Source organism: Chiloscyllium plagiosum, unplaced genomic scaffold (assembly GCF_037043375.1).
Source record: "Chiloscyllium plagiosum isolate Xiang-an unplaced genomic scaffold, Cpla_swu_hap1 HiC_scaffold_13, whole genome shotgun sequence".
In the NCBI taxonomy this organism is placed as follows: domain Eukaryota; kingdom Metazoa; phylum Chordata; class Chondrichthyes; order Orectolobiformes; family Hemiscylliidae; genus Chiloscyllium; species Chiloscyllium plagiosum.
This window is the reverse complement of record NW_028270151.1, coordinates 17,621,290-17,765,468: the sequence shown is the minus strand read 5'-3', so window position 1 is coordinate 17,765,468 and position 144,179 is coordinate 17,621,290. Positions and strand designations below refer to the sequence as shown.

Sequence of the window (144,179 nt, the reverse complement as noted above, 5' to 3'; positions counted from 1 at the left end):
TGGATGCTGCCTGACCTGCTGTGCTTTTCCAGCAACACATTTTCAGCTCTGATCTCCAGCATCTGCAGTCCTCACTTTCTCCTCAAAGATTTCAGGTATCCAACATGAGGAGTTGTGTTGATATTAAAGATGGATTATCCCAATAAATGGGATGTCAGATCCATTGTAAGTTCAGTTTATCAAGTGTGAACTGCAGGATGTTGTGACAGTTACTTGAGTACATTTTGTGTAAGTTGCATTAAAGAATATATTTGCACACGCATCAGTGTTAAACTTGGCAAATGGTTCATATTCTCCATTCCTTTTAGGATTTATCATTTGGATGGAGGTCAAGGATTCAGCACTTTTGTGGTATGTCAACTTCACTACGCGTTGTGTCTGGTTGGGGTCTGAAAACTACAGTATTGCATTTCCCTCTGGGACTTCATTGAAATGCATGCCATGGAGAGAACTTTGGAACACATTGTTCCTTGATTGCTTTTTCTTCCCATGGTGGAGAATTGTGTTTGACTTTGTTTTTCTCTGAAGATTTAGACTTCTTGTTCATTTTAGCCCATATCCTCTTGTGGGACATAGCTTGCATATGGCACAAAATATTATACACTGATTTTGTGAATGAAACAATCTGCATCTTGTACAAGATTTGGACTATTTACTTGTTGATAGCTGCAATAATAGTTCCAGAATAGAATACCTGCAGATGCTGGAAGCCTCCTGTGATTGCTTTGAATTTGCATTCTATTCAAAGTGTGTCCATAGTGCAATGTTTTGGTTCAGAATTCCTATCAAAAGGGTTTGATAGGTAGAGAGGAAATGGCCAGATCCAGCAGCTGAGCTAGTTTCAGAGAAATTAGATTTTTATACCTTTGCGTCAACATCTGCCTACAAACTGCTCGATATTTCTACTGGGTGTTAGCAGAATGACATGAACTCAAACCTGTGAATCCAGAAGTTAGCTCTGACATAAAGTTAATCTTTCAGTATTTAGCTAATCTAGTCTGGATCATGACTTGAAATACTGCTGGACCTAATTCTCTTTGACTACTCATTCCCAATGCAGTAAAAAAATTTAACTCTTTTTATCAGTCATGTGTGAATCTATGACATGAAGATGCCTTGTTTTGAATAATTGGCACTCCGATAGAATATCACTGAAATGCCAGTCCATGTCTGGATGTTTGCCTTCCAAGTTTGCTATGCTTTTTCATCGTCTTTTGAATTGCCTGAAGAGATTTCATTGGTCTTGCAGTGTAAAGCTTTGTTTCTTTTTTGTTCTTGTTAGCTTCCTTCTTCCTTTTTGTTTCTCCTCTCACCTTATTGTTCCCTTAGATTTTGGTTCTGAAACTTCTTTATATTCTTCTTTTTACCTTATTGCAACTGCTTTAAAAGTAGCAAGCTTGAGTGAGTCGGTAGTGTTCACACCAAAAATACCTGATTATTTCACATAAGCCATCTGAAAGTTTTCTACTAGTCTCGAGAAGTTAGATGACGTACTTAACCCATGGTTAGACACAGGTTAGGCTTTTTGATATAGTACAGCGCTTTATCTCATGATTCATTTGGTGCTTTTGATCATATTTTGCTTTAGGAGCACTTTAATATTGTGACATGATCTTTCAGTGACTCTTGCTTTCAGGTCGAATCAGGGTGAACACCCTCTCTTCCAAGGAGAGAGAGTGTGTCTTTTCGCAAACTGTTATTCCCTGCAGTACAATTGTAGCCTTCAGTCTTGATTGGAATTGGAATTTTGGCTCTGAATTTGAGCATGTGATGGGGTACTGTTAGGAAAATAGTTTTTTCATGATTTGAAATCATCTTACCAGCCTTCACTGCCAACTTGCTATTACCTGCTTCCAAGATGTGTTTGGTGTACTTATTCTAACATCCACTTGCTGCCAATTCTGGCACAATGATGTGACGCTTGTGTGTGTTTTATTTTTATCTTAGCCTACATAACATATGCTGCAGAAAGTCAGGTTTGTATTCGATCAGTTTATTAAAGATTGATCCTGTGCACTCATTGACAACTGAGGCTGAAGTATACAGTCTGAGTTATATTCCTGAAGAAGGGCTAATGCCCGAAACGTCGATTCTCCTGTTCCCTAGATGCTGCCTGACCTGCTGCGCTTTTCCAGCAACACATTTCCATCTCTGATCTCCAGCATCTGCAGACCTCACTTTCTCCTCCAGTCTGAGTTATATGCTTACCTGGACTGTTGCATCATGTACATAATTGACTGGCTGATTAACTGACTGACTAGCAGACTTGGATGACTGGTGAGTGATGCCAACAATGTGGGTTCAATTCCTGTACCAGCAACAGTCAACAAATGAGCCTCACCTGAGGCATGGTGACACTCAGATTAACCAAAGCACCAGCTGTCCCGTGTTGAATAAGAGAACCAACTAAGGAGATTTCCACTTCACTACTAACGGAAAGTAAGATGGAGATCTCTTAGACTACAGCATCACATATTGTGATACCATTTAGCTATCTTAATGGTATAGTTCTTTACTGAGATCTGTGCAATAATACATCACTGATTATTGCCAGAATATATTTTTAATTTCAATCCTTTTTTTGATAACCCTAAGCATCTTTGATTCTTTACCCATGTTTCCCAATGCAAAATAATGGCAACAGTGGTAAAAGGTTGAGCTGTTACTTAACAACTTTCTTGCCTTGGAAACATATGGCTATGATTCAGTTCTTACCCCAAGACTTGAGCATACAGATCAAAGCTGGCATTCTGACGCAATGCCTTGCTGTGACCCTGTTGCTCTGTTGGAACAGACGTTGGTGAAATATTAAACTGGGACTGGTGTGTTTCCTACTTTTGCAGCAGTAATACACTTTAGTAGCTGTAAAGTACATCCAGTTGCTCTGTGTTCATAAAAGGTGCCACATAAATGCAAGTCTCTCTTTTATTATAAACATTTGTCACTCTATTCTACTAACATTTAAATCAAAGCTCTCAATCTCATCTGTGGAATCTGCATAAAAGGACACAGTGTTGGACTCAAACCAACAATGCTTGCGAAACATCATGAAATAGATAAAACATTAACAACCATGAAACCAACAGTGCAATTATGTGCCCGTCTCCATAGAGCCGGTTCTCCTTTCTAAAGCCTGCTGTCTCTGCAAGAGCTTTCAAGAGCAAATGGCTGGAGTTCAGATAGTTATTGGCTACAGAATAGATGACAGGGTGACAAATTTGTCATAGATTATGTTGTTATGTCGGAATTTTCAATGAACAGTGGAGCATGCAGCAGCATCAGAGACAATCACAAAACGCAACCTGAGTTTGCGAAGTGAGTCATGACAGAATTTGCATATGAAGCTTTGTTTTGCATTCCTTGTTTATATTGCCATCTGCTCTTCATTGGGTTGGAGGCAATTGAATCTCTTATTTTATATGTGCCTGAGAAGGAAAGAAGTAACAAAGGCATTAGAGGAAAGGGTTAGGCTGTGGCAGCCTTGTCTCAGTGGATGGAATTCTCTTTTCTGTGTCTTATAAAGCTGTAGGTTCACATTTCACTGGATGGTTATTGAATGCATCAACCAGGTGCCCTATGCCATTCTGGGTCCACTAGGTTGTTGTACCATTGGAGGCGCTGCCCTTCAGATGACACATTGGATCAAAGTTCTCTCAGATCTACATCAAAACTTTAAAGTTATAGAGATGTGCAGTACGGAAACAGACCCTTTGGTCCAACTTGTCCATGCTGACCAGATATCCTAAACTAATCTAGTCCCATTTGCCAACATTTGGCCCATATCCCTCTAAACCCTTCCTGTTCATGTACCCATCCAGATGTCTTTTAAATGTTGTAATTATACTAGCCTCCACTGCTTCGTCTGGCAGCTCTTTCCTTACACGCACTGCCCTTTGAGTGAAAAAGTTACCCCTTAGGGTTCCTTTTATATCTTTCCCCTCTCACCTTAAACCTATGCCGTCTAGTTTTGAACCCCCTTACCCTGGGATAGAGACCTTGACTATTCACCCTATCCATGCCCCTCATGATTTTATAAACCTCTATAAGGTCACCCCTCAGCCTCCGATGCTCCAGGGAAAATAGCCCCAGCCTATTCAGCCTCTCCCTATAGCTCAACCCCTCCAACCCTGGCAGCATCCTTGTAAATTTTTTCTGAACTTGTTCAAGTTTCACAATCTCCTTCCTATTCAAAAAAGAATGGGTGTGTTCTATTTGGCACTGTGGACAGCATTAACTATTTCACCAAGATTGCAAAGGAACAGATATTGTGGTCAATTATCACATTAATGATTATCCGATCTTGGCAATTCAAATACTGTATTTCTGACATTTCAAACAGTGACTACAAGTGCTTTGTCAGTGGTAAAGCACTAAGGGACATTACAAAGAGTGTTATGTAAATGCAGATTGTTTATTTTGTGCTTTGCAGTGAAGCACATTCATTGCTCAGATGCTAAACTGCAAATTCTTTCAACCCTCTCGTCCACCAAGTGCTGCTGACATGAATTTCTGACAGTGGCATTGTTTCGGTGACTGCAGACCTTTAGATTCTGCAGCAGCACACAATGTTTAATTTTCACCACTATGCACCAACGCCCACCTGTCAAACCCAGCCCAAGCAATGAGCTCTCCATCAGAGATTGCACTCGAGTTTCACGTTGCCCTGTGATGCTATAAGTATGTCAGACCTGGGCATGGGCCAATTCTTAATCAGCCATCTGCAATTGGACACTGTTTTTTCCCTTTAACTGACTCTTTTGTCTCTGGGATTTTACCACCTGACCCAATCCCTCATCTCCTCTCTACTGTACAAATCCAGGACACAGAATGAGAAATTAGACCATTCAGGCCCTGAAGCCCTTAAAACTATGACTCAACTTTTGCCTTAATTCCATTTTCTTCCCACACAGTCCCCCCTCCTCCCCTCCCAATCTCCACATCCCAGCTTCCCTACACATCCAATAATATGTCAATCCTAGTCTTGACAGTTCTCAACTGATAGATATCTGCCTGCCTCTGGGGTAAACAATTTAAATATTTGTGATTTTACATGGGAAAAATGTTTCTTCACAGCATTTCTGAATGGTTGACTCCTTACCCTGGATACATGTGCTGGAGTTCTAGATCCTCCATCCAGAGACAACATCTTGTCTGCATTGCCCCACCAAGAATCCAAGAAGGTATATGCTTTTCAATGAGGCCTATACTCGTTTTTGAAAGAATATAGTCACACAGTTATGGGCCAGACCAAAGCCCCTCAAAATATTTTAAGAAAATGGCCGAGACCTCAACTTTGCCTTATTTTTAAAGCCAAGTGTAAGGTGTTGTGTTCTGGATACAATTTAATTGGTCAAGCTACCAGGCTTAAAGCAAAACACACTTCATTCTTACACTCCAATTAAATTACAAACAAAAGAAAGAAGAATTGGAATAACTCATCTCTATTGGCAAATTTAACAGAATAATAGATTATTTAACTACTAAACAGTAACTGTTCCAACACAATTTCATCCCATTAAACAGACCCTTGGCAAAGGTAAAATAGATTGTCTCACATGCAATTTCAGCTGGAGGAACAGAACCCCAACTTTTAGTGGTAACAGAGAGAGAAATACGAGCTTCCATATCTAGCTTCTGGATCTATGGGAGCTTGACCCCACCCATTCAGGCCACATCTATTGTTCCTACTTAAAAAACCCCAAGGCCTTATAAGCTGTTTACTTTATTGGCTTAGAACAGACCGGTCTATATCTCTGTCTCAACCTCTTCAGAAAAGAACCGGGACAAAATGCACCTATTAAAGCCAAATTGTCATCACAGCGCACTTCTTAATCTGTCCTCAAAGTACTGTTCTGTCAATCAGCAATTAATCTGGTGAATCTTATCCTCCCAAAGGGTAATATATTCTTCCTTGGGCTAATCTGAACACTGCAATAGGGCAGACAAGAGGCGCCTCCAATTCGGCCTGCCTTAAACAAGTTGGGACTTTATTGCTTCACTGAATTGGAAACATGGCAAAGTCTTCCCCTCTGATACTTTGGTTTCTCCCCTATCAGCCATGGAATGTCACAGACTCCTTGCAGCACCACTTTGCCAGTACCGAACCTGATGCTGTCTCGATCATCGTTGTGCAATAAGATTTAGTTAAAGGAAGCAATTCTGTCTGTATGCCAGTCTGAAGCAGATAGTCAAACACTTGGAGGATTATTAAGGCTCATAGAAACCAATATACTAACAGCAAGCACCAAAAATACATGAGACATCCTCATAAGATTTGACATGGTAAAGCCAGCTGAAATCACGTTTGTTCTTCCAGAACCTTCCAACGTGTGGCTACATTCCCAGTATGTACATAAAGTTTCCAAATGTCTGGATTGACAAACTGCATTACATCACCTCTTACTCCTACATCCTCAATGAGACACCTGTCTCCATTGCTCTGCTTCAGGCCTTGCTACTCAATGCGGTAGTCCACAATCTCAAGGCCCTGAAAATGGTCAGAAACCAGGTTTAGCTTGGTGTCAGGTGGCGAGATAAAGCTGAGATAGTTTCACTCATGACCCACTGAACAAATGCGAAATGGATCTTCTCCTTCCTCGTGATGTCATGTCATGGACACAAGTAGCTTTTGGGGAAAATCACAGAATTTGGTGAGATCTCAAGGACCTGACAAATGCCAAAATGGATTGATTTACTCAAACCTGAAGAAGAGTCACATTGGACTCAAAATGTTAAGTCTATTTTTCTCTCTCCACAGATGCTGCAAGATCTGCTCAGCATTCTCTGTGTTTGGTTCAGATTTCCAGTATCTGCAGTATTTTAGCTGTACTGTGTTAAACTTGGTGATGTGCCAGTGAGATAGATAAATAAACAGTCCCATGTTTTTGAATGTGTTTCTTGATGAGGATATTAGAATGCAAGAGCAGGAAAGCCACTCTGAGCCACATGTCAGACTGCATTTGGAATATTGTGAGCTACATTGGGCACTGTATTAAAGAAAGATGTGCTGGCCTTAGAGGGAGCCCAGCTAAGATTAAAAACAATGATCCCAGGGATTAAGGGCTTGTCATATGAGGAGTGGTTGAGGACTCTGGGTGTGTACTCTATAGAGTTTAGAAGGATGAAAGGAGATCTGTTTGAAACTTACAGAATACTGAGAGGCCTGGACAAAGTGAATGTGGAGAAGATGTTTCCACTGAAAAGAGAGACTAGTACCTGAGGGCACAGGCTCAAAGTGAAGGGATGACCCTTGAGAACTGAGAAGAGGAGACATTTCTACAACAAGATAGTAGTGAATCTGTGGAACTCATTGCTGCAGAGGGCTGTGGAGACCAAGTCATTGAATGTGTTTAAGTTAGAAATACATAGATTCTTTATTGGTTAGGGGATCAACAGATATGGGGAGTAGGTAGGAGAATGGAATTGAGAAGTAAATCGGCCATGTTTGAATGCAATGTAGACCCAATGGACCGAATGGCCAAATTCTGCTCCTAAGTCTTATGATCTTCTATGGCAAAAGACAAACTCCTTGGGTACAATAGAGGTTCCTGCCTACAGAGAGGAAGAAAAACTACGAACAACCAATGGTTCCTTTGATTTGGAGATGCCAGTGTTGGACTGGGGTGTACAAAGTTAAAAATCACACAACACCAGGTTATAGTCCAACAGGTTTAATTGGAAGGTTTCCTTTAGGCTGAGACATATCAGTGGAAGCTATGAAGAAAAATAATGAGCAAAATTTGGATACTTCATCAAATAATAGCCCAATATTTAGTGTTGATTAAGTGACTGTTCATTGTATGCTCACTGCCTGTCTAAAAAACGGTTAATTATTTATTTTCTAAATGTAACCCAACATAAGGTCTGTCTGCACTTAAAGTTACAATGTCACAAGAGTTGGCAATCCTAGTATGTAATAGGAGGTGGAAAGGTGGCTGTATTTAGTTGTGAAATAAAATATATCAATCACATTTCCATCTTGCAAACAAGCAGTAAGAACTCAATCATTTTGGTATTGATTTATTTAATTTGGTTATGACATGTACACAGAGTCAAGAAGAGTGGTGCTGGAAAAGCACAGCCAGTCAGGCAGCATCCAAGGAGCAGGAGAGTCGATGTTTCAGGCATTAGCTCGTCATCAGAAAGAGCTTTCCTGATGACGAGCTTATGCTTGAAACGTCGATTTTCCTGCTCCACGGATGCTGCATGGCTTGCTGTGCTTTTCCAGCACCACACTTTTTGACTCTGATCTCCAGCATCTGCAGTCCTCATTTTCTCCTTATGACAAGCATACCCCGAGTAAGTCTACTCATTTCAGAGTTAATATTAAGAAGAGAAAGTGAGGACTGCAGATGCTGGAGATCAGCGTCAAGAGTTTGGTACTGGAAAAGCACAGCAGGTCAGGCAGCAGCCAAGGAGCAGGAAAATCGACGCTTCAGGCAAGAGCCCTTCATCAGGAATTAGTATTAAGAAAAGATAGATGTAGCACATGCTATAGAAGGATAATGTGCTTGTTTGTCAAGTTTGCTTGCGTTCTCTTGGCTCATTGTGGAAGTCTAAAACCAGAACTTTCGAGTGGAATTGAGACAAAGTGATTTTTATCTTTATTTGTTCATGGAATGAAGGCACCACAGGCAAGGTCAACTTTAGTTGTCCATCCCCATTATCCCTTTAAAAGATTGAGCTGTGAGGCTGTTTGAGGGGACAGTTAAGAGTTTACACATTGCTGTGGGTCTGGAGTGACAAAAGGCATAGATTTCATTTTTTTAAAGGACTTTCGTGAACAAGATGGCCCTTTACAACAATTGACAGTGATTTGACGGTCACCGTTAAATTAGCTTTTAATTCCAGATTTCTCAACTGAACCATCTCAAGATGGTGGCATCTTGAAAAATGTCCATTTTCTAGAGAAGGAAGTGCTGGATGTCTTGAAACGCATAAAGGTGGATAAATCCCCAGGGTCTGATCAGGTGTACCCTAGAACTCTTTGGGAAGCTGAGATATTTGCATAATTGATAGTCACAGGTGAGGTGCCAGAAGACTCGAGGTTGGCTAACATGGTGCCACTGTTCAAGAAGGGTGGTAAGGACAAGCCAGGGAAATATAGACCAGTGAGCCTGACGTCGGTGGTAGGTAAGTTGTTAGAGGGAATCTTGAGGGACAGATATACACGTATTTGGAAAGGCAAGGACTGATTAGGAACAGTCAACATGGCTTTGTGCGTGGGAAATCATGTCTCACAAACTTGATTGAGTTTTTTTTGAAAAAGTAACAAAGAGGATTGATGAGGGCAGAGCGGTTGATGTGATCTATATGCACTTCAGTAAGGTGTTCGACAAGGTTCCCTATGGGAGACTGATTAGCGAGGTTAGATCTCACGGAATACAGGAAGAACTAACCATTTGGATACAGAACTGGCTCAAAGGTAGAAGGCAGAGGGTGGTGGTGGAGGGTTGTTTTTCAGGCTGGAGGCCTGTGACCAGTGGAGTGCCACAAGGATCGGTGCTGGGTCCACTACTTTTCGTCATTTATATAATGATTTGGATGTGAGCATAAGAGGTACAGTTAGTAAGTTTGCAGATGACACCAAAATTGGAGGTGTAGTGGACAGCAAAGAAGGTTACCTCAGATTACAACAGGATCTGGACCAGATGGGCCAATGGGCTGAGAAATGGCAGATGGAGTTTTATTCAGATAAATGTGGGGTGCTGCATTTTGGGAAAGCAAATCTTAGCAGGACTCATACACTTAATGGTAAGGTCCTAGGGAGTGTTGCTGAACAAAGAGACCTTGGAGTACAGGTTCACAGCTCCTTGAAAATGGAGTCCCAGGTAGATAGGATAGTGAAGAAGTTTGGTGTGCTTTCCTCTATCGGTCAGAGTATTGAGTACAGGAGTTGCGAGGTCATGTTGCAGCTATACAGGACATTGGTTCGGCCACTGTTGGAATATTGCGTGCAATTTTGGTCTCCTTCCTATCGGAAAGATGTTGTGAAATTTTAAAGGGTTCAAAAAAGATTTACAAGGATGTTGCCAGGGTTGGAGTATTTGAGTTACAGGGAGAGGCTGAACAGGCTGTGGCTGTTTGCCCTGGAGTGATGGAGGCTGAGGGGTGACTTTATAGAGGTTTACAAAATTATGAGGGGCATGGATAGGATAAATAAACAAAATCTTTTCCCTGGGATCGCGGAGTCCAGAACTAGAGGACATAGGTTTAGGGTGAGAGGGGAAAGATATAAAAGAGATATATCTGGTAGGCATTGACGGGTTAGACCGAAGGGTCTGTTTCCATGCTTACATCTCTATGACTCTATGATTCTATGACTCTAATCTCTAACACATCAAACTTCAGTGTTCTCTTTACTCCAAGAAAAATAGCACTCCCAACCTATTCATCACTTCCTCGTTTCAGTTCCCATCTCATCCTTATCAACTGATATTGCACCTATTCCAGCGACTCCATATCCATTTTGTATGAAGAGAACAAATTTAAGTGCCACTCTCTAAGTATTGTGGAATTGATGTCCTATAAAAGTTTAACTTAACTTCACTGCCTTAAAGCTAAAAGTCTTTAGCAATGAAGCCCAGAGCTTGGTTTGTTGTAGATAAGAACCCAGCTGATTGCAATGGACAGTTTCCAGATCAAATACATGACAATGAAGATTACAGCATTCACCATCACTGGAGTATTTTTGTTCTATTACAGGATATGAACATCGCTGACAGGCCCAACATTTGCTTAGCAATTCCCTGAAAAACTGGGGGGGCAGCCCTTTTCTGAACCCCGGCATCCCTCTGTCGGGGATCCAGAGAGCTGTTTGGGAAGCAATTACAGGATTTTGACAGGAAGGAAAAATGAGGAAATTCAAATTTAGGATATTGAGTGGAGTGAGAAGAGTACTGCAGCAAGCTGATTCCAATGTTCTCCAAATATGTGACACTTCATATTTTCATTAAGATATATCTGGTGTTGCCCTGGCAACTCTATTGTACTTGGAACAGGGTTGATCTCCTGGCTGGTTGGTAATAGGAGGGTGGGGGATATGCTGGGCCATAATGTTGCAGATTGTTGCTGAATACAATTATAATGCTACTGGAGGCTACATCACTCCATGGTTGCACAGTGTTGAGCTGCTGTATCTGTTCTGAGTCTATATCCTTTAGCACTGTGGTACTACTATTCATGCATGGAATGAGGGTGTTGTTGGTTGGACCAACATTCATTGTCTATCTCTAATTGCCCACAGGGCAGTTAAGCATAGACCACATAGAGTCACTTGTAAGCCAGACCAGGTAGGGATGGCCGTTTCCTTCCCTAAAGGACATTATTGAACCAAATGGGCTTTTTTCCTGACAATTGGCAATGGATTCATGATCATCGTCAGATTCTTAATTCCAGACTTTTATTGAATTCAAATTTGACCAAATACTGTGACAGGATTTGAACCAGGATCCGCAGACATTACCTGAGTCTTTGGATTAACAGTCCAACGATAATACAACTAGGCCATCACCTTCACCAGCACCAGCACCCCCACCCCCAATGCAACATTATGGAGGGTATCAGTGAGGATTGGACATTATCTCCATAGTGACTACAGAGTGGCCACTCCCACTCCCACCAATACTGTCATGATTAGATTAGATTAGATTTCCTACAGTGTGGAAACAGGCCCTTCGTCCTCACAAGTCCACACCGATCCTCCAAAGAGTAACCCACCCAGACCCATTACTCTCTGACTAATGTACCTAACACTATGGGCAATTTAGTATGGCCAATTCACCTGACCTGCACATCTTTGGACTGTGGGAGGAAACCAGAGCACCCGGAGGAAACCTACGCAGACATGGGGAGAATGTGCAAACTCCACACAGACAGTTCCCCAAGGCTGGAATTGAACCTGGGACCCTGGTGCTGTGAGGCAGCAGTGCTAACCACTGAGCCCTGGTACGATGCCCCTCGCAAAATCCATCTCGCAACAGATAGTTTATTGAGGATGGGGTCAAGTTGGCTTTCCCTGCCGTAGATAAAGGCTAATAGCCAAGTCCTTTAGGAACCAGCCACCTTAGCTAGCAGTCCAGATAGATATTGAAGTCCTCCATCTAGAGTGTATTCTGAGCCCTTGCCACTCTTAAAGCTTCATCCACGTGCCAATAAACATCTAGGAGTATTGATTCATCGGGCAAGGTGTGCAGTGGGTGGCAATCAGCAGGAGGTATCCTTGCCCATGTTTGACTTGATGACATGAAGCGAAGGGCTCCCGGGGCCTTCTTGCCAATTTTTGCACCAGTTTGATACAAACAGAATGGCTTGCTCAGCCAATTCAGAGGGCAGTGAAGAATCAGTTACTTGCTAAAGGCCTGAAGTCACAGGTAAACCAAATTAGACAAGAATGGCAGATGTGATTGAAATAGCTGGCCTCAATTCTATAGAACCATAATCCATCAACCTCCTGCTGTTGCCCAATATTGTTAACATCAGCAATCATCTCTTGTATGAAGTTCAATGTCTTCAAACCAATTGTGGCCCTTATTTTACAGTTCCTTGATGGTCTGTAGTTATAACTCAAACTACCAAGGGAATGACCTTGGATGATTAAGCTTCTGTTAGGCAATTCCCCTGTTTCCTGGAATACTCTGAAAAGTTTTCTGACTTCAAGTTAGTTGAAGTCTTACTTAGATGGTTCGTTACCCTGGATACATTAGACAGAAGCTGTTAGACACTTACTCCTGACGTGTCCATTGTACTTAGGGGACAGGCTTGGGGAGTCAGGAGATGAGTTAGTCACTGCAGGATTCCTAGCCTCTCACCTGCTTTTATAGCCCACTGTATTTATATGGCGATTCCAGTTCAGTTTATTGAATCAAAATCTGTCTGTCTCAGACTTGAATATACATAATGTCAGCCTTCGACTGCCCTCTGTCGCAACGAATTCCACAGACTCACAACCTTCCAATATAAGAAATTCCTCCACATCTCTGTCTTAAATATGTAACTATTTACGGTGAGATTATTCATCTAGACTCTCCCTCAAACCTTTCCGCGTCTGCATTGTCAAATCCTTTAAGAATCTTATATGTTTCAATAAAGTCACCATTCATCCTTCTAAATTCCAGTGAGTACAGACCCAACCCACTCAACATCTCCTCAGAAGACCGTCCCTCCATACCTGGCATCAGTCTAATGAAACTTCACGAGACTGCCTCCAATGGCAGTGTATCATCCCTTAGATAAAACTGTTCACAGCATGCCAGTTGTGGTCTGTCTAGTCTGTTCTATAGTTTTAGCTAAAACCTCCTTACTTTTAAACACCATTCCCTTTGAAATAAAGCATTCCATCTGTGTTTCCCATTTCTTGCCACACTTGGATGCAAGCTTTATTGTCGAGGACTCTAAAATTCCTCTGCGCTGCAGCTTTCTACATCTTTCTCCATTGCAATAATATTCAGCTCCTACATACTACCTGCTAAAGTGTATAACCTAACATTTTCTCAGATTATGTTACATCTGCTATGTTTCTCTTTTCATTTAACCTGTCTATAACCCACCGGCTGTGCTGTTGGAGTGAAGATGTTAGAAGCAAAAAGGCGTGAATGTGGTGGAGGTTTTTGTGGGTGGAGCGGGGGGCAGCTGGGAATGGGGTCAACAGGATATCAGTGAGCTGGTGGGCTGTGAGCATATAATAAACCAGATAGGAAAGAGCTAAACTGGTTGGTGCAGTTAACTCGAAATCATGGCAAACAAGACGATACAGGTTACCTATGTACGTGCCAAAAGAATGATGTTGTCTCGAATCAGACCTGTCTAAGCAGATTCTTCTTATGAACCTCTGACCGGATTTACATCTGATCGGACTGTTGACATTGCAAACAAAAGGAAACTAATAATGGAGAGAATGTGTAAACACTAATGTGGAAGGCAAACACTGTGGATGAGAAACGTTGTTGGTGGTTATTCACTCATTCATTAAGTTTGGAGTTTGTGACAGGGTCTCTATCAGCCTCCCCACACCCGGACCTTCCTGTAGCCTTCAGCTAAAATGTTGGTAAGGTGTGAACCCCAGCTAGCAGAGGAATGGCTATCTCACACCCATGTCAGGGCCAATTGCCCTTTAATCGACCAGAGGTGAGTCTTTTTAGAATTAGAATTGGAATGATCTTGATTGGCACATGTACAGACATGAGTATAGAAAAAACAAAGTTTACAAGTTGCCTCAAGGCCAGGAACACAGAGATCCAGCCAATCAAAGGTGGGCATTTCTGCAGTACTAGCAGCACTGCCAAGGGGAATGGCCACAGCCAGCCCCTACATTTGGGGCTTGACAAGGCATTCAGTGCTGGATAGAGGCTTGTGAAGCACCTAGACCACTTGCTGTGCTCCATAGTGGGACTGTTGAGGGGCCATGGAGGGTCATGGCGGTCCTGGGAGACCAAAGGTGGGGAAGGGATAACATCTTGGGGGCTCTCAACAGGGCCCAGGCGCTTGTTAAGGAAGGCTCCTCACCCGAGCCAGCAACAACCCATGCAGCAAGACACCTGCCAGGCAGAACTCTTCATTTGAAGCTCTCCCTCGACTCATTAAATCCTGCCCCATGGTGGGTGGATCACCCAATGTTGCCTGATGAAGGGCTTTTGCCCGAAACATCGATTTTCCTGCTCCTCAGTTGCTACCTGACCTGCTGAGCTTTCCAGCACCACTCTAATCTTGACCAAATGCTGTGTGAGTCGCTGGGGAAACAGGTGGGGGCGGTGGAAAGGTAGGGGGTGGATAGATTGCCATTGGATTTACCCCCTCTTTCAAACCTTAAAACTCATCGATTTTCTGCATTTAAGACTTATTCCTCTTTGGTGAACGTGCTTCAAACACACAAAGGGCACAATGATGAAATAGTCTCTACAAACAGCTGCATCAACATTCAACATACATTTGGAGACCACTTCAGCCTATCCACAACATCTAATATCACTCTTTCAACTTGCAACTCTTATAGAAACATAGAGTCATACAGCATAGAAACAGACCCTTTGGTTCAAATAGTCCATGCCAACGATGTTCCTAAACTAAACTAGTTCCTCCTGCCTGGATTTAGCCCTTATCCCCCAAACCTTTGCTATTCATGAACTTATCCATATGTGTTGTAAATGTTGTAACTGTACCTGCATCCATCAGTTTCTCTGGCAGTTCATTCCACACACAAACAACTCTCTGTGTAGAAGCATTGTCCTCCATGTCCTTTTTAAATTTTTCTCTTCTCACCTTAAAAATGTGCCCCTTAGTTTTGAATTTCCCCACCCAAGGGAAAAGGCCCTTGTTAATCACATTATCTGTGCCTCTCATGATTTTATAAGCCTCAATATGGTCACCCTGCAACTTCATACACTTCATTGAAAAAGTTCCATTCTTTCCAACCTATATTTACATCTCAAACCCTCCATTCTTGGCACCAAACCTTTCCTACACCTTCTTCAGTTTAATACTATCCTTCTTATAACAGGGTGGCCAGAAGTGCACACTGTGCTTCAAACAGGCCTCACCAACATCCTGTACAATCTCAATGTGCCTTCCCAACTCCTATACTCAAAGGGCTGAACAATGAAGGCAAGTGTGCTAGGCACCTTCTTAACCACTCTGTCTACCTGTTATGCAAATTTCAAAGAATTATGTTGAAGCAACTCACATCACTCCCTAGCCCTGGATTCCAGTTCAATTTAATTAATCAAACAACATGAAGGGGGAATGTGCAGCATTGCATTTACATGTCTGTACAGGATTAGCATTGCCTACAACTTCCTGAGCAGCTGGTTTAACCTCCCTGAATGACGATCGTATAGTTGTGTAGTTGGTCTCAACGACAATGAACCAGGCTAGTAGATCATTGACACCAGGGGCAGAGTATCTCAGACAGAAGACGCCCTTTCAGGGAATCATTAATGTACGATGGATGCACTGGAATTTGTTCCAACCAAAACACCCAATCTTGTCTGATTTCTGAAACTAAGTTGATTCATACCTGAATGGGAGCCTGCCTGGAAATACCAAATGCAAAGGGTCTCTTATAGTGCTGTGGTAGTATCCCTACTTCTGAGCTTGTAGGTCTGGGTTAAAGTCTACCCTACTCCAAGGTGCAATTCAAAAACAACTCTTGATCTTGAAGTTCTTTCACATTTGAATGCATTGTCCTATCACTTTAATGTTTAGAACTTTTCAGCTTTCCCTTAACCTAGACTCCAGTCTTGAGTGTGTGTTCATATAGTTTCATAATCTTGTGTGCATATGCATTCCCAATCTAATGTGAAAGTGAAAATATAAGCAGTTTTTGTTGAACATATATTTCACATGAACAAAGCAACTGGGTGCTGGTTCTTGAATCTCAAAATCTTGATGTTGTGAAAGATCCTTTGTGAAGACAAGATATTTCCTTGCATTTCTTATACAGTCCTTAGAAATTGCTCTAACTTACCATGAAATTGGATTCATTAGTTTTTGAGTGAAAATGAAAGAACCAGCAGGATTTGATGGCCTAATATTGGTTTTTAGATCCCCAAACTTTCCCTCAAATGTCAATTCTAATCATCAGAATCAGTGGTATACTGTTTAGTAGGTTAAACCAGAAATTCAGGACAAATGAAGCCATGAATTTATTGAAGTATTGAAGAATAAATTTAATGACTGTGGCCAGTCAACTAGCAATAAAGTCGTTGACAATGCTGTAACAGCCCATTCCAAGGGAACGTGTTAAGCGGGGATCTTATAGGTTTTTTTGGCTAATTACAACTTACAACGAGTTGGGTGGAGAGATTCTTACCAGGAAGCTGAGTGAATATTCGCACTGGATCTTACCAGACTGCACTCATTGCTGTTCCCATCCCTGTGCCATTTGTCACATTTGATTTCTAAGCCATTTTATCATGCACTGGAAGGAATCATGGATATTAAATTAGATTCGATTAGATTCTCTACAGTGTGGAAACAGGCCCTTCAACCCAACAAGTCCACACCAACCCTCCGAAGAGTAACCCACCCAGTCCCACTTCCCTCTCACTAATGCACCTAACACTAGGGGGAATTTAGCATGGCCAATTCATCTAACATCTTTGGACTGTGGGAGGAAACCGAAGTACCCGGAAGAAACCCACGCAGACACGGTGAGAATGTGCAAACTCCACATAGACAGTTGTCCGAATTGAACCTGGGACCCTGGTGCTGTGAGGCAGCAGTGCTAACCACTGAGCCACCTTGCTGCCCGATATCTACCCACAGACCATCATTCCTAATGTCCACACTATTGTTGAATGCCTGCTGCTCACATGGAGCAACACTGGCATTTGGCAGCTGCCCTGCTTGGTCCTGCAAGCAGTGAGGACAGTTGAGGGTGAAGAGTAGGATGGCACCATGTTTCTCTGAGATGAATATGGAAGTCCTGGTGGCCAGGCTGAAGCAGTGAAGAGGTGCTCTTTTCCTGGAGGATCATCAGAGAGGGTCGCACAATGAGATTACGCTGCCTGGGTCAGTAGAGTCTCCAGGGAGTGGAGGACTTGCTTGCAATGCAGAAACAAAGTCCATGGTCTTCTCCACTCTTCCAATGTCAGTGCCACACTCTTCTCTCTGCCAATCCACCCACCTGCCATCAACGTCCAGGCCCTGAGGCCTCTTCTGTTCAAACATCCTTGCAAAAGACAGGGCTAAAACATTTGCAACAAACTTTAGCCAGAAGTACTAATTGCATCATCCATCTCAGCCTCTTCATGTGATCCAAAACATAACAGATCACAGTCTTCAGTCAATTCAATTCACTCCACATGATATCAAGAAATAGGTGGAAACATAGGGTACTGCGAAGGCTAGGGGTCCTGACAATATTCCAACAATAGTACGGAAGACTTGTTCTCCAGAATTTTCCGCTCCCCTAGCCAAGCTGTTCCAGTAAAGTTACTGGCATCTTCCTGATAATGTGGAAAATTGCCCCAGTATGTCGTGTACATAAAATCCAACCCAGCCAATTACAGCCCCATCAGTCTATTAACGGAAGGTAAAGTAATGGAAGGTGTCATCAACGGTGCTATCAAGCAGCACCTGCTCAGCAATAACCTGCTCAGTGATGCCCAGTTTGGGTTCTGCCAGGGCCACTCAGCTCCTTACCTCATTACTGCCTTTTCCCGCACCACACTCTTGACCCTACCCATCATCTACAAGGTTCAAGTCAGAAGTGTGATGCAATAACACCCCCCTCTTGCCTGGATGGGTGTAGCTCCAACAATATTCAAGAGACTTGATACCGTCCAGGACAAAGCAGCATGGTTAATTGACACCACATTCACAAACATTCATTTCCTCCAACAGCAACGCTCACTAGCAGCAATGTGTACTATCTGCAAGGTGCATTGCAGATATTCACCAAAGATCCTCAGACACCTTCAAAACCCATGGCCACTTCCATCTAGAAGGACAAAGGCAGCAGATACCACCACCACCACCCACAAGTTCTCCAAGTTACTCCCCATCACTGTCACTCGTTCATAAATTCTGGAAGTCCTTCCCTCCTCTTGTGGGTCTTCCTACAGGACGTGGAGTGTAACAGTTCAAACAGATAGCTCACCACCACCTTCACAAAGGCAGCTAAGGACGGGCAGTAAATCCTGGCCAGCCAGCGATGTTCACATCCCATGACACAATATTTTAAAAATCCTAAGTAAAAATCAAAAGACCGGCTGATGCTGTAAATCAAAGACAAAAATAGAAATTGCTGGAAAAGCTCAGCAGGTCTGGCAGCATCTGTGGAGAGAAATCAGAGTTCACATTTTGGGTCGAGTGACCCTTCCTCAGAACTGATGAAACCACCTACCCACACTCACTCACCTGACCCCCAATTTCCCACGCCATGAATCCTGTGCACCCTGTGTCCTGACTTCTCCATCTCTCCCTCAGCATACCTCAAGACATTGCTTCCATATGTGCTAACAAACAAACACTTGCATCTTACACATAGGAATCCTTACTGTCATTGAAGGTGAAGACTTCCTATAACTGGATGGAGAGATGACAGGTAGATTGGAGGGTATGGGGGTCTTTCCATATATCCATATCCAAACCTCCTACAAGGACAGAATCCTCACCTTCGCAGGGATCATTTCTTTGGGGTGGGGGGGGTGGGTTGCGGGGGAGAGGTGAGGTTGCTGTTCAAACATCTATGTCCAGGTAAGTACCACTCATTGTTGAACTGCAATGCTGACTCTAACCAGGGTAGCCATGATGTGGAGGAGCCAGTGTTGTACTGGGGTGGACAAAGTTAAAAATCACATAGCACCAGGTTATAGTCCACAGGTTTATTTGGAAGCACTGGCTTTCGGAGCGCTGCTCCTTCATCAGGTGGTTGTGGAGTCTAAGATCAAAAGACACAGAATTTATAGCAAAAGATCACAGTGTGATGAAACTGAAATGATATATTGAACAAACCTGGATTATTAAATCTTTCATGTTTTAGAATGGGTTGCAGGTTTCGGTTCATTAATATGTGAATCCGAGAACTTCTTTTAAGTCACATTCTCGAGATAACTTAAGGTTTTATTAAAAAAAGGTGACTCTCAGCTCAGGTAGGTGACCCCACTACACTATACACTCTCTCTCTCATGCACATACACACACACACATATAAGTCTATAGAGTGAATTTTTATTTGCAGAATTACACTTGCGGATATGTTCTATTTTGCTCAAAAGATACAGAGCCTGCAGGCAGTCAATCCATGTAATAATGTATAAATGCTATTTGGAAATAGAACCAGTCTGACTCAAGATTGGGATACAGATAGACTCTAACCTCACACCTTTAACGCATTGTCTGAGCTGAGATGTCATCTATTTTTATAAAACTTTAAGTTATCTCAAAAATGTGACTTAAAAGAAATTCTGGGATTTATATATTAATGAACCGAAACCTGCAACCCATTCTAAAAGATGAAAAACTTAACTTATGGGGTGGCATGGTGGCTCAGTGATTAGCACTGCTGCCTCACCTCTACTGGGACCTGGGTTCAATTCCTGCCTTGGGCGACTGTCTGTGTGGAGTTTGCACGTTCTCCCCGTGTCTGTGTGGGTTTCCTCTGGGTGCTTAAATTTCATCCCACAGCCCAAAGATGTGCAGGTCAGGAGAATTGGCCAAGCTAAATTGTCCATAATGATAGGTGCATTAGTCAGGGCTAAATGTAGGGGAATGGGATGGTGTGGACATTTTGGGCTGAATGGCCTGTTTCCGTACTGTAGGGAATCTAACCAGGAATCCGGATTTGTTCAACATTTCATTTCAGTTGCATGACACTGTAATGTTTTGCGATAAATTCTGTGTGATATTGTCCTGCACCATGATTACCTGATGAAGGAGCAATGTTCTGAAAGCCAGTGCTTCCAATTGAACCTGTTGGACTATGACCTGGTGTTGTGTGATTTTTAACTTTAACCAGGATGTCCTGCAGGAAACATCCTTTCGAACCACTGGTAACATTCCTCCTGTCTTTTCTCTGCTTCTGGGCACAACCATCCACCAGGAGGAAACGATTCCTCGGAGGAAGCTTCAGCAAGGCTCCCTCTGATACCACCCCCTCCCCCTCTCCCCATCCCACCACCACCAGCTCCGATGGTGATAGCTGGGGGAGTCCGCAGCCGTGCTCGGTGTGATCTCAGAGGCTGAGCACAGCACAGAGAGTGAATGAGAGATGGGTAAGGTAGGAGCACCCTATGGCCAGGCTGGGAGCTACCATGGAGAGCCAGACCCAGTGCACTCAGGCTGTGCTGGATAGGGACAGACACTTGCACGCCAGTGTCCTAGCCACAGCCCGTCAGGACCAAAGACAACGCATGGCACAGTGTCAGCGCTCTCTCTGGAGGGATGCCAGGATGGAGACGATGACTCACTGAAAGTCGGGTGCCAGTGCTCAAGATGGAACTGTGCACCCAGCTAATGCCTGTGGAGAGTTGAACCTAATCAATTCCCTACTTTTACCCTCTTCCTGAAGGTACTTCTCCACTGGCTACATCTGCGGGAAGTGCACCCAACTCCAGCTCCTTGAAAACTGTGTTAGGGAATTGGAGCTGGAGCTGGATGAATTGCGGATCATTCGGGAGGCTGAGGGGGTAATTGTGAGGCGTTACCGGCAGTTGGTCACTCCTGAGGCTCAGAATAAGGATGGATGGGTTACAGTCAAGGGGAGGAAACAGGACAGACAGACAGTGCAGAGATCCCCTGTGGACATTCCCCTCAGCAATAAGTATATCATTTTGGACACTGCTAGGGGGGATGACCTACCAGAGGAAAGCCATAGTGGTCAGTTCTCTGGCGCTGAGCCTGACACTGTGGCCCAGAAGGGAAGGGGGCAGAATAGAAAAGCGCTAGTGGTAGGAGACTCGATTGTTAGGAAAATTGACAGGAGATTTTGTGGTCAGGATTGGTTTTCCCGGAAGGTTTGTTGCCTCCCTGGTGCCAGGGTCCGGGACGTCTCCGATCGGGTGTATAAGATTCTGAAAGGGGAGGGTGAACAGCCAGAAATCGTGTTGCATATTGGCACCAATGATATAGCCAGGAAAAGTATTGAGGATATAAAAAGTGATTTCAGGGAGTTAGGTTGGAAGCTGCAGAGCAGGACGAACAGAGTAGTGTTCTCGGGTTTACTACCGGTGCCACGAGATAGCGAGGTGAGGAACAGGGAGCGGGCGCAGCTTAACACGTGGCTGCGTGGCTGGTGTAGGAGGGAGGGCTTCAGATATGTAGATAATTGGGATGTCTTCTGGGGAAGGTGGGACCTGTACATGAAGGACGGGTTGCATCTGAACTGGAAAGGGACCAATGTTCTGGGTGGAAGATTTGCTCGAGTTGTTCAGGAGGTTTAAACTAGTATGGCAGGAGGGTGGGAACCTGAGCTATATACCGGTGGTGAGAGTTGATGGAGATGAGGCAATAGCAAGAGGTAGCGCAGCCAGTGGGAAGGAATTTCCTGGGAAAGAACCAGGGGATCAGTTAAAGTGTGTTTGCTTTAATGCAAGGAGTATCAGGAATAAAAGTGATTAACTTAGAGCATGGATCAGTACCTGGTGCTATGATGTTGTGGCCATAACAGAGACGTGGGTTTCTCAGGGGCAGGAATGGTTGCTGGATGTTCCAGGGTTTAGAGCATTTAAAAAGAATAGGGAGGGGGGAAAAGAGGAGGGGGTGTAGCACTACTAATCAGAGAGGGTATCACAGCTACAGAAGCTTCCATTGTCTAGGAAGATCTGCCTACCGAGTCAGTATGGGTGGAAATTAGGATCAGTAAAGGAGCAGTCACCTCATTACGGGTTTACTACAGGCCCCCCAATAGCAGCAGGGAGATTGAAGAAAGCATAGGTCGGCAGATTTTGGAAAAGTGTGAATGTAGCAGGGTCGTTGTAATGGGTGACTTTAACTTTCCCAATATTGATTGGAACCTCCTTCAAGCAGATGGTTTGGAAGGAGCTGTTTTTGTAAGGTGTGTTCAGGAGGGTTTCCTAACTCAGTACGTTGACAGGCCGACAAGGGGAGAGGCCATTTTGGATTTGGTGCTCAGCAATGAGCCGGGGCAGGTGTCAGATCTTGCGGTGGGAGAGCATTTTGGGGATAGTGACCACAACTGCCTCACATTCTACATAGCTATGGAGAAGGAGAGAAGCAGGCACAATGGGAGGATATTTAATTGGGGAAAAGGAAACTATGATGCTATCAGACGTGAGTTGGGAAGCATGGACTGGGAGCAATTGTTCCATGGAAAGGGCACTATAGACATGTGGAGACTGTTTAAGGAATAGTTATTGTGAGTGATGCATAAATGTGTTCCTCTGAGACAGGCAAGAAGGGGTAAGATAAAGGAACCTTCGATGACGAGAGCGGAGGAGCTTCTCGTCAAAAGAAAGAAGGCAGCTTACGTAAGGCGGAGGAAGCAAGGGTCTTGCTCAGCTCTAGAGGATCACAGGCAGGCGAGGAAGGAGCTCAAAAATGCTCTGAGGAGAGCTAGGAGGGAGCACGAAAAAGGCTTGGCAGGAAGGATTAAGGAGAATCCAAAGGCATTTTAAACGTATGTAAGGAATAAGAGAATGATCAAAGCAAGAGTAGGGTCGATCAGGGATAGCACAGGGAACTTGTGTATAGAGTCTGAGGAGGTAGGGGAAACCCTAAATGAGTTTTTTTGCTTCTGTCTTTACTAAAGAAAAGGACCTTGTAGTGAATGAAACCATTGAGGAGCAGGTAAGCATGCTGGAATGGATAGAGATTGAGGAAGCTGATGTGTTGAAAGTTTTGACAAACATTAAGATTGACAAGTCGGCAGGGCCAGACCAGATTTGTCCTCGGCTGCTTTGGGAAGTGAGAAATGTGATTGCTTCGCTGCTTGCGAAGATCTTTGCATCCTTGCTTTCCATCGGAGTCGTACCGGAGGACTGGAGGGAGGCAAATGTAATTCCTCTCTTCAAGAAAGGAAATAGGGAAATCCCCGGCAATTATAGACCAGTATGTCTCACATGTGTCATCTGCAAGGTGTTAGAAAGGATTCTGAGGGATAGGATTTATGACCATCTGGAAGAGCATGGCTTGATTAAAGGCAGTCAGCACGGCTTTGTGAGGGGCAGGTCATGCCTCACAAATCTTATTGCGTTCTTTGAGACAAGTTGATGAGGTTCGAGCAGTGGATGTTGTGTATATGGACTTCAGTAAGGCATTTGATAAGGTTCCCCATGGTAGGCTTGTTCAGAAGGTCAGGAGGAATGGGATACAGGGAAGTTTAGCTGTCTGAATACAGAATTGGCTAGTCGACAGAAGACAGCGAGTGGCAGTGGAAGGAAAATATTCTGCCTGGAAGTCAGTGGTGAGTGGTGTTCCACAGGGCTCTGTTCTTGGGCCTCTACTCTTTGTAATTTTTATTAATGACTTAGATGAGGAGATTGAAGGATGGGTTAGCAAGTTAGCAGATGACACAAAGGTTGGAGGTGTCATTGACAATATAGAGGACTGTTGTAGGCTGCAGCGGGACATTGACAGGATGCAGAGATGGGCTGAGAGGTGGCAGATGGAGTTCAACCTGGATAAATGTGAGGTGATGCATTTTGGAAGGTCGAACTTGAAAGTTGAGTACAGGATTAAAGTCAGGATTCTTAGCAGTGTGGAGGAACAGCAGGATCTTGGTGTGCAGGTACATAGATCCCTTAAAATTGCCACCCAGGTGGACAGGGTTGTTAAGAAAGCATATGGTATTTTGGCTTTCATTAACAGGGGGATTGAGTTTAAGAGTCGTGAGATCTATAAAACTTTGGTTAGACCGCACTTGGAATACTGTGTCCAGTTCTGGTCGCCTTATTATAAGAAAGATGTGGATGCTTTGGAGAGGGTTCAGAGGAGGTTTACCAGGATGCTGCCGGGAATGGAGGACTTATCTTATGAAGAGAGGTTGACTGAGCTCGGACTTTTTTCATTGGCAAAAAGAAGGAAGAGGCGGGATCTAATTGAGGTATACAAGATAATGAGAGGCATAGATAGAGTTGATAGCCAGAAACTTTTTCTCAGGACAGAAATTGTTAACACGAGGGGTCATAGTTTTAAGCTGTTTGGCGGAAAGTATAGAGGGGACGTTAGAGGCGAGTTCTTTGTGCAGGGAATTGTGAGAGCATGGAATGCGTTGCCAGCAACAGTTGTGGAAGTGAGGTCATTGGGGATATTTAAGAGACTACTGGACATGCATATGGTCACAGAAATTTGAGAGTTCGTACATTAGGTTTACCTCACATAAGGATCAATGGTCGGCACAATATTGTGGGCTGAAGGGCCTGTTCTGTGCTGTACTGTTCTATGTTCTATAATTATTCATAGACTTTCTTTTGACCAGGTATTATTGAATTTCTCTCAGGCAATGAAGGATCGCTAAGATATTTGCACCATTGAAGTTAGAGGCTTTATTTTGGACAAATATTACAATAAAGCTAATTCAATTCAATTCAATTTCAATTGACATACTAATCTAGGTATGGCTGAATTCCATGTGTGTTTCTAATGCTGGACACAGGGAGATTTTATACAGAATTCACTAAAGATCAAATGGAGTCAGATAATATACACCACTGAAATAGTTCTGTGTTTGAAGTCTGAAGATTAAAAAGAATTTTTATGCCATGAATCACAGCAGTCAGAGTCATGGTGATGTTTAATCACAAAACTATAGACAAGCTTTATTTTCAAATTGACTGAGCCTTGGCAGAGCAATAGAACTCTCGCTCTGCAGTCAGAAGCAGATCTACCAACCATGGCACCTGGACTCAAGTGCCATTGAAATCGAGAATTAAGTGCAGAATGAAGTGAGTACTGTCTCGATGTTGTCTGAGATGGATAGTACATGAATGATTCCATTGCGCAATTTGAAGAAAAGCAGATAATGTATTGGTCAGTGTCCATCCTTCAAGTGATACCATTAAAACTGATTATTCGGTCATTTATCTCAATACTGTTCACAAGTATCTTACACATAAATTGATTGCAAGCCTCCCTTCAATCATAATAGTGGCGACACTCCAAAAACCTGCTATTGTCTGAAAAGCTATTTAAAGATGTCCAGAGGATATGAAATTTACACCAATGAAAAGGGTAGTTGAGTCCTCAGTTTATTGTTGTGTCTGAGATCTGGCACTTCCATCAATGCAGCAGTCTATTCATCCTACCCCTCAGTGATCTGGACTTCAGTTGGGGCTAGGACTTGGGTAGGAATGCTACCACTGAGCCGAAGAAAAACTCAAGTGTGAGCTCCGTGTATGATTGGAATGAGGGCCAGGTGGATCCCATTAACTATGAGATTCTTTATTGGGGTTGTTCACCTGGGCCAGTCAGGGAGCCCTGGCTGACAGATATAAACAGGAGTGTCAGAAGGTCTCCTAAGTCAAGGAGCTGGCTGGTGCGAACTCATGCACATATGTAAATAAAGAGTGATTTAGTGACAGGATACCAGCCTCTGTGCAGTTTTTTCATCCTTGATCAGTGAGTTACAGCATAAAAAGGAACAACCTTCTCAGTAAACAAAAGATCAGACTGCCTTACAGCACGATAGCCAGCGCACCATAGTCAAAATCTTTCCTTCCTCCAAGACACACTCACTCCACAGCCATGTCATTTCCTATAACCAGGTAAGACCAGCCCTGAGTCTTTCATGCCTCAAACTCCATTGGGTTGGATGTGGGAAAGTGACAGACTCCCTACCTCTAGCCCAATTCAATGCAATCCTGCCTCCAAACTCACCCAAGGGAAAGGTAATAAATTTAGCCGATTGTAAAGGAAGCAGGAGGATTGTAGAGGAAAGGATAGATGAGGAAATGCTTGGAATTTAATTATTTGTGGAACATGGGTGTCACTGGCTGGCCAGGGTTTATTACTTATCCTTAATTGCCCTTGAGAATGTGGTGGTGAGCTGCCATTTTGAACTGCTGTGGGCCACCTGCTGTGCGTTGACCCACAATGCCATTAGGGAGGAAATTCCAGGATCTTTCCCAATTGAGAGTGAAGGAACAGTGATATATTTACAAGTCAGAATGGTGAGTGGCTTGGAGGGGAACTTGCAGGTGGTGGTATGCCCATTTACCTGCTGCCTATATCCTTCTAGATGGAGGTGGTATTGGATTTGGAAGGTGTTGTCTGAGGATCTTTGGTGAATTTCTGCAGTGCATCTTGTACATAGTACACACTGCTGCTACTGAACATTAGTGGCAGAGGGAATGGATGCTTGTGGAGGTAGTGTGAATCAAGGGAGCTGGTTTGTTCTGAATGGTGTCAAGCTTCCTGATTGTGGTTGGGGCTGCACTCATCCAGGCAAGTGGGGAGTATTCCAACACACTCCTGACTTGTGGCTTGTAGATGGCGGACAGGCTTTGGGGTGTCAGGAAGTAAGTTATTTCCTGCAGTATTCCCAGCCTCTGACCTGCTCTTATAGCTACTATGCTTATGTAGTGAGTCCAGTTAAATTTCTGGTCAATGATAACCCCCAGAATGTGGACAGTGGGGGATTCAATGATGGTAACAGCGCTGAGTGTCAAAGGGTGGTGGTTAGATTGCTTCTTATTGGTGATGGTCATAGCCTGGCATTTGTGTGGCATGAATGTTACTTGCCACTTGTCAGCCCAAGCCTGGATATTATCCACCTCTTGCTCCATTTGAACTGGACTGCTTCAGTATCTGAGGAACATTGTGCAATTATTAGCAAACATCCTCACTTTTGACCTTATGATTGAGGGAGGCTCATTGATGAAGGAGCTGAAGATGGTTGGCCAAAGATACTATCCTGGGGAGCCCCTGCAGACTTGTCCTGGAGCTGAGATAACTGACCTCAAACATCCATGACCATCTTCCTTTGTGTTAGGTATGACTCTAACCAGTGAAGAGTTTGCCCCCTGATACTCATTTATTCCAGTTTTGCTACGGCTTCTCGATACCACATGTAGTTGAATGTGCTATTGATGTCAAGGGCTGTCACTTTCTCTCACCTCTGGAATTCAGCTTTTTTGTTTACGTTTGAACAAAGGCTGTAATGAGGTCAGGAGCTGAGTGGCACTGGCAGATCCCAATCTGAGCATCAGTGAGCAGGTTATTGCTGAGCACCTGCTGCTTGATAGCACTGTTGATGACACCTTCCATCACTTTACTGATGGTCAAGAGTGCACTGATGGGGCAGTAATTGGCTGGGTTGGATTTGTCCAGCTTTTTATGTACAGGACATACCTGGGCAATGTTCCACATTGTCTGGTAGATGCCAGTGTTGTAACTGTACTGGAACAGCTTGGCTAGGGGTACGGTAGGTTCTGGAGCAGTACTATTGCTGGAATTTTGACAGGACCCATGGTCTTTGCAGTATCCGATGTCTCCAACCATTTCTTGTTTATCAAGTGGAGTGAATTGAATTTGCTAAAGACTGGGATCTGTAATGCTGGGGACCACTAGAGGAAGCCGAGATGGATCATCCAACTGGCACTTCTGACTGAAGATTGTGAATAATGTGAATGTTTTGTCTGCAAGAGTTTAGGCAAAAATGAGGTGTTTCACAAATTTATTTCTAGCAAAAACAAATGAGTATTAGCTAATTTACTACCTTATTAATGGTGTGAGAACATTCAAGCTTCATTTCCAGCATAATGAGAAATCAGAGGTGACTTGGGTCAATTCCCAGCAATATCCTGGTAAATCTTTTCTGAACCCTCTCCAGTTTAATATCTAAACATTGTGCATAGAAAACCAGCCTATGATCATTTTCCTAGAAAGATTTTGTATTTCTAATCCACCATGGTGCAATTTAAAATTACATGTGTCTTGACCCTTTGTCAGTCACACCACAATAATTTGTTAATAAGTTTACTAAATAAAATAATGAGACAATAGAATTGTGCTGATGCTTACATTTCTTGAAACAGATCAGGACCAAGGACAATGAAGTATTGTGCTGATGTCACAAGTAATAGTAAATACATGTTCCAGGACTGCGTAAAAAATAATTCAGCACAGTGTACTTTCAATGCAAAATAAGAATTGAAGGATTTGTGGTAAGGTCTCTGGTATTAGTAAAGATAGGAATGCCTAGCTGCTGTATTGGCATTGCTGTATCTGAGGAAAGATTGTTGGCTGACAATCTGGCATAGTGCTATTTTATCTGAAGGACAGCATATCCAACAGTGTAGTACACCTCTGTACTGCGTTGCTCTCTCAGATCATGAGTGGAGGTCATTGCATGAGACTTAGTCCCACCAGATTCTGATCCACAGGCATAGAGTCATAGAGTCACAGAGATGTACAGCATGGAAACAGACCCTTCGGTCCAACCCGTCCATGCTGACCAGATATCCCAATCCAATCTAGTCCCACCTGCCAGCACCCGGCCCATATCCCTCCAAACCCTTCCTATTCATATACCCATCCAAATGCCTTTAAAATGTTGCAATTGTACCAGCCTCTACCACATCCTCTGGAAGCTCATTCCATACACGTACCACACTGCATGAAAAAGTTGCCCCTTAGGTGTCTTTTATATCTTTCCCCTCTTACCTTAAACCTATGCCCTCTAGTTCTGAACTCCCTCACCCCAGGGAAAAGACTTTGTCTATTTATCCTATCTATGCCCCTCATAATTTTGTCAACCTCTATAAGGTCACCCCTCAGCTTCCAACGCTCCAGGGAAAACAGCCCCGGCTTGTTCAGTCTCTCCCTGTAGCTCAGATCCTCCAACCCTGGAACATCCTTGTAAATCCTTTCTGAACCCTTTCAAGTTTCACAACATCTTTCCGATAGGAAGGAGACCACAATTGCATGCAATATTCCAACAGTGGCCTAACCAATGTCCTGTACAGCCGCAACATGACCTCCCAACTTCTGTACTCAATACTCTGACCAATAAAGGAAAGCATACCAAACGCCTTCTTCACTATCCTATTTACCTGCGATTCCACTTTCAAGGAGCTATGAACCTGCACTCCAAGGTCTCTTTGTTCAGCAACACTCCCTAGGACCTTACCATTAAGTGTATAAGTCCTGCTAAGATTTGCTTTCACAAAATGCAGCACCTCGCATTTATCTGAATTAAACTCCATCTACCACTTCTCAGCCCATTGGCCCATCTGGTCCAGATCCTGTTGTAATTTGAGGTAACCCGCTTCGCTGTCCACTACACCTCCAATTTTGGTGTCATCTGCAAACTTACTAACTGTACCTCTTATGCTCGCATCCAAATCATTTATGTAAATGACAAAAGGTAGAGGGTCCAGCACCGATCCTTGTGGCACTCCACTGGTCACAGGCGTCCAGTCTGAAATGCAACCCTCCACCATCACCCTCTGTCTTCTACCTTTGAGCCAGTTCTGTATCCAAATGGCTAGTTCCCCCTGTATTCCATGAGATCTAACCTTGCTAATCAGTGTCCCATTGGGGAACTTTGTCGAACACATCTACTGCTCTGCCCTCATCAATCTTCTTTGTTACTTCTTCTAAAAAATCAATCAAGCTTGTGAGACATGATTTCCCACGCACAAAGCCATGTTGACTATCCAGAATCAGTCCTTGCCTTTCCAAATACAAGTACATCCGGTCTCTCAGGATTCCCTCCAACAATTTGCCCACCACCGAGGTCAGGCTCACCGGTCTATAGTTCCCTGGCTTGTCTTTACCGTCCTTCTTAAACAGTGGCACCATGTTTGCTAACCTCCAGTCTTCCGGCACCTCACCTATGACTATCGATGATACAAATATCTCAGCAAGAGGACCAGCAATCACTTCTCTAGCTTCCCACAGAGTTCTCGGGTACACCTGATCAGGTCCTGGGGATGTATCCACCTTTAGCCGTTTCAAGGTATGCAGCACTTCCTCCTCTGTAATCTGGACATTTTGCAAGATGTCACCATCTATTTCCCTACAATCTATATCTTCCATATCCTTTTCCACAGTAAATACTGATGCAAAATATTCATTTAGTATCTCCCCCATTTTCTGTGGCTCCACACAAAGGTCACCTTGCTGATCTTTGAGGGGCCCTATTCTCTCCCTAGTTACCCTTTTGTCCTTAATTTATTTGTAAAAACCCTTTGGATTCTTCTTAATTGTATTTGTTAACGCTATCTCATGTCCCCGTTTTGCCCTCTTGATTTCCCACTTAAGTATACTCCTACTTTCTGTATACTCTTCTAAGGATTCACTCGATCTATCCTGTCTATACCTGACATGTGCTTCCTTCTTTTTCTTAACCAAGCCCTCAATTTCTTTCGTCATCCAGCATTCCCTATAGCTACCAGCCTTCCCTTTCACCCTGACAGGAATATATTTTCTCTGGATTCTTGTCATCTCATTTCTGAAGGCTTCCCATTTTCCAGCCGTCCTTTTACCTGCGAACATCTGCCCCCAATCAGCTTTCGAAAGTTTTTGCTTAATACCATCAAAATTGGCCTTTCTCCAATTTAGACCTTCAACTTTTAGATCTGGTCTATCCTTTTCCATCACTATTTTAAAACAAATAGAATTATGGTTGCTGGCCACAAAGTGCTCCCCCACTGACACCTCAGTCACCTGCACTGCCTTATTTCCCAAGAGTAGGTCAAGTTTTGCACCTTCTCTAGTAGGTACATCCACATACTGAATCAGAAAATTGTCATGTGCACACTTAAGAAATTCCTCTCCATCTAAACCCTTAACACTATGGCAGTCTCAGTCTATGTTTGGAAAGTTAAAATCCCCTACCATAACTACCCTATTATTCTTACAGATAGCTGAGATCTCCTTACAAGTTTGTTTCTCAATTTCCATCTGACTATTGGGGGGTCTATAATACAATCCCAATAAGGTGATCATCCCTTTCTTATTTCTCAGTTCCACCTAAATAACTTCCCTGAATGTATTTCCAGGAATATCCTCCCTCAGCACAGCTGTAATGCTATCCCTTATCGAAAATGCCACTCTCCCTCCTCTCTTGCCTCCCTTTCTATCCTTCCTGTAGCATTTGTATCCTGGAGCATTAAGCTGCCAGTCCTGCCCATACCTGAGCAATGTTTCTTTAATTGCTCCAGTCCACGCAACATCCTGATAAATCTCTTCTGTGCTCTCTCTAAAACATCCACATCTTTCCCATAATGAGGTGACCAGAACTGAACACAATATTCCAAATATGGTCTAACCAGAACTCCATAGAGCTGCAGCATAACCTCACGGCTCTTAAACACAATGCCTCTGTTAATGAGAGCCAACGCATCCTTAACAATCCTATGAACTTGGGTGGCAATTTGAGGGATCGATGGGCATGAACCCCAAGATCCCTCTGTTACTGCCAAAATCCCACCTTTAACCCTGTATCCTGCATTCAAATTCAACCTTCCAAAATGAATCACTTCACGCTTTCCAGGTTGAACTCCACTAACACTTGTCAGCCCAGTTCTGCATCCTGTCAATATCTCATTGCAACCTACAACAGCCTTCCACACTATCTACCATTCTACCAAACTGGTGTCATTAACAAACTTACTAGCCTACCTTTCACTTCCTCATCTAAGTCATTTATAAAAGTCACAAAGAGCAGAGGTCCCAGAACAGATCCCTGTAGAACAACACTGGTCACCGAGCTCCAGGCTGAATACTTTCCATCTACCACCAACCTCTGTCTTCTAGGGATCAATCAATTCTGTATCCAGACAGCCAGAATTCCCTGTATCCTATGCCTCCTTGCTTTCTGAATGAGCCTACCATGGGGAATCTTATCGAAGGCCTTGGCAAAATCCATGTACAGCACATCCACTGCTTTACCTTCATCAAAGTCTTTGTCACATCCTCAAAGAATTCAATAAGGTTTGTGAGGCATGACCTGCCCCTCACTAAGCCATGTTGACTATCTTTAATCAAACTATGCTTTTCCAAGTAATCATAAATCCTGTCTCTCAGAATCCTGTCCAATACTTTGCCCACCACAGATGTAAGACCGACTGGTCTGTAATTCCCAGGATTATCCTTATTCCCTTTCTTGAACAAGGGAATAACATTTGTCATCCTCCAATCGTGTGGCACCACTCCAGTGGAAAGTGAGGATGCAAAGATCATCACCAAAGGAGCAGCAATCTCTTCCTTTGCTTCCTGTGGTAACCTTGGGTATATCCCGTAAGACCCAGGGGACTTTTCTATCCTTATGTTTTTCAAAAATTTCAGCATATCCTCCTTCTTAACATCAACCTGTTTGAGCATATCAGCCTGTTTCATGCTGTCCTCGCAAACAACAAGATGCCTCTCAGTAGTGAATATTGAAGCAAAGTATTCATTAATGACCTTCTCTACCTCCTCCGACTCCAGGCACAAGTTCCCTCCACTATCCCTGATCGGCCCTACCCTCACTCTGACCATCCTCTTGTTCCTCACATAAGTGCAGAATATCTTGGGTTTTCCTTAATCCTAAAGCTTTTTCATGTCCTCTTCTAGCTTTCCTAAGTCCATTTGTCACTTCCTTCTTGGCTACCTTGTAACCCTTCAGAGCCCTCTCTGATCCTTGTCTCCTCAACTTTAAGTAAGCTTCCTTCTTCCTCTTGACTAGATGTTCCACATCCCTTATCATCCAAGGTTCCTTCACCCCACCATCCCTTCCTTGCCTCAGTGGGACAAACCTGTCCAGCACTATCAGCAAGTGCTCCCTAAACAACCTCCACATTTCTGTTGTGCATTTTCCTGAAAACATCTGTTCCTAATTTAGGCGCCCCAGTTCCTGCCTAATAATGCTGTAACTCCCCCTCCCCCAGTTAAAAACTTTCCCATATTGTCTGCTCCTATCCCTCTCCATGAGTATCATAAATACCAGAGAGTTGTGATTTGCATGCAGGTCGGAACACAGTACAATGCAGTATAATATAAAATACCTGTTTGGAGGTACGAACAAACATTTGAATGTCGAATCTTTGAAACAAATACAAATAGGGATCTCATTCATATGTATGAGTTAGTAAATTGAATATTTGGAAATCAAGGATCGCCTTTCCTTTAAGATTATGAAGTGTTATGCTGAGGCAAACATCATGTTTCTAATGATCATCAGAGTAATAAAAAGGGAGTCATTTAAGTTAAATACAAAAAATAATTAGAAAAAAAATTAATTCTGAATGGTGTTAAAGAGATGTGTTGTGAAATGTTTTTGTAATGCAAACATCAGACCAAACCCAAGAATCCCAAATTGCAAATGATCTCAGCAAATTGTCCTCCGGTTGAAAAGGCTGTTGACGTTTTGACAAAAAGCTCGTCTGCATGGAGACTGTTTACATTGTGGACCTCTGCTTCGCAGCATTGTTAAAGCAAATCTCCCAATTCTTCCAAAAATGGAAAGTAAACAGACATATGAGGAAAGTTGTAGCTCATGGAATAATAGGGGCAGTAGCAATGTGGATACAAAGTGGGTGAGAGATAGAAAATACAGTAACAGTCAATGGATTTATTTTGCCATGGAGATCCCCAGGAGTCAGTCTTGGGGTCCTTGCTTTTTGTCAACACAAAATAATGGTTCTGAGGAAGGGTCACTTGGCCTGAAGCCTTAACCCTGATCTCACTCCACAGATGCTGTAAGACCTGCTGAGCTTTTCTAGCAATCTCTAATTTTGTTAATGCTTTAATCTTGTGGTGCAGGATTCAACTTCAAAGTTTGCAGATGCTGTAAAACTTGGAAGCAGTTTATACAGTGAGGGCAATTGTGTAGAACTTCAAAAGAACATTGACAAGTTGGTGGAGTGGACAGATAGGTGGCAGATGAGGTTCAATACAAAGAAATGAGAGGTGATGCATTTTGGTACGAACAACATTGAATGACAATATACAATAGGGGTTATGATACAAAAGGGATTTGGAGGAGCAGAAGGACCATGGTGAACATTTGAACAGATCACTGGCAGGACAGGTTGAGAAATCAATTAATAAAACATAAACCATTATCAGTTTTATTAAGAGGGACATAGAATATAAGTGCAAGGAGATCATGTTGAACTTGTCAAAGTTTTCAAAGTCATGAGAGGGCTCGATTGAGTAGACAGGGAGAAATTGTTCCCGCCCCTAAAACAATGAAGAACCAGAGGGAACAGATTGGTTAGCTCAGTTAGTTGGATGGCTGATTTGCAATGCAGATGATGCCAACAGCATGGCTTCAACATCTGCACTGGTTGATTATACCATGAAGGGCTCAGGTGTATCTTTCTAATGAGGGAGAACCCTAGCATCCTCTGGGATGATGTGACTTTACCTTGGGAGGGAGGTCCAGGATTTTGACCCATGATCTCCTCTACCTTTGTTTCTCAACAGACTGCTTTATTCTTGATTGCAATGTTTTTCCTCATTCTCTTCTTCACCCTTTTCATTGCTGAGGTGAATGGCTTCAGATTCATCTCCTTTCCTTTTTGGCATATATCCTCATCCTTCCTTACATGTCCTCTCACATACGATCATAGTAGAACTATCATTAACATTTGTATTCATTCAGAATTGTGTCACCCCTTTATTAACCATAATCATCATGAAAACTCAGTTAAGCAAAGCTTGTGTTATCTTAACTGAAACGCCCTTAGGTATGACTTTAATTAGAATATTTCACTTTAGATGGAATTTAATGTAAGCTGCACTACAATTTAACATCAGACAAAGACAGATCAGATATCTCAGTTATTTCCAGGATGTCCAGAATACAGTTGGATAATACATAAGGCTTTCCATTAATTCCCACAAAGGCACTATGAGAAAATTCCGTTAAGAGTTTAATGCTTTTGCTAAATTGTTATATTTTGCAGCAGTTTGGTCAGAATCTTTCTTTCCTTTTTGAAAATGCTGCAGTTTCTTTTCTGTCTAAATTCTCTTCATTCTTTTACATACAAAGCAATCATATTTGTTAACTATGAAGTTATTCACTAATGGAGTTAGCTCTAACCTTGGGTTCAACATCGTCATTGGACTTCAAGTATAGACGTCAAACTTTGGTCGTCTTAGGTATCTCAAGAACCAAGACCACAAGCATTCCCCATTGGATCAAAGGATTAAGGATCAAATTTCCTCAAAAAGACACAGTGACTTGGGGCTGCAGTCAGAACTGTGCTTTTAAGGGAAACAGCACGTTTTCACCTAGCTGATAAACCTTTATGTATCTGGGTAGCCGAAGCTGATGGAAGGAACCAAGAATTGAAATTCTCAAATGTCAAAAGGGCAAACCTATTTGCAAAACCTTAGAATGAACAAGAAGGGAGATTGACTTTGTTTTTCGTGTCAGCACTGTCAGGATCTTATTTAACCTCCTCTATAGTTTATAAGCAGCTACTTGAAGTTTGTCTCCTTAATTCCAGTAAAATAGGCTGAGTGCACAATATTTATATTGTATGGGAAGCCTGTTTATACATAAACTTGGTCATGCTTTTGCAAATTGGCACTCAAGACATAGGAATACATTTGCCAATAATGACCCCTAATTTCCAATGTTTCTCAGATTCCAACAAGGGCAAAATCACAAATGTTTATTTCCTGGTTTGTCACAAGCAGCATCACAAGGTACACTTTTAAAAGCATAGAAGCATCAATACAAGCAAGTCACTAATAAATCCAATATGGAATTCAAGTTAACTTCTTGAGAGGAACTGATTTAAATGTGGATCCATTTACCACACAGTGTATTGAGGTGGATAGAATTGGAGCTTTTAAGGAAGTGCTGGACAGAAGAAAGTAAACGGATATGCATTTAAATAAAGAAGGGTGGAAGATGGCTCATGTTGCTCGATTGCACATGACCCATGATATGATTTAATGACATATAATTTTATGGTAAAACTCTTTTGTGTTTAAACCTAGACAAACAGAAAACTCTCAAAGTGTTCCCTAGTCTGTCCGTGTGGAGTTCGCATGCTCTAACCGTGTCTGTGTGGGTTTCCTCCAGTTTTCTCCCACAGTTCGAAGATGTGCAGGTTAGGTGGATTGGTCATGCGAAATTGTCAATTCAGGGATGCGCAGGCTAGGTGGATTAGCTATGGGAAATGTAGGATTACAAGGATAAGGTAGAGGGGATGGGTCTGAAGGGATGTTCTTCAGATAGTTGGTGTGGACACAACGGGCTGAATGGCCTGCTTCCACACTGTAGGGATTCCATGATTCTACAATAGTCACCCAATTTCTGAGAGAGTAATGCACTTTTTGCAGTAACTGCATGGAAATGGAAAGCAGTTACCGATGTGCTGTAAGATTACATTGCCATACAGTGAGTTAAACTATCTGTGAGAAGGGAGGTCAAAGTATACCCTAACTTGCGATTTTAACATCTGCCATGAACAACGGATTTGTTATGTGACATTATACATTTCTAGAAACAAAAACTATTCTGACTAACCAAGCATAACATGCAAATAAAAGGCTGCTGAAAGTTGTCTGACTGTATAGCAGTAAGCTTTAAATTGATTACAGGAAGATGATCTAAACATGCAAAGACTCTTGAAACGTCAAAACTTAGCAAACAGAAATTCGAGGTATGAGAGTTCTAACTTCAGAGAGAAAAAACAGACTGGAGGATGAACTTCAAAGGCACTCAATTATTTCTTTGGAACCCTTGATTCCTCAAAGTTGACATCCTAATGGTTTAGGATTTTGAAATGTCTAAAGAACTGTGGCTAAGAACAGGCAGTGGCCAGAATTCCAAAAAAGGGGCTTTGAAGTCAGCCCTTAGTGGGGAATTGCGATTGAGAGAGGACAAAGAGAAAAAGGTGTTCAGTAAACAACTACCATTCTATTGAAGACATGTAAGGGAGTATGAAAGCAATTGTTTGGTAGTACAGAAATCAAGTATTGCTGAGAAAAGACACACTTCATGGAAGCTTTTCAGCTTATACTCATCAGGACAACTCTCAAGAAACACAAAAGTAAAAGGAAAACAATGTTTATATTGAATGAGAGAAGACTGCTGATTGATTAGTAAGTGATATGGATGTGCTGGTATCTGACTGGGCTGCATAAAGTCAGAAGTCACATGGCACCAGGTTATAATCCAACAGGTTTATTTGAAATCACAAGCTCTCAGAGCCCTGCCCCTTTTTCAGGTTAAGTGACTTCACCTGATGAAGGAGCAGCACTCTGAAAGCTTACGGTTTCAAATAAACCTGTTGGATTACAACCCGGTGTCATGTGACTTCTGATTTGGTTAGCAAGTGGACTTTGATTGGTAGAGGCATTACGATGGAGAATATACCAGTCAATGACAACAGACAGTTAACTGCCAAGCTTTGATTAAAGCTAGGCAAACTGCATTGGCTCTAATTAGTGAAGGCATTGTTTGGGAAATGCACCAGAGCAAGGCTGTCACTTATAGAAAACAAAAAAATGCTGGAGATCACAACGGGTCAGGCAGCATCCTGGGAGAGCAAGCTAACGTTTCAAGTCTAGATGACACTTCATCATAAGTGCATCATAATACAAGCCTGACCAACAATTATAAGTTGGTTGTCAGCATAATTCTTCACATCCCCAGTATTATGTATAGGGGTTGTTTTCCTTTACATTGGTATTTCTTGCAATTGTCCTGATGACTGTACCAGTCTGTACAAGACTATACCTTAGCCGTTCCATAGCTGTGGAAGTGCCAAAACCATAGAACTAGTAAAGGCCAATGAACTTTCTCTCCCTCTCAACACCCACTGACCTGCTGTTCTCTCGTAGAAGGAAACATCAACTGTTCAGTGGCAAGAACCATTGAAGCTGCTGTAGCGCTAATCTCTGAAAGTAAATGCAAACAGCTACAAATGCCAGAACATTAGTTAAATTTCCAAAATGACTCTTCTTTGGAACTGAAGAAGAACCAATGAGTAATGCCAGACGAAACATATTAATTCTGTTTTTCTCTCTTCACAGATGCTGCCAGATCTGCTAAATTTCTCCAGCACTTTCTGTTTTTGTGACTTTTGAGAAGAGTTGTAACTCAGGTTGAGGCTCAGGTTGTAAGTTTGCTCGCTGAGCTGGAACATTTGTTTACCTAGCACCATGCTAGGTAACATCACGCATGGCAATTCTTAGAGGGCTGGCATTCAACCCAGAATTCCATCAATTAACACATCGAATAGGACCCCATTTGCCAACCTCTGAGAAAAAAAACCGGAAATGAGATCACCCACCTTAAGAGACAAAGACACATAAATAGCAAGTGGGACAGAACACCACCGCTTCACCAGAGGCTCACTGATGATGTTACCTAGCACGGTGATGAAACGTCTGTAAACAAATCTACCAGCTCAGCGAGCAAACCTACAGCCCCAATATTCTGTTTCTTTTTCAATCACTTTACTTTAGCAATAAGCATACTTATTGGGAATTTCTATTAAAAGTATTATTTTGGATTCTCTGTATTTGTGCCAGCCTTGGTATTGGTAATTTCATGCTTTTAAATAAATTTCTTTGTTCCAAAGGAAGCTACAGTGATAATTTGTAAAATATTAAACATTAATCTGTTTAAATCAAAGTTTGACAACTGATCTGCTTTCAAACCATACAATCCCTACAGTGTGGAAGCAGGCCATTCAGCCCATTAAGTCTACACCAACTCTCTGAAGAGCATCCCACCCAGACCCACCCCATAGTCCTGCATTTTCCATGACCAATCCACTTAACATGCACATCTTTGGACTGTGGGGTAAACAAGAGCACTGGAAAACACTGGGAGAACGTACAAACTCCACACAGGCAGTCACCAAAGGTTCAAACCAAACCTGGGTACTTGGTACAGCAGTGCTAGCCACTGAACCACCATGCTGTCCTGTTAACTGCATTCATTTCAGGTTAAAAGGAAGTTACACTAATCCAATGTTCAGTAACTATGTGATGGACACATCCAGGAATTTTACTGTCACTTTCAATAGCTGTGTGTTTAATTATATGACGCTGGTAACTGAGCTATGCCCCCTGTGCTGGGTTGCTTAAACCTCAAAGATAAGTAAATTAACAATAGAATTGCTACCAGAAGGTAGAAACTTGCTATGTTAAAAGAAGCATTTTAAAGCACTGTATAAAACTTTGTCATAAAATGTTCCTTCAATCTTTGGGTGTCATCTCTGAATTGCACTGATGAAAATTAAGTACATGATTTTAACCATTTGAAATGTGGCCACACTTCTGTTTCCACTGACAATAATGAAGTGAGATGTTTCAAGAAAAGGAACTTTAATCATCAAGGACAACAGAACTTTTTTTTTGGCTGAGTATCAATTTCATTGAGTTTCGTGGGGAGCTTTTCTCTGTAAGCTTGAGAGAGTTCCCTCGCCACATCTTGTCAAACTCACCACATTAACTATCTACACTGCCCTGATGCCATCCTTTTTGCAGATCCCAGCATTGTTATAGCACTTTGTGTAGCCAGGGTGACTTGTCACTGGCAGCCCAGAATAGATGGGCATCCTGGTGAAGACATGCTAGCCACCTTTGTAAGCATTGCAAAGCTAGGTAACAGCGCATGTTGGGAGGAAATCATATGGAACTTACATTCCTGATGAAGGCCTTGCGCCCAAAACATCGATTCTCTTGCTCCTTGGATGCTGCCTGACCTGCTGTGCTTTTCCAGCACCTCACTCTTGACATATGGAACTTACAAACTTATATGGATAGGTTGAGTGAATAGACAAAATCTGACAGATTGAGTATAATGTGGAAAATGTGAAATTGTTTCACTTTGGCAGGAGCGGAGTATTATATAAGTGAGGAATAGCTGCCAAATTCTGAGGTACAGAAGGATTTAGGTGTTCGAGTCCATGAGTCATGAAAGGTCATTATGCAGTGACTGAAAGGTAAAGGAATACTATCCTTTATTTCAAGAAGCACTGAATGTAAAATGAAGGATGCTCTGCTGTAGTTATACAGAGTGATGGTGACAGCACGTTGGAAATATTGTGTGTCATTTTGGTCTTCTTATTTCAGGAAAGGTGTAAATGTATAAGAAATAGTTCGGAGGATGCTTGCTAGACTGATACCTGAAATAAGTGGGATGCGTTATAAGGTTTTGATGTTGATATGATTTATTGTAGTCACGTGTATCTACGTACAGTGAAAAGTGTTGTTTTGTGAGCAGTGCAGGCAGATCATAGTAGGCAAGGGTGTACAGATCATAGAGTACTTAGACAGAATGAGGCAGACAGGTTACTCTATACAGGTGGTGCATTAAGCAAGATCAACATTAACAAGTGCAATATTATTTGAAGTTACAGAGTCCATTCAACAGTCTAATAATGGCAGGGAAGAAGCTGTTCTTGAACCTGTCAGTGCATGAGTTCAAGCTTCTGTGCTCTGCCTGGCGGAAGAGGCTGTGGGAGAGTATTTCTGGGGTGGGAGGGATCTTTGATGATAATGGCAGCCTTTGTGCATCAATGAGGATGGGTTGGACAAGCTAAGTCTTCTTCTCTTAAAGTCGAGAACTTGATTGAAATGTAGAAGCTCCTGAATGATCTTGACAAGGTAAAGTCTTGTGGATGAATTCAGAAATAGGGCACTATTTCGCAAAAAGATGAGGGAATTATTTTCTCAGAGAGTTGACTGAACTTGGAACTCTGTCTCAGGTAGTGGTGGAGATGGGGATCATTTAGTAATTTTAAGAGAAAGGTAAATAATTTCTTGCTTGGCTGAGGAATCAAAGATTATCGAGGATAGGTGGGTAACTGGAAGAAACAGGTCTTATTGAAAGGTGAACAGGCTAACATATTGTCTAGCTATCACCCATGTTAACAGCCAACCTGAGAATGCAACTTTTTAAAAAAAGGTTTTGTAATTTACTCATGAAAGAAGTGAAACTATCATGGTATTCAAACAGATTAAAGACTCAACAGACAATCAATTTTTCAATATATAATTTCAGTTACATCCCACTGTAAATTTTTGCTATAAATTCTGTGTTAGGATTGAGCCCTCCACTATCACCTGATGAAGGAGTGACACTCTGAAAGCTAGTGTGCTTCCAATTAAACCTGTTGGACTATAACCTGGTGTGTGATTTTTAACTTTGTCCACCCCAGTCCAACACCGGCATCTCCAAATCAAGGCTTAAAGCAGCAATTGATTTACTGCAGCTCCTATTTTGCATGTTTGTATGTGAATTGAAACTCCTGAATTATGCAGGAAAATCACCCTCCTCAAACAGCATCACTGATTGGGAGCAAATGAACTATTCCCATGGGCACAAAGAAAAGTCACACACACACATGCACCAGAGATCCCACAGTTCAGATGGGTACTTCATGAATAGATGTATACGATAGGAGCATTGCTTTTTTGGATAAGACATCAAACTGAGTCTGCGCCTGCCCTTTCATGTTGACATTAAAAAATATTTTGTACGAAGAAGTGGAAAAGTGTTATCCCTTGTGCCCTGGCTAATACCCCTCCAGCAATTTCACCAAAAAGGTAAAGTTCTCTGGTCAACACCACATTGCTGTTTGTGAGAGTTTGCTGTCTAGAAATAGCAAACATTTGAGTGCCTTGCAGCCATTTGATTTGACGATTTGATTTATTGTCATGTATAATGAAGTACAGTGAAAAGCTTTGTCTATGAGCGGTACAGGCCAACCTTGGTAAGCAAGGACTTATGGATCATAGAGCATTCGTAAAGCAATTAGCGTTATTGCATTTCATACGTGCCTCCTTGGCCACTGGGGATACCCTCCACTCATGGAAGGTTCGATATATTTAGAAATGGTCTTCCTGGAATTTTAACTCAAAAGAAGGTGGGCTCATGCCAGTAGTACACAAAAAAAAGTTAAAATCTCCAATTCAGAACACAAATCTGTCCCCCTCTATTTTGTGAGGAGGCTGTGCAAAAAGGGAATGATATTTAATCTGCCCGCAGATGGTGAGTTTTTTAAATTCATTCATGGGATGGCAGCATCATATGTTGGCAACATGTATTGCCCGTTCCTAGCTGTGCTTGAAAAGGTTTGGTGAGCTGCCTCCTTGAACTGCATGCTATCCATCTGCTGTGGGTTGACCTACAATGCTGGTAAGCAGAGAATTCCAAGATTGTGTCCTAGTGCCAGTGAAGGAACAATGATACTCCCAAGTCAGGATGGTGAGCGACTTGAAGGGGAACTCGCAGGTGCTCCCATGTATCTGCTGCTCTTGTCCTTCTAGACAGACATGGATTTAGAAGGTGCTGTCTGAGGAATTTCTGCGTGCACTGCTGCTATTGAGTGTCAGTGGTAAAGAAGTAGATGTTTGTGGATGTTTTAAATATTGTGCTGAGTATGTCGAATTATACCTTCTTCTTAGGCTCACACCTCCAGTTCCCTGGAGCTAAAGAAACCTGGTAGCTAAACACACATGGGATCTGCTGAATGTGGCAGATTAGTACCTTTCCAGTGCACTTCTGACTCATGAGATGCAGGGCTATTGTCCCTGCTGATTAAACTAAGGGATACTCTGAGCATGATCAAAACTTCCAATGCACAGACCATTCCTCCCACACTATCTTGGAGATCTGAACTCTCCCTCCCCATGTCTATAATGCTTTTTAAAAATTTGCTCATGGAACATGGGCATTGCTGGCTGGCCAGTACTTATTACCCCAACCTCGTTGTCCTTGGAAAAGTAGAAGTGAACTTCGTCCTCGAATTGCTGCAGTCCATGTGCTGTAGGTAGACCCACATTGCCCTCAGGGAGGGATTTCCAAGCTTTTGACCAAGCAGCAGTGAAAGAGTGGTGATATAGTTCTAAGTCAGGATGGTGAGTGTCTTGGACAGGAACTTGCATGTGATGGTGTTCCCAAGTATCTGCTGCCCTTGTCCTTCTGGATGGAAGTGATCGTTGGTTTGGAAGGTTCTGTCTTAGAACCTAGGGTGAATTACTGCAGTGCATCTTGTAGATAGTAAACACTGTTGCTACTGAGCATCAGTGGTGGAAGGAGAGGGTGTTTGTCTATGTGGTGCCAATCAACTGGGATGCTTTGTCAATAGTAACACCCAGGATGTTGATAGCAGGAGTTTCACTGATGGCAACACCATTGAATATTAAGGGATGGTGTTAGATTGTCTGCTACTGGAGATGGTCATAGCCTGGCATTTGAATAGTGTGACTGATACTTATCATTTGTCAACTAAGCTGGATATTGTCCAGGTCTTGTAGCATTTGAACATTGATATCTACATTATATGAGGAGTTACAAGTGGTGCTGAATATTGTGCAATCCTCAGTGACCATTTTCACCTTATGATTGAGGGAGGGTTAATGATGAAGCAGCTGAAGATAGTTGGGCCTAGGACACTACCCTGAGGAACTCCTGAAGAGATGACCTGGAACTGAGATGACTAACCTCCAACAACCACAATTATCTTCCAATGTGCCAGGTATAACTCCAACCAGTGGAGAATTTGCCCCTGATTCCCATTGATTCCAGTGTTGCTTGGGCTCCTTGATGCTCTGCCAACCTAACCTGTCTAATCATCTTCCACCTCTAGCTTCATCCATTGTCTTTCTGATCTGTCCCTCATGCTGTTCCCTCTTCCTAGTTGTGAGTTTGTGCCTCATGTCTATCCACCAAAAAGCCAGTCAGCCTCTCAATCAGTCAGAAACAAAAAGAAAACTCCACATTTCTCCACCTCCTGATGTTGCCTGGCTTGCTGTGTTCTTCCAGCCTCCAGCTTGTCTACTCTCAATCAGTCTGGTCATCGCCGGGAAATGGAAATTTAATATTGTTAACTAAACCCTGCTGCTAAATTCAGCTGCACCTGAAAGAAGTCTATTCTTCTGTGTTTCCCAGTGACCCCTCCCCACTCTCTTCCTGTCTACCTCACTCTACTTCAGTTTACCCTACTCTACCTCATTGTTGATTCTATGAATCAATGCCCCCACAGCACTGAACTACCTGAATGGTAATAAATGCAGGTTGTGATGACTCAGAAGGTCAGGGTGTTTCAGCAAGACAGGTGGAGTGAGGGTATGGGAAGGGTAGGAATGCACATGGATTGGGTTGGTAGCATTCATTGTGGAGAAAGTGAGGTCTGCAGATGCTGGAGATCAGAGCTGAAAATGTGTTGCTGGAGAAGCGCAGCAGGTCAGGCAGCATCCAGGGAACAGGAGAATTGACGTTTCGGGCATAAGCCCTGAAGAAGGGCTTATGCCCGAAACGTCGATTCTCCTGTTCCCTGGATGCTGCCTGACCTGCTGCGCTTCTCCAGCAATACATTTTCAGCATTCATTGTCCCAGCTAGTACATAATGAATGGCCACTTGAGGTGCACAGTGCACCAATTCCATAAATCAATAGCTTTAGAATACAAAAGATGCAAATTTTGTATAAAGCTGTGATCCAGCTGACAAGATTCAGTTTGCTTCAGAAATAATGATGACTGCCTGCTGAGCTTCCAATTATTGACTGCAAGTGTTAAGTTATGACTGAAATATCTTCGCAATGGCTTGCTCAAGTTTTAACGAGCCAGACAGCTTTAGTGTTCCATTTCCTCGGGCAAGCATCTGTGTATTTGTTTTATAGGTGCCAGAACTTTGGAGAAGAGAAGATTAGCATTGTCAGAATTAATGTCACAGGAGCATTTGTCAATATTGTAGAATGTCATGATTCCAGCATCAATTATTTACCAGTTGAAAATCTGAGGTGCTACAATCCGAGACCAACTTTACGCTGCAATCTGGCTAAGGATCAATCACTTTTACTTTTAAACCTGACCAAGCGTGAGATCCAGGGGGACTAACTAAAAAAAATAAACTCTAGGATTATCCACATTTGAACAAACAACAATAATCTCTACTACAAAGTGAGAAATATAATCGACAATGCACATACAATATATTTCTAGCACACACAATTTCTGTATGGGAAATATGAGAAATTCACTGTGATCAAACATCATAAATCACTCATCAAATAGCAAATATGATCTGGACAGATCCCGTGGATCTCTTAGTAACTGGCACTAGATGTTAATGATGGCGAGTCAACAAATATCATTAAACTTCACAAGGGATTCCGATTCTTTATTTTGGCAATCTGGCCTTGAAATTCCTTCTCAGAGTGCCTCAGTGACCCACTTATTCTGGTTCATCCACCTTCTTTCCAGGAATAAGCTCTCCCGGACTCTGAAACTAAACTCCAGTCGTCATTCACAAGCGTAACTCCAGCTCTTCATACCATCCAGTTTCATCGAGCTAATCCCGCCACAGGGCTCTTTTTACTCCGAGCTCGAACCTTGTTGCATCGAGCTGTGAGTTTGTGAGCTTTTCAACCTCTGCTGTCTCAGCTGTCCAAAATGATGAGAGCTTTTGGCAGAGTAATTAAGGTAAAATAAAACACCAACCATGCAAAACCTGTTTGGTTATTCACTAGACTGTCAGCCTAGATTTTACATTTAAATTTCTAGAGGGAGACCTGCACGAACACATTGGAGGCAGAAGGACCAATTTTAACTCATAGCACCAGTTACATCCTCTGAAACAAAGACGTAATCCCAGAATCCCAATATAATTTGAATGGTGTATTTAACCACTGACTGATCTAAGGAAGTTCATAGACAACTTCCCACATGGCCAAACTTTCTAACAATGCTTGTTAACTTCAACGTTAGATCAGGAATAGAAAAGTGAAATAAAGTAAAGGATAAAGGTGGAATTAAGGAAGCGTCACATCTCACTGGGATAATGTGTTATAAATTATGTCATTCTGTTTCCAAAGTCGTCACAAAAATTAAGTATATTAAAGGGTAGGTAAAGTTTCTCCAATTTACCGCCTTGTCAACTCAGGTTGACAGAAATCATGGACCGGGTTTTTGTACTCAAATAAGTTATTATTTATTACAAGTAGTTAGACTCAAACTGTAGGTGGCATAGTGGCTCAGTGGTTAGCACTGCTGCCTCATAGCGTCAGGGCCCCAGGTTTGATTCCAGCCTCGGGTGACTGTCTTCTCAGGTGACTAGACCTTCCTCAGTACACAATGTTGCATTCTATTACCTGCAACCACACTTTAGCTATTGCCACAACATGCAGCTATGGGAACAGTGCTTACAATCAGAGCTAGGTTGCTTGCTTTCAAAACATGCAGCGATTCTCCGCCAACATTTGATTTTAAAACAGTCTTTATCTCATTTCAGTCATTGAATCATAGAATTCCTACAGTGTGGAAACAGGCCATTCGGCCCAACAAGTCCACATTGGCCCTCCGAAGAGCATCCCATCCAGACTCATGCCCCTATTTTATCCCCGTAACCCTGCATTTTCCTGGCTAATGTACCAAACCTACACATCTCTGAACACAGTGGACAATTTAGCATGGCAAATCCATCTAACTTGCACAGTACACAAGTAAAAATGTTAATAAATATAAAAACAGGCTTTATAAAAAGAAACATAAAAGAGCAGAAAGAAAAACACACTTTTTTGACTTAAACTTGTTACTTTTCCTTACAATCTATAAAAACAATCAAAAGTTTAAGGAATGAATTTCCACACATTCTAATGGATATTTCAGTGCCAGGTAGATTGTTTTATAATAATTACGACATTAGGGAGAGGTGTTAGCCTGGAGGCATAATCAGTAGGAGAAAGTGAGGACTGCAGATGCTGGAGATCAGAGCTGAAAATGTGTTGCTGGAAAAGCGCAGCAGGTCAGGCAGCATTCAAGGAGCAGGAGAATTGACGTTTCGGGCATGAGCCCTTCTTCAGGCATAATCAGTAGCCTATTCATCCAGAGGTACAGGCAATATTCTGGGACTGAAGTTTGCATCCCGCCCTGGAAGATGGTGAAGTTTGAATTCAATTTTAAAAAATTGGAATTATGAGTCTAGTGACGACTATGAAACCATTGTGGATTGTTGGGAAAAACCCATCTGGTTTACCAATGCCCGTTAGAGAAGGAAACTGCTATTGTCACCTGGTTTGGCCTACATGTGACCCCAGATCTACAGTAATGTGGTTGACTCTTAGCTGCCCTCTGAGCAAATAAGAATGCACAATAAATGCTGACCAAGCCAAATGATTCACACATCCTGGAAATGAATAAAAAAGGTAATTCACTCGGAATGAAATGGACAAGCCCTTCCTTTCCACTTCCGCTGGATATTAATCAGAAAAAAGCAGCAATTTCACACTGCTCCATGTTGTTTCAATGGTGAGTTCTTTGGCAGGATATTGGTGCATTGATTTCTGGATGACAAATCAATCACTCTGTAACTTCAAGATTTCTTTATTTAACTGTTAATGCATGTCTGCTAGAATTTGCTGCCCAATTCACACCTTGAATGCTATTAGCTTCCACTGCAATGTCCAGAGCATTTCTTATTTTCTGTATTCTGGTTTGAGTTACACAACATTGCAAAACTTTGAAGACTAAAACTGACTTTTTATATTAATTTCAAGTACAAGGATCGCAAGCTCCTGAGGACAAAAGTGTGTGTTTGCACGTAAATGTACAGATTCCTGCTACTGCTTAGCATCTTCCCTCTCTACAAGAGCCATTTGTTGCTGGAGGCAAGTGCAACTTTATCATGCACAATTAAAGTGAGATACTGCTTCCTTCGACATTTTTGTTTCAGGAGATATCTTTAACTGTCTTAGAAACAAAATCCTGTAAACTCCCTTCTTGTAGCACCCTGAATGTTGCAGCAACTCAAAAACACAGCTCACTAGTACTTGTTGAAAGACTAGTAGGCATGGCAGCATGCATTGGTCATGTCCGCGATACTCACATCATATGAAAGAATATTTTAAAAGTCATAATCGCTCTTTAAAATAGATTAGATCATTTACATAGCTAGCACAAAACAGTGAACTACCAGATTGAAGTTGTTAGGCATTACTTTGGGATGAATCACTGCTTTTTGATCTTCAGACTCCTGACCTAAATATCTAAATTTGCAACATTAAACATCTTACGTATTCCTGACAAATGGAACAATGAGATGTGTTTGTTTGTTCAAAAGTCTGATATTACATAGGCTAATACATTAAACAGAGGTCAGCAGTTGCTCAATATATATTTACCAGTTCAAGATGCTTTGTGGCAATCATTGACAATAACATACTGATAAACTGAATCTGATGGGATGCAGAATGAACAATACTCATTGGAGATAAAAGTTTGACTTTGAACACAAAGGCAGGAAGACTGCTGGGCATAGTTTCCAGAAGACTAATGAATATTTAGTTATAGAGTCCTACAGCACAGAGACAGTCCCTACCGCCCATACTGGTCTATACCGAGTAAAATGTCCATCCAGTCTAACCCCATTTCCCTGCACTTGGCCTAGATCCTTCTAAACCTTTCCTGTTCATGGATTTGCCCAAACGCCTTTTAAATGCTGTCAATGTACCCATCTCAACCACTTCTGCTGGATTCCATTCCTAATGCATACCACCCTCTGTGTAAAAATGTTGCCCCTCAGGTTCCCTTTTATTCTTTCCCCTCTAACCTGAAACTGATGCCCTCTAGTCCTCGATTCCCCAACCTTGGGAAAAAGACCGAGAGCATTCACCCTATCCTTTCCTTTCACGATCTTACAGACTTCTATAAGGTCCCCTCTCAGTCTTCTACACTCTAAAGAAAAAAGTCTTAGCTTGTCCAATCTCTCCCAAATTAGTCCAGGCAACCTTTCCTGTTCATGGAAACATCTTACGTATTCCTGACAAATGGAACAATGAGATGTGTTTGTTTGTTCAAATGTCTGATATTACATAGGCTAATACATTAAACAGAGGTCAGCAGTTGCTAAATATATATTTACCAGTTCAAGATGCTTTGTGGCAATCATTGACAATAACATACTGATAAACTGAATCTGATGGGATGCAGAATGAACAATACTCGTTGGAGATAAAAGTTTGACTTTGAACACAAAGGCAGGAAGACTGCTGGGCATAGTTTCCAAAAGACTAATGAATATTTAGTCATAGAGTCCTACAGCACACAGACAGCCCAGGCAACAGTTTTGCAAATTTCTTCTGCACTCTTTCCAGTTTAACAACATCCTTCATAAAGCAAGGTGATCAAAACTAAACACAATACTCCATGTGCAGCCTCACCAACATCCTATACAACTGCAATATAACTTCCCAACTTCTAGACTCAATGCCCTGACTGATGAAGGCCAGTGTTCCAAAAGCCTTCTTCACTGCCCTGCCTACCTGGACTCTATTCCAGAGAACCATGCACCTGAACTCCAAGGTCCCTCTGTTCCACTACACTCCTTAAAGCTTTACCATACACCATGAAACCCCTACCTTGATTTGACTTTCCAAAATGCAAAACCTTACACTTATCTATATTAAACTCCATTTGCCATTCATTGAAGAAAAGTGGGAAAAGAGCTTCTTTGAACTAGCATAAGGAAAAGGAAGTGCCTCCCTAATTGTTTGGGGAAATACGACACACTATGGTTAATTGCTGTGGAGCAAAGGTTTTTTGGTGTTAACTCAAAAACAAAATGGCAGCACATCAAGGAGCAGGGAGAAGCAACTATACCCAGTGGGAGAACGCGAGATGGAATGGAATCTTACACCTTCAAACATTGACGCAGTGCAACATTGCAGGCACCAACATGCACAAACAATGATGTATTAACCTGGACTTTGCGGTCTGTAGTGAATTCATAGTACTCATATTGCATTACATTTACACTTGCTTATGGACTTCCTATCAGTTCTTCAACTGGAAGTCATAATGCTGGGAAAACTATTGCAGCAACTTCCACAGGGTGCCTGGAACATATGTCAAGAGGTCAAACTGTGGCGTACCTCCATAAGCAATCAATTAGCAATTTTTTACTCAGCAATTCAGAAGCTTTTACTAGGAAGTGGATATCAGAATATTTAATTCAATACTAAATTAGGCATAGAAATTTAGATGAAGTGAGTGAAAAGATAGAATTACAAATGCATAAAAAGACAGAAAGAAAATGCTGATTTTTAAAATCTAACTTTGCTACTTTCTCTTAAAACCTTGAACAATAATTTAAAGCTGAAGAAATGAGATTCCACACCTTTTAAAGTTTAGTTTCAGTGCCGAGAAAGCTGTTTAATAGCAATTAAGATATATCAGGTCATTAAAAATTTACTTGGAATGCAAGGACAAGCCCTTTTGTTTACATTTCTCTGCCGTCCTGATGGATATCAATTATAAAAATGCCGCAATTTTGCATTGCTCTACCTTGTTTCAATACTGAGTCCTTCAGTAAAATATTACTGCATTGGCCTTTGGGAGCATAATGACCTCAGACAGGAACCTCAGGATTTCTCTCTTTAACTGTGCATGCACAGATGCTGGAATTTGCTACCCAATTTATCCAGTAATAGAACATAAAATCATAAGAAATAGGAACAAGATTAGATGGATCGGCCCCTCAAGCCTGCTCCACCATTCAGTAGGATCATGCCTGCTCTGACACACCTCACTTCCACTTTCCTGTCCTTTCCCCATTATTCTTGATTCCCCGACTGATCAATAATCCATCTATCTCAGCTTTAAATTTATGCCCGGATGCTGTCCCTACAGCTCTCTGTGGCAAGGAGGTCCAAAGACTCGGAACCCTCTGACAGTAAAGATTCCTCTTCATGTCATTGGCGTCCCTTTATTCTGAGAGTATGCCGTCTGGTCCTAGACTCACCCATAAAAGAAACAGCGTCTTAGCATTTTACCCCATCAATCCCCTTAATGACTCAATGACATCATCTCTCATTCTTCAAAACTCCAATGTGTAGAGTCCCAATCTGTTTAGTCTTCGCTCAGAAGACAAGCTCTTCACTGGGGATCATCCCACTTGTTGTTTCTCTGCTCGGTTTTCCAACTGCATCCTTTGACAATCTTCCTCACTACCCAAACGATCAATCTCTGTGTTGCCTGTAAATTTACTTGAGACAGTTCAGATTAGATTCCTACGGTGTGGAAACAGGCCCTCCGGCTCAACAAGTCCACACCGATTCTGCGAAGAGCAACACACACAGACCCATTCCCCTACATGTATCCCTGACTAATGCAGGTAACACTACGGGCAATTTAACATGGCAAATTCACTTAACCCGCACATCTTTGGACTGCGGGAGGAAACCGGAACATGTAGAGGAAACCCACGGAGATACGGGGAGAATGTGCAAATTTCACACAGAGAGTTGCCCGATGCGGGAATTGAACGTGGGTCCCTGGCACTGTGAGCCACTGAGCCACCATCCTGCCCCCTCAAGAAGGCAACTGGGGCTGGGTAATAAATGCCTTGTCACTGAGTTGAGGGCGTGGTGCTGGAAAAGCACAGCAGGTCAGGCAGCACCCAAGGAGCAGGAGAATCGACGTTTTGGGTAAAAGCCCTTCATCAGGCTTATGCCCTCAGATGCTGCCTGACCTGCTGTGCTTTTCCAGCACCACACTCTTGACTCTGATCTCCAGCACCTGCAGTCCTCACTTCCTCCGTCTTGTCACTGAGCCAGAGCCATCCCAATTCCATGAACAGTTTAATAAAAGTAAAATACTTAACCATATTTCACAAAGAATTGAAAACATTCTTCTCCTTGGGCAAAGATAGTTCCATATAGCTTGGGATACACCACTTTGTAAGAATAGGGAAAGGTAAGGAAATAGCGCCTCCAAGAGATATGACAACGATGATTGAACCTACACCATTGATGCTATGTTCCATCGCACTCTAGATAACTGACCCCCACACATTTAAAACCCAAATAAATTAACAAGTGAATCTGAGTTTAGATATGAGTTGAGGGATTTATTTTGTCCAGATAATCAGGGAAAACATGCTCACAGTTTTCATTATCGTTGGGTATCCTTTGCATCAATCTAAAAAGTTAGAACAGATCTCAATTTAATATCTCCCCAACTTAAGACTGTAAGAAAGGTTGGAGTTTAGTTTACTTTTATTTTAACATTCACACCTGTGTAAAAGAGAGTGGAGCATATTTTGTTTGCTTGTGATTAATTACAGAAATGAACGGAGTTGTCATTTGGTGTCAAATCAGGTGGAAGGATTATGTTTCAGTAATGAGATCAATCATCTATGAGTTCATATTGGGATGGCATGGTGGCTCAGTGGTTAGCACTACAGTCTCACAGCACTAGGGATCCAGGTTTGATCCCAACCTCGGGTGACTGTCTGTGTGGAGTTTGCACATTCTCCCCATGTCTGCGTGGGCTTCCTCTGAGTGTGCTGGTTTCCTCCCACAATCCAACGATATGCAGGTCAGGTGGATTGGCCATGCTAAATTGTCCATAGTGTCAGATACATTGGTCAGAGGGGAATGGGTCTGGGTGTGTTACTCTTCGGAGGGTCAGTGTGGACTGGTTGGGCCAAATGGCCTGTTTCCACACTGTAGGGAATCTAATCTAATATTATAGGTTCCTTGTTTTCTTCATGCACACAACCAATGCTGCTAAGTTGCAAACAAACATATATATATACGGTAGTGCCTCGACATACAAGCGACCCCGTTCACGAACACATTGGTTTACGAACAGGATTGTATGTAAAATTTTGCTTCAACGTAAGTATGAAATTCAAGGTACGAACGAAGGTACGAACGCAAAAAGCCCGTGTGCGACCAGGTGGTTTCATTGTTCTGCTTTGCTACGCGCTTGTTGAACGCGAAAGCTCTCGGGCCCTGCGTGATCTCATTCAGTTCGTCTTTGGTGCGTGCGCTGTGAACAGCGTTCGTTGCTACGTCCAAGCATTCTTACACTATCTGAACAATGGGAAAAATTGATTCAGTTCATGAACTTTTCGGTTCGTGAACCAGGTCCCGGAACGGATTGAGTTCATAAGTCGAGGCGCTACTGTATTGGAAAACTGCATTAAAATATATATCTCAGAAGGGCATCATTACAACTTTACCTCTTCCTATTATTTAAAAGGCTATTACACTTTTCTGTTTCATGTTTTAGTCCAGTAAAACGTCACTGGGATGGAAACTGGATCCCTTTTTCTGATGGTGTTATTCCTGAGTTCAATCAGTGAATATCTGAAGAGAGTATCAGCTGACTGACCTTTGAGAGCTGCTGTGTAAGAACTTTAGGACCATGGAACAATCTTGTGATGATGTCACAGAGCTGCACCTCTAGCTCTGCCTTAAGCATATTTAATAATTTTGCATCCACTGTCTTTTGAGAAAGTGAATTCTAAAGACTCATAACCCCCTGAGTCGCACTACAGCAGTGTCTGAAGGTGCAAGATTCCATTTCATCTCACAGTGAGGAAGATTGCGAAAGGATGCAGTTGGAAAACTGAGCAGAGAAACGCCAAGTGGAGTTTAATCTGAACAAGTGTGAGGTGATGCATTTTGGGAGGTCAAGTGTGAGAGAGACGTATACTGCAAATGGCAGGACTCTTAGGAGCATTGGTGATCCCTTATTTTTAAATTATAATCCTTAGTTATACTCATAATCTTTTGTATTCTCATAGGAGGAAACATTCTTTCCATATTTACCCAACCAAGCCATGTGAATGCAAGAAAGATGTGCTGAGAAGCACATGGAGCAGATTGAATAGTGCGATGTGGTAGAGCTTGTGGAATAGTCTTTCAATATATATCACAAAAGGGCACGGTGGCTCAGTGGTTAGCACTGCTGCCTCACAGCACCAGGGTCCTAGGTTCAATTCCAGCATTGAGCTGCGCGGAGTTTGCACATTCTCCCTGTGTCTGCGTGGGTTTCCTCCCACAGTCCAAAGATGTGCAGGTCATGGTGAATTGGCCATGTTAAATTGCCCATAGTGTTAGGTGCATTAGCCAGAGGGAAATGAGTCTGGGTTGATTACTCTTTGGAGGGCTGGTGTGGACTGGTTGGGCTGAAGGGCCTGTTTCCACACTGTAGGGATTCTAATGTGTAGGATCAGAGCCTGGTATCATTGGGAATATGATGTACTGAGTCTTAACCTGCAATAAACAGCATTGTAAAGAAGGCCAAGTGAGAAGACACCTTTTGCCGATGCCTTGTTCTCGACCAGTCTATGTTGAATCCAGACTTATCCATAAATCCCGAGAATAAAAAAAAATTCTGATGATCCTGATCTCCACCCACCTCTGTTTCTATACAGGTATACATGTGGACGTTTATATGTACTACCGGCCAGCCCTGCACTCTGAGATGTCTGGCTAGCCCAGTCAGTGGAGCATGGGACTCTTAACCTGAGGGTTTGAACCCCATACTGGGCACCAGCATTTACTTTCTTCAGCCGGAGGGTAATCAACCTGTGGAAGCCATTGTCATAGAGGCCAAGTCACTGAAAGTATCTAAGACTGAGGTTCTTAAAGAAGAACAATGCAGCACAGGAACAGGCCTTTCAACCCTCCCAGCCTGCACATTTTGCCCTTGGTTGGTCAGAGAAATTAAGGGTTACAGGGAGAACCGAACTGCGAAAAACATCAATCAACTGGCAGAGCAGACTTAATGGACAGAAACGCCTAATTTTGCTCCTATGTGTTATGAATGGCCTTCCCCTTCAAACATCATCCTATTTCCCTGTTTTTTTCCCTTGATCCTTTAATATTCTAACTTTACAAACACCTGTGCAGTTTTGTTTGAAGTTATATTGAAATGTGTGGAAATTGACCATCCCTTCAGTTGTACTGGGTATGTGGCCACGTAGGACGAATGAAAATGGATGCAGAGAGGGCAGGATTGGAGTCTGTATCACAGTGGTTGCCTTTGCGCCCAACAGTCCAGATTCAAATCCTACCTGCCACAAAGGAGTGCCACTAACACGTCCAGACAGGTAGGTTAGCAGCCGCATGACAATTTTAAAGGAATGTTACAATGAAGCAAGTAATTGGAGCATATTAAACAGCCATTAGAGAGATATCTCTGTGTTCAGGAGTTTTCAGTCAAACCAATAGTTTCTGACACCAATATGCCTTTGAAACCCTCTTACCCTTACGCTACTGATTGACCAATTTCTGCAAGTAGTTGCTTGCCTATACAAGATCCTTCAATAATATCTGCCATTTATTTATGTTTTTAGCCATATAACTTTGTTGAAAGTCAACTTTCTGGTTCTCACTCTTGGAGTAGCGTCCATTTTGATTCTACAAACAGGAACGGGAGATCATTTGAGCTGTCGGAGCTTTTTGAACTTCTTGTCAGTCATGAGCCAGTATGGAATGTGAGTGCCTTTCAACATTTTGAGCTTGTCAATCTGGGAATGAGAACTGCGCCTCCTAGTGAATCAGGGCCAGGGCAGTCTTCAAGTCTGACTGTTGAACCAGTTGGTAGATTTAATCATTCATTTCTGGGATGTTGGTATCATCGCCAAGCCTGCCATCATCACCCATCTACTTACTGCCTCAGGAAGAGGGTACTGAGTTGCCTAGTGGTTTAATATAACTTCAAAGAGGTTTGAAAACTTGGAACTGCAATCACATATAGACCGAAACCAGGCCCTGAAGTGTCCCTACAGGGTAGAAGGAGGGCATTCAGCCCATCGAGTCCACATTGACAGTCCAAAGATCATTCCACTCAGACCCAGTCCGCTACTACATCCATAATCCCACATTTCCCACTAACCTATGTAGTCTACCCTGGACAATGTGGAGAAAGTGAGGACTGCAGATGCTGGAGATCAGAGCTGAAAATGTGTTGCTGGAAAAGCGCAGCAGGTCAGGCAGCATCCAAGGAGGATGCTTCTTTCGGGCATGAGCCCTTCTTTCTTGAAGAAGGGCTCATGCCCGCAACGTCGATTCTCCTGCTCCTTGGATGCTGCCTGACCTGCTGTGCTTTTCCAGCAACACATTTTCAGCCCTGGACACTGTGGGCAATTTAACATGGCCAATCCACCCTAACCTGCACATCTTTGGACTATCAAAGGAAACCGGAGCACCCAGAGGAAGTAGCAGCTCTCTGAAAGCTTCTGATTTTAAATAAACCTGCTGAAATATAACCTGGTGTCAGGTGACTTCCGACAGCATCTGTGAAGTGAAAGCAGAGTTAAAGTTTCAGGTCCGGTGACTCTTGGAGTAATAGAGTCATAGAGATGTACAGCATGGAAACAGACCCTTCGGTCCAACCCGTCCATGCCGACCGGATATCCCAATCTAATTTAGTCCCACTTGCCAGCACCTGGCCCATATCCCTCCAAACCCTTCCTAGTCATGTACCCATCCAAATGCTTTTTAAATGTTACAATTGTACCAGCCTCCACCACTTCCTCTGGCAACACATTCCATACACATCCCACCCTCTGCTTGAAAAAGTTACCCTTTAGGTCCCTTTTATAACTTTCTCCTCTCACCCTAAACCTATGCCCTCTAGTGCTGGATGCCCCCACACCAGGGAAAAGCCTTTGACTATTTGTCCTATCCATGCCCCTGATAATTTTGTAAACCTCTATAAGGTCACCCCTCAACCTCCGACACTCCAGGGAAAACAGCCTCAGCCTGTTCAGCCTCTCACAATAGCTCAAATCTTCCAACCCTGACAACATCCTTGTAAATCTTTTCTGAACCTTTTCAAGTCTCACAAAATCTTTCCGATCTTTCCTAGGTCCTTACCATTAAGTGTAAAACTCCTGCTAAGATTTGCTTTCCCAAAATGCAGCACCACACATTTATCTGAATTAAACTCCATCTGCCACTTCTCAGCCCATTGGCCCATCTGATTAAGATCCTGTTGTAATCTGAAGTAACCTCCTTACTTCCAATTTTGGTGTCATCTGCAAACTTACTAACTATACCTCTTATGCTCTCATCCAAATCATTTATATAAATGACGAAAAGTAGTGGACCCAGCACCAATCCTTGTGGCGCTCCACTGGTCACAGGCCTCCAGTCTGAAAAACAACCCTTCACCACCACCCTCTGTCTTCTACCTTTGAACCAGTTCAGCATCCAAATGGCTAGTTCTCCCTGTATTCTGTGAGATCTAACCTTGCTAATCAGTCTCCCATGGAGAACCTTGTAAAACACCTTACTGAAGTCCATTTGATCAAATCTATCACTCTGCCCTCATCAATCGTCTTTGTTATTTCTTCAAAAAAACTCATTCAAGTTTGTGAGACATGACTCCCATGCACAAAGCCATGTTGACTATCTCTAATCAGTCCTTGCCTTTCCAAATACATGTACATCCTGTCCCTCAGAATTCTCTCCAACAACGCGCCCACCACTGACATCAGGATCACTGATCTATAGTTCCCTGACTTGTCCCTACCACCCTTCTTAAACAGTGGCACCATGTCAGCCAACCTCCAGTCTCCGGCACCTCATCTGTGACTATTGATGGTACAAATATCTCAGCAAGAGGCCCAGCAATCACTTCCCTAGCTGCCCACAGAGTTCTAGGGTACACCTGATCAGGTCCTGGGGATGTATCCACCTTTATGCATTTCAAAACACCCAGCACTTCCTCTTCTGTAATATGGACATTTTTCAAGATGTCACCATCTATTTCCCTACATTCTATATCTTCTATGTCCTTTTCCACAGTAAATACTGATGCAACATACTCGTTTAGTATCTCCTCCATTTTCTGCAGCTCCAAACAAAGGCCGCCTTCCTGATCTCTGAGGGGCCCTATTCTCTCCCTATTTATCCTTTTGTCCTTAATGTATTTGTAAAAACCCTTTGGATTCTCCTTAACTCTATTTGCCAAAGCTATCTCATGTCCCATTTTTGCCCTCCTGATTTCCCTCTTAAGTATACTACTACTGCCTTTATACTCTTCTAAGGATTCACTTGATCTATCCTGTCTATATTTGACATATGCTTCCTTCTTTTTCTTAACCAATCCCTCAATTTCTTTAGTCATCCAGCATTCCCTATACCTACCAGCCTTTCCTTTCACCCTGACAGGAAAATACTTTCTCTGGATTCTCGTTATCTCATTTCTGAAGACTTCCCATTTTCCAGCCGTCCCTTTACCTGCAAACATCTGCCCCCGAATATGGTCAAAATTGGCCTTTCTCCAATTTAGAACTTCAACTTTTAGATCTGGTCTATCCTTTTCCATCACTATTTTAACACAAATAGAATTATGGTCGCTGGCCCCAAAGTGCTCCCCCACTGACACCTCAGTCACCTGCCCTGCCTTATTTCCCAAGAGTAGGTCAAGTTTTGCACCTTCTCTTATAGGTACATCCACACACTGAAACAGAAAATTGTCCTGTACACACTTAACCAATTCCTCTCCATCTAAATCCTTAACACTATGGCAGTCCCAGTCTATGTTTGGAAAGTTAAAATCCCCTACCATAACCACCCTATTATTCTTACAGAAAGCTGAGATCTCCTTACAAGTTTGTTTTTCAAATTCCATCTGACTATTCGGGGGTCTGTAATACAACCCCAATAAGGTTATCATCCCTTTCTTATTTCTCAGTTCCACCCAAATAACTTCCCTGGATGTGTTTCCGGGAATACCCTCCCTCAGCACAGCTGTAATGCTATCCTTTATCAAAAACGCAACTCCCCCTCCTCTCTTGCCCCCCCTTCTATCCTTCCTGTAGCATTTGTTTCCTGGAACATTAAGCTGCCAGTCCTGCCATCCCTGAGCCATGTTTCTGTAATTGCTATGACATCCCAGTCCCATGTTCCTAACCATGCCCTGAGTTCATCTGCCTTCCCTGTTAGCCCCTTGCATTGAAATAAATGCATTTTAATTTATTAGTCCTACCTTGTCCCTGCCTGCCCTGACTGACTTGCTTCTGTTCTCAAGTGTACCAGTCTCAGATTGATCTCTTTCCTCACTATCTCCCTGGGTCCCCTCCACACACCCCCACCCCCACCTTACTAGTTTAAATCCTCCCAACTCTTCTTCAAAACTGGAGAAGAAGGATTTAATGGACCTGATACGTTAATTCTGTTCATCTCTCCATGGATGCTGCCAGACCTGCTGATTTCTGATTTTGTTTTTGATTTCTGATTTCTCGCATCCGTAGTTTTTTGTCTCTTCTTTGATAATAGCGTTAGAAGCAGTTTAGAAAATATTCCCTTGGCTTTTTTTTCTCGACTCAAGGACTGGCCTTATGTAGAAAAGTCAGAACCACAGAAATGTTACAGCACAGAACAAGGCCCTTTGGCCTACCATGTCTCTCTTGGCCAAAAGAAAATTAGTCATTAATTTGAATGCTACCATGAAAGATCTGATTCTTAAACTTGCTGGTTACAGCTCCTCAGGTGGGGAACCTGCCTTTTCGGAAATGAGTTGAAAGGTTCTGCCTCCAACATCAAAACTGGGCAGCAAAGTCCACCCAACCACCATCCTCTGGATCAAAAGTCTTTTCCTCATCTCTTCTCTAATTGTTTTACCAATCATCTTTAATCTGTGTCCCCCTCCCCCCTAGTAAATTACCTTTCTGCTCAGGTAGACAGGTGTAACCTGACTACTGTCTTTAGGCCTCTCATCATTTTGTACACTGTGATTATGTCACCCTCCTCTGTTCAAAGGAAAACAACCCCTGCCTGTCTAATCTCTCCTCAGAGCTGTATTTTTTTAAACCTGAGTAACTTTCTCGTACATCTCCTCTGTTCAGCTCATTACGTCCTTCCTGTAATGCAGTCAGAACTACATGCAAAATTCTAGCAGTAAGAGGGGAAGATTTTAAAAGGAGCCTGAGGGGTAACTTCTTCACAGAACGGGTGGTGTATGCTTGTGGAATGAACTGCCAGAGAAAGTGGTAGATGCAGGTCCAGTTACAACATTTAGAAGACATGGATACATGGATAGGAAAGGTTTAGACATTTGGGCCAAACACAGACAAATAGGACTGCTATAGTTTGAAATGTGGTTGGCCCACATGGATTAATTGTATTTAAGGGTCTCTGCTTCCATTCTGTCTCATTCTTTAATGCAGTTGGATCATTATATTCTTCCTTTTGTATTCTATATCTTGTACAATAAGGGGAATGTTCCATATGCTTTCTTTACTATCTCATCCAGGTGGAAGTGGGTACTGCAGATGCTGGAGCTTAGAGTCAAGATTAGAGTGGTAATGGAAAAGCACAGCAGGTCAAGCAGCATCCGAGGAGCAGGAAAATTGACGTTTCAGGAAAAGCCCTTCATCAGGAATGAGGCTGGGAACCTTGGGGGTGGAGACATAAACGAGAGGGGGTGGGGCTGAGAGAAGGTAGCTGAGAATGCAATAGGTGGATGAAGGTGAGGCTAAAGGGATAGGAGGGTGGAGCGGATTGGTGGGAAGGAAGATTGATAGGTGAGACAGGTCATAAGGGCGGTGCTGAGCTGGAAGGTTGGAACTGGAGTAAGGTTGGGGGAGGCAAAATGAGGAAACTGGTGAAATCCACATTGATGTCTTGGGGTTGAAGGGTGCTAAAGCAGAAGATGAGGCATTCTTCCTCCAGGCATCAGGTGGTAAAGGAGTGGTGATGGAGGAGACCTAGGCCCTGCATGTTCTCGGCAGAGTGGGACTTGGAGTTAAAATGTTTGGCACAGGGCAGTGGGGTTGATTGGTGCGGATGTCCTGGAGATGTTCTCTGAAGTGCTCTGCAAGAAGGCATCTGGTCTCCCCAATGTAATGGAGACCGCACCAGAAGCAATGGATACAATAAATTACGTGTGGAAGTGAGTGAGGGGTAAGGGCGTGGAATGCTCTACCTGCCAATGTAGTTAACTCAGCCACTTTAGGGAGATTTAAACAATCCTTGGATAAGCACATGGATGATGATGGGGTAGTGTAGGGGGATGAGCTGAGAATAGTTCATGGATCGGCGCAACATTGAGGGCTGAAGGGTCTGCTCTGTGCTGTATTGTTCTATGTTCTAAGTGCAGGTGAAACTTTGATGGATGTGGAAGGCTCTTTGGTGCCTGGGACAGAAGTGAGGGGGCAAATGTAGGCGCAGGTTTTGCAATTCCAGTGGTGGCAGGGGAAGATGCCAGGAGGGGAGGGTGGGTTGTTGGTGGCATGGACCTGACCAGATAGTCACAGAGGGGACGGTCTTTGTGGAAAGCAGATCAGGGTGGGGAGGGAAATATATCCCTGGTGGTGAGGTCTGTTTGTAGGTGGCGGAAATATCGTTGGATGATAAGGTTAGATCTCATGGAATAAAGGGAGAACTTGCCATTTGGATACAGAACTGGCTCAAAGGTAGAAGACAGAGGGTGGTGGTGGAGGGTTGCTTTTCAGACTGGAGGCCTGTGACCAGTGGAGTGCCACAAGGATCGGTACTGGGCCCTCTACTTTTTGTCATTTACATAAATGATTTGGATGCGAGCATAAGAGGTACAGTTGGTAAGTTTGCGGATGACACCAAAATTGGAGGTGTAGTGGACAGCGAAGAGGGTTACCTCAGAATACAACAGGATCTGGACCAGATGGGCCAATGGGCTGAGAAGTGGCAGATGGACTTTAATTCAGATAAATGCGATGTGCTGCATTTTGGGAAAGCAAATCTTAGCAGGACTTATACACTTAATGGTAAGGTCCTAGGGAGTGTTGCTGAACAAAGAGATCTTGGAGTACAGGTTCAAAGCTCCTTGAAAGTGGAGTTGCAGGTAGATAGAATAGTGAAGAAGGCGTTTGGTATGCTTTCCTTTATTAGTCAGAGTATTGAGTACAGGAATTGGGAGGTCATGTTGCAGCTGTACGGGACATTGGTTAGGCCACTGTTGGAATATTGCGTGCAATTGTGGTCTCCTTCCTATCATAAAGATGTTGTGAAACTTGAAAGGGCTCAGAAAAGATTTACAAGGATGTTGACAGGGTTGGAGGACTTGAGCGAAAGGGAGAGGCTAAACAGGCTGGGGCTGTTTTCCCTGGAGCTTCAGAGGCAGAGGGGTGACCATATAGAGGTTTACAAACTTATGAGGGACATGGATAGGATAAACAGACAAAGTCTTTTCCCTGGGATCGGGGAGTCCAGAACTAGAGGGCATAGGTTTAGGTGAGAGGGGAAAGAGACCTCAGGGGCAACTTTTTCACACAGAGGGTGGTACGTGTATGGAATGAGCTGCCAGAGGATGTGGTGGAGGCTGGTACAATTGCAACATTTAAGAGGCATTTGGATGGGTATATGAATAGGAAGGGTTTGGAGGGATATGGGCCGGGTGCTGGCAGGTGGGACTAGATTGGGTTGGGATATCTGGTCAGCATGGACAGGTTGGACCGAAGGGTCTGCTGTACATCTCTATGACTCCATGCTGATGTTGGTGGGGTGGAAAGTGAAGACCGGGGTTGGGGGGGGGTCGCGGTGGTGGTTCTGTCCTTGTTGTGGTTGGATGGGTTGGGTTCGAGGGCAGAGGTGCGGGACGTGGATGAGATGCATTGGAGGGCATCATGAACCACATGGGAGTGGAAATTGTGGTCTTTAAAGAAGGAAGCCATCTGGTGTGTTCTGTCGTGGAACTAGTCCTCCTGGGAGCAGATGTAGCAGAGGCAGAGGAATTGGGAATACACCAGCCTGACCCGCTGTGCTTTTCAAGCACTACTCTAATCCTTACTATCTCATCTACCCATCCTTCAGGGCCCGGTAGACATGAACTCCAAACTCTTTCACTTCCTCATCCCCTTGCTATATCCATCGGTTTACTGTGAGTTCCATAGTTTTGTTCTCTCAAAATGCATAACTTCAAATTTCTCTGGATTGAAACCCATTTGCTACTTTTCTGCTCACTCCACCATCCTATCAATGTTTCCTCTTGTAGAGGAGACTCAGAGCGGTCTTTTAAAAATGAGAATCTTTTTTGCTCAGAGGGTTACAATTTTGGGGAATTCTCTTCCCTGGTGAACACAGGAGGCTGTTAGACAGATTCTTGACAGACAAGGGAATCATGGGCGATGGGAGCCAGAGACGAAAGTGAAGTTGAAACCCCTGGAGCATCGAATGCTGAGGGGTGACTCCATAGAAGTTTATAAAATCATGAAAAGCCAATGTTTTATCCCCAGGGTAGGGAAGTCCAAAACTGGAGGAAAAAGGTTTAAGATGAGAGGGAAAACATCTTAAATGGACCTTTGGGCAACGTTTTTGGTGAATGTATGGAATGAGCTGACAGAGGAAGTGGAGGGAGCTGGTACAATTACAACTTTTAAAAGGCATCTGGATGGGTATATGAATGGGAAAAGTTTAGAGGGCTATGGGCCAAATGCTGGCAAATGGGACTAAGTCAAATTAGGATGTCTGGTCGATGTGGATGAGTTGGACCGAAGGGTCTATTTCCATGTTGTACAGCTCCATGACTCAACCAGATCATATTAAATACTGGACTAGACTTGAAGGACCAAATAGCCTTGTCCTGCTTCTGTCTGCCCATGACGAGGTTCACAAGGAGACGATGTTTCTGTCTGTGGGGAGATGGGCCCAACAAGTGAGTTCAGGAGTAACCTCTTTGTTCATGATTGATTAGAATGTAGAACTTGCTACCACAAGCAGTAGTTGAGGTGAATGGCATTGATGTATTTACATGACAGTTGAAACAATATGCTGATTGCATGGAGGTGAAATGTGATGGATTGAGGTTGGTGCAGAACAGGGATACTAATGTGGTCTGTTTCCCTCTGTGTTATGAATCATCCGCAATTCTGTGAAGCTGAACAATAACAGGATACAATGCAATTATCAGCAACAGACAGCGCTGTATAGAAATTCACTACAGAGAAGACTCTCAGACTGAAGAAAATATACAAAATAATATTTAATCAGTTATTTAAGTACACAGAGCTCTATTTTAGTCTTCAGTAAAGCTGTGACTTTTATGCAACGGTGTAAACACGGAGAAAAAAGGCACAATATTTCCTGTCCGGATTAACATAGATATGGTCCTATTATTAGACGTTTAATACCATTGACAGTAAGTCCATATTTTAATATGTATACTATTCCTATTGTAAAATTGAAAACTTCAAAACAGTGGCATGAACAACTGGGTCTAGGCCAAAGAATAAGTTAGACAGTACAGAGTGCTTAATCATGGGCTACTTCACTCAGCTGACTTTCCTATATTAAAATATTTAATACTTTTCCCTCTATTCTCAAATATAATCCTTAATGCAACTGTAAACCCCAAAAAGATATTGAATCTACAATTCAGCCATTCTCTGATAGCTGAGCTCATCCAAAATTCCACTAATTATCTGCTCACTGCATTTTAACCCAGATCTCTGAACTTGCTGAGCTGGATTAGTTCCTGATCAGGCAACAGTTCAGTTCTCAATGTTTTCACCCTTGAGTCCAAGTCTTTTAATTACCTTTTCATTGTAACCTCATCCAAACCTCATACAATCATTTTTTGTAAGAAATCTTGACCTCATATATATTCCAGCTTGCAACCTAATCTCTGCAATTCCCTTCTCAATCCTTTCCAACTTCCTCAATATTTCTCCGTTATGTTAAAATACTGCCTGTTTGATCAAACTTCTGGTCACCTGCCTTAATACTGACTTGTCACAGTTTTCTGATAATGCTCCAGGGAAGTGTCTTGGGGCATTTAAACTACATTAAAAGTTTTATGTAAATGTACATTACAGAGCAACCTCGATTATCCGAACATCGATTATCCAATTTCGGATTATCTGAACAAGATCTCAAGTTCCCGATGCTTGGGTAAACTAATATCCAAACATTTGATTACCTGAACATTCGATTATCCAAACAAAATACTCCCCGTCCACGTCGTTCAGATAATCGAGGTTACCTTGTTTTGGTTTTGAAGGAATCGTCATCATTTTATTACTTGGCTATTGTGGCACAAAGTGAATTCTTTAATCTCCTAGACTATAGACTCATTCCGATTGATAAACTTTGAAGCAGTAGTAGTGAATCTCCTCCTGAAAGTGTCTCCCGCCAGGAAGTACAAGATAGGGTCCACACAGCTATTGAGGCTGGCAAGCCCGCGGGTCACTTGATAAGTGGCGTAGACCCTCTTGTTCCACTCGCATGTCTCTGGCCCTTGGTAATACAGTCTGGACTGTAGGTTAAGATTCTTCATCACATGAAAGGGGAGGTAGGAGGTGGCAAAGACGGCCAACACAATGATGACGAGACGCACAGACTTGCCCCGGAGTGGTGTCCTCATGTCGTTAGATATTAAGGCCTTCACAATAAATCCATAACAGACCAGGATGGTGGCAAAGGGGACGCAGAAACCAAAGAATGTAGTCAGCATGCTGTAAATGAAATAAGTGTCCAAGAGCTCTTTAGACGTGGTGTCATAGCAAATGGTTTTTATTGTTTTATTTGCATCTGGTCGAGAAAAGTTTGCTTTATTGGTGTCCTGTCGTATTCGGGAGAAGTACAGTATTGGGGAGATGCCAGCCATGACCACAACCCACACGCACACGCACACAATGGTTGCCGATTTTTTCTTCAACCTGCCCAGTGATCTCATGGGGTGCACCACCCCCGTGTACCTGTGGACGCTGATGCAGGTCAGAAACAAGATGCTCCCGTAGAGGTTAACGTGGAAAATGAACCTCTGCAGTTTGCACAGGGCCTCCCCGAAGATCCAGTCGCTTTCCTTGAAATAGTAAAATATTAAAACCGGCAGAGAGAAGACGTAGAAGAGGTCAGCCAGGACGAGATTAAACATGTAAACGGTGATGCTACTCCAAGGCCTCATGTGAAAGATGAACATCCAGAGAGCAACACTGTTTCCGATTAATCCAGTGACAAACACAATAATGTACATGATGGGCAGATAGCAAGATTCCAATTCTTTGTTGAGAGAGCAGTTATTAGATGGCAGGTTTGCCATTGTATCTGCTTGAAGGCCTTTCATTCACAATAAACAAGGTGGCTCATGTTCCTCCGATTATGAGAATATCTGAAAGAGTAACCAAGGAGAGATTTAAATTTGACACATATTATGAATTTTTCTCTATTATATTGGCTCTCAGTCTAACAACTAATGGAATTGGAACTCTCATCATTATGTTCAGATATCTCATTATTCTCTATCTCCATTCAGATTTAGAACCTTCTAATACCTCAGCACTGTTCCAAACCTCACCTCTTTTGAGTCCCTGATTTCAATAGCTTTAACGGTGGTGGTTATTGCTTCAATTGCCAAACTCCTAAGCTCTGAAATTTCTTCTCTAAATTTCTCCTTTCTCTCCCCTTCCTGAAGCAACTAATTAAAATCTACTGTTTTCAACAAGCTTTTGGTCATCTGGCCTGATATGACGTAATGTCAACGTTAGTATGATAATGCTCCAAAACCTTGCTAGTTTCACTATGTTAAAGGTGTGCTATCAATGTACCATATTGTTGTTGGAAATGTGTTTGTTGTATTGAAACCTCCTCGAAAGCAGTGCTCCAGGGACAATAGTTAAATTGAAATTATTATTCTTCTGCATCTGTTACCCTCTTCACTCCTTTCTCTCTGAAAATGATTCCTTGTAATGTTGCATAATTCTACAGGTAGATCTTGTCTGAGTGCTGACATAGTGTCGGTTTTACTAAGTTGCCTTCTCACCTCTGCATTAGAAAACTCAAGTCACATTCTGCAGATCTGAAGATACAATCTAGTTTGTTACACCAGTGAGGTGCAGAGGGAGTGCCACATTGTTGTAGTTTCCATTTTTTCAATGAAATTTCAAACCCTAACACCAAGTGGTGCACAAGTTCAGCACCACTTGTGGATGAAGAGATCTTCCTAGTGTCTGGATTTATCCCTTAACTGTCAGCTCTAGAACAAAGTTAAAAATCACACAATACCAGGTTATAGTCCAACAGATTTATTTGGAAGCACTAGCTTTTACAGCACTGCTCCTTCATTGGGCAGCTGTGGAGATTCTCCACAACCACCTGATGAAGGAGCAGCGCTCCGAAAGCTAGTGCTTCCAAATAAACCTGTTGGACTATAACCTGGTATTGTGTGATTTTTAACTTTGTACAGCCCAGTCCAACACCGGCGTCTCCAAATCGGCTCCAGAACAGGGTTATCTAGTTGCTATTGCAATGTTATTTATGGAGACTTGAGGTGTACAAATTAACTTCTGAGTGCCTTCACATTACATCAGTGACTTCACTTCAAAAGTATTTAATTGTCTGAGAAACGCTTTGTGGTTTTCTGAATATGTGAAGAGCTATTGGTACATCTCATTCACCCAGCTCACTCAATGTCACTTCAATACAATGACGAAGGAATGGGGCAATGGAGACAGATTATTTTAATAAGAATTGCTCTGCTGTTTTGGATAGGATGTGGATACCCCCAAAGACAAACCACCTTCCTGTCAGCATCCAATTTTGCAGAAGGCATTGGGATATTTTTACTGGGCCAGTCATCCCGTGGCCCAGGTTAAAGTGCTCAGGTTTGGGCTTGAATCGCACCATGGCATATAGTAAAAATTTAATTCAATTACTACCTCTGCAACCTTTACCAAATAACTAATGATTGTTAATTGTTACCTGGCCTAGTCTAGATGTAACTCCAGAGTGCAGGCATGTAGTTGCCTCTTAACAGTCCTCTGAAGTGGCCAAAAGAACCAAAGAGTTCATGAGGAATTAGGATTTACTATATCCACATCCCATCAAACAATAAATGAAGTGGAACTAGGTAGATGTTTACAGCACAGGTAGAGGTCATTAAGCCTATTAACTCTGCTCCATCGTTCAATGAGATCACAACTGATCTGATAACCCTCAAATCCATTTACCTGCCTTATCCCCATTATCCTTGATCCTTTACTAATTAAAAGTCTGTCTCTCTCAGCCCTGAATATACTGAATGACCCAGCCTCGACAGGTCTCTGCATAAAGTATTCCACAGATTCACTGCTCACTGGGAGAAGAAATTCCTCCTAATCTCTGTTTTGAATTTACGACTCTTGATTCTGAGATGATGTCCTCTGGTAAGAGACTCTGGTAATAATCATGTTTAATAAGAAGTCTGCTCATTCTTTTAAACGCCAATGAGTACAAGATCAACCTACTCAACCTCTCCTCTTAAGAGAAACTCTCAATATCCGTAATCAACCTAGTAAACCTCCTCTGGACTGCCAATAATCTTCCCTTAGACAAGGAGACAAAAATTGTTCACAGTGTGGTTTGACCAGTGCTTTGTCTAAGTGTAGCAAAAGCTCCTTATTTTCATAATGCTGGGCAATTCTTTTAGCTACAGAGGTCCTAGTAGGCAGGTAATAATTAAATACCTTTACTCTACGTGTAACTAACTGACCGTGAGTGAAAGAAGCAAGGTCCAGCAACAATAGGGCAGGCGAGGATCAGTGCCACAGCCTCAGAGTGAAGGGATGATGCTTTTGAACTGAGATAAGGAGGAACTTCTTCAGCCAGAGGGTGGTGGCTCTGTGGAACTTATTGCTGCAAAACGTTGTGGAGGTCAAATCATTTAATGCATTTAAGATAGAGATAGATCGAGTTTTGATCAGTAAGGGGATGAAACATTACAGGGAGAAGGCAGGAGAATGGGGATGAGAAACATATCAGCCATGATCAAATAGCAGGGCAGGCTTGATGGGATGAATGGCCTAATTATGCTCTATATATATGGTCTTATGGTTTTATTTCAGACATGGGTGACACGGTGGCTCAGTGCTCAGCACTGCTGCCTCAAAGCACCCAGGTTCAATTCCAGCCTCAAGTGACTGTGTGTGTGGAGTTTGCACATTCTCCCCATCCCTGTATGGGTTTCCTCCCATAGTTCAGAGATGTGCATGTTCAGTGTATAGGCCATGCTAAATTGCCTGCAGTGTCCAGGGATGTGCACTGGGTGGATTAGTCATGGAAAATGTTGGGTTACAGGAATAGAGTAGGGGGAATAGGTCTGGGTGGGATGCTGTTCAGACAGTCAGTGTGGACTCAATGAGCTGAATGGCCTGCTCCCACACTATAGAGGTTCTGTGATTCTATGGAATGTGAAGTCTGTAGGGCTCTTACCGTACTTTGTATGTAGTCATGGTCATTCACAAGAGCGTAGACTTCCTTTTACCACAGTGATCACTTAGTTCGGCACACTAAGTGGGAATTCAAGGTTTAAGGAAATTGTAGGTTCAGATTGTTTGAAACCCACTCCAGAAAATTAATGAGCCTTCCAGTCTTCAAAGAGACTATGACTGCACTCTGCCACTGCAGGACAGAGCATTGCCAATACTGGACCCTTCCTTGTTTCAACAAAAACAGAGATTGCTGGAAAAACATTAATTCTACTTTCTCTCCTCAGATGCTGCCAGACCTGCTGAGTTTCTCCAACAATTTCTGTTTTAGTTTGGAATCCCAACATCCATAGTTCTTTGTTTATTTTTCTCCATGTTTTAAATCCATTTGATAGCATAATTGCTTTATACTGTGAGACAATTTGTAAATGAGAAAAATGACTGATAGAGCACCCCTCAAGACTGGGGTCAACATTTCCTCACAGAGGGTGGTGTGTGTATGGAATGAGCTGCCAGTGGAAATGGTGGAGGCTGGTACAATGACGATATTTAAAAGGCATCTGGATGGATATATGAATAGGAAGAGTTTAGAGGGATATGGACCAAGTGCTGGCAAATGGGACTAGATTAATTTAGGATACCTGGTCGGCATAGATGAGTTGGACCGAAGTGTCTGTTTCTGCACTGCATATCGCTATGATCTGTGACTGCAGGATATCTCAAAGTACTTTACTTTGATTAAGTAGAACATAGAACAGTACAGCCCTTTGGACCTCAATGTGCCAGCCTTTTATCCTACTCTAAGATCAGACTAACCTACATACTCTTTATTGTACTATCTTCCATGCGCCTATCCAAGAGTCGCTTAAATGTCCCTAATGTATCTGACTCTACTACCACTGCTGGCTGTACAATCCACACACCCACCACTCTCAGTGTAAAGAACCTACCTCTGATATCTCCCTTATTTTAAAATTATGCCCCGTCATGATAAACATTTCTGCCATGGGAAAAAGTCTCTGGCTATCCACTCTATTTTTGCCTCTCAAATCTTGTACATCTCTATCAAGTCACCTCCCATCCTTCTTCATTTCAATGAGAAAAGCCCTAGCTCCCTCAACCTTTCTTCATTAACATGCCCTCCAGTCCAGGCAGCATCCTAGTAAATCTCTTCTGCATCCTCTCTAAATCTTCCACATCGTTCCTATAATGAGGCGATCAGAACTGAACACAATATTCCAAGTGTGGTCTAACCACTGCTCGACAAAGCTGCAGCATAACCTCACGGCTCTGAAACTCAATGCTTCTGCGAATGAAAGCCAACACACCATATACCTTCTTAACAACCTTATCAACTTTGGTGGCAACTTTGAGGGATCTCTGGACATGGACACCAAGTTCCCTCTGTTCCTCAACACTGCCAAGAATACTGCCTTTAACCCTATTTTCTGCATTCATTTTTGACCTTCCAAAGTGAATAACGTCACACTTTTCCAAGTTGAACTCCATCTGCCAATTCTCAGCCCAGTTCTGCATCCCATCAATGTTCCATTGCCACCTACAACAGCCTTCCACACTACCCACAACTCCACCAACCTTTGTGTCACCGCAAACTTACTAATCAACCTTACACTCCCTCATCCAAGTCATTTATAAAAATCACAAACAGCAGAGGTCCTAGAACCAATCCCTGGAACACCACTGGTCACCGAGCTCCAGGCTGAATACTTTCCATCTCACACCACCCTCTGTCTTCTATGGGCCATCAATTCTGAATCCAGACAGACAGGTTTCCCTGTAACCCTTGCCTCCTTACTTTCTGAATGAGCCTTTCATGCGGAACCTTATCAAACACCTTGTTAAAACCCATGTACAACACATCCACTGCTCTACCTTCAACTATGTGTTTGTCACATCCCGCAAAGAATTCAACAAGGTTTGTGATGTATGACCTGCCCCTCATAAAGCCATGCTGACTACCTCTAATCAAACTATGGTTTTCTAAGTAACCATAAATCCTGTCTCTCAGAATTGTCTCCAATACTTTGCCCACCACTGATGTAAGACAGACTAGTCTGTAATTCCCAGGATTATCCCTATTCCCTTTCTTGAACAAAGGAATAACATTTGCCTCCCTCCAATCATGTGGTACTACTCCAGTGGACAATGAGGATGCAAAGATCATCACCAAAGGCGCAGCAATCTCTTCCCTCGCTTCCTGTAGTAACCTTCGGTATATCCCATCTGGCCCAGGAAACTTATCTATCCTTATGTTTTTCAAAATTTTCAACACGTCCTTCTTCTTAACATCAATCTGTTCCAGCATACCAGTCTGTTTCACACTGTCCTCAGAAACACCAATGTCTCTCTCAGTAGTGAATATTGAAGCAAAGTATTCATTAAGGACCTCTCCTACTTCCCCTGACTCCAGGTACAAGTTCCCTCCATTATCCCTAATTGGCCCTACCCTCGCTCTGGCCATCCTCTTGTTCCTCAGATAACTGTAGAATGCCTTAGGGTTTTCCTTAATCCCACCCACTAAAGCCTTTTCATGCCTCCTTCTTCAGTACCTTCTTGCTACTTGTAACCCTCTAAAGCTCTGTCTGATCCTTGCCTCCTCAACCTTAAGTAAGCTTCCTTCTTCCTCTTGACTAGATGTTCCACATCCCTCGACAGCCAAGGTTCCTTCACCCTACCATCCCTTCCTGCCTCAGTGGGACAAACCTGTCCAGCACTCTCAGCAAGTGCTCCCTAAACAATCTCCACATTTCCGTCATGCTTTTCCCTGAGAAGATCTGTTCCCAAGTTAGGCTCCCCAGTTCCTGCCCAATAGCATTGTAATTCTTCCCTCCCCATCCTGATTAAGTACTTTCCCATACCATCTGCTCCTATCTCTCTCATGACGAGAGTAAAGGTCAGGGAGTTGTGATCACTCTCACCGAAATACTCTCTCACCGAGAGATCTGACACCTGTTCTGGTTCATTGTCAAGCATCACATCCCAAATGGCTTCCCCTCTAGTCGGTTTGACTACAAATTGCATCAGGAATCCTTCCTGGACGCACCTGACAAAAACTGCCCCATCCAAACAATTTGCACTAATGAGGTTCCAATTAATATTAGGGAAGTTAAAGCCACCCATGACAACAACTCTGTTACTTCTATGCATTTCCAAAATCTGCCTCCCAATCTGCTCCTCCGTGTCTCTGTTGTTATTGGGGGCCTGTAGAAAACTCACAAGAAATTGACTGCTCCTTTCCTGTTTCTGACTTCCACCCATACTGACTCTGTAGACAAACCCTCCTCTCCGACCTCTCTTTCCACAGTGCTCCTGATCAATGTTATATTTGGGCAGTTAAATCTATGCACACATCAACCAATGTGGTATTGACCATCTCCTTTTTTGATGATGGTTGAGTAATGGATATTGACCAGGACACTATAACGTCTGAAGGTATAGGAACAGGAGTAAATCATTTGTTCCATCAATTCTGCCCTGCCATTCAATCATGGCTGATATATTTCTCAACTCCATTCTCTTGCCTTCACCCAGTAACTCTTGATCCCCTTACACAGGGAAGAACACCTCTGCACCTCTTCCATTAACACTTAGGAGGGATGTCTCTCATCTGGCAGAGAGCATACACCGTGCTCAGAAACACTGCATGTCCAACATTCAGCAGAATTCACTGAGACTGCAGTTACACAGCAGAGAACCATTGTGGGGCAACTGTAAGGTCACCCATCTGCTGGGTAGACAACAGAATTAATGGGAATGTTTGATTTCCATGTTACACAATCGTACGCTCAAATGAAAACTGATGGGAAAACATGGGAAGAGTAACTGACAATTGGCATTATAACTGGGAAATGACAATATAACTCGGGAATGGCAGTAAAAGTTGGGAATGGACAAAGTTAAAAATCACACACAGGTTATAGTCCAACAGGTATTTTGGAAGAACGAGCTTTCAGACTGCTGCTCCTTCTGAAGCATTTACTCTTTGCTACCTTCCCCCACCCTCCTCTCCGACCTATCACCTCCCTCCCCACCCCCATTCACCTATTGTACTCTCTGCTACTTTCTCCCCACCCCCACCCCCACCCCACCTCTATTTATCTCTCCACCCTGGAGGCTTCCTGCCTCTATTCCTGACAAAGGGCTTTTGCCTGAAATGTCGATTTTCCTGCTCCTCGGATGCTGCCTGACCTGCTGTGCTCTTCCAGCACCACTCTGATCTAAACTCTGCTCCTTCTTCAGGTAACGAGTAGAGCAGAATCATAAAATTTATATAGAACATAGAATTTATAGCAAAAGATGACAGTATCATGCAACTGATGATATATTGAACAATCCTTCATTGCTGTTAAGTCTTTCATCTTTTAGAATGGGTTGCAGGTTTCAGTTCATTAATATGTAAATCCCAGAACTTCTTTTAAGTCACATTCTCAAGCTAACTTAAGGTTTTATAAAAATAGATGACATCTCAGCTCAGACAATGCATTAAAGTGTGAGGTTACAGCTACCTGACGAAAGAGCAGCGTTCTGAAAGCTAGTGCTTTCAAACAAACCTGTTGGACTATAACCTGGTGTTATGAGATTTTTAGTTAAGAGTGTGGTGCCTGATGAAGGGCTTTTTGCCCGAAACGTTGATTCTCCTGCTCCTCAGATGCTGCCTGACCTGATGTGCTTTTCCAGCACCACACTCTCGACTCTAATCTCCAGCATCTGAAGACCTCGTGTGATTTTTAACGTTGTCCACCCCAGTCTGACACCGGCACATCATAACTTGGAAATGACAGTGAAACTCAGGAATGGAAACAGAACCAGGAAAAAAGCACTGCAGATGTGAAAGGCAGTGTAGACCAGGAGTGATTGTATACTCAAGAATTACAGGTGAACTCAGAACTGACAATATAACTCCGGTTTGACAGTATAATCTGGGAAGTATAATCTGGGAATGTGGGGATGGAAGTATAACTAGGAATTGATAGTGTAACCTAAGAATGGTAATATATCACTCGAATGGCAGTATAAATCAGGACTGGTAGAATGAATCAGGAATGGCAAAATGAATCAGGAATGGCAGAATGAATCGGGAATGGCAGAATGAATCGGGAATGACAATCTAAATCAGGAATGGCAGAGTGAATCAGGAATGTCAGTATAACTCGGGAAAGGCAGTGCAACTCAGCAATCGCAGTCAAACTCGGGACTGGAAACTCGGGAGTGGCAGGACTGTACAACCTGACCAAAGCTCGCATGTCCAGTTGACATGTGTGAGTGAGATTTGCCTTGAATACCAGAGGCGGACACAATGCGGGATGTCAGCAGACTCGCGGTTACCCTGGTCCCCGGCTGACAACGGGGAGGTTGCCCAAGTTAGAAAGCTCATCGAATCTCCCACAATCACAGCAGCGCTCCCGAGGTCCCCCCCACCCACCCAACAACAGTAACTTTCCCTTCCACTTACTGCAGGATGCAGAGCTCCTCTCTCTGTCTGCGCTGTTTCTTCCACCAGCCAGCCCCTGGGGAATGAGAATCTCGATAGAGGGGGGGGGGGGGGGGGATGTGTCTCCTCCGCAGCACACTGCCCCCGGGTCCAGCAGGAACACCCCTGAACTGCAAACTCTCTCTGTCTGCCCACGCTCAGCTCTTCCTCGTGGTTGTTCCAGACTTCCACTCGCGGTCACACATCGACCTCACATTTGCCGAAGAAGCACTCCAAACTGATCACCAGAAACGAAAGCAGAGAGTGAGGGGGGGGGGGGGGGGGGACTGATCTGAGCTTTTCCGTCTTCAGTCCCCAAAGCGGATTTCAGCCAATGCCCACCAGCACAGATGGCGAATGTCCCTTAACTTCCATTTACTGTTTACTTTCTTTCACAGTCGACTTTGTCCCCCTCAGACACCTTGCATTAAAACTCGCGGAAGTCAGGGAGGAAAGGCTACATGAGGAATGAGCTTTCACCAGTGGGTCCTGCTTCAACAGGCATCTCACATCCGAGGCAACAACAACACTGCTCTTTGAGGCACTTCCAGCAGGAGGATGGTTTTCGTTGCAGCCAGGATACGGATGCTAAAGGGAGTGCTCAAAAGTTAGGTTTTTCATGTATGTAGTGATGGCTGTTGGTGGGAAAGAGAGGTGCAGCTTTTTTGTGACAACTTTTTTAAAAAATTTGATTTGATTCATTATCGAATCACAGAATCCCTACAATAGACAATAGGTGCAGGTGTAGGCCATTCTGCCCTTCGAGCCAGCACCACCATTCATTATGATCATGGCTGATCACCCTCAATCAGTATCCTGTTCCTGCCTTATCCCCATAACCCTTGATTCCACTATCCTTAGGAGCTCTATCCAACTCTTTCTTGAAAGTATCCAGAGACTTGGCCTCCACAGCCTTCTGGGGCAGAGCATTCCACACACCCACCACTCTCTGGGTGAAGAAGTTTCTCCTCAACTCTGTTCTAAGTTGCCTACCCCTTATTTTTAAACTGTGTCCTCTGGTTCAGGACTCACCCATCACCGGAAACATGCTTCCAGCCTCCAGAGTGTCCAATCCTTTAATAATCTTATACGTCTCAATCTGATCCCCTCTTAGCCTTCTAAACTCACGTGTATACAAGCCCAGTCGCTCCAATCTTTCAACATAAGATAGTCCCACCATTCCAGGAATTGACCTTGTCAACCTACACTTCACTCCCTCAATAGCCAAAATGTCTTTCCTCAAATTTGGAGACCAAAACTGCGCACAATATTCCAGGTGCAGTTTCACCAGGGCCCTCTACAGCTGCAGAAGGATCTCTTTGCTTCTATACTCAATTCCTCTTGTTATGAAGGCCAGCATGCTATTAGCTTTCTTCACTGCCTGCTGTACCTGCATGCTTGCTTTCATTGACTGATGTACAAGAACACCCAGATCTCGTTGTACTGCCCCTTTACCTAACTTGACTCCATTTAGGTAGTAATCTGTCTTCCTGTTCTTGCCACCAAAGTGGATAACCACACATTTATCCACATTAAACTGCATCTGCCATGCATCCGTCCACTCACCTAGCCTGTCCAGGTCACCCCGTATTCTCCTAACATCCTCCTCACATTTCACCCTGCCACCCAGCTTTGTGTCATCAGCAAATTTGCTAATATTACTTTTAATACCTTCATCTATATCATTAATGTACATTGTAAAAAGCTGCGGTCCCAGCACTGATCCTTGCGGCACACCACTGGTCACCGCCTGCCATTCCGAAAGGGAGCCATTTATCACTACTCTTTGTTTCCTGTCAGCCAACCAATTTTCAATCCATGTCAGTATTTTGCCCCTAATACCATGTGCCCTAATTTTGCTCACTAACCTCCTATGTGGGACTTTATCAAAGGCTTTCTGAAAGTCCAGATATACTACATCCACTGGATCTCACTTGTCCATCTTCAGAGTTACATCCTCAAAAAATTCCAGAAGATTAGTCAAGCATGATTTCCCCTTCATAAATCCATACTGACTCTGACCTATCCTGTTATTGCTATCCAGATATGTCATTATTTTGTCCTTTATAATTGACTCCTGCATTTTTCCCACCACTGAGGTCAGTCTATAATTCTCTGTTTTCTCTCTCCCTCCTCTCTTAAAAAGTGGGACAACATTAGCCACCCTCCAATCCGCAGGAACTGATCCTGAATCTATAGAACATTGGAAAATGATCACCAATGCATCCACGATTTCTAGACCCACCTCCTTCAGTGCCCTGGGATGTAGACCATCAGGTCCTGGGCACTTACCAGCCTTCAGACCTAACAGTCTCTCCAACACCATTTCCTGCCTAATATAAATTCCCTTCAGTTCAGGTCCTTCAGTCACTATTACATCTGGGAGATTGCTCGTGTCTTCCCCAGTGAAGACAGATCTAAAGTACCAATTCAACTCTTCTGCCATTTCTTTGTTCCCCGTAATAAATTCACCCATTTCGGTCTTCAAGGGCCCAATTTTAGTCTACAGTGCGGAAGCAGGCCATTCGGCCCATCAAGTCTCCAAGTACCCTCCAGAGAGTATCCCACTGCACCCACCCCATCCCTGCAACCCTGCATTTCCCATGGCTAATCCACCTAACCTCTATTCTTGATGAAGGGCTTTTGCCCGAAATGTCGAGTTTCCTGGTCCTTGGATGCTGCCTGACCTGATGTGCTTTTCCAGCACCACTCTAATCTAGATTCTGGTTTCCAGCATCTGCAGTCCTCACCTTTGCATAATCCACCTAGCCTGCTCATTCCCCCACCCCGGACAATCTAGTGCAGCCAATCTACCTAACCTGCACATCTTTAGACGGTGGGAGGAAAAACACGCAGACACCGGGAGAACATGTACACTCCACACAGACAGTCACCTGAGGGTGGAATCGATCCCTGGCACTGTGAGGCAGCTGTACTAACCACTGAACCACCCCAAATTGTCACATGTACCGAGGTACAGTGAAAAGTTTTGTTCTGCATGAAGTGCAGACAGATCAGACCATTAAAGATCATAAGGGGATAGAACAGAGGGAGGAATACAAAGTTACAGCTGCAAAAGCAGATGTATAATTATTTGCTAGAGGTTTCCCCTTCCTAACCTCCCTCTTAACCTCAACTCTCTCTCCCTTGTTCTACTAACTCTTAAATACACTAATCTCCAGTCTTGCCAAGGTATATTTGAGAATTAAACACCAGAGCTCCCCCTGGTGAGAGCAGGCATTGCTGCAGCTGCTGTAACCAGGCAGCATACCAAGTTCATTTCTCTTGACTGATCTTCGCACGTCCACTGTAGCTCTGCAAATGATCTGCAGCATCCTTCACCCAGCTACATGGAGCTGAGTCCATCTCTGCTTTCTGCTCCAGCCCTGCTGAAGAGATTAGCTTCAGCTCTGGTCAAGCAGTTGAAACACTGACGTTTTATTCCAAGGTGAATGTTACATCCAAAAAGGGATATTTCAGCAAAGCCTGAAGAAAAGGCAGCTTCCCAACCCCCCCTACTTTATCACCACAACACCAGAATTGCTGTAAAGTAATGTACCATTACAGAGAAAGGCACAGTTAGTACAACATCATAGGAGCATAGCAATTGCTGGATGCTAAAAATATGACCAAAGTCCACCTAACATCCTGTAATGATATGATACCGTGATAATGCAGCTGTTGATTAATTAGTTCCTTATCAATGAGTTTACAACTGCCCCAGACATGAGATAAGGAAAGTTCCCAGTGTGGATAGCCTTAAGAGTTGAAAGTCCAAGGTGACTGTTTCTCCTAAGCACATTGCACTCACCACATTGTTTCAGATTAGTCACTCAGAGAGTAGCGAGAATGTGGAACTTACAACCACAAGGACTAGTCAAAGAAAACAGAATCATTGCCTTAAAGGGGAAGCGAGATAAGCGCGTATAGAGTACAGCAGACAGTTCTGCTGACAAGGTTAGTTGAAGATCACTGTGAGGCTGTTTCTTTTGAGCATAACCAGAATACTGCACTTGGGCTGAGTGATCTTTATTACACGCAGTAATTTCCAAATCACTCCAAGAAGAATTGGAAGCTCCCAGATTTGTGGGACGTCCGTTAATCACCTTTGAGAAGGTGCTAGAGAGTCATGATCATGAACCATTTCAGGCATACACTCACAGTGCTGTTAGAAAGGGAGTTGCAGAATTTCCACCCAGTGATACTGAAGGAGTGGCAACATTGTTCCAAATGGTTTCAGGACAAGGGTCTGATCCCTTAAGTATTGAGGACATTTTTAACTTGCAAACTCCAAAATGTTTTTTCAAAGAGGGCTGTTACCACCAAAACCAGCGGTGGGTGTAAATTATGTGGCTGCCTGGGGAGAGAAAGAGAGAGAGAGAGAGAGAGAGACTCCTAGAATGTAATACTGATAGATGGGAACTTCAAACAACAGCCTTTCAAAGGGAGAAGGGACACTCCAAAACAATTTGGACTGTAGTCACATATAATTACAAAAGTAATGAGGGACTGACAAACCCTGCTCAATAGAAAGCTATTCCTGTGTTTTATGTCCCAAAATGCAGACACGGTTTGTATTTTGTTCCCTTTGTACAATACAGAAGGACAGAGGCTAATAAGCCAGTATCATCGTTACTGGCGTGTGGCGGTGGGACTGAATGTTCTCATGTGTACCAGCCTTGGTTAAAGGGCTAGCATGCTTGAAAGATGACAGTCAAAGAACTATTCCCTAGTCACTCCTCTGTTGCTGCTGAAGACCTCAAATTCTGACTGCTAAACCTAGTTGGCTAGCAGACAGACACAAGTAAACAGGACGACAAAATGAAAATGGAAACAATAAAAAGGCTTTCTCTCATCTTGAATGCTGAATTTCAATCACATTCAAAGTGATAGCTGGAGGGATAGGGAGTGTTGAGGAAGTGGGGAAGCTGCAGAAGGACTTGGACAGGCTAGGAGAGCAGGCAAAGAAGTGGCAGATGGAATACAATGTGGGTAAATGTGAGGTTAAGCACTTTGATGAGAAGAATAAAGGACCTAGATCCGGGAATATCAGTGGGGCAGTGGTGTCAAGGGAATTTTCAGTGTATGTTATTGGCGAAAATGTTGGAGAAACTCAGCAGGCCTGGCAGCACCTGTGAGGAGAGAAAGTCTGTAATGTTTTGAGTTTGACATACGTTCAAAAGGAAAGTTATATTTATAAAATTATATATGGATCTAGGCATTAGTGGTTTGACCAACATTAGTTGCCCATTCTTATTTGCCCTGGAGAAGGTGGTGGTGAGTTACCTTCCGGAACCACTGCAGTCCATTGGTCTGGATAGACCCACACTGCCCTTACACAGGGAGTTCCAGGTTTTTGACACTTTTTTTTATTCCTTTGTGGAATGTTGACATCACTGGCTGAGCCAGAATTTATTGCCCGTCCTTAGTTGCCCCTTGAGAAGGTAGTGGTGAGCTGCCTTCTTGAACTGCTGCATTCCATCTGCTGTGGGTTGACCCACAATGGCATGAGGGAGAGAAATCCAGCATTTTGACCCAGCGACAGTGAAGGAACAGTGATAAATTTCCATGTTAGGATGGTGAGTAGCTTGGAAGGGAGCTTGAAGATGGTAGAGTTCCCATGTGTGTGCTGCCCTTGTCATTCTACATGGAAATGGTAATGGGTCTGGAAGGTACCGTCTGAGGCTCTTTGGTGAATTTCTGCATTGCATCTTCTAGATCGTATGCCCTGCTGCCACTGTCAGTGGTAGAGGGAATGAATGCTTGTGGATGTGGTGCCAATCGAGCAGACTGCTTTGTCCTGGATAGTGGCTTGGAGGGGAACTTGCAGGTGGTAGTATTCCCATTTATCTGCTGCCTATGTCCTTCTAGATGGAAGTGGTACTGGGTTTGGAAGGTGCTGTCTGAGCACCTTTGGTGAATTTCTGTGGTGCATCTTGTACATAGTACACACTGCTACTACTGAGCATTAGTGGCAGAGGGAATGGATGCTTGTGGAGGTAGTGCCAATCAAGGGGGCTGCTTTGTTCTGGATGGTGTCAAGCTTCTTGAGCATTGTTGGTGCTGCACCTATCCAGGCAAATGGGGAGTATTCCATCACACTCCTGACTTGTGCCTTGCAGATGATGGGCAGGCTTAGGGGAGTCAGCAAGTGAGTTACACGCGGCAGTATTCCTAGCCTCTGACCTGTTCTTGTAGCCATTGTGTTTATGTGGAGAGTCCAGTTGAGTTTCTGCTGGAGCTGCACTAATCCATTGGGGAGTATTCCATTCTTGTGACTTGTAAATGCTGGACAGGCTTTGAGGAGACAGGAGGTAATTTACACACTGCAGGATTCCTAGCTTTTGTTCTGCTCTTTTAGCCACAGGGCTAATATGGCTAGTCCAGTTAAGTTTCTGGGCAATGGTAATCCCTAGGATGTTGATAGAGGGGGATTCAGTGATCGTAATATCATTGAATGTCAAGGGGCAAGGTTTAGATTCTCTCTTATTGGAGATAATCTTTGCCTGGCATTTATGTGGAGCAAGTGCTACTTGCCACTTGTCAGCCCAAAGCTGGATATTGTTCGGGTCTTGCTACATTTGGGTATGGACTACTTCAGTATCTGAGGAGATGCAAATGGTGCTGAACATGGTGTAATCATCAGCAAATATCCCCACTTCTGCCTTTATGATGCAAGGAAGGTCATTGATGAAGTAACTGAAGATGGCTGGGCCTAGGATTTTGCTCTGAGGAACTCCTGCAGAGATGTCCTGGAGCTGAAATGACTAACTACAAACAACCAGATCCTTTGGCCTAGACATGATTCCAACAAGTGGAGAAATTTCCCCTGATTTTTATTGACTGCAGTTTTAATCGGGCTCCTAGATACAACACCAAGTCATATATAGTCTTGATGTCAAGGGCAGTCATTCCCACCTCACCTTTGAAACAAGACTACAATGAGATCAAAAAGCTGAGTGACTGTGATGGACCATAAACTCTGTGACAATGAATAGGTTATTACCTCACAACTGCTACTTGACAGCACTGTTGGTAACCCCTTTAATCACTTTCTTAATGTTCAAGAGTAGGCTGTTGGGTTAGTTTGGATTTGTCCTGCTTTTTGAGCACAGAATACACTTGGGCAATTTTCCACATCGTCAGGTAGATGCCAGTGTTGTATACATTAACTGTTTCTTTTCCCCAGATGTTGCCATACCTGCAAAGTTTCTACAATACTTTCCAGCTTTATTTATGATTTCCAGCATCTACAGTATTTTCCTTTTAGAGTCATAGGGTCATAGAGATGTACACCACAGAAACAGACCCTTCAGTCCAACTCGTCCATGCTGACCAGATATCCTAACCTAATCTAGTCCCATTTGCCAGCATTTGGCCCATATCCCTCTAAACCCTTCCTATACATATATCCATCTAAGTGCCTTTTGAATGTTGTGATTGTATCAGCGGAGAAAGTGAGGTCTGCAGATGCTGGAGATCAGAGATGGAAATGTGTTGCTGGAAAAGCGCAGCAGGTCAGGCAGCATCCCGAAACGTCGATCCTAGTGATTGTACCAGCCTCCACCGTTTACTCTGGCAGCTCATTCATACACTACTCTCTGCGTAAAAAAAGTTTCCCCTTAGGTCCCTCCTAAATTTTTCCCCTCTCACCTTAAACCTATCCCTTATAGTTCTGGACTCCCCGGCCCCAGGGAAAAGACCTTGACTATTTACCCTATCCATGCCCCTCATGATTTTGTAAACCTCTATAAGGTCACCCCCCCAGCCTCTGATGCTCCAGGGAAAACAACCCCAGTCTATTCAGCCTCTCCCTATGACTCAAACCCTCCAACCCTGTCAACATCCATGTAAATCTTTTCTGAACCCTTTCAAGTTTCACAACATGCTTCCAATATTTTGATTGAAAATAAATTCGATTTATGATTGACTCTGTGTTGCCATTGGAATACAAAATAAAGGATTGCTCCATCCCTCACAGCTATTTATTGAGTGCAGCCGTTCAAGGTAACCTGATAGCATCTATTTTCACTCAACCACACACTCATCCCTCCCTTTGTTTGAACAGATTTGTTACTGAAAACATCTGAAAAGAATTCACCTAAATACCTGTGACTTTTATCAACAATTATTGGTATTTGGTACAGAAAGGCATTTACCTACCTGCTATGAATTAACAGCCTTGCTATGTTAGTGACAGTGCAGTGTTGCAAAGGCACCAACCTGGCTCTGCATTGTGGAGCTAATCACCAGGGTCCACGGGGAAGCTTGAGAGAACTTTGACCACTTCACTACTGAGTGTCCTGTCAGCCAAAGCAGCTATTGGTGAAGAGATTCAGCATCGCCTCTAGTGTGCGAGAGCTGCCTTCGGCCACCTGAGGGAAAGATGTTCAAGAATAACAACGTCAGGTCCAACACCAAGATCATGGTTTACAGAGCTGTGGTGGTTCCCACCCTCCTGTATGGCTCTGAGACATGGACTGTCTACAGCAGGGACCTCATGGCACGGGAGCACTCCCATCAACACTATCTGTGCGAGATTCGGCAAATCAGCAGGAAGCCAGATGCACCAACACTAGCGTCCTTGCCCAAGCCAACACCTCCAGTATCAAGGTACTGACCACATGCCCTCCCCCCAACCCTTCCCCCCCTTGATTGGCTGCGATTCTCCTGTTCCCTAGATGCTGCCTGACCTGCTGCGCTTTTCCAGCAACACATTTCCATCTCTGATCTCCAGCATCTGCAGACCTCACTTTCTCCTCAAAGATTTCAACCTACTGCGAATCCTCTTACAAGGATGCCTTCCTTGAAGAAGCTCTCTTTCTCCCTCTACAAAGGTTTCAGTGAGTCCCTCTCTCACTGCACCCCCCAGGTCATCTCCTCTGCACAGAAGCTCTTCAGCCACATTCTCAAACAGACTCGCTACCACAGCCACATCTCCTTCCTCAGCACCTGCCTACGGAACCGACTGATTCCTGAAGAAGGGCTAATGCCCGAAACGTCGATTCTCCTGTTCCCTAGATGCTGCCTGACCTGCTGCGCTTTTCCAGCAACACATTTCCATCTCTGATCTCCAGCATCTGCAGACCTCACTTTCTCCTAAGAGGTGTGCTACCACACCAACGCCCCACCTCCTTCCCACGATCACCTTCTGCCCCCAGTGTAACAGAGCCTGTGGGAGTCTGTACAGCCACCTATGGACTCAGCCTGAGAGTGGAATAGAGTCATCCTCATCCACGAGGGGCCACCAATGCTGATAATGTTGCAAAGGACAGTTCTTGTACGGCTAGTCTAAAGCTCAGAGGAGGCATGAACTCAATGAAGCATATTGACATCTTTTAACAATGGAAGTTTAATGAATGGAAATGAGCTATTTGACCTAAATTTCCTGTGTCTGTGTTTTTGCTTGATATCCTTCCAATCCGTTCACACAGCAGGGGATGAGCTGAGGCAGACTGTTGTTTTATGTCTTTAAAGAAGAAAGATCAATCTGGTTGGACACATTATCGCACACTTCTATGATCAACACATTCTGAGCTGAAGCTTAGAACCTGAATCATTTTGCCCAGAGACAGGAACACAATCAATGCACCACACCCACTGCATCAGGAGACTGCCTGCTGAGGCAGGTATTTAAAAGCTCAGTTGGCTGGACAGCTGGTTTGTGATGAAGAATGGCGTCAACAGTCTCAGTTCAATTCCTGCATCAGCTGAGATTGTTATGAAGGGTTCTCCGTCTCAACCTTTTCATTGCCTGCAGTTTGGTGACCCTCAGGTTAAACCATCACTTTTTTTTTAATTTCAAAAAGATACTTTATTTATTAAAAATATCTTTATGGACATGCATAGTCACTAAAGCAGTTCAGTTCTGTACAGTAGCATATGAAGAAGCAAGCAAACATTGGAGTTTGACTCTACCCATTAAAGGAATTTCTTACTTATGCAAGATTATATTTGATTACATTTGAGGCACCAGGAGGGTCCGATAACTGAACAAACCCAGAAAGACATCAGGCAGCGGTCTTTCCCTACTATGCCTTGAGAGCAGCTGCACCAAGCTTTTGTGCGTCCCTCAGCACATAATCCTCGACCTTTGGAAAGTGCAAGTCTGCAGCACTTGGTTGGGGTCAACGCCTTACTCTGGGAGACCAACAGGTTTTGGGCAGACTAAAGAGTGTTTTTTTTCACCGTTTTGTTGGTCCTTCAAGTGGAGTTGATGTTTGTCTTGGTGTGCATCCCGGGAAATGGAGTCCTGCATCAAGGAGCTGCTGGGGACGAATATCGACAAATATCGCTTTCTCCAGACTTCCTTTTCAAAGGCACATTCCATCAGGAGGTGTGCAATAGTCTCTACCCCCTGCCACAGCCGCTTCGAGGGCAGCATGCATTGGTGCAGACAGTCCACCAGATATCGCTCTATAATGAAAGAGTAGGCCTATATTCTTCTGAAACTTTGGTGACTTTACCTTTTCTTAAGTGCCTTCAACTCACTTGTGAAATAGGACCCAGCTAAGGCTTTTAACTGTCCTGAAGAAGGGTTATACCTGAAACATTGACTTCTCCATCTCCTGATGCTACTGTGTACTTCCAGCCTCCTGTCTCGCTACTAAGGCTCTGAACTGTGACAGTAACACGGATGTGTGAAGGCCTCTCATCTCGCAGCAGGGCAGATGTGTTTAGGGGTTTGGAAAGCAGAGAAAGAGGGCCTGGTACTTAAGAACGGGGACAAAAAAAATCAAATCATGATTGTTCAAAAGGTTATTGGTTGCAAAAGGAACTCTTATGTGTGTCCAAGGAACATATGCCAACAGGCCCTGCAGCCTTGATTTTGATGGGACAGGAATGAGCAAGCATTATGAAATGGGAGGATTGTCAGACTTGCCCATCAGGTTCCCTCACTGAGATTTTAGATTCTGTGCCTCAGTTCCACGTTCAGAACTTGCCTTCCTGCCCCACCCTCTGATGATGATGGTATTCCTCAGCACAGTGACTCAAAACATTCTTAAGAATAAAGCCGGTTGAGCTAATCTTTAACGAAAGGCTGAAAAGTTGGCAAGTATTGAATCAATACGTCACAACAGCTTGCACTCCTACAGAACGAGCAATAACTATTTTTCATTGTGCCGGTCTCTGCTCTCAGTCAGCATGGCTAACTGCCAAAAAGAAAATTAGTTAGCTGCGTATGTATTTGTTTCTTTGTTCATTCATCCCTGGGATGTGGGCACCACTGGCAAGGCAGCATTTATTACCATCCCGAACAACCCTTTGAGAGGGTGGTGGTGAGCTGCCTTCTTGAACTGCTGCAGTCCATCCAGTATTGGTACCCACACAATGCTGTTAGGAAGCAGAATTTTTCAGAATTTTGACTCCGTGATAGTGAATAAACAGAGATATAGTTCCAAATTCTGGATTAGTGGTGCTGGAAGAGCACAGCAGTTCAGGCAGCATCTGAGGAACTTCGAAATCATATAGTTCCAGGTCAGGTCTTGTATGGCTAATAACTTGCAGGTTGTAGCTTTCCCATGTTTCTGCTGCTTTTGTCCTATCAGATAAGAGATGGAACGGGCTTGAAAAGGTAGACCTCTATATATTGCCATCAAAAGGCTCGTGTGGCACAATGAGAGTGTGTCTATCTTCACGTCACGACACCTGGATTCAGGTCTGACCTATTCCAGAGGTGTGCACTAACATCTCTGAACAGGCTGAGTCGTTCTTTGAGCTAGTTTTCACATCGCTGTTACTTAGACTTGTGTTGCCTTTATTGATCCTACCCAGGCATTTGAGCACATGTGCATAGCTAGTCTGTTAAAGCTCCTGGAGAATATGTCCTCCAACAAAGTTGCTCAATGTGAGCCCTCTCTATAAAAACACTATGGAGTTCAGACCATGCTGGGACCGTGGTCAGGTGACCCATGACCTCCAGGACTGCTGCAGAAATATTGACATTTTTTTTCATGAACATGGATAAAAATTCAAAATGTGGAAGCCAAGTTTAAACCTAACAGGGGTTCTGCAATTTAATGCAGTCAGGTCTTGGACAAAAACTTCCTGTTGAAACCAGACAGGCCTGGAACTGCGTGACCAGGGGCTAATGACCACATTGTTTCAGAATGAACTGTTGTTTCCACCTCCAGTGAAACTGCTTTGTTAGAAGGATGTTACACAGACTGTGAGGCTCCCAGCTCAGGAAGAGGCCAGAAACACTGTGTGACAAGGCCATCACCTGACCGTTGAAGGTTTGCGATCTCCAAATATGGAAGGTAGTCACCTCATTGGATGTTCTTCCCTCTCCTGATGTTAATGTTGGACATAGGCCACAGAATCTTCCAGAAGAGGGGGGTGAAACTTGGAGTTCCAGCTCTCTTTGCTTTTTGCACCTTCTCCAATAGTGTCTCCAGAGGGACCACCGTGGTAAGATGACCTGAAGATCAGACCCAGTCCTTGACAAGAGGGGAAGCCCAAATCGATGTCTGCAGACCCTGAAACAAAGATCAATGGACAGTCTGCCCCAATCTTACTGTATTACCAGTCTTTTGAGACAAACAGTTCAAATACAGCGGTAGGGATCTGTGAATAAGATGTAGTGAATCCTCGGAAGCAGATATCAGAAGGAGATAGCTAGTGTAGATTTGAAAATGTCTCCTTAGAGCTTTAAGACAGTTTACTGAAGAGTCCTGTCAAGAGATTGATTGAGTTTAATTAAAGTACAAGTGTAGAATCTGATAAAAGTTGTTTTTTCCTTGAGGAAGTGATCAATAAAGTCATGTTGGACCTTCCCCTGACTCTTGTCCTCTTTGTCTCACCATGTAACGTGCCTGAGTTAACAAGAATAATTGCAAACTGGTCGGGTCTGAGATCCGAGGGTCAGAATTGCTGAGAGGAAGCGTATCATTGTTTAGGGAAGTGCATTTCCAAAGTAGTTAGAGCCCTAGCCACAGCTCGTTCCATGTAACAACTCCGCGGTTAAGAAGCAGAGAGTTGAAATTTAAAGAAGCAGACAGAGACCGAGAGAGAAGAGGTAGTTAACACCACATGAGAAACTGAGAAGAAGTTAGGGGAAAGAGAGACTGAGACTGTCAGGCTTAACGAGAAGTTTGAGGGTATTAGGTTAGAATTAGAAATAGTTAGTCTAAGGTTTCTGAAGTCGAAGCTCTGCAGCCTCCTGGGACAGTTTCAAACCCAGTTTGAGAAAGCCCACCGGCAGTAGCACAGACCAATCACTGCTGTCCAGAGAAACACAGCTGAGCTTGCAGGACAGTGGAAAGACCTGGAAACAGCAATCAGGGACCTGCACCAAGCAGGTCAAGAAAATAAAGGCTACTCTGCCGATCACAAAAAGTGCCAGTGCGAGATCAACAGGTGTTGTGAAACTTGAAAGGACTCACAAGGATGTTGACGGGCTTGGACGGTTTGAGCTACAGGGGAGAGGCTGAAGAGGCTGGAACCTCTTTCCCTGGTAGACCAGCAGGAGGCTGGAAGAGCACAGCAAGCCAGGCAGCATCAGGAGGTGGAGAAGTCGACATGTCGGGTGTAACACTTGGTCAGGATCACTTTACCTGGAGCATCCGAGGTGGAGGGGTGACCTTATAGAGGTTTACAAAATCATGAGGGGCATGGATGAGGTGAATAGCCAAGACTTTTTGTTCCCAAATTAGGGGAATCCAAAACTAGACAGCATAGGTTTGGGGAAAGATTTTAAAGCAATCTAAGGGGCAACATTTTCACACAGAGTGTGGTGCGTGTTTGGAATGGGCTGCAATAGGAAATGTTGGAGGCTGCTACAATTACAACATTGAAAAGGTGGATGGGTATATGAATAGGAAGGGTTGAGTGGGATATGGGTCAAGTGCTGGTAAATGGGACTAGATTAATATAGGATAGCTGGTCGGCATGGACAAGTTGGACCGATAAGTCTGTTGCAATGCTGTATATCTCCATGTACTGTTGATGCAGAAGGGTATGGTGTGCACTTTCGGCACTGTGGACCCCAGTGGGTAGTGCCCACGTTGTGGGCTGGGAGAACATAGAGGAGGAGGCACTCAGCTATGCCGCCCTGAATAGTAAATGAAGACCCACACCTCCTTTTTCAGAACTCGAACACCCCACACTCCTACAACCTTAGCCACTGCACCTCGACCACCCACTACTATTCCAGCGTAGCCTCCTGCCCTGAAAGAACCAGTCACCCTGAAGCAATCTGAACCTTCCCAGTGCCTGCAGTTCAACAGCCTCCTCTTCCTGCTCTTGTTCCCCCTCCAAGCCGCCAGATTGGTCAGACAAACCGTCCATCATAGAGTCATAGGGATGTACAACATGGAAACAGACCAACCTGTCCATGCTGACCAGATATCCCAACCCAATCTAGTCCCACCTGCCAGCACCCAGCCCATATCCCTCCAAACCCTTCCTATTCATATACCCATCCAAATGCCTCTTAAATGTTGCAATTGTACCAGCCTCCACCACATCCTCTGGCAGCTCATTCCATACACGCACCACCCTCTGTGTGAAAAAGTTGCCTCTTAGGTCACTTTTATATTTTTCCCCTCTCATCCTAAACCTATGCCCTCTAGTTCTGGACTCCCTGACCCCAGGGAAAAGACTTTGTCTATTCATCCTATCTATGCCCCTCATAATTTTGTAAACCTCTATAAGGTCACCCCTCAGCCTCCGACGCTCCAGGGAAAACAGTCCCAGCCTGTTCGGCCTCTCCCTGTAGCTCAAATCCTCCAACCCTGGCAACATCCTTGTAAATCTTTTCTGAACCCTTTCAAGTTTCACAATATCTTTCCGATAGGAAGGAGACCACAATTGTATGCAATATTTCAACAGTGGCCTAACCAGTGTCCTGTACAGCCGCAACATGACTTCTCAACTCCTGTACTCAATACTCTGACTGATAAAGGAAAGCATACCAAACGCCGCCTTCACTATCGAATCAACCTGCCACTCCACTTTCAAGGAGCTATGAACCTGCACTCCAAGGTCTTTTTGTTCAGCAACACTCCCTAGGAACTTACCATTAAGTGTATAAGTCCTGCTAGGATTTGCTTTCACAAAATGCAGCACATCGCATTTATCTGAATTAAACTCCACCTGCCACTTCTCAGCCCATTGGCCTATCTGGTCCAGATCCTGTTGTAATCTGAGATAACCTTCTTCGCTGTCCACTACACCTCCAATTTTGGTGTCATCTGCAAACTTACTAACTGTACCTCTTATGCTCGCATCCAAATAATTTATGTAAATGACAAAAAGTAGAGGGCCCAGCACCGATCCTTGTGGCACTCCACTGGTCACTGGCCTCCAGTCTGAAAAACAACCCTCCACCACCACCCTCTGTCTTCTACCAGTTCTGTATCCAATTGGCTAGTTCTCCCTTTATTCCATGAGATCTAACCTTGCTAATCAGTCTCCCATGGGGAACCTTGTCGGACGCCATACTGAAGTCCACATAGATCACATCTACCACTCTGCCCTCATCAATCTTCTTTGTTACTTCTTCAAAAAACTCAGTCAAGTTTGTGAGACATGATTTCCCATGCACAAGGCCATGTTGACTATCCCTAATCAGTCCTTGCCTTTCCAAATACATGTACATCCTGTCCCTCAGGATTCCCTCCAACAACTTGCCCACCACCGAGGTCAGGTTCCCTGACTTGTCCTTACTACCCTTCTTAAACAGTGGCACCACGTTAACTAACCTCCAGTATTCCGGCATCTCACCTGTGACTATCGATGATACAAATATCTCAGTGAGAGGCCCAGCAATTACTTCTCTAACTTCCTACAGAGTTCTAGGGTACACCTGATCAGGTCCTGGGGATTTATCCATCTTTATGCGTTTCAAGATATCCAGCACTTCCTCCTCTGTAATATGGACATTTTGCAAGATGTCAACATTTATTTTCCTACAGTCTATATCTTCCATATCCTTTTCCACAGTAAATACTGATGCAAAATACTCATTTAGTATCTCCCCCATTTTCTGCAGCTCCACACAAAGACCGCATTCCTGATCTCTGAGGGGCCCTATTTTCTCCTTAGTTATCCTTTTGTCCTTAATGTATTTGTAAAAACCCTTTGGATTCTCTTTAAGTCTATTTGCCAAAGCTATCTCATGTCCCCGTTTTACCCTTCTGATTTCCCTCCTCCTGCCTTTATACTCTTCTAAGGATTCACTCGATCTATCCTGTCTATACCTGACATGTGCTTCCTTCTTTTTCTTAACCAAACCCTCAATTTCTTTAGTCATCCAGCATTCCCTATAACTACCAGCCTTCCCTTTCACCCTGACAGGAATATACTTTCTCTGGATTCTTGTCATCTCATTTCTGAAGACTTCCCATTTTCCAGCCGTCCCTTTACCTGCAAACATCTGCTTCCAATCAGCTTTTGAAAGTTCTTGCCGAATACCATCAAAATTGGCCTTTCTCCAATTTAGAACTTCAACTTTTGGATCTGGTCTATCCTATTCCATCACTATTTTAAATCTAACAGAATCATAATCGCTGGCCCCACTGACACCTCAGTCCCCTGCCCTGTCTTATTTCCCAAGAGTAGGTCAAGTTTTGCACCTTCTCTAGTAGATACATCCACATACTGAATCACAAAATTGTCTTCTACGAAATTAATAAATTCCTCTCCATCTAAACCCTTAACAACATGGTAGTCCCAGTCTATGTTCGGAAAGTTAAAACCCCTACCTTAACTACCCTATTATTCTTACACACAGCTGAGATCTCCTTACAAGTTTGTTTCTCAATTTCCCTCTGACTATTAGGGGGTCTATAATACAATCCCAATAAGGTGATCATCCCTTTCTTATTTCTCAGTTCCACCCAAATAACTTCCCTGGATGTATTTCTGGGAACATCCTCCCTCAGCATAGGTGTAATGCTATCCCTTATCAAAAATGCCACTCCCCCTCCTTTCTTGCCTCCCTTTCTATCCTTCCTGTAGCATTTGTATCCTGGAACATTAAGCTGCCAGTCCTGCCCATCCCTGAGCCATGTTTCTGTAATTGCTATGATATCCCAGTCCCATGTTCCTAACCATGCCCTGAGTTCATCTGCCTTCCCTGTTAGGCCCCTTAAATTGAAATAAATGCAGTTTAATTTATTAGTCCTACCTTGTCTCTGCTTGCCCTGACTGTTGGACTCTCTTCTGTTTTCAAGTGTACCAGTTTCAGATTGATCTCTTTCCTCACTATCTCCCTGGGTCCCACCCCCACCCCCCACCTTACTGTTTAAATCCTCCTGAGCAGCTCTCGCAAATTTCCCTGCCAGTATATTAGTCCCCTTACAGTTTAGGTGCAAACCATCCTTCTTGTATAGGTCACTTCTACCCCAAAACAGATTCCAATAGTCCAAAAATGTGAATCCTTCTCCCATACACCAGCTCCTCAGCCATGCATTCATCTGCTATATCCTCCTATTCCTGCCCTCACTAGCTTGTAGCACCGGGAGTAATCCCGATATTACTACTCTCGAGGACCTCCTTTTTCAGTTCCTGCCTAACTCTCTCTAATCTCCCTTCAGAATCTCAACCTTTCCCCTTCCTATGTCGTCGGTTCCAATGTGGACAATGACCTCTTGCTGGCCCGTCTCCCCCGTGAGAACATTCTGCACCCTCTCTGAGACATCCTTGATCCTGGCACCAGGGAAGCAACCCACCATTCTGCTTTTTCTCTGCTGGCCACAGAAATATCTGTCTGTACCTCGGACTAGAAAATCTCCGAACACTATTGATCTCTTGGAAACCGACATACCCCTCATTGCATTAGAGCCAGTCTCAATACCAGAAACTTGGCTGTTCGTGATACGTTCCCCTGAGAATCTATCACCCTCTACATTTTCCATAACAGCATACCTGTTTGAAACGGGTATAGCCACAGAAGGCTCCTGCACTAGCTGCCTACCTCTCTTACCTTTCTTGGAGTTAACCAATCTATGTGGCTGTATCTGAGACTTGCCCCCTTCTATAACTGGAGGAGAAAGTGAGGTCTGCAGATGCTGGAGATCAGAGCTGAAAATGTGTTGCTGGAAAAGCGCAGCAGGTCAGGCAGCATCCAGGGAACAGGAGAATCGATGTTTCCGGCATAAGCCCTTCTTCAGGAATGAAGAAAGTTTGTCCAGCAGGCTAAGATAAAAGGTAGGGAGGAGGGACTTGGGGGAGGGGCATCGGAAATGTGATAGGTGGAAAGAGGTCAAGGTGAGGGTGATAGGTCAGACTGGGGTGGGGGCGGAGAGGTCAGGAAGAAGATTGCAGGTTAGGAAGGCGGTGCTGAATTCGATGGATTTGACTGAGACAAGGTGGGGGGAGGGGAAATGAGGAAACTGGTGAAATCCGAGTTCATCCCTTGTGGTTGGAGGGTTCCTAGGCGGAAGATGAGGCGCTCTTCCTCCAACCGTCGTTTTGTTGTGGTCTGGCGATGGAGGATTTCAAAGACTTTCCTCATTCCTGTTCCCTGGATGCTGCCTGACCTGCTGCGCTTTTCCAGCAACACATTTTCAGCCCTTCCTATAACTGCCATCCATCACATACTGTTGCTGTTGCAAATTCCTCATTGCTTCTAACTGTCTCTCAACCGATCCATTCGATCTGATAAGATTCACAACCAACAGCATTTATTGCAGATATAATCCTTAAACTCTCTTTAAACTCCCACATCTGACAAGAAGTGCATATAACTCTACTAAAAGCCATTTTTGCTCCTTCATAATCTATAGACCCAGAATTTAACACCGTCTCATTCCTCTTCAAAACACTGACCCAGGTTAAATTAATAGTAATAGCTTATGTTTTAAATTTAATCAAGAGACATATCTCAAAAAACATATAATCAAGAAAGAACCCACTGTACTCACTATTGCAGACTTTCTGTAGTCCCACTTAAAAGTAATACACTTATCTGCTTCTGTGTTGTGAACTTCGCCCAAACAGTTCCTCTAAGATCAGTTGTGAATTTCACTGTTTGTTAATTTTCCCAGGTGCACGCTGATGTCCAGTGATACATGAATTCAAAAACAGCGAAGGCAGTAACTGTGCAGGTTTACTGTTGTGTCAGTTTCTTTTTCTCTCTCTCCTGCACTGACCTCACCATGTACGTCCTTTGTCTGTTCTTCTCCCTTTTAAAACTGCTGTTGTTTTGACTTTTTTTTTCCAAAGTTCCAAAACAATGCAACAGCATATAAAACAGTAATTGCTGCTCCTGGAATTCGAGGAAATCACCTCCAACACCTAAAATAGCTCAAAATAGGAGCAGCTGTTACAACCAGAAATTTCTCCCGTCCTCCATCTTGGATACTCTATCATGTATACCAGCCCTTTCTCCATCACAACAGAGATTGCTCAGAAAGTCCCTATATTCGAGCAGTTGACAGACCCCCAGGTGTTCTTTGATCACATATATCACCAAGGAATTCTGCATGGGCTGGATGACACTGAAGTGGTGAAATTAGCATGGAATACCTACAGTGTGGAGACAGGCCATTCAGCCTAGCTGGTCACACTGACCCTCTGAAGAGCATCCAACGCCTGAGTCCAGCTGTCCATTTCATTTTATCCAGCCTCCAAAATGTCGGGGAGTCGCATGGGCAGACATGAAGGAGCTGAAAATGTGTTGCTGGAAAAGCGCAGCAGCTCAGGCAGCATCCAGGGAACAGGAGAATCGACGTATCGGGCATAAGCCCTTCTTCAGACATGAAGGAGCCAATCCTGACCACGGTCGGTTACCAATGGGGGGAGCAAATGAAAGGATTGAATAAATGCAGGCAGAGGAAAAGAGAGCACCCAAGTGCATTTGCCAGGCACCTGGAGGCACAGTTCATAGGAGTCTTTGGCGATGTGGACAGCCGCACCACCAGTTTCACAAAGGGCCAATGGAAACCATACATAAGTAAGGTGGAAGATAAGGCCACCCACATTGAGGCTTGGGAACTTAGAATGGTGACCCAGGCCTGGGAGAGTGAGGCCCAGGAGGGAGAGCACCTTGAACAGAGCAAGAGAGGCAAGATCAATCGGGGGATTGTGGGAAATACAACACCGAGCCCCGTGTACCCCAACCGTGTAAGCCACGCACCCCAATGTTCCTGTAGGACACGGGGAGACCAAGAACTACCCTAATACATCCCATGGGAAGACTATCCTTTGTGGTTTGGCAGGGCTTCGACAGGAGGGGTAGAGGTGAACAGTTCAGAATTTAAATTGGGGTGTGTGATTTCTCACAAACCCAGCAGTGCCAGTGAGTCTCTACCCAGAGGCAGAACACATTCTGGGCTCGAATCTTCTATGAATGTGTCATTTCCCATTCCACCCAGCCCACCACTGCATTTGGCAGCTACGCAGAACCAATAAGGCCCCAGCAGAAGTTGCCACTGGCTCGTATTTAGAAAGAGTATGTAGTGTGGGGGATTTATGGATTGGACCCGCAGAGGTGTCAGGTGACCTGGTAGTACAGGCAATTCTGGCAAAGTGCACAAAAGTATTCACCAGCCACAAACCTGACTACGGTCACATGACTGGTGACATACTGGTTGATGGACAGGACCCACAACCACACAGACAGTACACCTTGGTGAAGCAGGCAGAGGGGAGAGGTAGGGGGTGAGAGTGAGAAAACCCACAGCAGGTCAGGCAGCCTCCGAGGAGCAGGAGAATCAACATTTTGAGCATAACCTCTTTCGCCAGCTCATCAACAGAATCATAGAATCCCGACAGTGAAAAAAGAGGCCTGTCAGCCCATCAAGCCTGCACTGACCGTCTGAATAACATTCTATCCAGACCCACCCTATCCCCATATTCCCGCATTCCCCATGGCCAATCCACCTAGCCTACACATCCCTGGACACTATGGCCAATTTACATAATCTGCACTGGGATCAGCACTGGATTGGGATTGTGAATAGTGACTGGGACTGTCTCGATCAGGGTCGGGAGCAGTGACTGGGATTTGCTCGGGATCAACATTGGGAACAATGACTGTGACTGTCACTGGATCAGAACCAGGAACAGTGACAGGGCATACCCGAGCTGCACGTTTTTGGACTGTGGGAGAAAAACCAAAACATGAAAGAAGCCCACACAGTCACAGGGAGAATATGAAAACTCCACATAGACAGTCACCTGACACTGGAATCAAACCCAGGTCCCTGGTGCTGTGAGGCAGCAGTGCTAACCACTGAGCCGCCATGTTGTCCAAACAGGGAGCCCTGCAACATATGGTGTCCACTAATAATTCATCAATCTGGCCAGTTACATTTTCTTAACAGGACAATATGGAGATTAATGCCTCTTACAGACTGACGAAGCTGAAAAGCTGGAATTGCTGAAGGAACTGTTAACCCTCCTGACCATCCTGGGAATAAAAGTCAACCCAAGGAAGGCACAAATCAGGAAGTTCCAGGTCTCATACTCGGGAACCGTAATAGCCCAGGGGAACACAAGATAGAAAAGAGGCACTTCAAGACCATCGTCCATTTGCCTCTCCCCAGAGACATAGGCTCGCTGCGTTCTTTTCTGGACTTAGTGGAATATGACCGAAACCACATTGATGGTTTAACCACAAAAAGCACCCCCATCTGTCTGACCTGTTCAAAAATCATGAACTGAGCAGTTAACAAAAGCTGTCTGGACTTGAGGCAGGACTTGGTGAAGGCATTTGCCATAGAAGTTGTCGCCCTGAATGCCACAAACAGCCATGCTCCCCCAAGAGTGTCATTACAGACTCAGACTTTCCTCAGTGGAGTATGGTTTCTCTGTATGTGAGGAGCACTAGTTAGCCATGTTCTGGGAATTGAACCATTTGGTCCACAGCATTAGCCTGAATCCCTGAAAACACCCCGAGCTGTATCTAATCCCGTCTCGGTCAGGACTCATCACAGCCCCTTCGCCAAGAGAAAATCCTGACTCAGCAATGAACAGGCTGCACTGGAGGCAGCAGCCACCAGAACAGCGAGAAGGAAGAAGCATTTTATTCAAAGCTGGTAGAATATGCATGAGGGCAGCAGGTCATGCTGCAGGTCTTTCAGCCGGAACATTCCAGTCTCCCCAGGTATTCTGTTGTGGATAAGGCAAGATCATTAGGGCTACAATTGTACTGGGCTCTGGGAAGACTGGATGGTAAAAGGTGAACCAATGGAAGGCACAGCCCAGAGCAAAACCACCAGTTCCACTTGCTTTAAGAGGGACTGAAGGAAGCAGACCCTCATCTTATTCATCTGGCTCCTACTAATCCAGTGCCAGTCCCAGTCACTGATCTCAATCCTGATCCAGTGCAAATCCCAGTCACAGATTCCAATGCTAATCCAGTGCCAGCGCCAATCACTGTTCGCAATCCTGATCCAGTGTCAGTCCCACTCATTGATCCTGATCCTGATCCCGGGGCATGCCCCACTCACTGTTCCTGAACTTGACCCAGTGCGAGTCCCAGTCACACATGCCAATGATTAACTCGAGTATGCCCTGTCACTGTTCCTGGTTCTGATCCAGTGACGGTCACAGTCATTGTTCCCAATGCTGATCCCGAGCAAATCCCAGTCACTGCTCCCGACCCTGATCGAGACAGTCCCAGTCACTATTCACAATCCCAATCCAGTGCCGATCCCATGCACTGTTCTCAATCTTGAACCAGGGCTAGTCCCATTCAACTGTGCTCGATCCTGATCCAGTGCAGGTCCCTGTCACTGATCCTGGTCCTGATCCAGTGCAGGTCCCTGTCACTGATCCTGGTCCTGATCCAGTGCAGGTCCCACTCACTGATCCTGGTCCTGATCCAGTGCAGGTCCCTGTCACTGATCCTGGTCCTGATCCAGTGCAGGTCCCACTCACTGATCCTGGTCCTGATCCAGCGCAGGTCCCTGTCACTGATCCTGGTCCTGATCCAGTGCAGGTCCCACTCACTGATCCTGGTCCTGATCCAGCGCAGGTCCCTGTCACTGATCCTGGTCCTGATCCAGTGCAGGTCCCACTCACTGATCCTGGTCCTGATCCAGTGCAGGTCCCTGTCACTGATCCTGGTCCTGATCCAGTGCAGGTCCCACTCACTGATCCTGGTCCTGATCCAGTGCAGGACCCACTCACTGATCCTGGTCCTGATCCAGTGCAGGTGTCTGTCACTGATCCTGGTCCTGATCCAGTGCAGGTCTCTGTCACTGATCCTGGTCCTGATCCAGTGCAGGTCTCTGTCACTGATCCTGGTCCTGATCCAGTGCAGGTCTCTGTCACTGATCCTGGTCCTGATCCAGTGCAGGTCTCTGTCACTGATCCTGGTCCTGATCCAGTGCAGGTCTCTGTCACTGATCCTGGTCCTGATCCAGTGCAGGTCCCACTCACTGTTCTTGATTTTGATCCCGGACATGTTCCAATGACTGTTCCCATCCTGAATCCGGACCAATCCCATTCATTGTTCCTGATCCTGATCCAAGGCCAGTCCCCTCACTATTCTGAATCCTGATTCAATGCCAAACCCATCCACTGTTCTTGATCCTGATTTGGGATCAATCCCAGTCACTGATCCCGATCCTGATCGGAGTCACTGTTCTCTATCCTGATACTGAGTATGCCCCTGTCTCTTTTCCAAATCCTGATCCAGTGAAAGTCCCTGTTATTGATCCCGATCCTCATCCTGGGCATGTCTCAGTCACTGTTCCCAATCCTGATCCCTAGCTAATTCTAGTAAGTATTCCCAATCCTGATTCTGGGTATGTCCCAGTCACTGTTCCCGAGCCTGATTCCGAGCTAATCCCAGTCACTATTCCCAAACCTGATCGCAAACCAGTACCAGTGACTGATCCCAATCGTGCTTCTGGGCCAATCCCAGTCACTGATCCCAATCCTGATCCCGATCCAGTACTAATGACTGATCCAGGGCCCTTACCTTGACCAATGCCCCTACTGCAATATTGGCCTCAGAGCCTGGCTCATAGATGGCCCTGCCTACCCAGCCGGGACAGTAAGGCCTCAGTGTGCAGTCGGCCTGAAGAGGAAGAGGTGGACAAAGTTGTCTTTTAGAGGGATGGTCCAGTGGGTGCTCTAGCCCAGAGACCATGACAGAGACACTTCCCATGCTGAGTCATTCAATCCAGCTGAGATATCGTGCAGGAACCAATCCCCGTTAATATGAGCCCTCCCACTTAGACAGGGAGCCATCCCCCGTACATGTACAGCACAGTGAGCTCAATTCAGACACTCACCCTGAGCTGGTACTGAAGTCAACACACCCTCAACTAACCTTGATTTCATGGCCGCTTTCTTGCACACTTGCCCAGATGCTGTGGTGACTATTAGTCTTTTAGCTGGTTATTTGTAGCCACAATCCCTAGACAGTACTTGGGCTCCTGCTATTGCACCACCCCCATCATACCATCTGAGTATGACTGGAATCAATTATTTTTTTATATTTCAAAAATATACTTTATTTATAAAATTATTTGGATCTCTATACAATTGGTCATGCCATTTTTGTGCACATATTACATTGCTTTACATACAGACATCAAAATGTATTTTTCCTATACAAGTCTGTACATTTACTATCCAGCTCTTCTGCTGAGGTGTCAGCGGAGCCCAAATGACTGGGTGGGCCCCCTGTTCTTAGGCAGGCAGACATCACACGGTGGTCTTTCCCCACCGCGCCTTGGTGGCAGCTGCCCCAAGCTTCAGCGCATCCCTTAACACATAGTCCTGGACCTTGGAATGTGCCAGTCTGCAACACTCAGTCGGGGTCAACTCCTTCAGCTGGAAGATTAACAGGTTTCAGACCGCCCAGAGAGCGTCCTTCACCGAGTTGATGATCCTCCAGGGACAGTTGATGTTCGTCTCGGTGTGTGTCCCGGGGAACAGACCGTAGAGCACGGAGTCCTGCGTCACAGCGCTGCTCAGGATGAACCTCGACAAACACCACTGCATTCCAACTCCAGACTTCTTCTGCATAGGCACATTCCAGAAAGAGGAGTGTGACAGTCTCGTTCCCCCCCCCCCCCCCCAGGGGTGGCGTGCGGTGCGGCAGAGAGTCCAGGCGTGCATAAAGGATCTCACAGCCCTTCTTACCACCAGCCAAGCCATGTGTTGGTGTTTGTTGGAAAGTTGTGGCGATGAGGCATTCTGATAAATGACTGTAACAATCTGTATGACTGGAATCAATTATTAGCAGGTCACACCATAGTACAATACCACGGTAACCGTCATTACCCTGCACTCTTCCGAAATCTGCAATCCTCTGTCGTCACCTTTCATATGTGTTAACCTCACGACACAAGTCTCCGTGTCCGGAGGATTCATTGAACTTATAAAATTTCGGCCACTTTTTGTCTTTTCACCATTCTCATCATCATTCCCATGGCATCGCTCCATTGCGTGTGAACACAAAATCCTTTCCCATTCATTAAACATTTCTCAGAGGTGTCCTCACAACAAGCATTCCAACTCCAAACTTTGATGGATTTCCTCAAAATACTGGTCAGGAGAAATTGGTATCTGATTGAAGTTGGCGATTTTAGAATAAGGAGGTGAACTGGGAGGAACAAATTCTTACAAAACAAAAGGAAAAGAGTGGAGAAAAGATTTGATCAAGGAGCCTGAGTCAATTGTACATTGATATGGCTCCATAGGCTTACTAACAGTGAGGGGTGTAAGCCTCTGGAGTTGATAGGAATCCAGAGCATTGTTATATTAATGCCAAACTGATAGCATTCCCCACCAAAGGATGTACTGCATTGGGATGTTTAACCATTGGTCCAGAGGAAGGATTGGAGCGAGCTTAAAGATGCCCCGAACAACATATATAACATACATTTGGCATTTAAAATAAGGAACACACTAAAACTAACCATAAAGGCACCCCTCTGTGCCAGTCTGGGAACTACCCCCCCAAGACCTCAAAATGGATTGGTTTTACAAGACACAGGCAAAATCCTCTATGACAACATCCACCATGAATTGGAACCTGTGACATTTGACACATTTTGAACTCAGCTGCCAGAGTGATGCACTCCCCAAATTCAGAAACCATCCCCACTTTTAACACGTAGATTACTGGGGCAAAACGTGGGAATTGATACAGGGAAGGTCAGGGACTATACCAGTGTGGATACCAGTAAAAGAGATAGAATTAAGGATTAGGATTTGAGCTACAGGGAGAGGCTGAACAGGCTGGGGCTGTTTTCCCTGGAGCGTCGGAGGCTGAGGGGTGACCTTATAGAGGTTTATAAAATTATGAGGGGCATGGTTAGGATAAATAGACAAAGTCTTTTCCTTGGGGTGGGGGAGTCCAGAACTAGAGGCATAGGTTTAGGGTGAGAGGGGAAAAATATAAAAGAGACCTCAGGGGCAACCTTTTCACACTGAGGGTGGTACGTGTATGGAATGAGCTGCCAGAGGAAGTGGTGGAGGCTGGTACAATTGCAACATTTAAAAGACATCTGGATGGGTATATGAATAGGAAGGGTTTGGAGGGATATGGGCCAGGTGCTAGCAGGTGGGACTAGATTGGGTTGGGATATCTGGTCAGCATGGACAAGTTGGACCGAAGGGTCTGTTTCCTTGCTGTACATCTCTATAACTCTGTGACTCTGTAATAGCTTATGGAGCAGGGATCCCCACAGTCAATTCTCTTGATTTGGCTCATTTGGAAAACAGACTCCAGATTTCGACCCAACAAATTAAACAGGCCTTAGATAAAATTGATCAAGACAGTCAGCATTTCCAAATATTTGCCAGCCTGATTCACCTTGGTGATGACCCTAGAAGGGCATAATAGGACAATAAATGATTTCATCCAAGGAAAAACGGGGTGATGACAGCAGACTGCATAGCCTGTGTGTTATCTTTGGCCAGTGGGTGATGGAATAATTAAGGAAGAACCTCGAGCAAACTAGCCAATGACTGGATCAGTAACGGATAAACAGAGCACTTGTTCCAAGGGGAAAGACTCTCCAGTATTTAGATCATAGAACAGAATACCGACAGTGCAGGAACAGGCCATTTGGCCCAAGAAGTCCACACTGACCCTTCAAAGAGTGACCCACTCAGACCCTATTACTCGACATTTCCCCTGCCTAATACACCTAACTTACACAACCCTGAACAATATGGGCAATTTCCCATGACCAACTCACCTAACTTGTACATCTTCGGATTGTGGGAGGAAACCCACGCGGAGAGCATTTTGAATGGCCACAACAACCTACCATCAGCTCCAGGTTGATGATGACTGCAAGGGAGCCCCAGGAGAGGCTTAGCTGGTATGACAAACAAAAATGGTTAAAAGACTTTAGGGCTGAAATTCTCAGTATTTACCAGGAGAGAATGTGGCAAGAATATGATGGCACCCTGCTGCATGCTTTTGACAAAAGGAGCAAAGCTTTAGGTACCATTTGAGATAAATGTCACAAACAAGCCATTGCATGCCCCTATACTGTGATTTCAAATGAACATTCCTTGTGTGTTTATTTTAGTCAAACTGCACTTTAAACAGTACTGTAGCAATCTGGAGACTGGACACTGAAATCACGTGAATACTGTATAAAGAGGAGGAAGAGTACTGCATCACAACTTCCTTAAACATTCTCAATACATAACCTTCACCTGTGACATCCACAACAGCATTTTCTGCATTCGGCCCCAAAAACCAGCCTCATTGAACTCATAGGCATACACAGGAGAAAAGAGATCTTTGTTAATGTCAGTGATAAACTCCGATAGACTTTAGGCGATTATTTGAAAAAATACGGCGCTGCTATTGAACACCTCCAGAAAACTTACAACAGGTTCAGACACAACATGCACAAACCATTCGCTCCTGTAGACCAGCTGACAGAGCAAATACATAAAGACAGTAAAGAAATTGAAGTCACCAAAGTTTCTGGGATGACTTTTGGAATTGGTGTACAAATCCATAAATCCGCCCTTGGATTCACCTCTTATCACACCTCACTGTGTTGTTCATTCTATTTGCTTTAACGTATATAACCATCCTAGCAGTTAAAAGTTTCAAAAACCTGCTGAGATTTTCCAGCAACTTCTGTTTTTGTTTCTGGTTTCCAGCAACCGCAGTTTTTCCATTTTTTTTAGTTAAAGATTTTACGTGGAAACGAGAACTTGATGAGTTCCTTAATATAGCAATGATGTTAAACAGGCATGAATAGAGAGGTCTGCTCAGCTAACATTGGGTACTGTAATTTATCATGTATAAGATCCTAGAAAACTGGTAAATAATTTGCTCACTGCTCTACAAACTCTACTTTACCATGCATTTAATTATTCATCCAATATTTAAGAATTGACTAATGAATGCTTTTGTTCATTATGTTCTTTTTATTATTAACAGCATTATTGAAAGATATAGGAGGTTAGTGCTAATTATTTGATCCTTTGCCTGGAAACCTGTGCAATGTGTGGGCTGTGATCCAACTCACTTGACGCTCACCAAATCAACAGGAGGGAATATGATTAGGTGACCCATGACTGCTCGGATTACTATATTTCATGTGCATGGATAACCACTCGAAATGTAGAAGCTGAACTCTGCAATGTTCAAGGTGCAGAGCTGGGACAGACAATATTCACCCAGCCAGGCCTTGGACAATCAATTACCTGTCGAAACCAGACAAGCCTGGAGCTGCCTGGCCAGGGGCAAATGGCCACATTCTCTCAGAATGAGCCATTGTTTACGTCTCCCTGTGAACCTGATTTGTTATGCAGACTGGATGGAACCCAGGTCAGTAGGAGGCCAGAAGCATAGAACATTGAGCATGGAACTTAGGACATTGAACATGGAACATTGAACATGGAACATTGAACACAGAAGTTAGAACATTGAACATGGAACATTGAACATGGAACATAGAACATGGAACATTGAACATAGAACATTGAACATGGAACATTGAACATGGAACATTGAACATGGAACATTGAACATGGAAGTTAGAACATTGAACATGGAACATTGAACATAGAACATTGAACATGGAACATTGAACATGGAACATTGAACATGGAAGTTAGAACATTGAACATGGAACATTGAACATAGAACATTGAACATGGAACATTGAACATGGAAGTTAGAACATTGAACATGGAACATTGAACATAGAACATTGAACATGGAACATTGAACATGGAACATTGAACATGGAAGTTAGAACATTGAACATGGAACATTGAACATAGAACATTGAACATGGAACATTGAACATGGAACATTGAACATGGAAGTTAGAACATTGAACATGGAACATTGAACATAGAACATTGAACATGGAACATTGAACATGGAAGTTAGAACATTGAACATGGAACATTGAACATAGAACATTGAACATGGAACATTGAACATGGAAGTTAGAACATTGAACATGGAACATTGAACATAGAACATTGAACATGGAACATTGAACATGGAACATTGAACATGGAAGTTAGAACATTGAACATGGAACATTGAACATAGAACATTGAACATGGAACATTGAACATGGAACATTGAACATGGAAGTTAGAACATTGAACATGGAACATTGAACATAGAACATTGAACATGGAACATTGAACATAGAAGTTAGAACATTGAACATGGAACATTGAACATAGAACATTGAACAGTACAGCACAGGAATGGGCCCTTTGGCTCATGATGTTGTGCTGAACATGACACAAATTCAACTGATCCTTTCTGTCCGCCCTTGGCCCATATCCCTCCATTCTTGGCATACCCATGTGCTTATCTAAAAGTCCCTTAAATGCCCCTATCACATCTGCCTCTACTACCATCCCTGGCAGCACGGTCTAGACTCTTAGCATTCTGTGTATAAACCTTACTCCTCAAATCTCCTTTGAACTTTCCCCAACTCACCGTAAATACATTCCTCTTAGTAATAGCCATTTCAACTCTCAGAAAAGGATTCTGACCGTCAATGTCTCATGCATCTCATAATTTTATAGACTTCTGTCAAGTGTCCCGTCAGCCTCTGCTGCACCCCTCTTTTGTCAATTGCCATTGTATAATCTGCCAAGTACCGTTGATTAAAATTATGGATTTTAATTAAAGTTGTTAAAGTTGAAAACTCGATTAAAACAAGAATCCTTCAGCACCACTTGTTTAAACTCTTACTGGATGAACTCAACACTACCTATGGTGAACTAACCCTCCATGCTGATGTGAGGTGGTTTACATGGGGGGAAAGTCCTGCAAAGATTTTCAGATCTGATGCCTGAAATCATCACTTCTGTTCAACAAAGAATGGAGTACATAATGAGATGGTCAGACAATGTGTGGTGGCTTGACTTTAAGTTCCTCATAGATATAACCTCAAAACGATATGAGCTGAACTGCAGGGAAAGGACAGGGACTTAGCACACATGATCAGTCCTGTCCATGCATGCAAATTGAAACAGGGTCTGCGGTTCTCCCAATGAAAACATAAAATGCTACATTACGTCCCAAGTCTGAGGAAGTGCTAGAAATACATCAAAGACAAAGAAACATGGTTTCACTCAGGAAACCTTGGTGCATACCTGAGTAAGTTAGCAGAAGAATTCAACAAGCAATTTCAGGAATTACTTATGATGGAACAAATCATGCCATTTGTTTCAAATCCATTCCTTCATGTTTGGCACCAAAATTCCTTAAGGTGCTTAACTTACAAAGCAGTGGAGTTGATGTGGAGATAATTGTTGTCTGAAATGACATTGAGCTGAAAGTGTTTCTCACAACAGATGTGTTTCCCTGGCACTCTCGGTTTAAGTCCCCTTAGGGTCTTAACGTCTTTCTCAGTATGCCAATTAAGACCTTATTAATAACCTTACTGAAGTCCACGTAGGCTCTCTCAACTGTACCACCTTCTATTTACCTAGTTACCTCCCCAGGAAAGTTTGATCAAATTTGTTAGCATGATCTCTGACTTACAAAGCCATGCTGACTATTCTTGATTAATCCTTGTCAGCCAATAGCTATCCCCATTAGCAGCAATTCATTCTCCCAGGCTGAACTTTACCCATTCCTGATTTCCCATTTTCCCAGGTTTTCCACACCAATTGTTTTTCTCTCTCCTTGGGTTCCATCTCTGCTTATTGTTTATTCCTTCCCCCCTCCCCCACCCCTTCTTTAGCAACTACACTGACCTTTCCCAAGCTACAATCAGTTCTGAAGAAGGGCCACTGGACCCAGAGTATTAATTCTGCTTTCTCTCCACAGATGCTGTCAGACCTGGTGATTCTAGCAATTTGCGCTTTTGCCCTACCATCCCCTCCCTGACGTCCCACAGCATCTTTGGATATGCTTCACCTCGGCCTGGGGGTTTATCCATTTTTAAGCCGGCGAAACTGCTAAAACCTTCTCCCTCTCAATTAGTTCAAGTTATGTCAGCCCCTCTCCCTGATTTTGAGACCCATATTAGCATTCTTTATTGTGAATTCAGATCCAAAGCCAGGTCTTAAATGAGTATTTCTCAACTGTATTCATAAAGAAGAAAGACATTTTTAAAGTGTATTTATGGGATCAGGGTATTTTGGCTAGGATAGTATTTATGGGCCATCCCTAATCACCCAGATGGCAGGTAAAAGTTAACCACATTGTTGTGAGTCTGAAGTCACATGTAGGCCAGACCAGTAAGGACAGCAGTTTCCTTCCCTAAAGGACAGTAGTGATCCAAATGGGTTCTTCTGACAATCACCAGTGGATTAATAGTCATCATTAGACCCTTAATTCAAAATTTGTATTGAATTCAAATTCCACCATCTAGCACAGTGGGATTTGAACCCAGGTCCTCAGAACATTACCTGAGTCTCTGGGTCAACAGTCCAGCAAAAAATATCACTAGCCCATTGCCTCCTCTACCGTAGCTGGGGCTTTCAGTTGGGATGATGAACATTAAGATTAATAAGGAGGAGCAATCAGATACTTTAGTGAGCATAAGCTAGCATAAATTCTCAGGGCCTGATGAGATGTATCCCAGGCTGCTATGGGACGCGAGGGAAGAGATTACTGGGCCTGTGGCAAAGAAAGTTAATACTTCAGTGGCCACAGGGGAAGTGTCAGATGACTGCAGGATAGCTAATGTGGTTCCTTTGTTTAAGAAGGCAGCAGGTATGGATGGGGTAATTACAGACCAGTTAGTCTGACATTAGCGGCAGGAAAATTATTGGGAAAAATTCTGAGGGACAGGATTAAGCAACACTTGGAAAGGCAGGGATAGTCAACACAGATTTGTTAGAGGGAGATTTGTTCTAATTTAGTTGAGTTTTTTTATAAAGGTGGCTAAATATATTTTAGAGGGTAGTGCAATTGGTGTGATTTATGTGGGTTTCAGCAAGGCCTTTGACAAGGTCCCACAAGGAAGACTGGTCCAAAAGGGAAGATCTCATGGGATCCAAGGTAAGATAGCAAACTGGATCCAAAATTCACTTACAAATAGAAGGCAAATGGTGGAAGTTTAGTTTTGTAATTGGAAGCCTGTGACCAGTGACATTCTACAGGGACAGGTGCTGGGAGCTTTGGTCTCATTTGGCTTCATTTGTGCTTCATTCGAAGGCTCACTGAAGATGTTACCTAGTATGGTGATGAAACGTCTGTAAATGAATCTTCCAGCTCAACGAGCAAACCTGCATCCAGAACCTTAACCTGAGCAACAAACCTTCTCAAAATTCATGAACACCTATGGGTGCAATATGCTAAAACTGGCCCAAAAAAGGCTTCATTTGGCGGCTCACTAAAGATGTTACCTATATGATGACAAAACGTCTGAAAACAAACTTCCAGCTCAGCGAGCAAACCTACATCTAGAACCTTTGCTCTCTGTTATGTACATTAACAACTTGGATGTGAATGTAGAAGGTATAATGAGGAGGTTGCAGATGAAAATTGGTGGTGTTGCTGATTACAAGGAGAATTGTCTTAGGCTAGAGTCTGATATCGATCAACAGGTAAATTGGGCAGAGCAATGGCAGATGGAACTTTATACTGACAATTGTGAGGTGATGCATTTTTGGAGGTCTAAAAAGGGAAGAATATTCACAATGAGAAGTAGGAAGGTAGGGAGTACTGAGGAACAAAGATACCTTGGCATACAAGTCTAAAGACTCCTAAAGGCATCAGGACAGGGAGACAGGGTGGTAAAGAAGGCATATGGGATGCTTGCCTTCATTAACTGAGGCATAGAATGTAGGAACATGGAAGTCTTGTACATTTTTTTAAAACATTAGACCATAGATGGATACTGTGTATAGTACTGATCACCGCACAATCAGAAGGATGTGATTGCATTGGAGAGAGCACAGAGGAGATTCACCAGGATGTGCCCTGGATGTAAAGTCTCAGTTATTGGGACAGACTGGAAAGGCTGGGCTTGCTTTCCTTGGAGCAAATGAGGATGAGGGACACAATCTGATCGATATACAATCTTTCCTCCAGAGATAGTCTAAGTGCTGAAGACCAGAAGGCACAATATTAGGATGAGGAGTAAGTGGTTTAGAGGGGTTCTGAGGAAAAGTGGATTGTGTTACCTGAGGGGCTGGTGGAGGCAGGTAATCCCGCAACATTTAAGAACCATGTGGATGAGCACTTAAAATACCACGGTATCATAAGCTGTGGACCAAGTGCCGGTAAATGGGATTGATATATTTTGACGTTTGTTGGTTGTAATAGACACGATTGGCTGAAGCGGCTGTTTTTATGCCAAATGACTTTATGACTCTATTTAAATTCTCAGCTGTGTCTTCCACCACCATGCACAGATTGTCTACATTTTTAGGTGAAGTGAAATAGTGCCAATAGAGTATCCATGCCATCACCTTACAAGTGAAAGGATTTACTGCAAATTTAAATTCAATTTAGTGCCGCTGTTGCAATGTTGACCGACAGTTTTTCATGGTTAAAGATGGATGTTTAATCTACAAACATCAAACCACAAGGTCCAGGGGCACTGACTTTCAGGTGCAGGGTCAGTTTAACACAAATCTCTGTCATAAAGGGTGTCAGGTCAATGGGGCTCGACAGAGTAAAGAACCAGACTATAACACTGCTAAGCAATAATGCAGGTATTCAGTTAGGTCCCTTGGAATACTACAAGAGGAAAATGGAAGAGAATTTTGTCAAGAATTTCCAAGGTTATTAGATGCTTAGGCAAGTTAAAACAGGATTAACACATTTCTCTGCAGTAAGCTGCTAAGCCCATCTGTCTCTGTATTCCTAGAAGAGTACCTTACCCAGCATTAGAAAACATAAATCTCAGTGTGGTAAAAAGTGGGGTCAAATCACCAGCAACAAAACCAATACAATGACATCAGGATTAATAATAATTCCCAAATGCAATGGAGAACTAAGTTGGTGTGTGGTTTGCACTCAAATAAAGAAGGGGTTAAAAGGAAAGTGATCAAATTTTGTCAGTTGATAAAAGTTTAGCCAAATTAGCCAGCAGCAAAATTTTAACCAAATGTACATCGGATTTTGGCAACTGGCCCTGGACCTCAAGTCATGATTTCTGATTATGTTCAACACACATTTGGATGAGTCTGTTTTAACATAGGAACATAGAAAATAAGTGCAGGAGTAGGCCATTTGGCCCTTCGAGCCTGCACCACCATTCAATACAATCATGGCAATGTCTGTATCCCACTCCCATCCTCTCCCCATACCCCATGATCCCTTTAGCCACGAGGGCCACGTCCAGCTCCCTCTTGAATCTATCTAATCAATTGGCCCAAAAGCTTCCTGTGGGAGAGAATTCTACAGGTTCACAACTCTCTCAGTGAAAAAATTCTTCCTCATCTCAGTTTTTAATCACTTACCCCTTATTCTTAGACTGTGACCCCTAGTTCTAGACTTCCCAACATCAGGAACATTCTTCCTACATCTAGCCTGTCCAGTCCCATCAGGATTTTGTATGTTTCTATGAGATCCTCCCTCATTCTTCTAAATCGTCTAACTATTAGAACTTCATTCACACCAGGAGTCTTCCGGAGAGACAGAAGCCAAGGGTTCGTGAAGGCAAGCGAGGTATTATCTCTCATGAGGACATTTTTCTGGTAGGGATCAGATCAAAAAGGAGAAGGACCACAGAGTCAGACAAGTTTAATAGCACTACAGGGTGCAGGCCTCACACTCAATGAAAAGCATCAATTCTCAAAGTCAAAATCAGACTTTTAGGGCACTTAATGCAGGTGAAAGGTATCACATTGGATCCCAGAAAGATGAGGCCCAGAAGGGAATTTTCATAACCTGTTTGTTTAAATGACATAAAACATTTCTTATGAATGGTGAAATAAGTTCAAAATAGCTTGACTCACACAGTCTGTAAGAGCAATTAGATTAGATTCCCTACAGTGTAGAGACAGGCCATTTGGCCCAACAAGCCCACACTGACCCTCCGAAGAGTAACCCACCCAGACCCATCCCCCTACATTCATCCCTGACTAATGCACCTTACACTATGGGCAATTTAGCCTAGCCAATTCAACTGACATGCACATCTTTGGACTGTGGGAGGAAACTAAAGCACCTGGAGGAAAACCACACAGACACGGGGAGAATGTGCAAACTCCACACAGACAGTCACCTGGGGATGGAATTGAACTCGGGTCCCTGGTGCTGTGAGGCAGCCGTGCTAACCACTGAGCACCATGCCGCCCAAAGCTTTGGAAGAAGTAAAAAAAAAAGAACCTAAATAAAAGTTCTGGAGTCAGGAAGAAACAAAACCTTTTCAGAAGATTAAGTAGAGGCTACTCTCAGACATACGTCCTTACTTTTGATCAGTCTTACTTACCATAATAGCTATCATCCATGGGTCTAAGTAGTGAATGATGGAAGAAGGAAGCATGAATACTTCACGTCAAGAGCACTGACAGCAAGCAATCAAATTTCAAAAGAAACTTTAATTCTTACATGAGGATGTGCATGGTTTATAGATTATCTCAGAGGCTGAGATTTCAGGTCAGAACAGGCCATATTGCATGAGTCACATTACTTGCGTCAAAGGAAATAGCAAAGTTTCTACTGTGAAGACAGCCATTCAGGCTCAGACTGATGAGATGAGACTATGAGACAGTCCATGTCCCAGGCAAACTCACAGATTATAGCTAATACACTAAATAGGGTAACCACAGATCAAGCTAACAAAGTAAACTTAATCTTCATTGAAAAGGTGAAGACATTGACTATTGAAGTTTCCAATACACTAACAGCCAATGTGTGCAGCACAGAAAGCAGATGAGGAGTTAACAAAGATTGGACAACTCTTTCAGCTGAACTTCCTTACTCCAGAATTATTTTTGGCGCTTCTTCCAAAGCTCTCTTTCTACGAGTCTGGCTAGGTTAAAAGCTTATTTCACCATTCGTAAGAAATGCTGTATGTCAGCAAGAGTGGTCCAGATATTGTCCAGCAGGTCAGGTTCTGAAGAGGTATCATGAACAGGAACAACATTTAATAGCTGTGGAAAACCTAGTGGTGTGTGACCACAGAGTGATGACAATGAGGCAAGAAAACCTAAAACAGCGGTAAAATGAATAATCAAGAATCACAAAATATAGATCTAAGGCTCAATGTTCTGATTAGTGATGAGGAATTTTGTCAGAAGTAACACATTTTATCTTGACATGTCATACATGGGCAACAGAGCCATTAATGCGTTTAAAACCTCCAGACAGGCCTGATGAAGGCTGATAATTGTTTTAATTGACTTCAAAGGGAAAAGGTATTTAATCTTTGTGGATTACTATTCAGGACCAATCGAAGTTTCATCCCTGTGTATACTACACTCTAAACTCTTATTTGCTCATGTTACGACATGGGGTAAACCCTCCTGCTTAATTTAAAACCAGCAACACAGAAAAGATTTATCCCATCCAGTAATCCATAAAAATTCAAATGGCCAAAACCTATTTAAAGTAAAAATTAACAACTTTATTTCTTAAGTATAACAGAGAATAATTAACTATGTTTTGTCTGTTTTGTCATTTCCAGGCAACTACCTCCCCCAATAGCTGGAGCACATGTTACATTGTGTTTTATTGAGACCATTTGGTGTTGTCACTGCTAGATTTTACTCTCTTTAAGGTACAGTATACCCACATTTTCATAATACCTTTCCCTTAAAACATGAACCAGCATAATGAAAAGATGACTTCAATTCTTTTTCTTTTTAAGCACATTACCCTAACATACAGATAACTATAAGTTCACCATACCTTCTTCCCATATACCTCTATGTGTGTGAAATTTACATTAATGCATCTGCGATTACATTCTTCCAACCTGCGGCATGTACAATTTTTAAATTAAAAGTTGGTAACATAAGGCTCCACCGAAATAGTCTCATCTTCTTGTCTTTAAAGCATTCCGAGAATGTAAGCAGATTGTGATCTGTGTACACAACCATCTCCGACACATTGTTTGTGACATGCACATTAAAATGTTGTAAGTAAAATGCTCAATAGTTCCTTTTCAATTGTGGAGTATTTCCTTTGGTAAATGTTGAGCTTCTTCGAAACATATCCAACTAGTTCAATCCTATCCACGTCTTCTTGTAAGAATACAGCTCCAACTCCTATGTCACTAGCATCGTTGGTGACTTTAAAAGGTTTTGAAAAGTTTGGTGTAGCTAAAACTGGTTTGATGGTTAATATCGATTTCAAATGGTTGAATGCCTCCTGGCATGGTTCTGTCCACTGAAACATTGTGTTCTTCTTCAGCAAATCAGTTAACGGTGCCACGAACTGCTGAAGTTTGGAACAAGCTTCCGATAGAATCTGCTGAGTCCTAAGAATCGAAGCATCTCTTGCTTTAAGGTTGATTGTGGAAATTTCTCGTTAGCCTTCATCTTTGCGTTCCATGGAATCAATCTTTCACGACCGATGTTACGCCCCAAAAACGTCACCTCTGCTTTTGTGAATTCCATTTTATTGAAGTTTGTCACCAGGTTTGCTTCTCGTAGTCATTCAAAGAACTCTGCCAACTACACCATGTAATCTTTCCAGAACATACTAAAGATATCATACCAATAGACAGCACAGTTTGTTAACCCATCCTCAACTCTGTTCATGAGTCTTTGGAATGTGGTGGGTGTGTTCTTCATTCTAATGGGCATCACTTTAAACTGATGTAGCCCATTTGGGGTTACAAATGCATAAATTTCTTTCACTGACTCTGATAAAGGTACTTGCCAGTAACCATGCATTAAGTCCAACTTGGTGATGTAACTGGCTTGTGCAATTTTCTCGATACAGTTCTCCAATCTTGGAATTGGATATGAGTCCGATTTTGATCAATGATGTCCTCGTCGAACATGGTCTCCACCTCCATCTGGGCCTGTTTGACTTTGAAAGGATTAAGCCAATATGGATGTTGTTTTATTAGAGCAGTATTACCTACGTCTACTTCATGTACAATAGCATTAGTCCTCCCCATCTGACATTCTTACATATGACCTTATACTGCAGTAACAAATCTTTCAATTGTGTTCAACACTCCTGAGACGGATAGCTTACAGACCTATCCCACTCCTCAAGGACTTCTTCATTTTTTAATCTATTTTGAGGCACATCAAAATCTACATCATCCGGATTTCATTCCTCACTCTGCAGGGCAGTAGCTAACACCTGGTTCTCCAGTTCTTTCCCACCAGTATACTACAGTTTCAACATGTTCACATGACTTACTCAATACCTTTCTTTTCTATCCAGCATCTTTACTAGATAGTTCACCTGACTCAACCTTTTTTCAATTTGATAGGGACCACTAAACCTAGCTTTGAAGGAATCTCCTATCGTTGGTAACAGTACTAACATGTTATCCCCTCAGGAAAATGTTCAAGTCTCAGAGCTTTTATCTGCCACCTATTTCATTCTATACTGTGCCCACTTTAGGTGCTGTTTAGCTAACTCACCTACATGACTTAATCTCTCCCTCACCTTCGATATATAATCTAATTGTGAGATCTCTGACTTCGGTCCTGCCAATTTTTCTTTAATTAATTTCAAAGTGCCTCTCACTTCATGCCTGAATATTAACTCAAAGGGAGTAAACTGAGTAGATTCATTTGGGGTATCTCTAATGGCAAACAATACAAATGGGCTACTTTTACCTTCATCATTCGGGTATTCCTGACAGTACACTCTTAACGTGGTCTTCAGGGTCTGATGCCATCTTTCTAAAGCTCCCTGGGATTCAGGATGACATGCACTGGATTTAAAGTGCTGTACACCTAAGCTATCTATAACCTCCTTAAACAGCCTAGCCATAAAATTTGACCCTTGGTCCAACTGAATCTCTCTAGGTAGCCCATACCGTGTGAAGAAATCTCCTAACTCATCTACCACCTTTCTTGCCTTGATACTCTGTAATGGAATTGCCTCCAGAAATCTGGTAGACAAATCCACTATGGATAACAAGTATTGGTTCCCACTTTTAGTTCTCTGGAGGGGACCTACACAATCAATCATAACCCGTGTGAAAGGTTCTTCAAACTAGGTGGGTTGAGGTTCACAAGGAAGAGGTATTAGAAATCTTGCAGAGGGTGAAAATAGATAAGTCCCCTGGGCCAGATGGGATTTATCCTAGGATCCTCTGGGAAACCAGGGAGGAGATTGCCGAGCCTTTGGCATTGATCTTTAAATCGTCATTGTCTACAGGAATAGTTCCAGAAGACTGGAGGATAGCAAATGTGGTTCCCCTGTTCAAGAAGGGGAGTAGAGACAACCCTGGTAATTGTAGACCAGTGAGCCTTACTTCAGTTGTCGGTAAAGTGTTGGAAAAGATTATAAGAGATAAGATTTATAATCATTTACAAAAGAATAATTTCATTAGGGATAGTCAGCACGGTTTTGTGAAGGGTTCTTTGAGAAGATGACCAAACAGGTAGATGAGAGTAAACCGGTTGATGTGGTGTATATGGATTTCAGCAAGGCATTTGATAAGGTTCCCCACAGTAGGCTATTGTACAAAATGCGGAGGAATGGGATTGTGGGGGACGTAGCAGTTTGGATCAGTAATTAGCTTGCTGAAAGAAGACAGAGGGTGGTGGTTGATGGGAAATGTTCATCCTGGAGTCCAATTACTAGTGGTGTAGCACAAGGGTTGGTGTTGGGTCCACTGCTGTTCATCATTTTTATAAATGACCAGGATGAGGACGTAGAAGGGTGGGTTAGTAAATTTGGAGATGACACTAAAGTCGGTGAAGTTGTGGATAGTGACGAAGGCTGTTGTAGGTTACAGAGAGACATAGATAAACTGCAGAGCTGGGCTGAGAGATGGCAAATGGAGTTTAATGTGAACAAGTGTGAGATGATTCACTTTGGTCTGAGTAATCGGAATGACAAGTACTGGGCTAATGGTAAGATTCTTGGTAGTGTAGATGAGCAGAGAGATCTCGGTGTCCATGTACACAGATCCTTGAAAGTTACCACCGAGGTTGACAGGGTTGTTAAGCAGGCTTACAATGTTTTAGTTTTTATTAATAGAGGGATTGAGTTCCGGAACCATGAGGTTATGCTGCAGCTGTACAAAAGTCTGCTGCGGCCGCACTTGGAGTATTGTGTACAGTTCTGGTCACCGCATTATAAGAAGGATGTGAAAGCTTTGGAAAGGGTGCAGAGGAGATTTACTAGAATGTTGCCTGGTATGGAGGGAAGGTCTTACAAGGAAAGGCTGAGGGACTTGAGACTGTTTTCGTTGGAGAGAAGAAGGTTGAGAGGTGACTTAATAGAGACATATAAGATAATCAGAGGGTTAGATAGGGTGGACAGGGAGAGCCTTTTTCCAAGGATGGTGATGGTGAGTATGAGGGGGCATAGCTTTAAATTGAAGGGTGATAGATATAGGACAGATGTCAGAGGTAGTTTCTTTACTCAGAGAGTAGTAAGGGTATGGAATGCTTTGCCTGCAATGGTAGTAGATTCGCCAACTTTAAGCACATTTAAGTCGTCATTAGACAAGCATATGGACGTACATGGAATAGTGTAGGTTAGATGGGCTTCAGATTGATATGACAGGTCAGCGCAACATCGAGGGCCGAAGGGCCTGTACTGCACTGTAATGTTCTGTGTTCTATGCAAATGGAGGAATTGGCAACAAAGGGGCTGGTTTTATTACCGCCTGTGACTTGCCTATCATTTGGCATGTATGATACATATGGCAAAAGTTAACCACATCTTTGTGCATTCCAGGCCAATAAAAATGTTTTTGTACCTTAGCCTGAGTCTTTCGTACCCCTAGGTGACCTCTTACAGGTAGTCCATATGCTACTTAGAACATAGAACATAGAAGAATACAGCGCAGTACAGGCCTTTTGGCCCTCGATGTTGCGCCGATCCAAGCCCACCTAACCTACACTAGCCCACTATCCTCCATATGCCTATCCAATGCCCGCTTAAATGCCCATAAAGAGGGAGAGTCCACCACTGCTACTGGCAGGGCATTCCATGAACTCATGACTCGCTGAGTAAAGAACCTACCCCTAACATCTGTCCTATACCTACCACCCCTTAATTTAAAGCTATGCCCCCTCGTAATAGCTGACTCCATACGTGGAAAAAGGTTCTCACGGTCAACCCTATCTAAACCCCTAATCATCTTGTACAGCTCTATCAAGTCACCCCTAAACCTTCTTTTCTCCAATGAAAACAACCCCAGGTGCCTCAGCCTTTCCTCATACGATCTTCCTACCATACCAGGCAACATCCTGGTAAACCTCCTCTGCACACGTTCCAGTGCCTCCACATCCTTCCTATAGTATGGCGACCAAAACTGCACACAATACTCCAGGTGCGGCCGCACCAGAGTCTTATACAACTGCAACATGATTTCAGGACTCCGGAACTCAATTCCTCTACAAGTACGCCATTTGCCTTCTTCACCGCACTATTTACCTGGGTGGCAACTTTCAAAGATCTGTGTACATGGACACCAAGATCCCTCTGCACATCCACACTACCAAGTATCCGACCATTAGCCCAGTACCCCATCTTTTTGTTACTCTTACCAAAGTGAATCACCTCACACTTAGCTACATTGAACTCCATTTGCCACCTTTCTGCCCAGCTCTGCAGCTTATCTATATCCCGCTGTAACCTGCCATATCCTTCCTCACTGTCAACAACTCCTCCGACTTTCGTATCATCCGCAAACTTGCTCACCCAACCTTCTAGCCCCTCCTCCAGGTCATTTATAAAAATGACAAACGGCAATGGTCCCAAAACAGATCCTTGCGGAACACCACTAGTGACGGCACTCCAAGATGAACCTTTACCATCAACTACTACCCTCTGTCTTCTTCCAGCCAGCCAACTCCTAATCCAAACCTCCAACTCACCCTCAATGCCATACCTCCGTATTTTTTGAAGTAGCCTACCATGGGGAACCTTATCAAACGCCTTATTAAAATCCATATACACCACATCTACCGCTTTCCCCTCGTCCACCTCCTTAGTCACCTTCTCAAAGAATTCAATAAGGTTTGTGAGGCACGACCTGCCCTTCACAAAACCATGCTGACTATCCTTGATCACATTATTCCTATCCAGATGTTCATAACTCCTATCCCTTACAATTCTCTCTAAGACTTTGCCCACAACAGAAGTGAGACTCACCGGCCTATAGTTACTAGGGTTATCCCTACTCCCCTTCTTGAACAAGGGAACCACATTTGCTAGCCTCCAGTCTACTGGCACTACTCCAGTAGACAACGAGGACATAAAAATCAAGACCAATGGCTCTGCAATCTCCTCCCTTGCTTCCCAGAGAATCCTAGGATAAATGCCACCAGGCCCAGGGGACTTATCTACTTGTAACACTTCCTGTCTGTATGCTACCGGCAACACAATCTGGTGCACTTTGGCCCCTTACTCCTCTGCATTAAGCTGCCGTGGATTCCATTTCTGCCTTAGGGTTCTATGTTTCAGATAATAACCCTCCAGAATATTCTCTGCCTCCTTTTCAGAGCACACATCCACATATATATCTTTTATTGTCTTGTCTTGCTGTTGCAAGTCTCTTAGCCTTTCAGGACTAAACACTTCTCTCTGACCCTCTGCCTGTTCAGGTTTTTCCTGCACCATTACATCAAACAGGGTATCTGCAAACTGAACCTCAACTCCTTCTCCTTAGTTTTGTGCAATGACTTATGAGTGTGGGATCTGGTTATTACACAGTCTGGGAAAATACCAAGATATTTCTGTTTTAACTCCTCAGTTTCTTGGTCTTCCTTGGGTTTCTCCACAACAAGGGGTGTCACTTCCACCTTGGACCCTGCCAAATGATTCCCAAAAACATACTGAATTCCTAGAACTGACACTCTGTCAATCACTCCCACTGTTACTTGCCCAGTCTTAACATGGTACTTCAATGTGATCTTACTTAGGAGAACACTAAATTTCTGTCCATCTATCCCACAAATTACCACACTCTTGGGTAACAGATCAGAAAGAGAGCATATTCGCATCCCTTAATACCAGCGACTGGTTAGATCCTGTATCTCTCAAAATCATAACTTCTTGTTCTTCATCCCCTATTCTTTCTGAGTAGCCTTTACCTACAGAGGTGAATTATTTGTAGAGATCAGTTACTAACACCATACCCAGCCCCTGCCCAGGCTGTGCACTCTACTGCAGCTCCTCGGCTTTTCTTGGGGTCTCCTTTACTACCTTCACTAATGCCATTGGCTTTGCTTCTTTTACCACATCTTTTCCCACAGTGCCTTTCTTTGATGCCCTGCACTGTGATTTTCTGTGTCCCACTTTACCACAGTGGAAACACCTGAGGCCTTTCACCTCCTTTCCACCCTCTTGGATTTTTTTTTAATCCTGTGGTAAATTCTTATCAGTGCTCTGTACTTATGGTTTCATAGTGTAGGATCACCCCTTCTCCCAACTTCTATTCCTCACAGGAAGAAATTCTGGCCGGAAGCTTGTCTTATGCACCGACGTGTACTCATCTGCTAATTCTGTTGCCCTTCTCACTGCCTGACCTTTCTGTTCCTCCATGTGAATTCTTACCATCTCTGGAAGTGAGTTTTTAAACTTCTCCAACAGAATAATCTCTCTTAGAGCCTCAAATGTCCTATCTATTTTCAAAGCACACTCTCATCGATCAAAATGACTATGTTTAATTCTTTCGGACTCAACATAAATCTGACCTGGTTCCTTCTTTGTGTTTCTGAACCGCTGTCTATATGCATCTGGTACCGATTCATAAGCACTTAAAACAGCCTGTTTAACCTCTTCGTAATCTCTTGACCCCTCATCGGACAGTGCGGCAAATACTCTGCCGACCAGTTTAGTTTGAATTAGCATTACTCTGAGATCCTCAGACCACTCCACCTGCCTAGCCAATTTTTCAAATGAAATAAAGAAGGTTTCAACATCTTTCTCATCAAAGTGTGGCAGAGGTTTGACATAGTTATATATATCATTACCTTCTCTTTTAATCTCCATCCTGTTAACTTGACTTTGCAGATTAGGTCGCATCACAACTTCTTTCTTCTCTCTCTCTTTGTTCAGCCAAGAACCTTCTCTATCTCTCCTTTTCCTCTCTCTCTCTCTCTCTTTGTTTATCTTCTAACTCCATTTTCCTCAATTGTAATTTAAGTTTTTCTACCTCCCCTGCACTTGTCTGTTTCTCTGACGTACCTAAGTGTTTGAGTAACTCCCTTACAATTTCAGCTTTACTTTTGACTTTAGTTAAACTCAAATCGGACTTATTTGCTAATTCTAAAAGTATGGCCTTTCTCTTTCCTTCTAAACTTATTTGGCAAATTTGAGAATCATCTTCAAATCCCAGAACCACTTTAGCGATTTTAAGAGCCATTTCTCTCACTTTTAATTTAACCAATCACAAATCACTGAAATTAAACAAATTGCCTCATCTACATTCTATTTAAAAATCTAGGAAACTAACCTGCAAGTGTTTAAATCTGCTGGGATTTTTCATAGCCCCAAATCTATTCAAATCTGTCTAAACCAATTCAAATCATGGACCCAAGCTCCCAAACTATTATGGGCTAAACCCTCCTGCTTAACATAAAACCAGCAACACAGAAAGGATTTATCTCTTCCAGTAATCTGTAAAAATTCAAGTGGCCAAGAACTATTTAAAGTAAAAATTAACAACTTTATTTCTAATAGAGAATAATTAACAACAATTTACAACTCCTTCCTCTAACCTATCTTTCCCTTCTATAATACTAGTCCAATAAAACTCCCAATAAGATTTACAGAAAATTCAAATTTTAAAACCAGCCAGCGGTCGCATCTTTTCTTTATCTTCATCAGTAGATTGGCTCCCCAGGTCAGTGTTGAGGTTTTTCTCTGTGCAAACTCCTTTTCTAGACAGGTACCTCTCAGTCTTGTGGCAGTTCTCCTCCCAACTGTTAAATTTTCCCTGGTCTTCTGCCCCAAATCATCAGATTATGTCATTGGCCTTGAAGATTGTCAATGTACTCAATTCAAACTTGATTGGAATTTGGTATTTTTGGGGGTATAATTTAAACTGATTAGCCTGATTCGAATCTGTTTTGTCACTTCCAGGCAACTAGCTACCCCAGTAGCTGGAGCACATGTTACATTGTGTCTTATTGAGAACACTTGGTGCTGTCACTGCTAGCTTTTATAGTCTTAAAGATACAGTATGCCCACATCTTCATAACACTCAAATTAGCACTCTGCATCCACAGCACCTTGCTAATCTATAAAAATCTGTTTAATGTGGTTCAATCAGTTCCTTTTGTGATTGGGACCATGGAATAAATCTCACTCTTCTCATGACCACATTCCTCTTTGGGCTAATGTATCTGCTGAGTACCTTGATTTGAATCAGTATTACTTTATTGTTCACCCTACCTCAAGAGGACATCATCGACTATAAGTTCAGCGCTGTTAAGAAATGCACTGACCTAATTCTCTTGTTCCTTTGCATGCAAATCTGATGTAATTCTCTATCGCTAGAACTGCTGTTTCCGGTGCACCCACTTCTGCCCTCATTTTAACCCTCAGTGTTTTCAAACTGACATAATAAAGAGGAAATTCCATTCCAATCAATTACTGGCCTACATTGACCTGGGTAAGTTCTGTAAATATTTTTCCTCTCTTTTTGAAGTTTTCGGACCAACTCTATTCATTATTAGGAATCGTCACAGCACACTCATTTGTTTTCAAAGTGTTCTGCACTTCTATCCTGTCCATTTGGAGCACTCCTTTTCCATCTTGAATTTCATGGACTCAGATCAGACTTTAGTTCAACAGATGTGCAATCTTGCTCACTGCCACTATGTTTAAGAGACTACTTTTACCAGCACACCTTAAATGTACAGTGTTATTACTCTGCTTCGAGGTACTGCATCCTCCATGGATCTACAATGTCTTGGGCATCCAGACCCTGCATTTCTGCACCCATAATCACTGAGGTTTCTCTGATTTTTGCTACACTGATGCTAATCTTAGTTATTAGCATCCCAAGGGCATCCATATTCTGGGGTGAGGATCTCTCTCTCTCTTTCTCTCTCTCTTCAATACTGAAATATTTTTTACTTAGTCATGGAGATACACATGTCACAGAATACAGCTGTCAATGCAACATTTTTCTATATTCATTCATAGATCATGGGTGTCACTGGCAGGCCAACATTTATTGCCCATTCCTGGTTGCCCTTGAGAAGATGGTGGTGGTCCACATGCTTTAGTTCACATGCTGTAGAACTTCCTATAAACTGCTTCCTATGCAAGTAAGTATTTCCTGAGGACAGTTTATATTTCACAGACGCATGGACAGACCCAATCAAAGAGCTGGATGGAAAAGTTCTCACTACATTGGTGAGAACATCAGATCTGATATTCTAATATGGGTTATAGAATCATAGAGCCATACAGCATGGAAACAGACCCTACAACTGATGTGATATGTTGAACAAACCTAGATTGCTGTTAAGTCTTTCATCTTTCAGAATGGATTGCAGGTTTCAATTAATTAATATGTCAATCCCAGAACTTCTTTCAAGTCACATTTCCGAGACAACTTAAGGTTTTGTAAAAAAAGGGTGACATCTCAGCTCAGACAATGAATTAAAGATGTGAGATTAGACTCTCTCCTCACTTTTAATGCATTGTCTGCATTAAGATGTCACTTTTTAAATATAAAACCTTTTTCATGACACTATGCTCCTACATAACTGGGAAAGTTTCAATTTCCACATTGTGTCAGGAAAGTTGCAGATTAATGAATTTATTTCTCCTCTCTGTGCCTTCCCATCAGAATATACAAAGTTTGGGATGAGAAAAGATCAGTTCTTTTCAGTTCTTTCAGAGAAAAGTATAAATGAAGAGTAGAATTAGGTCATTCAGCTGCTTGATCCAATTTACTTCTTTATTCTTTTATGAAATGTGAGTGTCATTAACTTTTATAGCTCATTCCTAGTTGCCCTTGAAAATGTGGTCCACTTGCTGTAGACCATAAACCCACAACACTGTTAGATGGGAGTTGGAGGATTTGAACCCAATGATTTTGAAGGAATGATGAGGTATTTCCAAGATGGATGATGAATGGTTGGAGGGGGATCTGCTATGGAGGTGGTGTTTCCATATATCTGCAGTCCTTGTCTCTCAGGATGGTGGCTGTTGAAGATCATTAGTACCTTTGTGGATGACACCAAGATTCAAGTTTCCACAGCACCCTTCCAATAGGAAGGAGACCAGAATTGCACACAGGATTCCAAAAGTGGGCCTAACCCATGTCCTGTACAGCCACAACATGACCTCCCAACTCCTATATTCAATCCTCTGACCAATAAAGGAAAGCATACCAAAAGCCTTATTCACTATCCTATCTACCTGCGACTCTACTTTCAAGGAGCTATGGACCTCCGCTTGAAGGTCTCTTTGTTCAGCAACACTCCCCACAACCTTACCATTAAGTATATAAGTCCTGCTCAGATTTGCTTTTCCAAAATGCAACTCCTCACATTTATCTAAATTAAACTCCATCTGCCACTTCTCAGCCCATTGGCCCATCTGATCAAGATCCTGTTGTACTCTGAGGTAACCTTCTTCACTGTCCACTACACCTCCAATTTTGGTGTCATCTGCAAACTTACCAACCATACCTCCTATGCTCACATCCAAATCATTTATATAAATGACAAAAAGCAGTGGACCAGCACCGATCCTTGTGGCACACCACTGGTCACAGGCCTCCAGTCTGAAAAGCAACCCTCCACCACCACCCTCTGCCTTCTCCCTTCGAGCCAGTTCTGCATCCAAATGGCTAGTTCTCCCTGTATTCCATGAGATCTAACCTTGTTAACCAGTCTCCCATGTAGAACAGAGAGACCTAGGGGTTCAGGTACATAATTCTTTGAAGTTTGCATCATATATAGATAGCATGGTTAAGGAGGCATTTAGCAAGCTTGCCTCCATTGCACAGACTTTTAGTATTGGAGTTGGGACATTATGTTGAGGTTATACAGGATGTTAGTGAGGCCTTTTCCGGAATACTGTGTGCAGTTCTGGTTTCCCTGTTGTAGGGGGGATACCATTAATCTGGAGAAGGTTCAGAACAGATTTAAAAGGATGTTGCCTAGTATGGAAGGATTGGGTTATAAGGTTGGGACTTTTTTCACTGGAGCTTAGGATGTTGAGATATGACCTTATAGAGGTTTGTAAAATAATGAGGGGTATAATTCGGGTAAATGCCCTTGCTGTAGACCATAAACCCACAACACTGTTAGATGGGAGTTGGAGGATTTTAACCCAATGATTTTGAAGGAATGATGAGGTATTTCCAAGATGGATGATGAATGGTTGGAGGGGGATTTGCTATGGAGGTGGTGTTTCCATATATCTGCAGTCCTTGTCTCGGCTTTTTTTCCCCGAGGATGGGAGATTTCAAAACTTAGGGGCATATTTTTAAGGTGAGAGGGGAAAGATATTTAAAAGACATGAAGGGCAATTCTTTTACACAGGGAGTGCTTCATGCATGGAATGAACTTCCAGGGGAAGTGGTGGATGTAGGTACAGTTACAATGTTTAAAAGACATTTAGATAAATAAATGAATAAGTGTTTGGAAGGATGTTGACCAAACACAGGCAGGTGGGACTAGTCTAGTTTAGGATTATGGTTGGCATGGACTGATTGGGGCGAAGGGTCTGTTTCCTTGCTATGTGAATCTATGACTCGATGACTCGCTGAGTGTCCAGTGATTTTTTTTCTCAGAACTGGGACCAACCAGTTGAATCTTATATGTAATTGCTAAGCAGCAAGATGTGTTTCTCACTTGGTGAGTTGCCAATTAGGGGATTGTAGCTTATTAAACACTTTATTCATGTCACAGCTTGCCTCATCAATATTTAAATTCCTATTTTGCCAAACATGCAAAATAAGCTGGACATCGAGAAAGCTCGACATGGGAATCAGAGTGGCTGAGGGGAGACCCCATGTTGCTTAGCTCCAAACACCATCGCAGGGCACAATCTGTTGTACTAACTGTTGGTAACACTTCGTCTTTGTAATCGCCAGGTCTGACTGCGAGTGCCTGAGGTTGTTATAAAGAAATTTTATGGAATTTGATTTCCTGGCTTCTTTTAGCTGTCCCAGGAGATCTCATGCTGTGTTGTGAGTGGGGACAAGGGTAAGGCAGGTGAGTGTGTGAGTAACAGAGGTGCTTAGTCAATCATACTCTGACTGTCCTGACTCTGGGATAGAATTGGGAAATAAATGGGTCTTTTCCTTTGAAGTAACATCCCCATCACACCAGTCCCAGGTGATGACCATCCCTGACAAAACAGAACCTACCGACCTGCCTTTGACATTCAATGGCATTACTGTCACTGAAACTCTGCAACCAACAGCCTGGGGATACCGTTAACCAGGAACCTAATTGGACTCACCATGTAGATACACTGACTTTATTAGTTAGACAGAGGCTAAGAATTATTTGGTGAGTAACAGCCCTCCAGAACTCACCAAACCTTGTCCATTATTTACAAGGCACAAGTCTGGGGGATAATGTTCCTTCTAAACTGTGCGGCTCAGAGCTCCACGCAAAACAAACCCACAAGCCAGAGAAACAGTCGTCGAAATGGTCTCAGGATGATCCAGGTTATGATTACGGCCGCACACAACAGACTACACAGTTACAGACAAGAAATTGCATGTCAAAAATTGTTAATTCCAAAAACAGCCAATCAGAAGTGGACTGCGATAATTGAACAGGCCGTCACCATAGGACAGAACAGATCCACATACAGAAAGAGAATGGCACTACAAGGCAAAATCACTAAGCTAACCAACAGCAGAGAAGACAACATGGCAGACACTTGGGTTAGAAACCTCTCCTACAGACAGCCTACAGAAACAGAAAAAGCTGTACTAGCCAAGGGTCTCAACCACAACCACAGGGATGCAAAAACAACAGACTTTCTAGCTGCACTAGAGTATACACTCAGAACTAACGGACTAACCAAAGAGACACAGCAAGCAGTCAACCAAACCACTGTACCCTCACTACAAAGAAAAGACAAACAAACAACCTCAAAACTAAAGAAAGAGAATCACTAAAAACACTCAACAATGTCAAGAATATAATCATGGTACCAGCTGATAAAGGCTAAATGACAGTCATAATGGACAAAGAATGAATATATTCAGAAAGCAGAGACACTACTTGTAGATACCAACATTTACCTACAGAGGGAGGGTGATCCCCATGCCACAGCTAACCAATAGGATAAACAACACACTATGGAACCTACAAAAAATGGATTAATAACCAGGACTGACCTACACAGGATGAAACCAGAAAGCAATAACACCTCAAGATTTTATGGATTTCCCAAGGTACACAAGTCAGATACACTTAGACCCATTGTGGACTCCCAGGACCTCCATCGCAGAAACTGGCAGAAGAACGTCAACAAAAACTAAAACATCTTATCAGCAGATCCAAACACTCCATACAATCATCACAGGAATTCCTAGACAACATCAAGAACATAAATATGTACAAGGACGAAGCAATGGTCTCATTTGATGTAACGGCACTGTTCATTTCAATTGACAAAACTCTAGCCAAAGAGACAATAGCTAACCTCTTGGACAAACAGAATAGGTGACACAACGGGAAACCCTTCAACAAAGACTGCATTCTCAAACTACTAGAACTGTGCTTCACGAAGCACTTCACATTCGACAATCAAATATATGAACAGATCAGTGGAACGCCTATGGGCTCACCCATCTCTGGGCTCATGGCAGAAGCAGTGATGCAAACACTGGAACAAACAGCCCTCCCACAAATCCGACCCAAACTCTGGATCAGAAACGTGGATGACACTTTAGTTATTATTAAGAGACCAGAAATCGAGAATACACACCTGATTATCAACACCGTGCTCGCAGGGATCAGATTTATGAGAGAGGAGGAAACCAACTATCAACTCCCATTCCTAGATGTGACGGTACAAAGAACACAGGACAGTGAATGCACCACAAACGTGTACAGGGAAGCCACACACACCTACCATGTTCTGAATAACAACAGCAACCACCCAAACACACACAAGAGAGGCTGCGTTAGGACCCTGTTCAAAAGGGCTATAACACACTGCAGCACTCCCGACCTGCAAAGGGAAGAAGAACACCTCTACAGAGTCTTTGCCAAGAATGGACACCCCCCAACTTCATCTGCAGATGCCTAACAGACAGACAATGCGATGAGAGCATGCCACAACCTAACTCACTCGCCACGCTACCTTACATAAAAAATGTCTCAGAACTGACAGCCAGACCTCTCCAACCGCTGGGATTCATGACAGCCCATAAACCAGCAGTCACGCTCAGACAACAACTCACCAGGATCAAAGACCCTCTACCCGTCATGTGCAAGACCAATATAAAGACTGCATGAAACACTATATAGGGCAAACTGGCAGACAACTGGCATTCCGCATCCACAAACACCAACTAGCCACTAAATGCCACGACCAGCTGTTCCTAGTAGCCACAAATACAGATGACAAGGTCCACAAATTTGTTTGGGATAATGCAACCACCATAGGATAAGCTAAACAGAGGACAGTCAGAGAATTTCTAGAAACATGGCACTCAAATGCGACTCCATCAACAAACATGTAGACCTGGACCCAATATACCGGCCACTACACCGAACAACTGGAACTGGCAACCGGAAATAGCAGGAACGGAACCAAATAAATTCTAGAAGACACAGTACTGCAGCGCTTCGAGGAGGCTCAAGAACTGAAGATGTCACCTGGACAGGGAATGAAACATCTGCAAATCAACTTCTCAGTTCGACAAACACACCCACAACTATGACAACTGGCACCCAAGCTACAAATCTTTACCCAAACCTTGGGAAGAAAGAAAAATTATGGGGTATGCTGGTCCTGCTTGTGATGGAATGCACCACACTTGCATTGCTGAGTGCAGTTCCAACAACACTCAGGAGGCCAGACATTATCTAAGACAAAGCCATCAGCTTGACTGGCACCATATCCACCACCTTAAATAGCCGTGCCCTCCACCACTGACACATAGAGGCAGCAATGTGTTCTGTCGACTCTACAGTAAAACACACCCCCAACAGTACCCTCCAGACCCACAAACTCAACCACCTAAATAAACAAGGGTAGGGTCTGTTAACAGATGCATGAGAACACCGTGGCTTATAAGTTTTTCTCCAAATCACACAACATCCTGGCTTGGAATTGTACTGCCGTTTCTGATTAGTTCTGCCTTTACTGACATAAGCTGTAGCTGTTCAATCCTCATGGGTTGGGCTGACGTGAGGTTCGAGTCTCTACTCTGAGTGTAGATCTCTACCTTACCTAGAATGATACTACCTGACTTTTGGAAATTCCAATAAACCTTTATGAATACTCTATAGTACAACATAATTATCTTTGTAATCCAGCTCTCTAGCTTAGGTGATTCTACCCTCTGTTCTCAGAGTCTCAAGAGCATGTGAGTGATGATGTCAGTGTTACACCATCTTATTCATCATCATGTCAACATATATTTTCTCATTATACTTCAGTCCTTCACTGTCAGGAGGTCAAAATCCTTGCATTCCCTCTCTAGCATCACTATAGCTATCCCTAAACCACACAGAGTGCAGAAGTTCTCAATTCAAAACCGAGGCACTAAAGGATAGCCTTACCCACAACAGTAACATCTACAAAATCGTACATATTGCATATGAATCCACTGTCCTGGAGAGATTGCCAGAACATTATAAGTCCATCTTAGAGATTCAAAGTAGGGACAATGGTGTTAGAGGGATGTAATAAAGGTTGAGTTAGATAGATGCTTCATCAGGAGAGAAATCAAGGATTAGAGGGAAAAGGGCAGGAAAGTGGACATGAGGAATGTTGGATCAGCCATGATCTTATTGGATGGTGGAGCCACACCATTGCCCCACCCATACCTTTCAGTGAAAAACCACCTACCCCAAATGTAACAGAGCCTGCAGTAGCCATATCGGTCTATACAGCCACCTACGGACTCACCCTAAGAGTGCAACACAGCCATCCTCATCCGTGTGGGACGCTGATAACAATGGATGGTGGAGCAGGGCTCGAGGGGCCTAATGGCCTGCTCCTGTTCCGATTTCTTATTCTCTTATAGTTCGGCACATTCATCACCACAGAATTAAAAATTCCAATTTTCTAAATTAAAAACCATCGCCCTGCTTCTGTTTTTCTTTCAGGATTCATGAAGCAGCTATCATGCGAGGAGACAGTTTGTGGAACAGACGGTAATTGCTGCCCTCTAAGACTCCAACTGAGCAGCTGGCTGTTTTACAGTAAGCAATGGCTGAACTATAATTAGAAAAGGTTCTCGAGGTGCTGGGCACGATTCATGTGACAAAACAATGTGCAGGAATGTGAATCCCATTCTACACTCCCAGCGCAGAGAGCTCAAAATGTTTTTCACACACAAAACAAACAAAATAAATAAATGCCAACTTTGAGCTAATCAAATAATTTTGGAACAGCATCTTTTTTTTACCAGAAACAGTCAAATTCTTATCTCCCCTTCTTTTACGGGATTCTAAACAGAGATATATTGAAATTTTCAATGACGTTTCTGCATCAGGTTGAGTTCTGATGGCTATGTCCTGCTGATCATTTCATGTGCGATATGTAACACTTTTGTGGTCTGATATAGAAGGTCACGTGTGAACATCATTAGAGGAAAAGGGTAGGCCATTCAGCTCACAATTTAAAAAAAAATTCTTGCTGGCAAGGACAGCATTTGTTGCCCATCCCATCTGCCCTGGTAATTATTGGCTTTCTTGTCCATTTCAGAGGGCAGGAGGAGAGATTGAGGACTGCAGATGCTGGAGAGTCAGAGTCGAAAAGTATGGCACTGGAAAAGCACAGCAGGTCAGGCGGCATCCGAGGGGCAGGAGAGTCGATGCTTCGGGCATAAGCCTGATGAAGGTTTTATGCCCAAAACCTTAACTCTGCTGCCCATATCAGAGGGCAGTTAAGAATCAACCACTTTGTTGTGGTTCTAGAGTCACATGTAAGAATCGTGCACAGACAATAGATTTCCTCTCTGAAACAGCTTTTAGGCCTGTTGACATAGTCATCATGAGGTTGACTTTTAATTCCAGATTTTTACAGAATTTAAATTTCACCTTCTGCCATGGTGAGATGTGAAAACCAGACCATTGGCCTGGGACTCTGGATTAGTTATCTAATGACATCACCAGTACATCAGCACCATTTATAATGACACCATGGGCTGAATGGCCTCGTTACAAACAGTAGTTATTCTGTGTGAGTCCTTTACTGTCTCCCCCATCACACCTGATCTTTTACATCATTTCCTACACTATCCATGGATCTTTTTAAGATGTAGCATTTTATTGTCTGTCCCTAGTTGCATTTGAGAAGGTGGTGGTGAGCTGTCTTCTTGAACTGCTGCAGTCCATGTGTGGCAGGTAGACCTCCAATGCCCTTTGGGAGGGAATTCTAGAATTTCAACCCAGCAACTTTGAAAAAAAAAATCTAAAAAAAATCTAACTGCGATATATTCCCAAGTCAGGATGGTGAGAGGCTTGGAGGGGAACTTGCAGGGGGTGGTGTTCCTATGCATGTGGAAGTTCCTATGATGGAAATGATCATGGATTTGGAAGGTGCTGTCAAAGGAGCCTTGGTGAATTTCTGTAATTCATTTTGCAGATTGTACACACTGCAACTGAGCAATGGTGGTGGATGGAATGTATGTTTGGGAATATGGTGCCAATCAAGTGAGCTGCTTTGTCCTTGATTATGTCAAGTTTTTTTTGAGTGTTGTTGGAACTACACTCATCCAGGCAAGTTGGCAGTATTCCATCGCACTCCTGACTGGTGTCTTACAGATGGTGGAGAGGCTGTGGGAAGTCAGTAAATGATTTACTTGATGCAGGATTCCTAATCTGTGGCTTGCTGTTGAAGCCACTATATTTATAGAAGTAGTTCAGTTGAGTTTCTGGTCAATGGTAAACCTCTGCATGATGATAGTGGGGGATTCAGTGACAGCAATGCTCTTTAAGTATCAAGACGTGATTTTAGATTCTTTTTGGAAACAATCCTTACCTGGCATAGCTTTGTTTCTCATTAAGAATGTCTCTTTACAAAATAAGAAATGTGGGGATGGTCTCTCCAGGTCTCTATGTGTTTATGTATTGCGTAGAATGCACCTGCAGTGTGTTATGTTATAAGTGTTATATTTCTGTTGCTGCAACTCAATATGGCTCAGTAATGTGGTGGTGATACTGTTGGAATAATAATCCAGATATCCCCAACCAATGACATGGACTCAAATCCCATAATGGCAGCTGCTTCAATTTAAATACTGCGACTCAAAACGTTAGCTCGATTTCTCTCTCCACAAATGCTGATTTTCTCCAGCATTTTCTGTTTTTACTTTATATCACCAGGATTAATGGTATTTTGCTTACATTTGAGGATTGGATGGAAACCCAAGGAGCTTCAAGGCTATTACTGTTGACAGGCACAGCAATGAAGAAAAGGCACAGGAAGAGTAGGAGGGAATTGTCCTAAAGCCTGATACTAAATCACAGAAGCATAATCTGGGGAGCATTCCACCTTCAACCCAATCTCAACTGTACAATAAGGTTAAAACATTACTGCCAGCATGCTTATTGTGGATAAAGCATTACTTACTCTACAGATTTGTGGTGACATTATGGGTGATGTGAAGTTTCAGAGCAAATGCAACCTACCGTTTAGGAATTGGGAACATACTTCCTGTCCGATTTAAAGGTTTACACTCTGCACCAATGACTCAAAGCTCCGAAAATGCCCAATTTCTTTACTGACTGCTCATTTAAAGCACACACAGTCTGAAAACACAGACATGGGATACAATGCTCACCCTGTGCCGTCACTGTTGGTCTCACTGAGATACAGACAACTGGGTAATCAGTTCACTTTTGTATGAGGGTGGCACAGTAGCTCAGCGTTTAGCACAGTTGCCTCACAGCGTCAGGCGACTGGGTTTGATTCTCGGCTTGGGTGGCTGTCTGTCTGGTGTTTCCACATGCTCCCCACGTCTGCGTGGGTTTCTTCCCACAGTCCAAAGATGTGCAGGTTAGGTGGATTGGACTTGTTAAATTGCCCTGGGGTGTGTAGGCTAGGTGGAGTAGTCATGGTATATATGAGGATAGGATTGGGAGGTTATCTGGATGAGATGTTCGTCTGAGGGTCAGTGTTGACTCAATTGGCTAAATGGCCTCCTTCTGCACAGTATGGATTCTATCATTTTCCTGTTGTGATGACTATGTCCTTCCTTCATTCTCAACTGCAGCCATGGTAACATCAGGTCAGGGTTCACTGAGCACAAACTTAAATCTGTCTCTGCTTCCCACTCAGCCCTGCACATTCTTTTAATTCTTTGACTGTAAGACCCACATTTGGTCCAATTTCGCCTCCTAGAACAGAATGGTCCAGACATAAAATGTAGCTAATTTCTTGTTCCAGTGCATGTTCTGTTTCACATTGGAGGATTTGAGCTATAGGAAGACGCTGTATAGGCTGGGGCTGTGTTCCCTGGAACGTCAGAGGCTGAGGGGTGACCTTATGAAGGTTTATAAGATCACGAGGGGCATGGAACATCTTGATTTGTCAAGATCTTTTCCCTACGGCAGGGGAATCTAGAACTAGAGGGCATAGGTTTAAGATTATGGATTAGTGGTGCTGGAAGAGCAGAGCAGTTCAGGCAGCATCCGAGGACAGGCAAAATCCGAGGACAGGCAAAATCCGAGGACAGGCAAAATCGACGTTTCGGGCAAAAGCCCTTCATCAGGAAGCCCTTCCTGATGAAGGGCTTTTGCCCGAAATGTCGATTTTGCCTGTCCTCGGATTTTGCCTGTCCTCGGATGCTGCCTGAACTGCTGTGCTCTTCCAGCACCACTAATCCAGAATCTGGTTTCCAGCATCTGCAGTCATCGTTTTTACGGCATAGGTTTAAGGTGAGAGGGAAAAGATTTAAAAGGGACCTAAGGGGCAACTTTTTCATGTAGAAGGTGGTGCATATATGGAATGAGCTGCCAGAGGAAGTGGTGGAGGCTGGTACAATTACAACATTTAAAAGGACATCTGGATGGGTATATGAATAGGAAGGGTTTGAAGGGATATGGGCCAAGTGCTGGCAAATGGGACTGGATTAATTTAGGATATCTGTTCAGCATGGACAAGGCGGACCAAAAATTGCGACTTATTCAGTAATGTTCAAGGAAAGTCAGTCTGACCTTATCTGAAATGAAAGCAAGACAAAATTGCACACTTGCACCACATATTGCTTACACAAAGAGAAAAAAAATTCACCAAAAACCACAATCTGTAAGGTTAGGTTGAGCTTTGCTGTATGCTGAATAAGATATCAAGGATCCTAATGTTAATCCTACAATAAAGAATCCTATATTGACTCTTCGAATCGTTAATAAGTTTCGACATAATATCAGCAACTTGCAATTGCGAGCAAGCCCTTCCCTAATAGTCATATCTTTAAACACAGCACTTGGCCACAGAATGGCCCATTCACCCCCTCAAATCTGTACCATCCTGTTATGGCGAGGTGCTAGCCTAGTGGTCGATTATTACTCCAAAGAGCCAGGTAATGTTCTGGGGACATGGGCTCGAATCCCACCATGGCAAATATGGAATTTAACTTCAATAAAAATCTGGAATTAAGAGTCTAGTGATGACCATGAGTCCATTGTCGGTAATCAGAAAACCTATTTGCTTCATTGATGCCCTTTATGTAAGGAAATCTGCCATACTTACCTGGTCTGGCCTACATGTGACCTCAGACCCACAACGTGGTTCACTCTTAAACTCCCTCTGGGCAATTAGGGATGGGAAATAATGCATTTTAACTCCATTTGTCTGCATTTGATTGATGCTTTTAAAAGCCTGTTGATTTTTATCTCGAAAATTTCAACTGAATTAACATCCAAATGGATTAATACGAAATACTCATTTTTGATTGCTGACAGTTTCTGTGAAGGAAATATGAGAGATCTCATTAATCCAATCATTTATAAACTGGACACAGTAAACTTTACGACAAACAGAATTTGCTGTTGAAACTCATCAGGTCTGACAGCATCTGTGGGGAGAGAGCAGAGTTAACTTTTTTGAATCTGGTGACTTTTCATCAGAATTGACTTTCAGATCTCTAGCATCCACAGTTCTTTGTTTGATTATACTTTAAGTGATTTCTCACTGGGTTCGTCTTGTAGGGAACATCAAATGTGGGATGGTCTGAAAATTTAAATTGAGGAGTGTCAGCCAGAATGAACAACTGATCTTTTATCCACACTTTACCCTTCTGGATTCAGTTTCTGGCCTGCACTCTGTCACTGACAGGAGAAAATGAGGAGGTGGAGTTCCCTGGAGCACCTTGTGACTTGGAATGAAGCCATCTGATGCATATACTATCCATCTGCTATTGTGGAAGCTGAAATGTGCCTCATGATGACTCATTCGAATGCCAGGCACAGTACTGCTGACATAGACATCTGGTTGAAGCAAGTTGTGCTCAAGGAAGGTGTGAGAACAGATGGAAATAGATTGGAAAGAAAATGAGACAAGGGGAGTGCACATCATCCAATACAGATAGCTGTTTCCAGATATTCATGCTATAACTCAGACAAGTGCATCATTCAGTTCAGCAATGACGTGGAGATGCCGGCACTGGACTGGGGTGCACTAAGTTAAAGATCACACAACACCAGGTTATATTCCAAAAGGTTTATTTGGAAGCACTGATGAAGGAGCAGCGCTCCGAAAGCTGGTGTTTCCAAATAAACCTATTGGACTACAACCTGGTGTTGTGTGATTTTTAACTCAGTTTAGCAATGCTGCAGACATTTCACTTATAATGATTTCCAAAGCAAAAGGCTTCAGTTGCTTTTCTAAGTGGAATAGGGGACCCCAATCCAATCAAATTCAGCTTTTCTCAATCATGGTTAGACAGCACACTGGCTCAGTGGTTAGCACTGCTGCCCCAAAGCGCCAGGAACCTGGGTTCTATTCTCGCCTCAGGTGACTGTGTGGAGTTTGCACATTCTCTCCGTATCTGCGTGGGTTACCTCTGGGTGCTCCAGTTTCCTCCCACAGTCCAAGGATGTGCTGGTTAGGGTTGATTGGCCATGAGAAAATGCCCACAGTGTCCAAGGATGTGTAAGTTAGGTGGCTTAGCCATAGGAAATGCAGGGTTACAGGGATGGGGCGGGGGAAGGGAAGCTGGGTAGGACACTCTTTGGAGGATCGGTGTGGATTTGTTAGCCGAACGGCCTGTTTTCACACTGTTGGAATTCTATGGAATCCCATGTGCTTTCTAGGTTCCCTCATATCTCCTGTAGTGGCCCTTTCCCAGCACTCACCATGATGAAATCAGACAAATCATTGATTCTGAAAAATGATACAATTAGCAGAGACTTGGAAAGGGTTCTTTGAACATAATGGTGCAGCATACCCACATATAAAAATGCCAGCCAACAATATGCAGTCTTAATGACCAATGCTTTTTTTTCTAGTTAAGATCTTGTGTAAATAAACACAATGCAATGAAAAAGGAATTATTCAAGGGGATGGCAGATTATCACAAATTAAGGGTTGTCAATCAGCTAGCTTTGACCTTCTCATCTGTGGCTGGAAAAGTTTGAAATGTATCATCCGATTACACTCAAGAAGCTTAATATCATCCAGGACAAAGCAGCCCTCTAGATTGGCACCACATCCACAAACTTCCATTTCCTCTACCACTGACACTCAGTAGCCGCAGTGTATTATCTACAAGACACACTGCAGAAACTCACCAAAGATCCTCAGACAGCATCTTCCAAACACATAACCACTTTCATCTAGAAGGACAAGGGCTGTAGATAGTAGAACCTCCACCTGCAAGCTCCTCTCCAAGCCACTCGCCATTCTGACTTGGAAATATATCTCAGTTCCTTCACTGTCACTGGTTCAGAATCCTGGAATTGTGGGACAATCCACGACAGGTGGACTGCAGCAGTTCAAGGCAATGCCCCACCACCTTCTCAATGGCAACGAGGAGCGGTAAGTAAATGCTGGATAGCCAGTGAAGCTCATGTCCCACAAATGAATAAACACAATGATATTGAAGCTCAGCCAGGCATTCATCATGGGGCCATCTGGACACTGAATCACAGTTTTACCAGAAGATCTCGGGGTCAAAAAGTGTGGCACAGGTAAAGCACAGCAGGTCAGACAGCATCCGATGGGCAGGAGAATTGATGTTTTGGGCATAAGCCCTTCATCAGGAAATGGTGACCAGAAGATGGCGAGCTGTTGCTGTATATATAGATGTTATACACTGCTGCCATGGTTTACAATGAAGGGGGAAGGGGGTGGTGGTGGGGGTGAACGTTTAAGGACATGGAATGGGTTACTGATCATGTGGCCTCTTTGTCCAGGATATGTTGAACTTCTTGAACATTCTTGGCCCTGAGAATTTAAGGACAGATTTAATAGAGGTGTTCAAATCATTAAAGGATCCAAAGAAATAAATAAGCAGCGGTTGTTTCCAATTGTAGATAGATCAGAAACCAAAGATCACATATTTGACTGGCAAAAAATCTAAATGGGTAGGGAATTTCTTTTACACATGGAATTTTGTTGGACCTGGGGTACACTGCCTGAAAGGATGTGATTTTCAAAGGATATTTGATAAATATTTTAAGCCAAACCAAATCTTGCAGATCTATAAAGGAAGGTTTGTGTAAAGAATGGGGACAATTCAAAGGGACACCACAGGTATAATAGGCTGAGGATACTGTTCTTAACTTTTGGGACAAAATTGAAATATCTCTCTATGGATTGGATAGCTGTACAACATTTCTACAGAGCTGTGTTTGCAGTAGTGACTACCATTTCCTGGAGACTTCAGTGTACTGCTGGAGGGATGGTAAACCTCTAAACATCTCCATTTTGTGGGCACAAAAGCTTTTTATTTTCAAAGACTTCCATTAAAAAGGGAAAACACAGCAGTCATTTTGCTTTTTTTTGGTCAATTTCATCTTTATTTGTTTTTTTTTTAATTCCATACAGCAAGAATCAAAGTTATAGCAGTAATAATAAAATAAGCCAGAAAAAACAATTGGCAGCCAAGGACAGAGTACATTATCTTGCCAACTACAAGCAGGAAAACAAAATAAAAAGTCTGTGATTACACAATAGTAAAACCAAGCCTCTGTCCTTTTAGCAGTTGTAGCTACAGCCTCGCAAATTGGACACAATCCCTCTCAACATCTGAGTGGTTGTTTCATCTGAACAAAAGGAAATTCAATTTTGGGTGGGGGAAGCGGAGGCGAGGCGAGTGGTGAAGTGGTGCAGTGAAAAGAGTGGAGTTTAAAACTGAATTTGTGTTCGCATTTCCTCTTCCCCACCCACAGTGCTCACTCCTCCTCTACCCTGCCAAGGACCTTTCCCCACCTCTCTTTTCAGAAGAGGGAATCATTCTCTATCGAAAACTGATTGACCTTAAAAACTGGGCACAAGTTTTAACTGGTCGCTTCTAAGTGCCTCCGATTACAAATAGTATTCTGTTGTTGTTCAAACAGCAAAATTTAAAAAAAAGTGCTTTGAATCATTTTGAAAGGCGTACACTCAACTGCAAAAAGGAACAGGAATTGCAAGAGCAGTAAAATCATGTGGGCACCTGCTGTTTGGTTGACCTGTCCGTGATTAAACTGACGTTGTTGTTTCTTAATTATTTGAATGAAAGTGTGGAGCCAGTTTAATATATATTGATATATTTATATACGTATGTATGCATTTTTATCTTCCGTGAGAAATACACCATCAAATTCAGTTTACAGAACCTGTTCTGTTAAAGTCTAAAATACATTTTTTCCTTTCATTTCTCTTTTTTTTTACAAAAGCTTCTAAACATGCAGTACGTTTTTTTTTAAAACAGTTTTAACTTTTTTTTGTTGTTGTATAGTGATGTGAAAATAATTTTGTTTTCCGATGGTATGAACCTTGGTAATTGATGTGCCTGCCCTGGTCCTAATGATCTGTAGCCGGGCTTTGAACCTGTTCAACGTTTTGTCAGTCATGAGCAGAGGAGGAAAGGGCGGGGTGGCATTGCCAGGGAGGTAAAATTTTAACCCGATCTGGCCCTGGTGGGAATCACTATGGGATTGGGTGCAATGAAACTGCATGTGTCCATTCCTCTCTGTCCTCCCCGCAGCCCCATCAGACACTTGATGTCAAATACAAAGCAGGGGTTGGGCAGGTTAAGACCACCTACTGCACTTCAATCCCACCTATTCCACAATGGGCAGAACTGGGTTAAAATTGGGCATCACCCTTACCCAGAGATCTCAGCGGGATGTCTATCATTCCAGCCAAAAAAAATCCTGGCAAACTACAAGCTGTTCACATTAAAGCAAAGCAATATTTTGCCTTTTTTTGGGGGGGGTGGGGTTGGGGTTGGGAAGTCAAGGGTTTGGGGGTAGAGGGTTATGAGGTGCTTACTCTGTGCCCATTATCAGTTTTTTTTATATTTTTGCAAGCTTTTTTTTAAATTTTTAAATTTTTGTTCAGCCTGTCGTTTTAATTACCTTAACAAAATTCCTTGTTATTATAGACATTTTTTTTTATTCAAAATAAGATCTTACTATTTTACAGGTTTCCCTCTCTTGACTATGTACAGAAGTGCAAAAAGTCAACGTTCTTCCCGTAGCCCGATCACTTTTTTTTCTCTAAAACTGCAGCATAATCAACCCTCAAGTGTTTGCACACACAACTCAGATTAATTCTCTTTTCTTATAAGTAAGCTTTGATTAATATTTGAATTCATGACATTAAAAAATCCCTTGATCTATTGATTATGCAGCTTCTATTTAAAGAAGGTTTGGATATTCAGACGAGGAGATCAAAGTATACTCAGAAAACAATATCTTACTATCCTCAAATGGTTACAGTAGAAAATAATTTTCAGTTCTAATATCTAGGAACTAGAGATTTCTGTAATGACTAATTACAAACAAAGTAAATCATTAAAATATTACACAATTGTCTGCCAGGATTGTTGCCATAGCAACAACTTAACTTCATACTACACAATGAAACATATCATTGTAAGATTTCCGTACAAAAGGTCATTGTTCTCTGAATGCAAACAAGACTGAAGTAACGGTGACTGATGCTTGTAATCACGAGTCAGTACAATATAAATCAATCTTTAAGTCGTTATGCTAATATGAATAATTAAACGACACTACACTTAATTCAAAGTTATGCGTATGTTATGAAGGAGAACAGAGGGGAATATCTTTATCATCATAAACATCTGGAAATTTTTAAACAGTGAATTCTGATAAACAGAAAAAAAATCCTACCAACTAAAATATGAAAACAATATCCGACATTTTAACAGAATAAAAAATAAAGATGATTCTAATCTTAACATATGTAAGAAACTACAAATTTAAACAAAGGAGGAAAAAGTCAGCAACGTTTTAGCATGTTAAGTAACTTGAATAAAAATTGAAATCTATCAGCTATGTGTTCTTAACAGGTTTGAAGTAACATTTAAAATGGGTTTCAACCCGTAATATATAATCTAAGGCTTTAATAGATGTACAGTACAATCAATAAAATCAATGCAACCGCCCCTTTTAAAACTACCACTGCACCTTTCAAACTTTAACTGAAAACAAAACTCTTGCAGTGAGTCTGGAAGTATGGACAGGTTCTAAAATTGAACCTTCACTTCTTCCATTGTGATGAGGATACCGTTAGTAACCTGGCCCCACTACAGCAGTTGATCCACCTGTTGCTGAACTACCTCTTTAACAAGCTGCAGAAAAGAAAAAGAGAAAATATTCCTATCGGGAAAATAAAAATAAGGAATTCCTTTGGATGAACCCATTAAAAGTACACAACTAATAATCTTTTTTTTGTTTTTTTTTTGTTTTTTTATTTCTTGAAGGCTTTCTAAGGCTAAATGCAATAATTTGAAAAAAATCACATATAAAATTCACCCAGATACATATCCCACCCTGGTGCTACTTTTAACAAATACCTTGATTTTCATTAATATTTTGGTTTTAACATGCATCTTAATGACAGTGCTTTGTTCGGTATCTAGCTTAGAGTCACTTTTCTTTAGTTCACCTGTTTATGTACATGTGTGACTGCAGTGAGACATTCAGCATAAAACGAGTTTCCATCTCCGTCGAGTTTTTTTTATAGTCTTTATTGACTTTTGGTTCTGTTTTCTTGGACAGAGGATAAAATAAAGAAACTGGGGCAAATTAAAACTGCACAAACATGACTCGCCTTTCCAAATCCCTGAAACATGGCACTTTGCTTGGCAATTAATGCAAAGAGGTTTCTTTCTCCCAAGAGTTGACTTGTTGCCAATCTGTGAGACCAAATGGCATCAATGAGAATCCATTGTGGCCATGTGTGGTTATGAGATTAATTTTCACTTATGTTGATTAATATGGTAGGTATTAATATGATAGATATTAATAATAAGTCTCAGTGGAACATCAGTCTGCAAGATTTCTCATTCTTTACAAAACAAAATTCTAATCTTATTGACTGTGTGCTATTCTATTTGCTCTGGAGTCAAGATGCCATTTTGGAGACAGCTTTGGCATATACGGTAATAAAGTCTGTGGCACTGTCCAATTTTACTGAGCTTTAGCAAGTTTGAAACATTTGGAATCAGATAACTTCTTTAACACTGTAAAAATAATACTTTAAGGTTAGATGTACAGTCTTGTATGGCACCTAACGTGTACCCCCCCCCAAGACACTTATGACACATTATTTAAAGCCACAATCCGCTTTAAACAGAAGTGTTAGGTTTTGCCCAGCACATTCATCGCTGTCCATTGCCCCTTTAAATCTTTCTCACATTCCACTAGAATATAACCTCAACACAGAACACTGTGCATGCACAACTAACTCTTGATGAAAATGGTAGAATATTACTTTTTTTAAATACAAGGTGCACCATTTGTGGTTTTTTTTTTCTTATTTTCTCCTTTTTTTTGTAAACTTGAAGGAAAACCATTTAAACCTAACATCAAAATGATCTGCATGGTTCGTAGGCGTACCAGTACATACTGCATACTAAAGTGAACAAGTTTACCTTTCCACTGAGAAGAAGGGTGGAGGGGGTAGATTTGGAGGGAGAAAGAGAGACAAGACGAGTGAAGGAAATGGGGGAGTCATTTATGCATATATCTCGGATCCTATGCATAACACAGTACTGAGTAAAGGCAGATGACGTTGCACGCTGAACAGTAGATTACTTTCCCTCAGCTTTACTCTTGGTGGAATATACAGGGTACGCAAGTCTCAGTGTGCGGTGATCTTTTCGACACTTCCTTCCGGAGAACCATACTTCCAATTCGTTAGCATGCAAAAGGTGGAAAGGCTTCCGGCTGAGGGAGTGAGGGAAGGGTTGGGTAGAAGATGGTATTATTTACAGAATGGCTGTTGACCCTTGCCCCGTAATGGTGTTCCAGCACACTGTCATCTCTTCACGCTGATCTAAAGAGAGAAGAGAAAGGAGGCGGCAGATTAGTTCCTGTCTGGCTTTAACTTGGAAGACGTTTCCCTGGGCCATGAGGTCAGCCAGATTTGGCCTGGTTGAGAGGCTGAGGCCCTTCTCCATGGATTTCTCCTGATAATCACTGAGGCACAAGACTGGGAAAATCTTCCCAAATTTCCTCATTGACAATCAAGGCAACCCCTGGATGGAAAGCATATCTTCATTTATTCTAACGAAGAATGACTGGGCTCGAAGCATTAACTCTGCTTTCTCTCCACAGATGTTGTCAGACCTGCTAAGTTTCTCCAGCAATTTCTATTTTTGTTTTTGATTTCCAGCATCTGTAGTTCTGAGGGTTTTCTTCCCTTAATTTCTTTCTTAGACACGGATAAATTATATTTAAATACATTTAAGTATACTTAAGACCATGGGAGCAGAAATTAGGCCATTTGGCCCATCAAGTCTGCTCTGCCATTCAATCGTGGCTGATAAGTTTCTCAACCCCATTTTCCCGCTTTCTCCCTATAACCTTTGCTCCTCTTGGCACAATTATGCCTTCAGGCAAATTATTGTCATAAAGCTAATTGGTAATTAGTTAAGCCTGATTTCCTGGTCAATATTAATCCCTAACCAAACATCACCGCCATGGATAGTCTGAGCCCCAACCTCACTGTTGTGTTGCAGACTTGAGTTTGAACTGTTGTACAGATCTGAATTTTATTTTTTAAAAGGACGGTCACATTTTTTTTGAAGCAATGGATTTCTCAAAAGTCTTGTGATAACTGCTGTTTCCTACCCTCTTGCTTGGTGTATGATTGCTCAGTGTCAGCCTAACCTTTGGAGATTATTTGGGATTTTTTTAGTTAGTAGCCAGCCTGGGAAGGGAAGCAGCTTCCCAGCTCAGCTTTCCTATTTCTGGGAAAAAAAAATCTCTTATTGTGTACCTTCAGCCCTGGTCTAATCTGAATCCCGATATTATTTTCTTTTTTATTCCTTTACAAGATACTGGAGCGGCCTGGCATTTATTACCCAGCCATAGTCACCCTTGACAAGGTGGCGATGAATCATGAACCATTTCGGTCCACAATGCCAATTCTGCTCCTGAAGAAGATCCCAAAGGATCCTCAACACTCTGATTCCGTATGCTGATTCCGTAAAGACCACTCCCTCCGTGTTCCGTAAAGACCACTCCCTCCGTGCCCTATCAGCATTCCGTAAAGACCACTCCCTCCGTGACTCCCTCGTCAGATCCACACCCCCCACCAACCCAACCTCCACTCCCGGCACCTTGCCCTGCAACCGCAGGAGGTGCAAGACTTGCGCCCACACCTCCCCCCTCACCTCCCTCCAAGGCCCCAAAGGAAACTTCCATATCCGCCACAGATTCACCTGTACCTCCACACATATCATCTATTGCATCCTTTGCACCCGATGTGGCCTCTTCTATATTGGGGAGACAGGCCGCCTACTTGCGGAGCGTTTCAGAGAACACCTCTGGGACACCCGGACCAACCAACCCAACCACCCTGTAGCTCAACATTTCAATTCCCCCTCCCACTCCACCAAGGATATGCAGGTCTTTGGACTCCTCCATCGTCAGACCACAGCGAAACGATGATTGGAGGAAGAACGCCTCATCTTCCGGCTAGGAACCCTCCAACCACAAGGGATGAACTCGGATTTCACCAGTTTCCTCATTTCCCCTCCCCCCAGCCTGTCTCAGTCAAATCCATCAAATTCAGCACCACCTTCCTAACCTGCAATCTTCTTCCCGACCTCTCCGCCCCCACCCCAGTCTGACCTATCACCCTCACCTTGACCTCTTTCCACCTATCACATTTCCGACGCCCCTCCCCCAAGTCCCTCCTCCCTATCTTTTATCTTAGCCTGCTGGACCAACTTTCCTCATTCCTGAAGAAGGGCTAATGCCCGAAACGTCGATTCTCCTGTTCCCTGGATGCTGCCTGACCTGCTGCGCTTTTCCAGCAACACATTTCCATCTCTGATCTCCAGCATCTGCAGACCTCACTTTCTCCTCATATTATACAGTAAGTGTAATGACCAGTCATGTATTGTGATTAGAAACAAAAACAGAGGTTGCTGCAAAAGCTTAGCAGGTCTGGCAGCATCTATGAAGACAAAGCAGAGTTAACATTTTGGGTCCGGTGACCCTTCATCAGAACTCTACTGTAATTAATTAGGTTTTGTTTACTAGCTAAACCCAGCAGGTGACCTGGTCACTGATTACCTGCATGGCATTTCCCCAGAGCAAAAGCCTGGCTCACGAGTCATCGAATTGAGACTCTTATGTGGGTTGTTAATGAATAGGCAGATGAATGACTGCTTGCTGGAGGAGGGATGAGGTAATTTATCTGCAAATTCCTTCTTTGTTTCACTCAGTCAGCGTTAAGATCAATCTTGGAGAAGGTTAAAGCTGAACACAAACCTCTGTGACATCACCTTGCCGTCATCAATCACTGGACAATGATTGGTGCAAGAAACCTGAATCACCCTCAGTCCTGCAACACCTGAATTTTAAAATCCTGGTCTTCAAGTCCCTCTGGAGCCTCATTATCATCGGTGTCTCCCCCTCCATCCCATCCACATGACTTTCTCCAGCCTTACAGCCACTGGAGATCTCTCACTCATCTAGATTAGATTCCCTACATTGTGGAAACAGGCCATTTGGCTCAACAAGTTCACACTGACCCTCCGAAGAGTACACCACCAAGACCCATTCCCCTAAATTTACCCCTGATTAATCTACCCATCTTCAACATTGACGAACATCAGCAAAGTTTGAAGAAGTTAGCAGAGAATTATGGAATTCCCTACTGCGTGAAAGCAGTTCATTCAGCTCATCAAGTCCACACCGACCCTCTGAACAGTGACCCTACCAGACTCAGCCCCCTACCCTCTCCTTGTAACTCTCATTTCCCATGGCTAACCCACCTAGCCTGCACATCCCTGGATGTTATGGGTAATTTCCCATTGCCAATCCACCTAACGTGTACTTCTTTGGACTGTGGGAGGAAACCCACGCAGACATGGCGAGAATGTGCAAACTCCACACAGTCAGTCGCCTGAGGCTGGAATCGAACTCTGGCACTGTGAGGCAGCAGTGCTTGGAGAAGAGAATGTTGAGAGTAATAATCAAAACCATCTAGGCTTTAGACAGCAAAGACAAGGAGACACATTCCCCTTTAGTTGAAGGATCACGATCAAGAGATCACAGATTTGAGAACAAAGAAGCAAAGGTGATATTAGCAAGTGGTTTTTGGCACAGTGAGAGGTTAGGATCTGGAGTACATTGCTTCCAGAAAGAGTGGAGGCAGGCTCAAATGAGGAATACAAGAGGGAATT

The 144,179-nt window shown here is 43.2% G+C and overlaps 3 protein-coding genes and 1 long non-coding RNA gene across 19 annotated transcripts in view; 2 read left to right on the top strand and 2 right to left on the bottom strand.

The window, feature by feature from the left end:
• Positions 1-19,186: 19,186 nt before the first annotated feature.
• LOC148148256 (uncharacterized) lies at positions 19,187-21,878 on the top strand. The gene is made up of 2 exons (XM_087993932.1): positions 19,187-19,194; positions 21,008-21,878. The coding sequence occupies exons 1-2, from the start codon at positions 19,187-19,189 to the stop codon at positions 21,876-21,878; spliced, it is 879 nt and encodes a 292-aa protein (XP_087850058.1).
• A 42,170-nt stretch (positions 21,879-64,048) lies between these two features.
• LOC122556363 (P2Y purinoceptor 1-like) lies at positions 64,049-75,291 on the bottom strand. Its single transcript, XM_043702997.2, has 2 exons — positions 74,740-75,291; positions 64,049-66,193 (listed from the first exon to the last, which is right to left on the bottom strand). Exon 2 carries the CDS (start codon positions 66,146-66,148, stop codon positions 65,141-65,143), a length of 1,008 nt encoding a protein of 335 aa, XP_043558932.2. The 5' UTR covers positions 66,149-66,193; positions 74,740-75,291; the 3' UTR covers positions 64,049-65,140.
• Positions 73,436-128,789, top strand: LOC148148255 (uncharacterized). The gene is made up of 4 exons (XR_015759005.1): positions 73,436-73,526; positions 111,717-111,809; positions 124,251-124,371; positions 128,461-128,789. It is a non-coding gene; the product is annotated as an uncharacterized LOC148148255 (long non-coding RNA).
• Positions 128,790-136,291: 7,502 nt separating this feature from the next.
• mbnl1 (muscleblind-like splicing regulator 1) overlaps positions 136,292-144,179 on the bottom strand; it is a 357,851-nt gene continuing 349,963 nt past the window's right edge. For all 16 annotated transcript variants that reach the window (XM_087993344.1, XM_043702707.2, XM_043702710.2 and 13 more), the window contains one exon: positions 136,292-140,815. The gene's annotated coding sequence lies outside the window, so the exon portion shown is untranslated. The remainder of the gene's footprint in view (positions 140,816-144,179) is intronic.

Bases quoted from the DNA above. Each gene is read 5' to 3' on its own strand.
- LOC122556363 (XM_043702997.2), bottom strand. From the start codon at position 66,148: ATGAAAGGCCTTCAAGCAGATACAATGGCAAACCTGCCATCTAATAAC.